The 124,590-nt window shown below is 42.2% G+C and overlaps 3 protein-coding genes across 8 annotated transcripts; 1 reads left to right on the top strand and 2 right to left on the bottom strand.

Moving 5' to 3' along the window:
• Positions 1–4,303: 4,303 nt before the first annotated feature.
• LOC129814435 (abl interactor 1-like) lies at positions 4,304–62,680 on the bottom strand. Of its 3 annotated transcripts, none has more exons than XM_055867547.1 (11): positions 62,355–62,680; positions 46,027–46,194; positions 31,651–31,827; positions 28,823–28,837; positions 28,343–28,455; positions 28,028–28,168; positions 21,700–21,800; positions 20,555–20,767; positions 15,881–15,967; positions 11,214–11,402; positions 4,304–10,802 (listed from the first exon to the last, which is right to left on the bottom strand). In XM_055867547.1, exons 1-11 carry the CDS (start codon positions 62,469–62,471, stop codon positions 10,627–10,629), a joined length of 1,497 nt encoding a protein of 498 aa, XP_055723522.1. In that variant the 5' UTR covers positions 62,472–62,680; the 3' UTR covers positions 4,304–10,626. The 3 variants fall into 3 exon arrangements, with proteins under 3 accessions (XP_055723522.1, XP_055723521.1, XP_055723520.1); XM_055867546.1 differs by lacking the exon at positions 62,355–62,680 and adding an exon at positions 56,295–57,287; XM_055867545.1 differs by lacking the exon at positions 28,823–28,837 and having other exon boundaries at positions 62,355–62,562.
• A 9,866-nt stretch (positions 62,681–72,546) lies between these two features.
• Positions 72,547–123,414, top strand: LOC129814434 (ATP-dependent zinc metalloprotease YME1L1-like). Of its 4 annotated transcripts, none has more exons than XM_055867542.1 (18): positions 72,547–72,964; positions 90,202–90,333; positions 90,590–90,824; positions 100,511–100,609; positions 102,424–102,530; positions 102,740–102,890; positions 103,421–103,504; positions 103,911–104,060; positions 106,870–107,022; positions 107,238–107,370; positions 108,491–108,553; positions 108,705–108,817; positions 109,646–109,801; positions 115,066–115,217; positions 115,555–115,681; positions 116,086–116,159; positions 117,315–117,401; positions 119,395–123,414. In XM_055867542.1, the coding sequence occupies exons 1-18, from the start codon at positions 72,932–72,934 to the stop codon at positions 119,536–119,538; spliced, it is 2,193 nt and encodes a 730-aa protein (XP_055723517.1). In that variant the 5' UTR covers positions 72,547–72,931; the 3' UTR covers positions 119,539–123,414. The 4 variants fall into 4 exon arrangements, with proteins under 4 accessions (XP_055723517.1, XP_055723516.1, XP_055723519.1 ...); XM_055867541.1 differs by having other exon boundaries at positions 72,548–72,964; positions 103,890–104,060; XM_055867543.1 differs by having other exon boundaries at positions 72,550–72,964; positions 90,590–90,770; positions 103,890–104,060.
• Positions 83,137–88,267, bottom strand: LOC129814436 (uncharacterized). Its single transcript, XM_055867549.1, has 2 exons — positions 88,135–88,267; positions 83,137–87,134 (listed from the first exon to the last, which is right to left on the bottom strand). The coding sequence occupies exon 2, from the start codon at positions 87,096–87,098 to the stop codon at positions 86,133–86,135; it is 966 nt and encodes a 321-aa protein (XP_055723524.1). The 5' UTR covers positions 87,099–87,134; positions 88,135–88,267; the 3' UTR covers positions 83,137–86,132.
• Positions 123,415–124,590: the final 1,176 nt, after the last annotated feature.

Here is a 124,590-nt window from a genome sequence, read left to right as displayed (position 1 = left end):
GACAGGCAACCTAGCGAGCTAGATAGCTAACAATATTACCTAACAAACTAGCTCGCTCGCTCACAACACTAGCCAAATTAGCTGTGTTGTTGCTTGCATGCGAGTGGCTATGGTCATGGGGGTGACACAGACTGGGAGACGGTGCTGCCTGTCAGGAATGGTTCAGGGCTTAAATGCCCCACAAAGGCTTAACATTCTAATTTATAAACTGATAATGAGCTCCACACAAATGAAAGCATGATGTTAGCATGAAATGTACCATCCCTTAGTGCAGCAATCAACAAAAACAAATACACTAACCCACCATGGGCTCTGTCATCTCAGCCATACTGTCAATCTATCATCAATACATCCACTCCTATCACCTGTACTCCACACAAAGAGACGCGTACAAAGCTCTCCCTCGCCATCCATTTGGTAAATCCGACCACAACTCTATACTCCTGATTCCTGCTTACAAGCAAAAATTAAAGCAGGAAGCACCAGTGACTCGGTCTATAAAAAAGTAGTTAGATGAAGCAGATGCTAGACTACAGGACTGTTTTGCTATCACAGACTGGAACATGTTCCGGGATTCCTCCGATGGCATTGAGGAGTACACCACATCAGTCACTGGCTTTATCAATAAGTGCATCGAGGACGTCGTCCCCACAGTGACTGTACGTACATACCCCAACCAGAAGCCATGGATTACAGGCAACATTCACACTGAGCTAAAGGGTAGAGCTGCCGCTTTCAAGGTGCGGGACTCTAACCTGGAAGCTTACAAGAAATCCTGCTATGCCCTGCTACAAACCATCAAACAGGCAAAGCGTCAATACATGGGTAAGATTGAATCATACTACTCCGGCTCCGACGCTCGTCTTACGTGGCAGGGCTTGCAAACTATTACAGACTACAAAGGGAAGCACAGCCGTGAGCTGCCCAGTGACACAAGCCTACCGTGCGTGCTCAGTCCCCTCCTGTACTCCCTGTTCACCCACGACTGCATGGCCAGGCACGACTCCAACACCATCATTAAGTTTGCAGACTACACAACAGTGGTAGGCCTGATCACCGACAACGACGAGACAGCCTATAGGGAGGAGGTCAGAGACCTGGCCTGGTGGTGCCAGAATAACAACCTATCCCTCAACGTAACCAAGACTAAGGAGATGATCGTGGACTACAGGAAAAGGAGGACCGAGCACGCCCCCATTCTCATCGACGGGCTGTAGTGGAGCAGGTTGAGAGCTTCAAGTTCCTTGGTGTCCACATCACCCACAAACTAGAATGGTCCACTACAGAGGGTAGGGTTTATGGCCCAGCACATCACTGGGTCTAAGTTGCCTGCCATCCAGGACCTCTACACCAGGCGGTGTCAGAGGAAGGCCCTAAACATTGTCAAAATACCCCAGCCACCCCAGTCATAGACTGTTCTCTCTACTACCGCATGGCAAGCGGTACCGGAGTGCTAAGTCTAGGACAAAAAGGCTTCTCAACAGTTTTTACCCCCAAGCAATAAGACTCCTGAACAGGTAACTAAATGACTACCCAGACTATTTGCATTGTGCCCCCCCCCCCCCCTCAACCCCTCTTTTACGCTGCTGCTACTCTCTGTTTATCATATATGCATAGTCACTTTAACTATACACTCATGTACATATGTACATACTACCTCAATTGGCCCGACCAACCAGTGCTCCCGCACATTTGCTAACCAGGCTATCTGCATTGTGTCCCGCCACCCATCACACGCCAACCCCTCTTTACGCTACTGCTACTCTCTGTTCATCATATATGCATAGTCACTTTAACCATATCTACATGTACATACTACCTCAAACAGCCTGACTAAAAGGTGTCTGTATGTAGCCTCGCTACTTTTATAGCCTCGCTACTGTCTTTCTACTGTTGTTTTTAATTTCTTTACTTACCAATTGTTCACCTAATACATTTTTTGCGTTATTGGTTAGAGCCTGTAAGTAAGCATTTCACTGTAAGGTCTGTTGTATTCGGCGCACGTGACAAATAAACTTTTGATTTGAAAACAACTTTTGTATTGTAGTGATCATCAAATAAATAAGTTGTGATCTCTGGACTTCCGTACAGTTCCACCTCCAAAACTGTCAAAACAACCACTATGCCACTGGAGATTCAATCTTTGTAACCAAACAAAGATGTGCATTATGTTGGTATTAAGCTTTTTCGTCATAGGTCATGTAGCCACTCCCTTTTCAAAAATGGAGATAAACTGGGCTAAGATAGATCAATCCCTATAGTATTATTACATGTTGACTGGCAGATAAACATGCCTTTGGCATAGTGCTTAATATACAGTATGTATATCGTTAAAACTCCTTTTACTATCTGATAGTTGACAATGAACCTTATCGTTGGTCATTGATCTTACTTCAATGAAAAATTGATGTAGAGTTGCTATGGTTAGTACTTGCAATAAAGTGGTTAAGTTGTGTGTGTGTGTGTCTGTTTGTGTGTGTGTCAGTGGCGGTCGGTGCCGTTTAAGAATTATGAGCATGGCCTTATTTCTATTACAGCATATTGGATGACTGATGGTTGTCATTCATATTCCATTCACCCAGCTCAATGTAACATTGATAGGTTTAGATTACTACGTGATACTCAAATTTTCCCTGTACCCATGAGGTTGCTACAACCTAGCCTACGAATGAAAGTTTACAATGTAGGTGCACAGGTTGAGAGAATTTTTAGTAATCAATATTGCCTTTCACACTCTTGGCTGCATCTAGCTAATCTAGGGTATAATCATCAGTCTAACAGTTCCAAACGAGAGTTTCTATTGGACAAATCCAGGTATTTTTATCCCCATTTCGTCCGTTTGCTTCTGTTCAACAGAATCGGTGGAATGAAAACACCCCTGATCACACGCAATCCGTTCACTTTCATAGTAGTCACATAAAAACAGCATGATCCCTTTGCTCGTTGTATATATAATTATTTCTCGCAACCATCTACGCGCTCTCCTCCTGTCACATTTTCCCTTCACTTGTAGACTTCAGTGCACATCATATCAGCTGTCTGTGACCAGGCAAAAAAAAACGTTCCATGTCAAACCTTCCTATCATGACTGCGAACTGCTACACATAGCCTACATCATTGTCACATCATAGTCAACTAGAACTACTAGAACTAAGGCTTTAGTAAACCCGCTACAATCATGCAGTACAGTGTACAGCCCGAAAGCACTTTCGCAGTTACACCGGCAGGCACCGGAGGCAATAAATTAATAAAACCAAAAGCTTACCTTGACTTGGAAGAGTTCCAGTGTTAGATGCCCATAGCCAGCTAGCTAACATAGCATCCTTCTCTGTTTGAGCCAGGTGTTTGAGTATGTTCAACTAGCTAGCTAAGTGAAAGCAAACGTAAAAATAAATAAAAATACAACCAAATATAGCTAGCGTTCTCTCTTGCTCTTCCTTTTGGAAGAAATTAATTTGTTCAAAACCATTCAACTATGTCTCTCTCTATTTGAGTCAACTACTCACCACGCTTTATGCACTGCAGTGCTAGCTAGCTGTAGCTTATGATTTCAGTAGTAGATTCATTCTATGATCCTTGATTAGCTGGACAACAAGTCAGTTCATTCTGCAAGAGCTCTGATAGTTTGGAGGACGTTCTCCGGAAGTTGATATAATTACTGTGTAAGTCAACCCTCTTCCTGGAGATCTACTGTCCTGTAGGTTTTCAGTCCAACCCTAATTTAGCATATCTGATTCAGCTAGCTATAGTCTTGCTGAGCAGCTAATAAGTAGAATCAGGTGTGTTAAATTAGCGTTGGACTGAAAACCCACAGGATGGTAGATCTCCAGGAAGAGGGTTGGGCAGCCCTGCTGTAAGTCTATGGAAGGTGGTGAGAACCATGAGCCTCCTAGGTTTTGTATTGAAGTCAATGTACCCAGAGGACAGAAGCTAGCTGTCTTCCGGCTACACCATGGTGCTACCCTACAGAGTGCTGCTGAGGCTACTGTAGACCTTCATTGCAAAACATTGTGTGTTTTAATCAATTATTTGGTGACGTAAATATTGTATATTTTGTATAGTTTTATCTAAAAAGGATAGCTTTTTTAATGTTTCACTATTTTTATGAAATTCACTGAGCATGGTCCTCCCAGTCCTCTGAGGAGCCTCCACTGATGTGTGTGTGTGTGTGTGTGTGTGTGGCTTTATGGGCAGTATTATTGGGTGTTAATTTGTTTGGCGAAAAGCCATAGAAAGTCATTGGATTTCCAATGCTGTTCTTTAACTGTCCCAAGGAGAAATCCCCCACCAAAGACAAGCTTCATTTGTCGTTTCGGCGAGCTGTTTATTACAAAAGGACTGTACATACATTTCAATGAACACATTATATATACAAACCAAGAGGAAAGAAGACAAATCAGATTCTGTTCGCATGAACATTTAAGTTACAGATCATCATTTTTTCCACATTTCATATAAGAAAACAGACATAATATCAAGATGACTTGAGCCCTGGTGCCCTGAAATGTTTTAAGTTTTAGTGGTAAACAAACATGCAATGTTCTGCTGCATGTGAGTGGTTGTCTCATTATATTTTTCTAGGAAAATATGAATAAATAAAGATACACACCGCTACTTAACCATGTACAGCAGTCTCAGACAAAGTATTTCAAAACGACAAAAAATGCTAAAAATGCTTCGGTAGGAAAAGTCGTTTTTTTCTCTCACAAAAATGACCAAAAATGATGGAGTTAAAAGTACAGTCAATAACTGGATGTAGTGGCAAATGATTATACCCAGTAAAAAATGTCATGTTTTTATATGTATGCATACATTGAGGTTGAATACTGTTTGTGTTGAACATGTTGGCATTGCATGGTCTTCCACACAAGGGCACGTGGCAAGCTTCTTTATTTAATTTTTTTCTCCCCAATTTCATGGTATCCAATTGGCAATTACAGTTGTGTCTCATCCGAGACAAAAAGCCAAACCAACGTAGGTACAAAGCAATGCTCCGAACAAAAACGGATTTTGTCATGTCTGCGTCTTTAATGAATAAAAATAAGCCACAACAACAAAAAAACAGAGTATACTATATTTGGAACCAGGGGACGACAGGTCTCTCTCTCTCTCTTTCTCTCTTACTTTCTTTCCTTCTTTCTCTCTCCTCCACTGTCTCTCCCTCTCTCGCTCTAGTTATTTTTCGTACTTTCTCTCTCACACACTTTCCCTCTCTTTCTCTCTTTATCCCTTTCTCTCTCTCCCTCTCATTTTCTTTCTCTAGGTTGAGAGCTGCGTGTCCTCCGAAAAAACCCGACCTGCTTCTTGACACAGTCCACTCAACCCGGAAGCCAGCCACACCAATGTGTCAGAGGAAACACCGTGCACCTGGTGACCGTGTACTGCGCCCGGCCCCCAACAGGAGTTACAAGTGCGCGATGGGACAAGGACATCCCTGCCGGCCAAACTCTCCCCTAACCTGGACGACGCTGGGCCAGTAGTGCGCCGCCACATGGGTCTCCCTGTCGTGGCTGGCTGCGACAGACTCTGGACTCCGAACCCAGAGCCTTAGACCACTCCGCCACTCGGGAGGCCGCACGTGGCCAGCTTGAATTCAACTTTGTCTGTGCGTCATAACGCCTACCTCATGTGGTCGCAACCTATTGTCATAACCGTAACCTATTCGTAACATCACATCACAATGGCTCATGAAAAATAAACCTCAAATGACAGGATGTAAGAGGTAAGGCCATCCGACTACAAGCAACCTACATATTTGCATGGAAGTATTTAGTTATAACGTCATCATGTCATGTATACAATAAAGTCGTGTAGGCATTAATAAGCACTGCAAATGTGTGTGGAATATTAGTTCATCATAAAAGCGTGGCACAAACGTGTCTGCATCTTTTAAAATACAATCAATGTAGTACATTTGAGTCCACAATGCACTGCTGAATTGCCTACATTCATTGTGATAGAAATGATAGAGCGAGGTTCCATTCAAGGTTGAACGTTTACCACTGTTACAAATCACTCTGTCCTGCTCAATAAGTAGGCTAGTAGCCTACACCAGTTTTTTTTGACAGTCTTGCGTCCTTGTTTTGAGGTTGTGTTGATGATGGTAGGTGATAACGGTTATCAAGTACCAAAGATAAGCACCTAACCAGAGGCCACTGTCAAAGCCAGGTTGATATAACTAACAACGATAATGCAACGTTTGGATAGCCAGAATGCAATCAAACGTGTGTTGCAATCAAAGCCATGTGATTGATGTCATATAAAAAGCCATTGAGTACTAATCAGTGCAGACATTCCAACACAATGGAGCCACGATGGAGTAGAATGTACAATAATCCGTTTCTTCACGTTTTGCTACAGTAGCCCGACAGCATAAAATAAGTAAGATATAATACATTTTTTTACATAAAAAAAAAAAACTTAATATCAAGTGACAATTGGCTAAACTGAGGGTAGAAATGGCACTAAAAGTGAAAAATCTAAGAAAACCCGGAAAATGACTAAATAAGAGCGAGTAACATCATCCCTACCTGGCACATCTTGCATGCCATTGACCACTCAATAGACGTAGATGGAAAATCACAGGTAAAACACTACTGACACACAAACTGGCAGCTTCTCACATTACAGTATATATATACATATACAGTGCATTTGGAAAGTATTCAGACCCTTTGACTTTTAATTCAAGTGACTATACATAGATGACAACAGAGAGTGGCAGTGGTGTGGAGAGAGGAGGGGGGCAATGTGAATAGTCTGGGTAGCCATTTGACTAGATGTTTAGGAGTCTTATGGCTTGGGGGCAGAAGCTGTTTAGAAGCCTCTTTGACCTAGACTTGGCGCTCCGGTACCGGTTGCCGCGTGGTAGCAGAGAGAACAGACTATGACTAGGGTGGCTGGAGTCTTTGACAATTTTCAGGGCCTTACTCTGACACCGCCTGGTATAGAGGTCCTGGATGGCAGGAAGCTTGGCCCCAGTGATGAACTCTCTGTAGTGCCTTGCCGTCAGAGGCCCGAGCAGTTGCCATACCAGGCAGTGATGCAACCAGTCAGGATGCTCTCCATGGTGCAGCTGTAGAACCTTTTGAGGATCTGAGGACCCATGCCAAATCTTTTCAGTCTCCTGAGGGGGAATAGGTTTTGTCGTACCCGCTTCACAACTGTCATGGTGTGCTTGGACTATGTTAGTTTGTAGGTGACGTGGACACCAAGGAACTTGGAGCTCTCAACCTGCTCCACTGCAGCCACATCGATGAGAATGGGGGCTCAGTCCTCTTTTTCTAAAGGTCCACAATCATCTCCTTTGTCTTGATCACGTTGAGGGAGAGGTTGTTGTCCTGGCACCACACGGTCAGGTCTCTGATCTCATCCCTATAGGCTGTCTCGTTGTTGTCGGTGATCAGGCCTACCTTTGAGGGCACTATGGTGTTGAATGCTGAGCTGTAGGCAATGAATAGCATTCTTACATAGGTGTTCCTTTTGTCCAGGTGGGAATGGGCAGTGTGGAATGCAATACAGACGGCATCATCTGTGGATTTGTTTGGGTGGTATACAAATTGGAGTGGGTCTAGGGCGTCTGGGGTGATTGTGTTGATGTGAGCCATGACCAGCCTTTCAAAGCACTTCATGGCTACAGACGTGAGTCATGGGTTGGTAGTCATTTAGGCAGGTTACCTTAGTGTACTTGGGCACAGGCACTATGTTGGTCTGCTTAAAACATGTTGGTATTACAGACTTGGACAGGGAGAGGTTGAAAATGTTAGTGAAGACACTTGCCAGTTGGTCAGTGCATGCTCGCAGTACACGTTCTGGTAATCCTTCTGGCCCTGCGGCCTTGTGAATGTTGACCTGTCTAAAGGTCTTACTCACATCGGCTGCAGAGAGTGTGATCACATAGTCTTCCAGTACAGCTGGTGCTCTCATGCATGTGAGTATAGAAGTAGTTAAGCTCGTCCGGTAGGCTAGTGTCTCTGGGCAGATCTCGGATGTGCTTCCCTTTGTAGTATGTAATGGTTTGCAGGCCCTGACACATCCGACGAGTGTCAGAGCCGGTGTAGTATGACTCAATCTTAGTCTTGTATTGATGCTTTGCCTGTTTGATGGTTCGTCTGAGAGTATAGCGGGATTTCTTATAAGCTTCCGGGTTAGAGTCCCGCACCTTGAAAGCTGTAGCTCTAGCCTTTAGCTCAGTGTGGATGCTGCTTGTAATCCATGGCTTCTGGTTGGGGTATGTATGTACGGTCACTGTGGGGACGACGTCACCGATGCACTTATTGATGAAGCCAATAACAGATGTGGTGTACAATAACATTGGAGGAATCCTGGAACATATTCCAGTCTGTGCTAGCAAAACAGTCCTGTAGCTTAGAATCTGCTTCATCTGACCACTTTTTTTATTGATCTAGTCACTGGTACTTCCTGCTTAAATTTTTGCTTGAAAGGAGGAATCAGGAGGATAGAATTATGGTCAGATTTGCCAAATGGAGGTCGAGGGAGAGCTTTGTATGCATCTCTGTGTTTGGAGTATAGGTGGTCCAGAGTTCTTTTCCCTCTGGTTGCACATTTAACATGTTGATAGAAATGAGGTAAAACTGATTTAAGTTTCCCTGCATTAAAGTCCCCGGCTACTAGGAGCGCCGCCTCTGGGTGAGCGTTTTCTTGTTTGCTTATGGCGGAATACAGCTCATTCAATGCTATCTTGGTGCCAGTTTCTGACTGTGGTGGTATGTAAACAGCTACAAAGAATATATATGAAAACTCTCTCGGTAGGTAATGTGGTCTGCAGATTATCATGAGAAACTCTAGACCGCCGCCCCTTGTCTTACCAGACGCCGCTGTTCTATCCTGCCGATACATCGTATAACCAGCCAGCTGTATGTTGATATTGTCGTCGTTCAGCCACGACTCCGTGAAGCATAAGATGTTACAGTTTTTAGTTTAATCTTCCCAATAACTCGTCAATTTTACTGTCCGAAGATTGCATGTTTGCAAGCAGAATTGAGGGGAGTGGGGGTTTATTCAATCGCCTCCTACTCCTCAGAAGGCAGCCCGCCCTCCGGCCTCTCTTTCTCCGCCTCCTCTTTACGCAGATCACTGGGGTCGGGGCCTGTTCTCGAGGGAGCCATATATCCTCCGCCTCGAGCTCGTCAGAGTCGTGAAAGAAGAAAAAGGAGTCTGCTAGTCCGTGGTGAGTAATCGCAGTCCTGATGTCTAGAAGTTATTTTCGGTTATAAGAGACGGTAGCGGCAACATTATGTACAAAAATAGTTTTAAAAACGAAGTCACAAAGAGCGCAGATAAACGAACAAAAAACACAATCGTTTGGGGGCACGTAAAACGTCTGCCTTCTGCTCCGGCGCCATTTTATAAAGACACGGCCCGGGATCGAACTCGGAACTGTAGTGACGCCTCTTGCACTGCGATGCACTCCCCATCCAACCTGACAGAGCTTGAGAGGATCTGCAAAGAATGGGAGAACTCCCCAAATACAGTTGTGCCAAGCTTGTAGCGTCATATACCCAAGAAGAATCGAGGCTGTAATCGCTGCCAAAAGGTACATCAACAAAGTCTTGAGTAATGGGTCTGAATACTTACGTAAATGTGATATTTAAGTTTTTTGTTTTTTTTAATGAGCAAAAATGTATAAAAACCTATTTTTGCTTTGTCATTATGGAGTATTGTGTGTATATTGATGAGGGAACAAAAACCTATTAATCAATTTTAGAAAATGGCTGTAACCTAACAAAATGTGGAAAAAGTCAAGGGGTCTGAATACTTTCCGAATGCATATACAGTACAAGTCTAAATTTGACACACCTACTCATTCAAGGTTTTTTCTTTATTTTACTATTTTCTACATTGTAGAATAATAGCGAAGACATCAAAACTATGAAATAACACATATGTATATGAATGATGTAGCAACTAAAAAAGTGTTGAACAAATCAAACATATTTTATATTTGAGATTCTTCAAAGTAGCCACCCTTTGTCTTGATGACAGCTTTGCACACTCTTGGCATTCTCTCAACCAGCTTCACCTGGAACTTTTTTTTTGTTTACTGCATGATTCAATGTGTTATTTCATAGTTTTGATGTCTTCACTATTATTCTACAATGTAGAAAATAGTAAAAACCTTGAATGAGTAGGTGTGTCCAAACGTTTGACTGGTACTGTAAACAAAACTAAATAACTTCACCAGAAATAAACAAATTAACGTTCATATCTTTTTGCATTCAAAACTCCTATTCCCTATCCCTTGGCCCACCTTTCCAACCCACCCCTCCCTCCAACATGTAGCATAGTAAATTGAATATTTAGCTTGTTTTGTAACATTGCAATTTGGACACTGACAAAAACAAACATTCGGTCACTCATGTCGCAATGCACTTCTTTACGTTTGTTTGTTTGTTTATTTATTCTTTCTTATTTTTTTTCTGTAAAAGTAAGATTGACGTTTTTCTGTGTGGATAAGAGATGGGGGGGGGGGGCTTTCAGGACAATTTGACCGTGCAAAACAAATGCCAACATCTTACTAAAAGCTACCTTATCGTTTCAAATACTAAACTCAGCACGTTTTTTTTGTAACATCCTGCCGTTTTTGCACTGTCAAAATGGCCGCCCTTAGTCTGTATAGTGCATGATGGACTCTACGTAGTTGCCGGGGAAGAGGCCAGTGACGGCGTTGCAGACTCCCTCGTACCAGCCGTCGTCGTTCTTCTTGATGATGTAGATGATGGAGCCCTCCATGAAGGACAGCTCGTCCTCCTTGTCCTTGGAGTAGTCATAAATGGCCACCACTGTAAAAAAAACATTTGATTGATTTATTTAACCGGGTAAATTATTGAGAACAGATTCTCTTTTACAATAACGACCTGACCATAGACAGAACAGAGTGAGGGAGAACAGCTGGTGGGAATAGGGCTGTACGTGAAATAATTAATTAAAGAGATACAGCACTATAATTTTGTATAGTATAGTAGGCCTACACCCAAGATTGACAATTTGTGGGTGTCACGTAGTAGTATCTGTACTGTAACTGTCCTATACTACTTAATTGGTCCTTTGGATTCGGATAAGATTGATACTTTGTCTCCACAGACATTTGTTGTGCACCATTTAAAACAAGCTTATAACGGCACGTAAATCATGCTCAAACTGGTATCAGTGTATGACGTCACTAAAGTTCCGGGGGTACTAGTCAAACTCACCCTTCTCTACGTAGGACTTGGGGGCCCAGTCGGGGTCTTCGTCGGCATAAGGGTCATTGTAGTGCACCACGGCCGCCTCCTCATCCCCCTGGTAGTCCACTGGTGGGGGCGGGGGAGGGGGCGAGGCCTCCTCAAACATGACAACGTCCTCGGGAGGGGGCGGTGGAAGGGGGTCCGGGCTGTCTGTTACTGAACAGGAGGGGAGAGAAAAATACATCTGACATTATGGAAGCACAATTTCATAGGGATGTCTGTTATAGTAATTATATTTATTTGTGTGATATCAATAGCGCTCGCTAGCTTGTGCTAAAAAACGGAAATGAGTTACCTCTGATTCGTTCAGCCATTCCTATGGGGAAGGAATAGGGGTTTGGGATAAACGCTGAAAATAAGGTCTGAGGTTAACACAGCAGATAGCAGATCTTATACGTTTTGTTCTATGAGATAATACCAGTCAGTTAACATTACCTTTATGCTTTGTGCTTTGTTTAACTACATAAATGCTTACAAATTCACAAAAAGTGACATTAGCTGATAAAGATAATCTCATAGAACAAAACCTATGAGATCTCCTAAGCCTGTGTTTATCACACATACCTTATTTTCGGCGTACATCCAAAAACCTTATCAAAAACACCATTCATTTCCCCATAGGCTTTGTCCAACGTACCATGGCGGAGTTAGTCCCTATAAAAAGATGCCATTATAATTTCAATATATTATGGCCTGGGGTTTCACCTGAGCATGTGACCTGACCAGGAAAAACTCCTAAATATATATACTGTAGCGTATGTGTCACGTTCCTGACCTGTTTTCCCTTGTTTTTGTATTTGTTTAGTATGGTCAGGGCGTGAGTTGGGGTGGGCATTCTATGTTGTGTGTCTAGTTTGTCTGTTTCTGTGTTCAGCCTAATATGGTTCTCAATCAGAGGCAGCTGTCAATCGTTGTCCCTGATTGAGAATCATATATAGGTGGCTTGTTTTGTGTTGGGGATTGTGGGTGGTTGTTTCCTGTCTCTGTTTTTGTGGTCTGCACCAGATAGGACTGTCTCGGTTTTCACGTTTGTTGTTTTGTATTGTTGTAAGTGTTCACAGTTCATTATATTAAACATGTTGAACACTAACTGCCCTGCATTTTGGTCCACTCCTTCATCCCAGGAAGAAAGCCGTTACAGTATGTAACCGATGTGAAATGGCTAGCTAGTTAGCGGTGGTGCGCGCTAATAGCGTTTCAATCGGTGACGTCACTCGCTTTCAGACCTTGAAGTAGTGGTTCCCCTTGCTCTGCAAGGGCCGCGGCTTTTGTGGAGCGATGGGTAACGATGCTTCGTGGGTGACTGTTGTTGATGAGTGCAGAGGGTCCCTGGTTTGCGCCCGGTTCGGGGCGAGGGGACGGACTAAAAGTAAACTGTTACATGTAAACAGAAACAACTGTGTACGTTTATTTCCAAAATGCTATATCCACACATTTTTCATATTTGTGTTTTTTCATCAGAAATGATTTCTTATGGGTACCTTAATGTATGTGTAAAATATTACTGTTCTCAGATTTTAAATCAACTGACTGTGTAAAACCTAGCAGTACTACTTATTTCTCTGACAGTGAGGGATATATATAGCATTTAGCAAAAAAACAACCTCATTTGTCTCTCTGAAATGGAACCATCAAGTGATAGATTTGAAACAAATGTCTGTCACAACCCCATGCCATGATGAAATAGTGAAAAAAAACACACCAATCTCTTTCATGATTTCTTTAAACAATAAAACATTAACATTTCTGAAATGGTCTTAGCTCCGCCACTCCAAACTGAACAAATAACTTAAATCTGCCCCTACCCGTGTGTTGCTCCTTAACACCATACAAACAAAACCTTAATTCATATACAGGGAGTGTACAAAACATTAGGAACACCTGCTCTTTCATTTACATTACATTTACATTACATTTAAGTCATTTAGCAGACGCTCTTATCCAGAGCGACTTACAAATTGGTGCATTCACCTTATGATATCCAGTGGAACAACCACTTTACAAGATTTAAGATTTAAGATTTAAGTGTCTTTGAACGGGGTATGGTAGTAGGTGCCAGACACAGTCAAGAACTGCAATGCTGCTGGGTTTTTTACTCTCAACAGTTTCCAGTGTATCAAGTATGGTCCACCACCAGCACTGGAGTCAACATGGACCAGCATTCCTGTGGAATGCTTTCGACACCTTGTAGAGTCCATGACCCGACGAACTGAGGCTATTCTGAGGGCAAAAGTGGGTTCAACTCAATATTAGGAAGGTATATATTCTATTCTATTCTACTATTCTATTCAATTCTATTATATTCTACCTGTATTCTATTCTACTGCAATTGTATTCTATTATACCAATATTCTTCTCTATTCTATTCAATTATATTCTATGCCATGCATGAGCCTGATCTTTCAGATGTGTGATGACCTATACTGGCCAGCAGATAGCATGACATACATAGTGTCTTCTCTTATTATACCATGCACTCGGAAAGTATTCAGATCCCTTGACTTTTTCCACATATTGTTACGTTACAGCCTTATTCTGAAATTGATTAAATCGTTTCCCCCCCCTCATCAATATACACACAATGCCCCATAATGACAAAGGAAAAACAGGTTTTTGGAAATATTTGTTCTTCTCTGCAGATCCTCTCAAGCTCTGTCAGGCTGGATGGGGAGCGTTGCTGCACAGCTATTTTCAGGTCTGTCCAGAGATGTTCGATTGGGTTCAAGTCCGGGCTCTGGCTGAGCCACTCAAGGACATTCAGAGACTTGTTCCGAAGCCACACCAGCATTGTCTTGGCTGTGTGCTTAGGGTCATTGTCCTGTTGGAAGGTGAACCTTCGCCCCAGTCTGAGGTCCTGCGTGTTTTCATCAAGGATCTCTCTGTACTTTGCTCTGTTCATCTCTCCCTCAAACCTAACTAGTCTCCCAGTCCCTGCCGCTGAAAAACATCCCCACAGCATGATGCTGCCACCACCATGCTTCACCGTAGGGATGGTGCCAGGTTTCTTCCAGACGTGATGTTTGGCATTCAGGCCAAAGAGTTCAATCGTAGTTTCATAAGACCAGAGAATCTTGTTTCTCATGGTCTGAGAGTTCTTTAGGTGCATTTTGGCAAACTCCAAGCGTGCTGCCATGTGCCTTTTACTGAAAGACCTGATTAGTGGAGGGCTGTAGAGATGGTTGTCCTTCTGGAGGGTTCTCCGATCTTCAAAGAGGAACTCTGGAGCTCTGTCAGAGTGACCATCGAGTTCTTGGTCACCTCCCTGACCAAGGCCCTTCTCTCGCAATTGCTCAGTTTGGCCGGGTGGCCAGCTCTAGGAAGAGTCTTGGTGGTTCATCCAAGAATGATGGTGGCCACTGTGTTCTTGGGGACCTTCAATGCGGCAGACATTTTTTGGTAAACTTCCCCAGATCTGTGCCTTGATACAATCCTGTATCTGAGCTCTACAGACAATTACTTCAACCTCAAGGCTTGTTTTTGCTCTGACATGCACTGTCAACTGCAGGACCTTATATAGACAGGTGTGTGCCTTTCCAAATCATGTCCAATCATGAATTTACCACAGGTGGACTCCAATCAAGTTGTAGGAACATGTCAAGGATGATCAATGGAAACAGGATGTACCTGAGCTCAATTTCAAGTCTCACAGTAAAGGGTCTGAATACTTATGCAAATAAGGTGTTTCTGTTTTTTTATTTTTAATAAATTTGCAAAAATGTCTAAAAACCTGTTTTCGTTATTATGGGGTATTGTGTGTAGATTGATGAGAATTGTTATTTAATCCATGTTAGAATAAGGCTGTAACGTAACAAAATTTGGAAAAAGTAAACGGTTCTGAATACTTTCCGAATGCACTGTATGTATAAAACAGACACAGTAGTTCAGATATGGCTAGTAGGGTTTCTCGAGGTGAAATGCAAATGCAAAATAAGGAAAGCAAGTATCAAAGTGTCATTTGAAAGCTGGATTAACAAGTAAAGTCACCTGGACAAGGACACAGCTGCTGTGTACAGTAGGGATTGGGAAGATCCCTGAGACGTGCTCTGTCTGATTAAAACTGTGTTTGACTTGGCTGACACTATGAGGTTTTCCAAACGTTAAGTCACGTGTTTTCAGTGGACAAAGGTAGAACCATATAACTCTCACCACTGTCACTCAGTGACCATGGCAACAGACAAAACATTGGAGGGGTGTGTCTAAAGGCAGAAGCCAGCGTACGAAAAAGGCGTGACAGACCCAGCCAAAAAGAGCACTAATAGGTGACAGTATGAAATGTAAGGCTGAGGGAGAGGTGCTGTTACCTGTGTGTGTGTTGGTTCCTTCTATCCTTTTGGGGAACTAAAATCGCCAAATGTCCCCACAAGGATAGAAAAACAAGGAAAATTCTCTCTCGTGGAGACATTTCCCACGTCCCCATGAGGACAAAGGCTATTTTAAGCTCAGGGGTTAGGTTTCAGGTTACAATTAGGGTTAGGGTTAAAATGATGGTTAGGTTTAGTTTTCGGATTTGGGTTAGGGGTATGGTAAGGGTTAGGTTTAGGGAAAATAGGATTTTAAATGGAAATACATTTTAGGTCCCAACGGGGATAGAACAACATAACGTGCGTGTGTGTGTGAGCGTGTGTGTTACTTACTGGTCTCCTGTACTCTGGCCACAAAGCCCGTCAGAGGAATCTGAGGAGTCAGCTGGACCATAGGAGGGGGAGGAGGAGCCACAGACACTAAAAGCAGCAACACAGACAGGCAGACAGATGGACATACCAGAGAGAGAGAAAGAGAGAGAGATAGGGAGATGGAAGGAGAAACACAGGAAAAATATGCTTGTCAGAGAGCAAAAAAAAAGCAGTAAGCGTGCATACCCACTTAGAGTATTTTATTCTCTCAACTTTACCCTTCAGGCAAAGCTGGTTGAAATGACGTTTTTACAACCACAAACTGGTTGAAATGACGTTTTTACAACCACAAACTGGTTGAAATGACGTTTTTACAACCACAAACTGGTTGAAATGACGTTTTTACAACCACAAACTGGTTGAAATGACGTTTTTACAACCACAAACTGGTTGAAATGACGTTATTACAACCACAAACTGGTTGAAATGACGGTATTACAACCACAAACTGGTTGAAATGACGGTATTACAACCACAAACTGGTTGAAATGACGGTATTACAACCACAAACTGGTTGAAATGACGGTATTACAACCACAAACTGGTTGAAATGACGGTATTACAACCACAAACTGGTTGAAATGACGGTATTACAACCACAAACTGGTTGAAATGACGTTATTACAACCACAAACTGGTTGAAATGACGTTATTACAACCACAAACTGGTTGAAATGACGTTATTACAACCACAAACTGGTTGAAATGACGTTATTACAACCACAAACTGGTTGAAATGACGTTATTACAACCACAAACTGGTTGAAATGACGTTATTACGACCACAAACTGGTTGAAATGACGTTATTACGACCACAAACTGGTTGAAATGACGTTATTACGACCACAAACTGGTTGAAATGACGTTATTACGACCACAAACTGGTTGAAATGACGTTATTACGACCACAAACTGGTTGAAATGACGTTATTACGACCACAAACTGGTTGAAATGACGTTATTACAACCACAAACTGGTTGAAATGACGTTATTACAACCACAAACTGGTTGAAATTACGTTATTACAACCACAAACTGGTTGAAATGACGTTATTACAACCACAAACTGGTTGAAATGACGTTATTACAACCACAAACTGGTTGAAATGACGTTATTACAACCACAAACTGGTTGAAATGACGTTATTACAACCACAAACTGGTTGAAATGACGTTATTACAACCACAAACTGGTTGAAATGACGTTATTACAACCACAAACTGGTTGAAATGACGTTTTTACAACCACAAACTGGTTGAAATGACGGTATTACAACCACAAACTGGTTGAAATTAGGTTATTTTGATGATATTTTAACCAGTTTTGCCTACTGCCTATGTAAACAAAAAACATTCAGCACGGCAGCATGATATTTCACAGTATACTATAGACCGTGTTTATTTGTGTTGTAACAATTTAGTTTGACCAATTATTATTACCAAATGTCCTCGGTTTCATTGGGATTAATTGAAATGAACACAATAATGAACAAAATAAGTGTCAAAAATGTATTGTGTATTGTGTAACAATACCAACTTCTAGTTTACTGTGCAATAAAATGCAAACATCTACACTGTGCATTTCTGTTCTTCAGTTGAAAAATACACATTTTTTATGACACTCCTTTGTCTTCCGACAGGTTGCATAACTCATATCTGATGTAAGACAATGATTATGCCCCTCATTGAATGAACGTCACCCTAACCCCGGTACAGTGTTGTAATGATTGTTCCCGCCAAAAGGCATGATGTCATAAAGCAGTGGTTCCCAAAAAATGTTGATCAGTGGCACACCTTGATGGGCTAAAAAATGATGTGGCACGCCTAAACTTTTCCTAATCATTTATTAAGTGTTAATGACCTTCATCTCATCTGATCCATACTGCAAATCAACTATTTTCATAGTTCCTTAGGCCCACTCATGATGGTTAATTTGTGTGTACCCCTTTAAGAGCATCCCGCAAATCTCAGATAGAAAGGAAAACATGTAGCTCTGGTAAAATAGGTCTTACTTTGAACGGAAAGGTCTAGAAACGAGCGGTTTCCTGCATTGTAAAGGTGCATCCACAGACACAAAGCCAAGCTCCGTTTGTTTCTATGGCAGAGGCTGTGGTACTGCTAAGCCTCAGACTTGCCTGTGTTAATGGTTCTCACAGGCAAAGTAAAATTATACTAATTTCTTTGCTCATGATACCCGCCCCTCAAATGATCCAAACGTAAAAACGGCTGCAGCGCACCGGACTTGAAACAACGATACAGATTTGTAACCATGCGTGCCATTCAATCAATGTATTATCTGATTGATTTTCTTTCTAGCGGCACTGGTGCCCCCAAGTCAAAATCCCACGTTCATTCCACAGGTAACATTTATAAGCGAGTGTTGTCAAGATTTGGGAAAGTTTTGCGGCACACTGGTTGAAAACCACTGTCATAGAGGGTGACACGTCATGACGAGGGTGGTTTTCCTCTCTGACTCCCGGGGCATAAATCAGCAGTAATGAAATGGTTGTCTCACAACTAGTCACGTCTGATTTATTTCGCCGCCATAGAGCTGCCTTCAGACACATAGATCAGTCACTGTCTCCCCTCTCCAGACTAGTCTACCTCGTATGGGTCAATGTTATGTGTGAGCGCTAACAGCGATACTGACAGTATGCCTTGGTTTTATGTTTGCGACGTTCGTCCTAAATCTCCTCTTGTCTGACAGCTAATGTGTGTGTGTGTGGATTTGTCTTCCACTGCCCCGAATTTCCTTTCTCTCTTTTACCTACAATGTTCTATTTTTTATTTTTCCTTTATTTATACAGGTTTTTTCTCATTGAGATAACATCTCTTTTCCAAGAGAGACCTGGTCCAATAGCAGCAGAGGGAACAACGTTTCAGACAGAACAACTTACATACACTAACACAACATTAAACAAAACTATAAACACACATATACAGTACAACAAAAACATTGTACATTAAAAACACAAACGTCTTGACTAAAAACAGCTGGCCTAAAAACAATTACACTCTTCTATGAAATATACATCGATCAAGTGTTTAAACTCCACCAACGAAACTAGATCATCACATTTTAAAATGTTCATGACAGAATTCCAGGACCACGGAGCTAAGTAACTAAAACTATTTCTACCATGTCCTGTTCTAATTTTCGGTACTGTTAGAAGCAAATCGGAATAGGACCGTAATTGATATTTATTTACTGACCTGACTAAAAAAGAACAGAGATAAAATGGCATTTTACCCAATATGGCCTTATAAATCAGTGTATACGAGTGTTTAAGCCTACGCAAGGTCAATGACGACCAGCTAACAGCGCCGTAGAGATCACAATGATGTGTTAGACGTTTCTGATTTTAAATTAACCTGAGGGCTGCATGATACACTGAATCAAGTGCTCTCAGGGTAGTGGCTGAGGCCTGCATATACAGTAGGGAGAACAAGTATTTGATACACTGACGATTTTGCAGGTTTTCCTACTTACAAAGCATGTCTGTAATTTTTATCATAGGTACACTTCAACTGTGAGAGACGGAATCTAAAACAAAAATCCAGAAAATCACATTGTATGATTTTTAAGTAGTTAATTTGCATTTTATTGTATGACATAAGTATTTGATCACCTACCAACCAGTAAGAATTCCGTAGACCTGCACAAGGCTGGGATGGGCTACAGGACAATAGGCAAGCAGCTTGGTGAGAAGGCAACAACTGTTGGCGCAACAGTCATTAGAAAATGGAAGAAGTTCAAGATGACGGTCAATCACCCTCGGTCTGGGGCTCCATGCAAGATCTCACCTCGTGGGGCATCACTGATCATGAGGAAGGTGAGGGATCAGCCCAGAACTACACGGCAGGACCTGGTCAATGACCTGAAGAGATTTATGGATCATAGCGGATCATAGCCACACCCAAGATGTTTAAAAGCCTTCCAATCATCTGCCGAACCAGTCCCTCTTGCTTTAGCCCACATAGCATATCGTTCCCTTATGATTTTTGTAAGTTCCCTAGTAAACCAAGGGTTCTCTCTGCCCTTCATCCTAATTTTTTTTAAAGGGGCCTATTGCATACATCCTGGAATGCGTTGTGGAAGTAAGAAAAGGCTAGTTCAACATCAGGGATTAATTCCATTATATTCCTTTCAATGATAGATAAATCATGTTAAAAACCTTGAATATCAAACCGCTTCCAGTTTCTTTTCGTAATAACACAGAGATTTCTTAGGAATGTTACCATCTCTCACACAGGCAATAGCACAGTGATCGCTTATGTCATTTGCAAAAATACCAGAAGCATTAACCAATGGGGAGTATTGGTTAATAGGGAGTATTGGTTAAGATCAAATCAATGGGGAGTATTGGTTAAGATCAAACCAATCAAAGAGGATTTCAGAGGATATTTTATATTCAACCTAGTTACACTGTTGACAATCTGAGTGAGATTGTAGGCTAATTAAAGTGAGCTACCTCAAACTGACTCCTATCCAGGACACACTGAATCGACGGTCTATTGATGTTGCTTACAAACATTCAACCATAATCCAACTACGGTCTATTAACTTTCTTCTTTGGTCGGAAATAACATTACTTCAACCATAATCCAAGAAAAATTCTTCCCGTGGTCTTACCTGAGTTCTGGGGGTAGGCGGGTCCCCCGTTGAGGTGGGGCTGCTGGGACATGGAGAAATGGGAGCTGCCGGAGGGCGCCCGGCGGTAGGTACCTGTGGCCGACACCATGGAGGCTGAGGTGGCGGTGGAGTTGTGGCGGGAGACCTGCCTTGAGATGGTGCCAAACTGGGACATGGGGATGGGACCCAGGCCTGGGCCCTGGGGGACTGCTGCTGTGGTTGTTGAGGTGGGGAGAGAGGTACGGAGAAAGAAGGTAGGGAAAGGAGAGTGAGAGAGTTAGTGAATTCACTGAAGTTGGCCCTGTCTTAATCGCACTTATTTAGTGTGTGGTTGGATGGAAGCTACTCAGCTGTGGCTGGTGTGCCTGGGCACAATAACCAACCAGAAACAAAAAAAGAGTTCCATGAGAAGATATACTGTGCAGCCAAAATATCATCAAAATACGCATATGAATCTAGATCTAAATGGACAGCTGAATTGTATGGAAAACTGATGCATAATATGAAGCTAAAACAAACAAACACCATTGTATGCCAAAAGAGATGCCAAATTGACAGAACAAATAGGCAGCTAAGCGTATGAATATGAAAAGATTAGCTGACACAATAAACAGACACATGCTAAGTTGAAGACAGGAAAGGCCTGATAGAAGTAGGAGATGTTATACTAAACGAATAAGACTGGTCAGGCAGAAAGGTGCTATGCTAAACAAAATGAGAAGCTAAGATAACAGAATTGAAAGCTAAATGCTAAGATAACAGAGAAGAAAAGGTACCAAAATGGAAGTCTAAATTCTAAGCTAGGGTACCAGAGATCCTATACAGAATGGAAGGCTAAATGCTAAGCTAACAGATAAGCTAGACAGAAAGGCTACTGCTAAGCTAACAGAATGAAAAGGCTAAAATGCTACACTACCAATAGGTTAACAGAGAAGCTAATTAGACAGAACCGACAGCTAAATGCTGAACTAAACCATGCTAACAGAGAAACAAACAGAATGGAAGGCTGAATGCTAAACTAGGCTAAAAGAGAAGCTAATTCAATAGAATGGACACCTACATACTAAGCTAGCAAAAAATCTACAATAAAAGAATGGCTAGTTAAATGCAAAGCTAAGCTAAAGGAGATGTATCGCTGGCCTCACCTGGTCCCAGGCTGGGAGGGGAGGGAGTGGGCACGGCCAGAGGAACACTTATGCTGCTGCCACCGCTGTTCTCTCGCCCGCCACTACCCCCACTGCTGCCACTGCACAGAGCGAGAGCGAGAGAGAGAGAAAAGATGGAAATTATATTGTCAGCATGAGCTCCTATCACAATTCAGCTGAAGAGTATAATGGGCTCTATTTTAACAAACCTAACACAAAGGTAAGTCTTAGACTGGTGGTAGCTCTAAAGGTCCGGGGGTGTCTCAGATTTTTTTTTTTTCCCCTGCAGGAATTATGAGCGCAAGAGCTAACGGAGGAGCGAATAGGCTGAGTTTTGATGAATACCTTTGTTGTAGGTGTGTCGAGGCTTGACTCTTCACTGGCCAATCAGAACATGCTCTGTCACTAAATATGTGCTTCTTCAAGTTGTGTATTTACATTTTTTTTTATGTATTGGGTTGTCATCAACTCCAAATCTAATGTTAGTCTGTTATAACCTAGTTTTATAAATAGCCGATAAAAACAAAATAACAAAATTTGGGGCTATCCTATCTTTGCTAAATATGTTGAAAATGTTAGCAGTCCACATTATTCTAAGTAATTTCATGGCTTGAATATGTAAATATACAGTTGAAGTTGGAAGTGTACATACACCTTCGCCAAATACATGTAAAATCAGTTTTCTGTCAAAGTTCCCTGTCTTAGGTCAGTTAGGAGCACCACTTAATTTTAAGAATGTGACATGTCAGAATAATAGTAGAGGGAATAATTTATTTCAGCTTTTATTTCTTTCATCACATTCCCAGTGGGTCAGAAGTTTACATACACTCAATTAGTATTTGGTAGCATTGTCTTTAAATTGTTTAACTTGGGTCAAAGATTTCGGGTATTATGTGAAGTGCACCAGCCCCTCTTGCAGCAAAGCACCCCCACAAACTGATGCTGCCACCCCCGTGCTTCACGGCTGGGATGGTGTTCTTCGGCTTGCAAGCCTCCCCCCTTTTCCTCCAAACATAACGATGGTCATTATGGCCAAACAGTTCTATTTTTGTTTCATCAGACCAGAGGACATTTCTCCAAAAAAGTATGATCTTTGTCCCCATGTGCAGTTGCAAACCGTAGTGGCTCCTTCCTTGCTGAGTGGCCTTTCAGGTTATGTCGATATCGGACTTATTTTTACTGTGGACATAGATACTTTTGTACCCGTTTCCTCCAGCATCTTCACAAGGTCCTTTGCTGTTCTGGGATTGATTTGCACTTTTCGCACCAAAGTACATTCCTCTCTAGGAGACAGAACGCGTCTCCTTCCTGAGCAGTATGACGGCTGTGTGGTCCCATGGTGTTTATACTTGCGTACTATTGTTTGTACAGATGAACGTGGTACCTTCAGGCATTTGGAAATTGCTCCCAAGGATGAACCAGACTTGAACCAGACTACAATTTTTCGGAGGTCTTGGCTGATTTCTTTTGATTTTCCCATGATGTCAAGCAAAGAGTCACTGCGTTTGAAGGTAGGCCTTGAAATACATCCACAGGTACACCTCCAATTGACTCAAATGATGTCACTTAGCCTATCAGAAGCTTCTAAAGCCATGACATAATTTTATGGAATTTTCCAAGCTGTTTAAAGGCACAGTCAACTTAGTGAATGTAAACTTCTGACCCACTGGAATTGTGATACAGTGAATTATAAGTGAAATAATGTCTGTAAACAATTGTTGGAAAAAGTACTTGTGTCATGCACAAAGTAGATGTCCTAACTGACTTGCCAAAACTATAGTTTGTTAACAATACATTTGTGGAGTGGTTGAAAAACGAGTTTTAATGACTCCAACCTAAGTGTATGTAAACTTCCGACTTCAACTGTATACATAGCATCCACACTGATATAGGGGCTTTATTTTTTTATTTAACCTTTATTTAACTAGGCAAGTCAGTTAAAAACAAATTCTTATTTACAATGACGGCCTACCTCGGCCAAACCCGGGCCAATTGTGCGCCGCACTACGGGACTCCCAATCGCGGCCAGATGTGATGCAGCCTGGATTCGAACCAGGGATTGCAGTGACGCCCCGGGCTAAGCCATGGGTATCCCAAATGTTGTTAATTGGCAAGATTACATTTACTTTGATAAGGCCTAAAAAAGACAGTGAATAATTCCAATCAAATTCTAATAAAAACAAAACAACTTGTTTTAAATAGGCTATGTTTCAATACAGTTCCAGGCACCGTAATTCCCCTACCGTGGGCATATAATATTTAGGCAACATTGACTGGAGTACAGTAAGTTGAGACCCCGAAGTTGAGTCAACCCCCCCAAAATAAAAATTGGGTCTGGGGGCCTAGTGTAAGGGTAGCTTGAGGAAGGCTTGGTTTTTAATCATATGAAATAAAAAGCAAGCAATTGTTAAAGGAAAAAAACGGGAGCTAGATAAAATAATGTAGGCCTACAGATAAAACGGGGATGTCCGCTCACTGTTTTGCTGCACACAAACTTGATATTTTAATAAAGCTTTGTTGAATAAGACTTATTTCAAAGTAATCTCACTGTCATAGCTGTCGCTTTCCTCATCCTCGGAAGAGGTGAGGAGAGAAGGATCTTCAGACCAATATGCGGAGTCAGGGAAATATGCCATCCTTTTTATTTAATACGAAAACTGATGACACGAAAACAAACACTTTAACAAACTACAAAATAAGAAAACGACGTACACGCAACCTGAACATAAACTTACATGGACAAACGTAAACTCACGAACAGGAACGGACATCGAAACATACGAACAGCCAAACAGCTCCAAAAGTGAAATACATCGAACACAACGAAGACATCACAGGAGACAATCACCCACAAACACACAGTGATAATGCCCTACCTAAATATGACTCTTGATTAGAGGAAAATGCAAACCACCTGCCTCTAATCAAGAGCCATACCAGGCAAACCGAAACCAACATAGAAACAGGTAACATAGACTGCCCACCCAAAACACATGCCCTGACCAAAAACACATAAAAACTAACATAAATAGGTCAGGACTGTTACAGTACCCCCCCCCCAAGGTGCGAACGCCGGGCGCACCAGCACAAAGTCCAGGGGAGGGTCCGGGTGGGCAGTTGACCACGGTGGTGGTTCCGGTTCCGGACGCTGTCCCCATACCACCATAGTCACTCCCCTCTTCTGTCTACCCCTACCACTGACCACCCAAACATTACCTTCCCCTAAATAATCAGCTAGCACCGGAACAAGGGGCAGCACCGGGACAAGGGGCAGCACAAAAACAAGGGGCAGCACCAGGATAAGGACCATCACTGGAATAAGGGGCAGCACCGGGACAAGGGGCAGCACCGGGACAAGGGGCAGCACCGGGACAAGGGGCAGCACCGGGACAAGGGGCAGCACCGGGACAAGGGGCAGCACCGGGACAAGGGGCAGATCCCGGCTGAAGGACTCTGGCAGGTCCTGTTTGGACGGCTCTGGCAGGTCCATGCTGGCTGACGGCTCTCGACGCTCATGGCAGACTGACGGCTCTCTACGCTCATGGCAGGCTGACGGCTCTCGACGCTCATGGCAGGCTGACGGCTCTCGACGCTCATGGCAGGCTGACGGCTCTCGACGCTCATGGCAGGCTGACGGCTCTCGACGCTCATGGCAGGCTGACGGCTCTCGACGCTCATGGCAGGCTGACGGCTCACGACGCTCATGGCGCTCTGACGGCTCTGGCTGCTCATGGCTCTCTGACGGCTCTGGCTGCTCATGGCTCTTTGACGGCTCTGGCTGCTCATGGCTCACTGACGGCTCTGGCTGCTCATGGCTCACTGACGGCTCTGGCAGATCCTGTCTGGTTAGCGGCTCTGGCAGATCCTGTCTGGTTGGCGGCTCTGGCAGATCCTGTCTGGTTGGCGGCTCTGGCAGATCCTGTCTGGTTGGCGGCTCTGGCAGATCCTGTCTGGTTGGCGGCTCTGGCAGATCCTGTCTGGTTGGCGGCTCTGGCAGATCCTGTCTGGCTGACGGCTCTAGCGGCTCCTGTCTGGCTGACGGCTCTAGCGGCTCCTGTCTGGCTGACGGCTCTGTAGGCTCATGGCAGACGGGCGGCTTTGCAGGCTCATGGCAGACGGGCGGCTTTGCAGGCTCCTGGCAGACGGATGGCTCAGATGGCGCTGGGGAGACGGATGGCTCAGATGGCGCTGAGGAGACAGATGGCTCAGATGGCGCTGGGGAGACGGATGGCTCAGATGGCGCTGGGGAGACGGATGGCTCAGATGGCGCTGGGGAGACGGATGGCTCTGGCCGGATATGGCGCACTGTAGACCTGGTGCGTGGTGCCGGAACTGGAGGCACCGTGCTAATGATAAGCACCTTCCTACTAGTGCGGGGAGCAGAGACAGGGCACACTGAACTCTCAAAGCGTACTCTATACCTGGTGCGTGGTACCGGCACTGGTGGCACCTGGCTGAGGGCACGCACCTCAGAACTAGTACGGGGAGAAGTGACAGTGTGTACAGGACTTGGGAGACGCACAGGTGGCTTAGTGCGTGGGGCCGGAACTGGAGGCACCGAACTGGATACACGCACTATAGGGAGAGTGCGTGGAGGAGGAACAGGGCTCTGGAAATGCACTGGTAGCCTAGTGCGTAATATAGGCACTGTAGGTACTAGGCTGGGGCGGGGAGGTGGCGCCGGAAATACCGGACCGTGCAGGCGTACTGGCTCTCTTGAGCATTGAGCCTGCCCAACCTTACCTGGTTGAATGCTCCCGGTCGCCCTGCCAGTGCGGCGAGGTGGAATAGCCCGCACTGGGCTATGCAGGCGAACCGGGGAAACCATGCGTAAGGCAGGTGCCATGTATGCCGGCCCGAGGAGACGCACTGGAGACCAGACGCGTTGAGCCGGCCTCATGACACCTGGCTCAATGCCCAATCTAGCCCTACCAGTGCGGGGAGGTGGAATAACCCGCACTGGGCTATGCACACGTACAGGAGACACCGTGCGCTCTACTGCGTAACACGGTGTCTGCCCGTACTCCCGCTCTCCACGGTTAGCCTGGGAAGTGGGCGCAGGTCTCCTACCTGCCCTTGGCCCACTACCCTTTAGCCCCCCCCCCAAGAAATTTTTGGGAGTTACTCACGGGCTTTTCGGGCTTCCGTGCAAGACGTGTCCCCTCATAATTCCGGTTACGAGCTTGAATCTCCGGCTTCCATCCACGTCTCCTAGCTGCCTCCTCATACCAGCGCCGCTCCGCCTTCGCTGCTTCCAATTCCTCCTTTGGACGGCGATATTCCCCTGGTTGAGCCCAAGGTCCTCTACCGTCCAAAATCTCCTCCCAAGTCCAAAAGTCCTTATTGCTCCGTCCATTTTTCCCATACCGCTTGGTCACATTTTGTTGGTGGGTGATTCTGTTACATCTGTCGCTTTCCTCATCCTCGGAAGAGGTGAGGAGAGAAGGATCTTCAGACCAATATGCGGAGTCAGGGAAATATGCCATCCTTTTTATTTAATACGAAAACTGATGACACGAAAACAAACACTTTAACAAACTACAAAATAAGAAAACGACGTACACGCAACCTGAACATAAACTTACATGGACAAACGTAAACTCACGAACAGGAACGGACATCGAAACATACGAACAGCCAAACAGCTCCAAAAGTGAAATACATCGAACACAACGAAGACATCACAGGAGACAATCACCCACAAACACACAGTGATAATGCCCTACCTAAATATGACTCTTGATTAGAGGAAAATGCAAACCACCTGCCTCTAATCAAGAGCCATACCAGGCAAACCGAAACCAACATAGAAACAGGTAACATAGACTGCCCACCCAAAACACATGCCCTGACCAAAAACACATAAAAACTAACATAAATAGGTCAGGACTGTTACACTCACGACCATTTATTAATAAGCTTGGCTACTTGACGAACAAAAAGAGGACAAAAAAAGGAACACTTCTGAGGGACAAAAGAAATCCAGCCTTCATTAAGTGGAGGGGAGGCAATGCTTGGTTTTTAATCACATGAAGGCTCTTACAGACGAGCTGCGGTAAACGGCTATTGAACTGCGAGTAAATCCGCCCACCGTGTGTAGAGACCAGCGGTCCCCTTTGTTGTCAGCACGAATGTTGTCATTAAAACATGGTTTGATTGGATGACAAGATGAACTGGGCTCATTGGTCAACCATGCAGGCTTTGTTGCTGCCAATACCTTTCAGACATAAAGAAAAGTCTGCTAAACGTTGGCTTCACCACGTCTTGGTTTGAAAGGTGTAAAACACACTAACAGGCACACACACACACCAGTGGCCCACTGTGTTACCTGTGTGTTCTGGGTCTCTGGTTGAGGGAGGCTGTGCGTGCAGGGCTGTGCTGGCTGCCTAGTCGTGCTGGGCTGGTCATATAGTCGTTAGGTACCGTTGGAGGCTTGACTGGCTCCAGGGTCTTATAGGGGGTGTTTCGCCTGGAGAGGACACACACATCGAGAACATTAAGTGCAGGTCAACACAACACACACCAATAACATTTCGCACGTTAAGAAAACACACACGTGCACAAACACACCGATAACTTCAGTGCACATCAGCACAACACAGGCGCACACACACTCATACACACATTTTTGGGATAACCATACCCAAGAGTTCCACGACCAGCCATGGGTGGGCTCGGGGGTTTCTGTGTCGGTGGATTGGTCCTCGATAATGTCCCCCCTCCTCCTCCCCTCGCTGGCTGGTTGTTGCCATGTTGCTATAGACAAGAAAAACATGGATACTAAGTCATAGGTGGCCTACTGATGTTCAACCCTTTACAAAGGCAATTACTGTATGTTACATTGTGCGAGTATCCTATTACAGTACGGTGCAGTTTATAGTTAACATTTTGCTTTCACTTTTAGTGTTGTGTGATGGTATTGTGATGGTATCTGTATTGTTTAATTGAGAGGTGATTTAGATCATTTGGAGACATAACAAGGACCTTATATTAGGACTACATTCTCTCATAAAGTTTTCATATACCTACAACATATACTGATGTTACGAAATGAGGCGGCCCAGAATAATGGGGGCTTAGAGGGCCAAAGCATCGTGGGTAGGGGGAGAAACACAGCTCTTACCTTGGCTTTAAGCCACTGAGTGCAAGCAGTAAGAAGAGAAGAGAGACAAAAAAACAACATGCTCATTGGTTAAGAGTAGCAGGTGAGTAAGAACAAAGGGATTAACTAACACGTGTGCTTATTGGTTAAGAGAAGAGACAGAGTGAGAACTACAGTAATAACAGCTGTGCTCACTGGTTAAGAGTAGCAGGGGAGTAAGACCTAAGGAGTAACACTTGGGCTCACTGGAGGAGACATAGTAAGAACTCTTGTGCTTATTGCTTAAGACAAGAAAGATGACTAACACTTGTTTCATGTCATTATTATGTGTTGGGACAGCCTGCGGGACATAAAACAGAATGAATGTGAACACACAGCGTTAAGTAGGGAACATATCATTTCCCCAAGTGGTGTCCCCTCTAATCCACTGGATTAGAGAGTATTATTTTGTAACTATTCTAGTTAGGAGTACAGTGAAAATATAATTTAAAAAGAGATAGAGGTAGCAGGGATAAAACACTTTGAGTTCTCAACGATTACGTTCCTGAATTAGCCTGAATAGTGAACTGTGACCTCTGACCTTCCTATCCTATTTATCCAACACCTAATATTGCACCTTATCAACGACAGCTGCACCCTAATTGAGATAGCTCACAGTTCAGTCTGTCAAATGCCTGATTTGGGTTCTACTGGACGCTAGCTGTTGTAATCAGTCAGTCAGTGTGGTCTAACACGTGACTTGCGTTCACAGTAACTGATGACAGTCAACTACCCTGTCTCTCTAAAATGTCTCCTGATTCCGTAATTGTTTGCGAAGCTCCCTCGGCTGTCACTATGGATGCGTCTGTAGGGGGAAGACACACGCCTCCGTCTCCAGGGGCAACTGTCTGTCAGTAATGACTATTGGGAGGATACCACGGTAACCGGGAGGCGAGGAGAGTGATTTGGTGTTCATTGTCCAAGGCGAGCCCTCGGGGACTTCTCCTGCCCCAACGAAGGGGAAATAGGATGTGAGAATGAGCTGGGCTAATGAGCTGTTCACACGCACATGCACACGTATACATACAGTACATGAGCCCCCCACACACACACAAATCACAATCCCATACATAACACACACACAAAAACGCATGGCGCTAATACTACACAAGTCTGCTTAAATATACATCCAAAGACACACACATCCAACCACTCGGGCCTCATCGACATTAAAATGTATATGTTTACTGGTATTAGCATCAACACACACACACACACACACACACACACACACACACACACACACACACACACACACACACACACACACACACACACACACACACACACACACACACACACACACACACACACACACACACACACACACACACACACACACACACAGGTGTGGCACTGGGCTGATATCAATGGCTCTGAATTATTATAACACACGTATGTTTCGGTGGAGAAAGGGGAAATCTGAGAGGGCTCCCTCTCTGTCTGACTGTCTGACAACCATGAAGCAGACACAGTGAAACCCGAGGAATCAAAATGGAGGTGCACCAGATTCAGTACATTGCACTACTGAGTCCTGAGAAGCATGAATCTGACAGCTTTCTGTACCAGACACAGGAAACCTATCTTAAAGGTGCACTTCACCACTTTTTAACATCGATTATCTTTGGGGACATACTAGTTCCTACATACGTGAAAATTGTGAAACTTTTGTGCGTTTTGTAGTCAAAAAGATTAGAAGAAAAGGTCAGAAGACAAATGCCCCATATGATGTCATCGGGGGTCATGACTAAAATGATGTTGACCTGTTCTTGAGTAGCTGGAATACGTTAACGCTACAGTACCAAAGTGTAGACCGAGAAGTCATATTGTAAATTTGGTCACTATAGGAAACACCAATATAGTGGACAGACATATTACATACGATATGCATGTATCCATTCGCTAATTTTCTACTGCTGCAAATTCTCAAATCCATTTGTATCATGAGACTAAGACAAATCTGTGAATAGGGCCTCTTTTAGTTAGAATTGCTTTGCAGCGGATGTTAGAAGAATATCAACAAACAAACTCATTATCTAACATAAGACACAGTCACAGCAAGAGTAATTTAGTGATTCATTCATGCATAGCACACCATGGCAAATAAAGGACTATCGAGAGAGAGAGAGAGAGAGAGAGAGAGAGAGAGAGAGAGAGAGATCCAAGGGAGGGAGAATAAAAAATGAAGACGGAACCGGAAGATAGCTGAAAGATTATTTTCCCACAATTCACGGGGGATATGATGGCGTCAGACTTCCCAGCCAGTAACCTCCTAGTGTTCTTGGACACAGACAGAGGGTAGAGGAGCCAAGTTTGTAACCACTGACGGCTTCGCCCACTACACTGACAGCTACAGTGTTATGTTAAATCTTCACACGCCCTACTGCACTTCATTAACTAAAAGGGCAGTTTATTGATTAGCATGATTTAATTAAGTGGAGGTAATTAAACGGTAATAAAATGGCTCGACAGACCACTTACATGACTGTTCCAGGCGTGAATCTGGTGCTAATTGTGTGTTTGCCTCCCAGGAAAATGGATTCATACAAGGACTAGTACACACCTGAGGGAATGATGACGAACTAATTATTGACTCCAGTTGATCAATTGCTATGAAGGATGTAAGCCGAAACCAGCATGTATACTGGAGACCTCAATGCAGTATTACATATAGAGTAGTGTTTTTTTCTGAAAATGTCAGTATGAGGCACTGAGGCTGACGCGACTCCAGTCTGTTGCTTTTACTTTAAGAAGGGGGGGCTCTTACTTTGACACCGTGGCTTTTTCTTTGAAATATAGGGGACTCTTACTTTGACACCGTGGCCCACATCGTCCAGCAGCGTGTAGTCTATGGGCTTCCTGATGTACCGGACTGGCCGCTCCATGTTGCCTGGGGCGATGATCTTGTGCGTGCGCGACGTGTTCTTGTTGGTGGTCAGGATGCCGATCTCTCGCCGAGCCACCTTCTCCTTGTGGATGTCCACTGTCTGAATGGAGGGATGGAGAGAGAGAGAGAGAGAGAGAGAGAGAGAGAGAGAGAGAAAGAGAGAGGATTAGAAGCAAGGAAGAGGAAGGAGTGCTCTGCTAAATGTAATTACAGTGGCTTTACACTGTCATATGTTTGGCGTGTCTGTCATAGATTTCTACTACAGTCTTAGATCATTACATTTTACTATGACTGTTTAACACCTCCATTAAGTCATTTTTACGGCAGCATTAAGAAAGCGTATAAACTATTCATATTGATGGACGACAACAACCCTTAAGGGTTGAAACAGGGAGGGACAGCCTGGACATGTCCAATAACTCCACTGGACGTGTCGTGTTTTGTTGCAAAACGTTTTCCTACTGTGTGCCCTAATGAACACGACCAAAGAACACTGCCTTTACCTTGGAGACCATTCAAAAGACAACTCCCATCTGGGTCAGTTGAAACTGCGAGTGACTCCCATAATCCTTTTAAATTACAGTCATAAATGATATGATCTCGCAGCAGGTTGCCTGTCTCCTGCTAGAGCCTCAGAGGGTTGATTCTTATGAGCGATAGATGAAGGAATGAGGGTGGGTGGGATGTGTATGTCTCTGGGCATTTAGGTCACACTTCAGTCAGTAAGAGAGAGATGATGTGTGTGTGTGAGAGGGAAGGGGGGGTTGGATAGTGTGTGTGTGTGTGTGTGTGTGTGTGTGTGTGTGTGTGTGTGTGTGTGTGTGTGTGTGTGTGTGGGGGTGGGTGGGTGGGTGTTTAACTACTCTTGTAGGGACCAGACATTTTGTTACAAGGTCAAATGCTATTTCTAGAGGGTTTAGGGTTAAGGTTAGAATTAGTGTTAGGGTTAGGTTTAGGGTTTAGGGAAAATAGGATTTTGAATGGGACTGAATTGTGTGTCCCCACAAGGTTAGCTGTACAAGACTGTGTGTGTGTGTGTGTGTGTGTGTGTGTGTGTGTGTGTGTGTGTGTGTGTGTGTGTGTGTGTGTGTGTGTGTCTAAGCAATGAGGTCACACTTCAGCCACTGTTCATCCAACTGCGTTAACTACTCTTTAAGGATTCCATTGTTGTAGGAGCTAGAGATGGAGAACAAGTGAGAGAAAGGGAATATTTAATAGACAGGTAGTTCATTTGACCCTCTGGAACGACCTTAAAGAAGTCCCTGAGCTGCAGCCACACAAACCTCTCTGCGTTCAATGCTACACATTTTATGTGCTGTGTGATAAAAATAGAAAACAAGGTTGTAACTTCTTTTTGGAGAGGAAACAACATGATCACGCCCAGCTTCAGCTTGGAACCAGCACCAAACCCTTCATGCCCATTTCCTGTCTGTATCAGAGATAAGGGGCTCTCAAACAGTTCATACAGAAAGAGAGCAACAACAAAAAATCACAAACAAAATGAGAATGAGAGGGCAGGAAAGAAAAGAAGAAAGAGAGAATGAAAGGTTTAGCTATGTGGTTAGAAATGTGTTGGTTCCTCTGTTACTGTTCAGGTCGACGTCAAAGAGGTGCACCACATTCTCTGTAGATTGGATCTTCATATGATTGCCTACCACAAACAGATAAGATCTGCTGAATCAATAACAATAATACTAATAGTATAACATATGCCATTTAGCAGACACTTTTATACAAAGCGACTAACAGTCATGCGTGCATACCTTTTACGTACGGGTGGTCACCGAAACCATCGGTGGTTAATGCCACAACTCCTAATTTCTTTATGTGCAAGTCTCACGTAATTCTGACAGAACATTTTCCCAACAGTAGAGAAAATACCTTTTTTTTTACCCAACAATAGCATGTGAAACTTGGAATGTCTTTGAAATGTACATCAGCATTGACCATTTTTTCAAGATATTTCTTTCTCCAAGAGAAAAAGGTTCATTTCAAGAGATAACAATAATCTGTCCTTTTGATTGAAAACATTGTCCTTCATGATTATGTACTGTTGTTAAAGCAGGTGGCCTAACTAAACCATGACAAAAAAAGACAAAAAAAACAAATGGTGACTTAAATTGTTTTTATAATAGCCCTAATGTAGACCGTATTTAACTGAATTGTCCTTGTACATTAGATAATTCAGTTACGAATAGTTAGATATGAACTTTTCATATGTTCATGAGTAAAAACCAGTCTCAAGTCATCTGATGCTCAACTGTTAACAGAAGGATTCCTGGAATGACAGTTGAGAGATGGGCAACGCTGCCCCAACGCAGACCGTTTAGTTGGTCAAGACTGGTCCGCTTGGTCAAGACTCTGGGGGGGATTTCGCTATAAACTGTTCATAGGAATTTTTGCTAGAGGAATTCATCTCTCACCAAGTGTCCTATGACGTTTTGCACCCTAACCCCCTCAAAGCTAGGATTGGAAATCCCAATCCCTGGAAAGCCTCATTGGTTAGTATGCTCTAATAGTCCCAGCCAGACTGTAAAACACCTGGATTGTCAACTCATCTCACCTCTTGCTCTAAAGGCATCAGCATGCTTCAGTTCAGTTGACTAGTCGATCCGAACAAGTATGCTTTCCTACTCCCATAAAAGACCTTCGCATGGAAAACCAAAAAAAGCAGCAATAGTCGTTTATCCATTTTAAAGACGCGGTAGCCAGTACACACTTCCTCAAAATAGTCAGAATTCATCGAAAACAATTCAAGAAATCTGTCATTCATTTTGATGTTCTTGCGCAGGAGATCTTAGTCACGCCATTCTACATCTACAGCGGGGAGAACAAGTATTTGATACACTGCCGATTTTGCAGGTTTTCCTACTTACAAAGCATGTAGAGGTCTGTAATTTTTAGCATAGGTACACTTCAACTGTGAGAGACGGAATCTAAAAAATCCAGAAAATCACATTGTATTATTTTTAAGTAATTAATTTGCATTTTATTGCATGACATAAGTATTTGATACATCAGAGAAGCAGAACTTAATATTTGGTACAGAAACCTTTGTTTGCAATTACAGAGATCATACGTTTCCTGTAGTTCTTGACCAGGTTTGCACACACTGCAGCAGGGATTTTGGCCCACTCCTCCATACAGATCTTCTCCAGATCCTTCAGGTTTCGGGGCTGTCGCTGGGCAATACGGACTTTCAGCTCCCTCCAAAGATTTTCTATTGGGTTCAGGTCTGGAGACTGGCTAGGCCACTCCAGGACCTGGAGATGCTTCTTACGGAGCCACTCCCTGGCTGTGTGTTTCGGGTCATTGTCATGCTGGAAGACCCAGCCACGACCCATCTTCAATGCTCTTACTGAGGGAAGGAGGTTGTTGGCCAAGATCTCGCGATACATGGCCCCATCCATCCTCCCCTCAATACGGTGCAGTCGTCCTGTCCCCTTTGCAGAAAAGCATCCCCAAAGAATGATGTTTCCACCTCCATGCTTCACGGTTGGGATGGAGTTGTACTCATCCTTCTTCTTCCTCCAAACACAGCAAGTGGAGTTTAGACCAAAAAACTCTATTTTTGTCTCATCAGACCACATGACCTTCTCCCATTCCTCCTCTGGATCATCCAGATGGTCATTGGCAAACTTCAGGCGGGCCTGGACATGCGCTGGCTTGAGCAGGGGGACCTTGCGTGCGCTGCAGGATTTTAATCCATGACGGCGTAGTGTGTTACTAATGGTTTTCTTTGAGACTCTGGTCCCAGCTCTCTTCAGGTCATTGACCAGGTCCTGCCGTGCAGTTCTGGGCTGATCCCTTACCTTCCTCATGATCATTGATGCCCCACGAGGTGAGATCTTGCATGGAGCCCCAGGCCGAGGGTGATTGACCGTCACCTTGAACTTCTTCCATTTTCTAATAATTGCGCCAACAGTTGCTGCCTTCTCACCAAGCTGCTTGCCTATTGTCCTGTAGCCCATCCCAGCCTTGTGCAGGTCTACAATTTTATCCCTGATGTCCTTACACAGCTCTCTGGTCTTGGCCATTGTGGAGAGGTTGGAGTCTGTTTGATTGAGTGTGTGGACAGGTGTCTTTTATACAGGTAATGAGTTCAAACAGGTGCAGTTAATACAGGTAATGAGTGGAGAACAGGAGGGCTTCTTAAAGAAAAACTAACAGGTCTGTGAGAGCCAGAATTCTTACTGGTTGGTAGGTGATCAAATACTTATGTCATGCAATAAAATGCAAATTAATTACTTAAAAATCATACAATGTAATTTTCTGGATTTTTGTTTTAGATTCCGTCTCTCACAGTTGAAGTGTACCTATGATAAAAAAGACCTCTACATGCTTTGTAAGTAGGAAAACCTGCGAAATCAGCAGTGTATCAAATACTTCTTCTCCCCTCTGTATATACATTTGCTAAAATTTCTAAAAACCTGTTTTCGCTTCAACATTATGGGGTATTGTGTGTAGATTGATGAGACAAAAATAATAATACATTTTAGAATAAGGCTGTAATGTAACAAAATGTGAAAAAAGTAAAGGGGTCTGAATACTTTCCGAATGCACTGTATATGTAGAAGAAACAAAGAACGTCTGCTCATTTGACGTAATTTATTTATATTTTCAATGGTTTCATGAAGATGGAGCTCTACCAGCTGCTCATTGAACATCCTTCAGCCCTAGGTCACAACGTGAGAGAGAGTAGTAGCTTGCCTCAGCCAACATATTTGAATAAGTATATCATCAAAAGTACACTTCACCAAGCAAGCAGCCTTGTCCTCATCACATCTCACTTAGTTAACGTTAGCTGGCTACCTAGCCAGCAAGGTAGTTAGCTCAGCTATCTAGAGAGCAAGATTGTTAGCTTAGCTAGCTAGATAGCAATCTGTGCTACGTATATGCTAACACTGGACTGGCACTAAAGTGAACACTCGTCCTTGATACAAAAAGAAAACTGTTACTGTTTGGGCCAATTATGTTAGATAGTGGGCTTATTTTGTTCGTTTTCTGAAATATGCAATCTGCAAAAAGCAAGACCGTTAGCGCAGATCTATAATTCAGGTCATGTGCCTGCACTCATGATGAGATAAGTAGCTAATGTTAGCTAGCTATCTGAATTAGGACATGAGACTAAAACCTGTGCGGCAAGCATTTGCCCGCATAAACGTGTTTAGTCATCAGCACATGCCAATTACAGTTGAAATTATTAGCCAATACATATTGCATTGAATAACAGTGTAATGTATATGGTTTCTGTAAGAAAACATTGTCATAATGAACAGCTAGCTTGTGCTTGTCATAACGTAGTCTCATTGCCAGGTTGCAATAAAGTGTTTGTTTAATGACCTTCGAATGTTATAAACACTGTAGTAAATCTACTCAAGACAAATGCTGATGCTTACACCTAGGTTTGACATTACGAAAGGCATGTTACTGCATTTCAATGCTTATTTTTTTGCATACAAAAAACTTTTGCATACTCCTTATCCACTGTTATAGATACACATCTTTAAGTTGTACCTAAGAATGCAAACTAAACAAATTTTGTATTTAAAGGCATATTTATAGAGGATCTTGTTGCTTTTTGGTGGATATCCTGTAAAACACAAATAAAATGTTCTTAAATAATGTACATTTTAATATTTTTGTTTAAAAAAAATCATAATTTAGAGTATCTGTTCATCGCTTGGAGCACAATTTGTGTAAAAAAGTCTGTTTTTCATTCCACCTCAAAAAAACAATATATCAGATACTGTATATACAGATAATCGGTGACTTTTGCTTCCCTAAAATTGGTATCGGACCTAAAAATCCCATACTGGTCAGGCTCTACTAAAGGTGGATACTACATCACTTCAACCAGGATCTGGGAAATATCTTCAATATGAAACAAAAGCAATGATACACAATAGCTCCAAGACCAGAGAGTTATCTTATTCATAATTTCTCCACAAAGAAGATTTAACCTCAGTGCTTATCCATACAGTACCATTACTAGGACGGATGAAACACAGAACCTACCCAAGGATCAATAGCCATCTCTTTTATGACAGGCTTTTATGACTTCTCAACTCAATTACATAGCATGCAGGAAGGATTGGGGTGATTAAAACCGGGGCGTTTCACACGCACCAGGTATTAAGAGATTTGTACTCCAGCCCAATCCTAATGGACTATATGAAGAGAATAAGCACTACTAGCTAGTATCTCAATGTTTCCCAAACTCGGGCCTGGGGACCCCAAAGGGTGCACATTTTGGTTTTTTCCCTAGCACTACACAGCTAATTCAAATAATCAACTAATCATCAAGCTTTGATTATTTTAATCAACTGTGGTAGCGCTAGGGCAAAAACCAAAACGTGCACTCCTTTGGGGCCCCAGGCCTGAGTTTGGGAAACACTGAGCTAGATGGTTATGGAGCAGATATTTTGTATGCTGGTGAATGAACAAGAGGCCTATAAAACCACCTTGACTCATGGCCCCAAGGAACGCTCTACTTACTGTGAGTGTGTGTGGCGTATTCAGAGAGTGCTGTTGTGTATCTTTGGTCGTGTGCACAATGGTGTGAGTGCCAGGGCTGAGAGTGGAGGTTTTTGTGTGATTGTGTATCTGTGTATATAAGTGTGTGTGTCTGGACAGGTGAGGCGTGGTTGATAGAGGTGTGTGTGTGTCGTGTGCTTCCATCTGTGTGCATGCTCACATGCGTGTGTGTGTGTGTCATGTCAAATCAAATTTTATTTGTCACATACACGTGTTTGGCAGATGTTATTGCGGGAGTAGCGAAATGCTTGTGTGCATGTGCTTCCATGTGTGTGTGTGTGTGTGTGTGTGCACATGAGATGTGTGTCTGAGCCCATGTATGTGTGTATGTATATTAAAGTTAAAGGAAATTAAAGGAAATCATCAACACTGACCACACCGATCACTTATCGCAGGCATTTTGCTGATATCGTTCATTTCGATAAGTAGTCTATACTAGAGAAATGTGAAGTTTGAAATGAAATACGTTTGCTAATATGGGTGGTGTTAATGGGATAATTGATGGCTACAACCGTCAAACTAGTAAAGGATAATAAAAAAACATCTTCAATGCTCTTACTGAGGGAAGGAGGTTGTTGGCCAAGATCTCGCGATACATGGCCCCATCCATCCTCCCCTCAATACGGTGCAGTCGTCCTGTCCCCTTTGCAGAAAAGCATCCCCAAAGAATGATGTTTCCACCTCCATGCTTCACGGTTGGGATGGAGTTGTACTCATCCTTCTTCTTCCTCCAAACACAGCAAGTGGAGTTTAGACCAAAAAACTCTATTTTTGTCTCATCAGACCACATGACCTTCTCCCATTCCTCCTCTGGATCATCCAGATGGTCATTGGCAAACTTCAGGCGGGCCTGGACATGCGCTGGCTTGAGCAGGGGGACCTTGCGTGCGCTGCAGGATTTTAATCCATGACGGCGTAGTGTGTTACTAATGGTTTTCTTTGAGACTCTGGTCCCAGCTCTCTTCAGGTCATTGACCAGGTCCTGCCGTGCAGTTCTGGGCTGATCCCTTACCTTCCTCATGATCATTGATGCCCCACGAGGTGAGATCTTGCATGGAGCCCCAGGCCGAGGGTGATTGACCGTCACCTTGAACTTCTTCCATTTTCTAATAATTGCGCCAACAGTTGCTGCCTTCTCACCAAGCTGCTTGCCTATTGTCCTGTAGCCCATCCCAGCCTTGTGCAGGTCTACAATTTTATCCCTGATGTCCTTACACAGCTCTCTGGTCTTGGCCATTGTGGAGAGGTTGGAGTCTGTTTGATTGAGTGTGTGGACAGGTGTCTTTTATACAGGTAATGAGTTCAAACAGGTGCAGTTAATACAGGTAATGAGTGGAGAACAGGAGGGCTTCTTAAAGAAAAACTAACAGGTCTGTGAGAGCCAGAATTCTTACTGGTTGGTAGGTGATCAAATACTTATGTCATGCAATAAAATGCAAATTAATTACTTAAAAATCATACAATGTAATTTTCTGGATTTTTGTTTTAGATTCCGTCTCTCACAGTTGAAGTGTACCTATGATAAAAAAGACCTCTACATGCTTTGTAAGTAGGAAAACCTGCGAAATCAGCAGTGTATCAAATACTTCTTCTCCCCTCTGTATATACATTTGCTAAAATTTCTAAAAACCTGTTTTCGCTTCAACATTATGGGGTATTGTGTGTAGATTGATGAGACAAAAATAATAATACATTTTAGAATAAGGCTGTAATGTAACAAAATGTGAAAAAAGTAAAGGGGTCTGAATACTTTCCGAATGCACTGTATATGTAGAAGAAACAAAGAACGTCTGCTCATTTGACGTAATTTATTTATATTTTCAATGGTTTCATGAAGATGGAGCTCTACCAGCTGCTCATTGAACATCCTTCAGCCCTAGGTCACAACGTGAGAGAGAGTAGTAGCTTGCCTCAGCCAACATATTTGAATAAGTATATCATCAAAAGTACACTTCACCAAGCAAGCAGCCTTGTCCTCATCACATCTCACTTAGTTAACGTTAGCTGGCTACCTAGCCAGCAAGGTAGTTAGCTCAGCTATCTAGAGAGCAAGATTGTTAGCTTAGCTAGCTAGATAGCAATCTGTGCTACGTATATGCTAACACTGGACTGGCACTAAAGTGAACACTCGTCCTTGATACAAAAAGAAAACTGTTACTGTTTGGGCCAATTATGTTAGATAGTGGGCTTATTTTGTTCGTTTTCTGAAATATGCAATCTGCAAAAAGCAAGACCGTTAGCGCAGATCTATAATTCAGGTCATGTGCCTGCACTCATGATGAGATAAGTAGCTAATGTTAGCTAGCTATCTGAATTAGGACATGAGACTAAAACCTGTGCGGCAAGCATTTGCCCGCATAAACGTGTTTAGTCATCAGCACATGCCAATTACAGTTGAAATTATTAGCCAATACATATTGCATTGAATAACAGTGTAATGTATATGGTTTCTGTAAGAAAACATTGTCATAATGAACAGCTAGCTTGTGCTTGTCATAACGTAGTCTCATTGCCAGGTTGCAATAAAGTGTTTGTTTAATGACCTTCGAATGTTATAAACACTGTAGTAAATCTACTCAAGACAAATGCTGATGCTTACACCTAGGTTTGACATTACGAAAGGCATGTTACTGCATTTCAATGCTTATTTTTTTGCATACAAAAAACTTTTGCATACTCCTTATCCACTGTTATAGATACACATCTTTAAGTTGTACCTAAGAATGCAAACTAAACAAATTTTGTATTTAAAGGCATATTTATAGAGGATCTTGTTGCTTTTTGGTGGATATCCTGTAAAACACAAATAAAATGTTCTTAAATAATGTACATTTTAATATTTTTGTTTAAAAAAAATCATAATTTAGAGTATCTGTTCATCGCTTGGAGCACAATTTGTGTAAAAAAGTCTGTTTTTCATTCCACCTCAAAAAAACAATATATCAGATACTGTATATACAGATAATCGGTGACTTTTGCTTCCCTAAAATTGGTATCGGACCTAAAAATCCCATACTGGTCAGGCTCTACTAAAGGTGGATACTACATCACTTCAACCAGGATCTGGGAAATATCTTCAATATGAAACAAAAGCAATGATACACAATAGCTCCAAGACCAGAGAGTTATCTTATTCATAATTTCTCCACAAAGAAGATTTAACCTCAGTGCTTATCCATACAGTACCATTACTAGGACGGATGAAACACAGAACCTACCCAAGGATCAATAGCCATCTCTTTTATGACAGGCTTTTATGACTTCTCAACTCAATTACATAGCATGCAGGAAGGATTGGGGTGATTAAAACCGGGGCGTTTCACACGCACCAGGTATTAAGAGATTTGTACTCCAGCCCAATCCTAATGGACTATATGAAGAGAATAAGCACTACTAGCTAGTATCTCAATGTTTCCCAAACTCGGGCCTGGGGACCCCAAAGGGTGCACATTTTGGTTTTTTCCCTAGCACTACACAGCTAATTCAAATAATCAACTAATCATCAAGCTTTGATTATTTTAATCAACTGTGGTAGCGCTAGGGCAAAAACCAAAACGTGCACTCCTTTGGGGCCCCAGGCCTGAGTTTGGGAAACACTGAGCTAGATGGTTATGGAGCAGATATTTTGTATGCTGGTGAATGAACAAGAGGCCTATAAAACCACCTTGACTCATGGCCCCAAGGAACGCTCTACTTACTGTGAGTGTGTGTGGCGTATTCAGAGAGTGCTGTTGTGTATCTTTGGTCGTGTGCACAATGGTGTGAGTGCCAGGGCTGAGAGTGGAGGTTTTTGTGTGATTGTGTATCTGTGTATATAAGTGTGTGTGTCTGGACAGGTGAGGCGTGGTTGATAGAGGTGTGTGTGTGTCGTGTGCTTCCATCTGTGTGCATGCTCACATGCGTGTGTGTGTGTGTCATGTCAAATCAAATTTTATTTGTCACATACACGTGTTTGGCAGATGTTATTGCGGGAGTAGCGAAATGCTTGTGTGCATGTGCTTCCATGTGTGTGTGTGTGTGTGTGTGTGCACATGAGATGTGTGTCTGAGCCCATGTATGTGTGTATGTATATTAAAGTTAAAGGAAATTAAAGGAAATCATCAACACTGACCACACCGATCACTTATCGCAGGCATTTTGCTGATATCGTTCATTTCGATAAGTAGTCTATACTAGAGAAATGTGAAGTTTGAAATGAAATACGTTTGCTAATATGGGTGGTGTTAATGGGATAATTGATGGCTACAACCGTCAAACTAGTAAAGGATAATAAAAAAACTGCGGTGTCACGCCCTGGCCTTAGTATTCTTTGTTTTCTTTATTATTTTAGTTAGGTCAGGGTGTGACATGGGGAATGTTTGTGTTTGTTGGTTTTGGGTGTTTCTATGGTAAAGGGGTTATTGGGTGTAGTATATGGGTTTGTGTTGAGTTCAGATGTCTAGCGTTGTCTATGTATGTTTAGTTATCTAGGAGAGTCTATGGTTACCTGAATGAGTTCCCAATTAGAGACAGCTGATTTCGGTTGTCTCTGATTGGGAGCCTTATTTAGGGTAGCCATGGGCTCTCATTGGTGGTGAGTAATTGTCTATGTCAGAACGTTTGTAGCCTGTGTGTGTAGTGCACAACGTTATTTAGCTTCACGGTCGTTTGTTGTTTTGTATAGTTTGTTAAAGTGTGTCGTGTTTATTTTCGTCATCTTTTAAAAATAAAAGAAGATGGCTTACTTTCCAAAAGCTGCGTTTTGGTCCATCAATCCGCCACACGATCGTGACAGAACTACTCACCATTACAGGACCAAGGGGCATGGAAAGCGGCAACAGGACCCACCTACACAGGATTCGTGGACATGGGAGGAGATACTGGATGGTAAGGGGCCGTGGGCACAACCGGGAGAATATCGCCTTCCTCGTGAAGAGCTGGAGGCAGCTAAAGCCGAGAGGAGGCGATATGAGGAGGCAGCACGGAGACAAGGCTGGAAGCCCGTGAGTACAACCCAAAAATTTCTTGGGGGGGGCCTTAAAGGGAGTGTGGCGAAGTCAGGTAGGAAACCTGCGCCTACTCCCTGTACTTACCGTGGAGAGCGAGAGTACGGGCAGACACCGTGTTACGCAGTAGAGCGCACGGTGTCTCCTGTACGCGTGCATAGCCCGGTTCGGTACATTTCAGCTCCACGTATCGGCCGGGCTAGACTGAGCGTTGAGCCGTATGTCATGAAGCCGGCCCAACGCATCTGGTCACCAGTGCGTCTCCTCGGGCCGGCGTACATGGCACCAGCCTTACGCATGGTGTCCCCGGTTCGCCTACATAGGCCGGTGCGGGTTATTCCACCTCCCCGCACTGGTCAGGCGACGGGGAGCATACAACCAGGTAGGGTTGGGCAGGCTCGGCGTTCAAGGGAGCCAGTACGCCTGCACGGTCCGGTATTTCCGGCGCCACCTCCCCGCCCCAACCCAGTACCACCAGTGCCTCCTCCACGCACTAGCTATATGGTGCGTGTCTCCAGCCCTTTACCACCAGTGCCTAAACCACGCACCAAGCCTCCTGTGTGTCCCCAGAGTCCTGTGCGTCCTGTTGCTGCTCCCCGCACTAGCCCTGAGATGCGTGTCCCCAGTCCGGTGCCACCAGTCCCGGCACCACGCACCAGGCCTACAGTGCGCCTCAGCCGGCAGGAGTCTGCCGTCTGCACAGCGATGACTGAACTGCCCGTCTGCCAAGCGCCATCTGAGCCATCCGTCTCCCCAGCGCCATCTGAGCCATCCGTCTCCCCAGCGCCATCTGAGCCATCCGTCTCCCCAGCGCCATCTGAGCCATCCGTCTCCCCAGCGCCATCTGAGCCATCCGTCTCCCCAGCGCCATCTGAGCCATCCGTCTCCCCAGCGCCATCTGAGCCATCCGTCTGCCATGAGCCTGCAAAGCCGCCCGTCTGCCATGAGCCTACTGAGCCGTCCGCCAGACAGGAGCCGCTAGAGCCGCCAGCCAGACAGGAGCCGCTAGAGCCGTCCGTCAGACAGGATCCGCCAGAGCCGCCAACCAGACAGGATCTGCCAGAGCCGCCAACCAGACAGGATCTGCCAGAGCCGCCAACCAGACAGGATCTGCCAGAGCCGCCAACCAGACAGGATCAGCCAGATCAGTCAGCCAGCCATGAGCAGCCAGATCCGTCAGCCAGCCATGAGCAGCCAGATCCGTCAGCCAGCCATGAGCAGCCAGATCCGTCAGCCAGCCATGAGCAGCCAGATCCGTCAGCCAGCCATGAGCAGCCAGATCCGTCAGCTAGCCATGAGCAGCCAGATCCGTCAGCTAGCCATGAGCAGCCAGATCCGTCAGCCAGCCATGAGCAGCCAGATCCGTCAGCCAGCCATGAGCAGCCAGATCCGTCAGCCAGCCATGAGCAGCCAGATCCGTCAGCCAGCCATGAGCAGCCAGATCCGTCAGCCAGCCATGAGCAGCCAGATCCGTCAGCCAGCCATGAGCAGCCAGATCCGTCAGCTAGCCATGAGCAGCCAGATCCGTCAGCTAGCCATGAGCAGCCAGATCCGTCAGCTAGCCATGAGCAGCCAGATCCGTCAGCTAGCCATGAGCAGCCAGATCCGTCAGCTAGCCATGGGCCGTCCCTCAGTCCGGAGCTGCAGTCCCTCAGCCTGGTACTGCCCCTTACCCTGGTACTGCCCCTTACCCTGGTACTGGCCCTTTGTTCGGAGCTGCCCCTGACCCTGGTACTGCCCCTTACCCTGGTACTGCCCCTTAGTCCGGAACTGCCCCTTAATGCAGTGTGGTTAATGTGGAGGGGGGTCTTTTGGAGGAAGCTAAGGAGGCGGTTAGGGACTGTGGTGACGTGGGGACCACGACCAGAGCCGGAGCCGCCACCGTGGAAGGAAGCCCACCCAGACCCTCCCCTAGACTGGTTTATGGTGCGCCCGGAGTTCGCACCTTAAGGGGGGGGTTATGTCACGCCCTGGCCTTAGTATTCTTTGTTTTCTTTATTATTTTAGTTAGGTCAGGGTGTGACATGGGGAATGTTTGTGTTTGTTGGTTTTGGGTGTTTCTATGGTAAAGGGGTTATTGGGTGTAGTATATGGGTTTGTGTTGAGTTCAGATGTCTAGCGTTGTCTATGTATGTTTAGTTATCTAGGAGAGTCTATGGTTACCTGAATGAGTTCCCAATTAGAGACAGCTGATTTCGGTTGTCTCTGATTGGGAGCCTTATTTAGGGTAGCCATAGGCTCTCATTGGTGGTGAGTAATTGTCTATGTCAGAACGTTTGTAGCCTGTGTGTGTAGTGCACAACGTTATTTAGCTTCACGGTCGTTTGTTGTTTTGTATAGTTTGTTAAAGTGTGTCGTGTTTATTTTCGTCATCTTTTAAAAATAAAAGAAGATGGCTTACTTTCCAAAAGCTGCGTTTTGGTCCATCAATCCGCCACACGATCGTGACATGCGGTGCATATTAATGGTATAAACATTGTTCTATTTATCGGAGATTGCTGAGCCAATGGATTTAGTTGAAGTGAGTCCCTAAGAATTTATAACGTTCTATATGGATTCTGTGAAGATATGAAAATATGATGAATTGTATGTGTGTAGAATCGATTACTAGAGATTTGATGAAGTAATACTGGGAATATAAAGAGATGCAACTTAAACAACCCATACGTAGACGTACGAAGGTTTTGAGTTGGTCCCTTTAAGCATAAATTCAGAATATTTGTTGCGATATGGATTTATTTCCATAACGCCCAGCTCTAATGTTTATCTCTCCTGACCTGAGAGATGTGGTTGATGGAGGACTCCATCCGGCGCAGCTGCGAGGCCTGGATGTCCAGCAGCTGCAGCACGTTGTTGGCTAAGGCATTGATCTGGTAGGCAACGCTCGCCAGAGACTGGGTGGTGTAGGCTTTGGTCTCCTCCAGAGCTTTCCTCTTGTCCTGGGCCTAGAAGATGAGGAAGATGAAGATGACTACACAAGATCCAATGGAAATTTGACTTCCACTTCATCCCAAACCCCCCGAAAGACACATACACATACATAGGTTGGAGCAGGGGGAAAGACCATTGTATATATTGAACATTACACTGTACATTTTGTAGATTCAATTCAACAAAGCTTTTTTTGTATATGGTCATTTCCATGTAAAAGGACCCATGAGCACCAACATGTAAAGCTCATAGGACCATGTCAAATTGAGCATCAAATGAAAACTAAGCTATACATTTTTCAACCATTTTCCACCCTAATTTTTTTTTGAATAAGCGATGTTAGTTTTCTTGTTAAACAGATGGAAAAGGGGTCTTAGAAAACATCAACCAGAAAAGTCTTCCAAGGTATTATAAATACATCAAAACATAATACTGTTAAAGTAAAGATCCCTGACAACTAATATCAACACTTTATTAAGTTCAGGAGAATTTCTTCTGCCTTCTGTAAGTTTAAGAAACATTGTATTATACCTTGAAATTCCGTTACCAAAACCCCACATATCGTTAAGATATTTTCAAATGTCTCTCCCTCATGACGAGGAAGGATAGTGAAAGTGCATAGAAGTAACAAGTAAAGGTAGACCTATCAATTATTTATAGTGTTTTTACTGATATCAATTTTGTTTATGAATTATTAAGTGATTCAAACTCAAAATTCTGTTACCAAATTGGTTAACGAAATTTCGGAAAAATTTCAAACAGAATTTCTGAAACGGAATTGGCTACAATGGGAAATTATAGTAGTTACAAACCACAATTGGGTCACCTGCTACGGTCCTCCCTTCCACCGGCATGCTGTTTAGCTGATAACTCTTGTCTTTCTCTTTCTGTCGTCTGGTGGTCAAAGCAAGAGTGTGAAAAGTCTGGATAACCCTTCTCTCCCTCTCTCCAATTAATGTCACCTCTCTCGGCTCTTACTGACACCTACCCATGAGCCCTCTCTTTGTATTGACCGTAACTAGCATCCTCACCCACTGAGCCCCGACAAACAGCGGACGTCCATGGACGTTGATAAGTAGTTAAAACTTGTGAAACTTAGACAAATATGATTGGTTCAGATTTGGTTGGTCCAGACCCACCAAATCTGGTCTTGTTTGGTGGCGGAGGTCATAAAAATAATAGCCAGTGTGTAGAATAATACCCAAATATTCAAAGAAGGATATTGCATATTTCTACCTTTGTGTACCTATTTAGGATACATCACCATGAAGAAAATGACATTCATATCCATATTTATGCATTTATGTCGTACAGATCAGGGACCCATGATGAAATTCCGTTACCGCAATTATGTTACCGGGTGTAAATCCACGTCACTTTCTTTAGTTCAATAATCAAAATATATTTTTTCAAAGGCAAGGTGTCGTCTTAGCTGCCACCCCATTCCTTCTGCAGACATCTTTGAATCTTTAATTGAGAGCAGATATTTAGCAAAGTTTTTGGGAAACGTGGTCACAAAAAAACAAAGGGCGATTTTACCGAAATTCTGTTTGGAAACTTTGCATCTGCACAGATCTTCCAGTAAATGTGTTTTTGTCAAATGTTAAGTGTAAATAGTGATAAGTAGTCCATGTGCATCGAGTTGTATGGTTTGTTAAACTTTGAAATCAATAGTTTTTGTTTGTCGTACATTTTAAAAGAGAAATCTGATTCTCAGCGCAATTCCGTTAGTGGAATTTCTCATATTGCCAAAGCAGAGGAGCCTGATCCACAACAATGTTTTGCAAACCTTTCCTTGGGTACCCGCTCAGGTGTGCTAGCACTGGAATACATAAAATAAATGAAACTGGCAAGGGGTACTTGAGTAGAGGTTTGGAAAACAGAAAACTGTTGTAGATCATCAACTCTTCTGCTTTGGCATATAGCTAGTATTTGTTGCTTTATTGAATTTAATTAAAAAGTGAGAAAGCAAAATTTGGGGGATTGGACTCCCGAGTGGCACAGCAGTCTAAGGTTTGAATCCAGGCTGTATCACAACCGGCCGTGTTTCGGAGTCCCATAGGGGCGGCGCACGATTGGCCGGTGTAGGCCGTCATTTTAAATAATATATTTTTCTTAACTGACTTGCCTAGTTAAATAAAAGGTTACATTTTAAATAACGAAAATATATATATAACGGGAAAGGTGGAAGGACAGAGATATACAAAAGGAGGAGAAATAGAAGACATACAATGTAGGGGGACACAGGCAGAGTCAAATAAACGTGTGCAAAACAAATACAGAACACGAATTCGCCCAGGGGACAACATAGGAAAACAATGATAAAAGCACTTAGGTGGTGCTCTAAAAATACCTCTGCCTACACGAGGACAGGGTTTTTCTCCATATGTTCCTTGACATTTCTGATAAGGTGCAAAGCAATGCTGGCTGGGTAGAGTGGAATTCACACCGCCACTTCCGAATAGACAGGTGCACATTGGGACGCTAGCCTCCGGGAATGCTGGGACATCGGTTAAGAAGCGGGTCCCTCCCTGCTGCAAGAGCCATCTGTCTGAGCCTGCAGCCATTGCTCTACACACAGTTCCGTTGTAAGTATAGGCCTATGAAGTGCATGAAGACTACACACCACACACACCGCACACCTGGGTTCAAATACTATTTTAATTCATTTCAAATACTTTATCGGTGCTTGATTAAGCTTGCCTGGCTTAATGTACCAATAAAATAGTCCCTAAACTGCATACCCCTCCCATCTGGCATTCCAGGCAGACTAGAGCAAACGCTCGAGGTATTTGAAAGATTGGGTTCGATACAACAGACCCTGTTACAGTGGATTTGTGTAAATAGAAAATGCCCTGAGTGTACGCAATGCATCGAAGCAAGTCCACACAGTGCAGACAAAGAGATTCTGACAACACATACTGTACCCGCACAAACACAGACACTTAAAAAGCCTATGTTTTACAATGTAATCGCAGCACAAACTTGGCACCGAATTGTACATACACAACGGCAACACACACGCACGCACACGTACACATGCATGCATGTCCTCACACACACACACATGCACACATCGAGAAAGCACCTTGTATCAGTGATCGACATCTCCATATACTGTATGTCCACATTCCTCCATTCATCTGAATAAAAGTACAGTATGAACGTGTGACTTGTGACATTATGCACTGGTTAGAAATCGAACCATGGCTAAAGCCTGGTTATCATTGAAAGCAACTTGGTCGGCGCAATTAATGGGTTGAGTGAATGAATTTGGGAGAATGTCTGTCTCATCTGCATTGGTGTCTTTGTTTAAGGGGGGCACATTTAATTCAGGGTAATTGAGGACAAGTGGTACATTTTAGTGGCGGAGAGAGAAGGATAAGGTTGTGTTCACACCTTTTAAACAAAAACCAACATCCTAAAAAAAGCTACACAGTCCCAATTTTATTTTTGCAACATTTGGGATCAAGTTGTATTTAGGCTGTTGAATGCATTTCGAGTGTATAAATACTTTTCCAACAAAGCTTGAGTGTTTAGAATCCATATACAACATAACAGAAGCACTCAGTCATTATATGTACATTTTGTGGCCGTGGTGGGGTTACCTAAATTCTCAAACTGGATTTGGTAGATCCAAGATTTTTTTTATACATTAGATATTTCCATTAACCAACACAACCAGGGCACAAAATAGGTAGAGCAGTCCAAATTGAACACAGATCTTACTCAGCATACAGTACAACAGTTTTTATGGTGGAGTACTGCTCGCCCAAATGGAGAGCAGTCTGGAACCCCTGTTGCTGCTGAGCCAGAAGGGAGTTATTGCAAACTGGTATTGGAGATTGGCCTAGTAACCCAGGGGTCAAAGAGGACATTCTCTATAACATTGGATACGTGTGGAGCAGCCCTTGGCATGTACAGTAGGGACACAACCTCATGGTAGGTAATTGTATTCAAGAAGGTAAAACCACAACAAAACACTCCCTAGAGTCCCTACTGAAGTTAATAGTAATTCTAATATAAAAATCTCCTCCGGGGGACATAGTCGATTGAAACACAACACTTCTTGGTCTGAATCCATAGCACAGGGGAAATTGACAGGGAAAAAAACATCTCACTCAACATCTCTTTGACCCCCTTTCCTCTCCTCTTCATATCCTGTGTAAACAACTAATAGTTGTATCAGGGATTCTATGCATAGTTGATTGACAGTTTAATCAACCAATTGGTTTGTACAATACTCACTGTTCTATGGTGTTCATTTCTCATCAAATGTTCCACTAATTTCATGTGTTAGCAGGCGACCTGTTCAGACACTAACGCTAGCTAGCAAAAACACAAAAAGATATATATACAAATTGATACTTGGAGTTAAGGAATCAGTATAATATCGTCCACAATAATATTGAGATATGTAACTAGTGATTCCCCCCCCCCCCCCCATCACTAATGGTAGGTGGTACCTTTTGATGGAAGACACACATGATACTAACCTGGTACAACTCTTCTAATCTCCAACCCCTATATCTCTTCATTTTCAACTCCTTTACCAAGACTAACCAGTCTTTTTTCTTGGTATTTGGTAGCCTACCTTATGATGGGAGACCCACATTATACAGACCTGGTACGTTTGAACTAGTACCCCATCATCTAACGATACTTGTCAGACAGGCCTGCTGCTACTACTTGAAAAAGACTTGAAGGGCCTTACAACAAACATCAAGTCCAAACACTCACGACTCATGAGAGAAAAATCCTGTCAGTAGGATATCATGAGAAAGGGGGATTTAAAGTGGGGGCTCAGCTGTGACAAATACTGTTGCTTGTGTGTTTCCTTCCTTAATGGGATAGTTTGTGATTTTGCCAAGGATTTTCTTTGTCTCTGCGTGCAGTTTGAAGGAAGTTGCCAACTAGCATTAGCGCAACAACTGGAAGTCTATAGGGAAAGCTATTATGCTAATTTGCCTGTCATTTCGGATTATGCCATTTATCAATGGGCACTGTGTTCTTTTATGATATGGTTATAAAAGTGTTATAGCAGGCAACATGACCTGTAGTGCTCCTCAATGATGTCACTGATGACGAGCTATCCAACAGCACAGTTGGATTTATCTGGATTCTACAATATGGCATAACTGGTGCCCACAACGGGTGCCCATTAGATCTCCAAATTGCTATTCCGTTAGCGTCGGTGTCATAGCCTCAACAAAAATGGCACTCCTGAGTGCATAATCTGGCCCACACTTTTTGTTGTTTGTTTGTTCATTACTATGATACACTTCCACTGGTTCTTGGGCCCTTGTTAAGGTCAACGGCATCATAAACTTTACCCAGTACCAGGACATTTTAGATCAAAACCTGGCTGCCTCTGCCAAGAGGCTGAAACTTGGATTCAAGTGGATCTTCAATAACCCCAAGCACACATCATAAATCGACAAAGAAATGGTTAATTGACCACAAAATCAACATTTTGCAATGTCCATCTCAGTCTCTGGACTTGAAACCCATTGATTAACAAATGTTGCCCCCTATCTTTTTGAGATTGACTTTTTCTTGTTAAACAAGAATCTTTCTCTGAGCAATTGCAATTGTGAGCAATTGTATTAGTATAAAATAACGTTAGAGCATACAATATACAGGTAACTGCCAATATAATGGAAACACTTGAGTAAATTAGGGATACAAACAAACTGAACAAACTGAATTAATTCGGGGATAGGTCGAAAAGCATTAAACATTCATGGCAATTTAGCTAGCTACAGTAGCTTGCTGTTGCTAGCTAATTTGTCCTGGGATATAAACATTGGGTTGTTATTTTACCTGAAATGAACAAGGTCCTCTACTCTGACAATTAATACACAGATAAAAGTTAAACAGAGTTTGATTCTAGTAATCTCTCCTCAGGCTTCTTCTTCTTTGGATGTTATATGGCGGTTGGAAACCAACTTTAAGGCGCATTACCACCACCAACTGGACTGGAGTGTGAACCTCAGTTCATCAATCACCCACGTGGGTATATGCTCCTAAAAACTAATGAGGAGATGGGAGAGGCGGGACTTGCAGCGTGTCAAGCATCACAAATAGAACCAAGTTTTATGCTCATTGAAGCACGCAGGCAGTGTGGATGCAATGATTGAATAACATGAATGTGTGTGGTCAACATGTCAGTCACCAGGTCTCAACTCAATTGAACAATAATGGGATATTCTGGAGTGGTGCTTGAGACAGCCTTTTCCACCACCATCAACAAGACACCAAATGATATAATTTATTGTGGAAGAATGAAGTTGCATCCCTCCAATATAGTTTCAGCCCACTGTTCTGGCTCGTGGTGGACCAACGCCCTATTAAGACACTTTATGTTGGTGTTTCCATTATTTTGGCAGTTTCCTGTCGCTCTGTATTTGTATTAACTTTATACCGTTTTTAAAACATCATCTTTGTCAATGGTGCCAGTCATTTTGGAATTGACTGTATATCAGTGAGGAACCAACAAAGCCTTCTAATAATTGTTGTATTTAAAAAAATATATATATATCAATGTCTGAGAAAACTGAGGAGAAAAAAATATCAAATCAGGAATTTTCTTTGGTGATCTCTGGAGAGATACATCTGGGTAAAACTGAGTGTTTATATTTATGTCGCTTTGCGCTGTTGTTTTCCCACCCCAAAAAATGACACTTCCTGAATGTGATGTCATTGAGGGAAGGGGCTGTGTTTAAAAAGGGTACTACAAACAAACAGGGTAGAAAGTGAAATAAAGGACACAGAAAATATTAAATACAATAACAATAAATACAATCATCATTAAAAAAAGATTTTTGATTAAAGATTTTAAGTAGGATTATAAAATAATGAAGAAAGATGTTTTATATTTTGTTATTTAATGGCTTATATTTCTCATAGAAGTTGATGAATAGCACCCGGTGACATGGCAAAAACATCTGCAACCACTAAAAACAAAAAGCATAAAATGTACTTTGAGATACGTCCTAATATTTACATAATTATTTTACTTTTAGATCTGTGTGTATTGTTCTGAATTGTTAGATATTACTGCACTGTTGGGGCAAGGAACGCAAGCATTTTTGCTACACCTGCAATAACATCTGCTAAATATGTGTATGTGACCAATAAAATTTGATGTGTGTGTTTATGGTCAACTTTATATATAAAGTCTTTTGCAATCCAAATTTTCACTAAATATGAGGTGATATTTCCTGAGGACCAAAAAAGGCACCAGATGGTAGGAATGACAAATTATGTCATTGGTTGATTGAGCCTGCTCTCTGATCTAAAAATGAATGGAATCATGTTTTGTAACAATTATTGTGGGCTTTGTGTTTTTCAGATTGCACGATCACACTAGCAGCGAATAGATATGGTTGTCCTTGTTCAATAGAACCATTGGACTTGTCTCAACAATGTTCCTATCTGCCAGGACATTGCAGGATATCTAGGTTGACTCATTATCCCTGGCTTTGTGAAGACTACAGCCTGATGGGAGACCTACTTCCTTGTTCCCACCCTCAAAGGCATGCTTTTCAAAACGGGGTGGTACTAGTTTACAGGTTCACAGAAGCTATGTTACTATGCACTCCCTTTCAAAAAAAGATTGCAGCTTTGAAACTGCAGTCGATTGTGGTATTTTGGATTATTCTGCACTCTAACTGCAGTTACCGTGTTAAATTACTGCAGTAAAAAAAACTGTTATTTTGGATGCAGTAATTGCAGCATTCTGCAGTTATACTGCACTCTAACTGCAATCTTATTTCGTAAGGGCTGTCTATCCAAGATTGCTAAATAATTAGCTACAATGGCTGCTCCTGATGATTCCTCTTTCCAAAAAGAGCTGGACAACGATTGTTTTTGTTGATGTTCTTTTATATAGAGCCCTATTTATATGAACCGGAATACACTGAAGAGGAGTTGAGACAGCGAGAAAAATAATTGCGAGACCAGCAAGCAGGGGTGGCAGCCTAGACCAGCTGGACCAGGACTCAGGAGGGCAAATGACAAACGAGTAAGTTGTTTTGCTGTCGGTAGCTAGCTAGCAAAAGATGCTCTCTTTTTACACAAAGCAGTGTTGTTCAGTACAGTATAATTTGGTAATTGATTCGTCCATAACAGAGCTTGCTAGTACCACTACAATACAAGCTAGACAAGTTTAGCTAGCTAGCTGTGTATTTACTATACCTAAAATGTACTGTAGTCTAATGTTATCGCTAGCTAGCTAACTAGCTTAGCGCCTCTCATTATGAGCAAAACTGGAGAAATGTTTTGATGATGGTGGAAAGTAAAGGAATGACTTTGGTTTTATGACTCATATTAGTCTTGGAGTAACTATACCTGTGTGTTGTAGCTAGCTAAAGTGTGTCTACGAGATGTCTCATATTCTACACCATGCTGCTACAGTAGGAATACATACAGTATACAATGATTGCCCATGAATGTGCACTAGCGTTTTCGTGTTTCTCACAGACAAACCGCTTGGATACAAAGAAGTTTGTGACTCTCAAGAGGAGATGTGAAAGGTTCCATAACAACAATCTCCCCTTGTATCAAAGTGACTTCGAACACCTCATTGCACCACCAAACACACAATATGCAAGTATTTCCTATGTAGAGCTGTAGTATTTATTATAAGCTTTAGTATATTCTTTATTTTACTGTATACACTATGTCATACATTGTCATAACTGTTCCTGCACACCGCTTTGTAAACTCACCTCGGCCTCCAGAGTAAATAAACTTTGTCTTGAATACAAGCCATGTCTACTTATTTGCTATTTTGACAGACGAATCTACTGTTATATTGAAGCATGTTCACTTGCCAACAAATTTCAGTTTAAATGATATACCAACTCCCTACGTAATTTGTTTTAGCAGTAAGACTGAAGCTAGTTTATCCAAATACATTTCACGAATATCACAATGAATTGAGCCAGGAGTTGAGGTCAACACTTTATTACTTTCTGATGCAGCTGGAATCATTTAGTCACTTGTAAAAAAATAAATAAAAAAAAATTCATATAAAAACACTATATGTACAACGGCTAGCAACATCTATACCACAGTGCAGCTGAGCATAATAGGCATTTTATATTATACTACAACATCAGTCTAACTGAATATGGATGTTGTGTTGGTTGAATGTTCCAGGCACGTTCCAGAATGTTCTTCAGCTGGTGAACCTCTTCTCGTGTTGGTTAATGGCAGCTGGTTTAGCAGGCTTTGGCGAGGTGGCGATGTTGGCAGGGATGTTGGGTTTGGGGAGCTGTGAATCCTTGTAGACAACTTTCTGGCCCTTTCTGCACTCCACAGCCAGGTGGACAAGCCTCTCATACACTTTCTTCACCACCCACTACTTCAACCTCTAGTTGTGCTGTTAAGTAGACAAGCACTGCCAACAAGCGAGTAAATAGGCTAGAAAAGTCTACTAACAGCCCCTCTCCACCATGCCAGAGAATTGACTACAAGGGTGTGAAAAGTTTGAGGAGCACTTGTCTTGTAGACAGTTTAGTGTATTGGTGATTTTGTTTTCTCAAGAGGGTAGTGTACTTTCATAAATACCTTTGGCATTGTTTCTAAGTCAGATGATGTTGAGCTTAAGCTTATTCCAGGCTGAAAGCTTTCATCCAATGGGTCTACAGGCGCTGTACTACTAAAGCTAGTGTCAAATTCCTCGTTATCAACAGGATTAGTCTGTAGGACACACAGTAGTGAGTGATAAGCCAACATTTTACTACTTCCCCCCCCATCAACACATGCTCAAACAAGGTACTATATCCACTCAGCCACCCCCCTCATGTCAATAGATCATGCATACTAACCTTCACATACAGTACCCAACCTAGTCAGTCACCCACACCATCCCCTCCTTACTAATACCTAATTTCCTCCAATTTAGACTTCAAGCCTTGCATGAGTAATCAACTAAGCCTCCATAATACAGAGAAAACCACAGTAGAAGTTGTAGCCTACTTGTAAACACACCAACTATGACAACAAGATACAGACCATGCTAATCCCTAGCTCCAATATATTTGCTAATGCATAGAGTCATTGAAATATTTAGTAGATTTGAGTAAGATTTTTCAAGGTGACTTACATTATTTCCTGGTGCTGAGCTTGATGCCTATGCAGGTGTTGATGGGATCGGACTCTAAATAGAACAAAGTCACATTAGCCTCTGCGGTAGTTAGATAGCCAACTAACGGTGTCTAGCCAGCGTATTATGAAAGCTAGCAAGCTAGATTGTGGTTTAGATACAGTGCCTTCAGAAAGTATTCATATTGTTGTGTTACAAATTGGAATTAAAATGGATTTAATTGTCATTTTTTTGTCAACAATCTACACAAAATACTCTGCGATGTCAAAGTGGAAGAAAAATTCTACTGTGTAAAAAATATATAATCAAAAAAAAAAGTGCTATATTTTGATTACATAAGTATTCACACCCCCTGAGTAAATACATGTTAGAATCACCTTTGGCAGCAATTACAGCTGTGAGCCTTTCTGGGTAAATTCTTGAACAGTTTTCCACACCTGGATTGTGCAAAATATGTATATTATTCTTTACCCATAACATGATGCAGCCACCACTATGCTTGAAATGTGGTACTCAGTAATGTGTTGTATTGGATTTGCTCCAAACATAACACTTTGTATTCAGGACAAAAAGTTAATTGCTTTGCCACATTTCTTGCAGTATTACTTTTGTGCCTTGTTGCAAACAGGATGGATGTTTTAGAATGTTTGTATTCTGTACAGGATTCCTTCTTTTCACTCTGTCATTTAGGTTAGTACTGTGGAGTAACTACAATGTTGTTGATCCAACCTCAGTTTTCTTCTATCACAGCCATTAAACTCTGTAACCATTTTAAACTCACCATTTGTAAGGACAGATGTTGGACAGAGAAGCAAGTACAGGGAGTGAACATTTAATAAATAACTGACAAGAAACAAACAAGGACAGCCTCTGAACAGGGGAAACATAACGACAATATGCCGACACGGAAAACAAAATGAGGAACAGACAGATATAGAAGGGGCAATGAACAAAGGCAAGGAGAGTCAATGAGTCAATATTGCACTGATATGGTGACAAGTGTGCGTAATGATGGGCAGCCTGGCGCGGGTGAGAGCAGAGTGACAGTACCCCCCCCCCCCCTCCCACAGGGGCGCCAACCGGCGTCCCACCCGGGCGAGTCTGATGGGCCGGCCGAGACATGGGAGTCGGACGAGGCGGTTGAGGCATGGGAGCCCAACGAGCCGAAGCCTGATGTGTTGGCTGAGGCATGACATGGGGTGGGAGCCTGCTGAGCCAACCGAGACAAGGAAACCTTTCGAACCAGCTAAGGCGTGGAAGCCCGACGAGCCAGCTGAGGCACCCCTGATTCCTTCGGCAGTGGCACCCGAAGTCATCAACAAAGCAAAAAACTCCATGATGCTTCAAATTGTGGTGACAGCATTCTGTTAGGACAGATGCTGGGAGACGAGAAGCAAGTACAGGGAGTGAACATTTAATAAATAACTGACAAGAAACAAACAAGGACAGCGTCTGAACAGGGGAAACATAACGGCAATATGCCGACACGGGAAACAAACTGAGGAACAGACGGATATAGAAGGAGTAATCAACAAAGTGAAGGAGTCCAGGGGAGTCCAATATTGCGCTGATGCACGTAATGATGGTGACAGGTGTGCGTAATGATGGGCAGCCTGGCGTCCTCGAGCACCAGGGAGGTGGAGCGGGAGCAGGCGTGACACCATTGGCCTCATGGTGAAATCTTTGAGCAGTTTCCTTCCTATTCACTGTCTTCTTTTTTTATTTGTATCCATCTACCAATAGTTGCCCTACTTTGAGAGGCATTGGAAAACCTCTGTGGTCTTTGTGGTTGAATCTGTGTTGGAATTTCACTAATCAGCATGAGAGACCTTACAGGTAGTCATTCAAAAATATTGTTAAACCCTATTATTGCACAGAGTCCATGCAACTTATGTGATTTGTTTGTACTCCTGAACTTGCTTGCCATAACAAAGCGGTTGAATACTTATTAACTTACGACATTTCAGCTTTTAATTTCTTATTATTTTGTAAAAATGATTTTTTTTTTAAATCATAAATCCACTTTGACATTTTAGAGTACTGTGTGTAGGCCAGTGAAAACATATCTACATTTATTCCATTTTAAATTTAGGCTGTAACACAACAAAACCAAGGGGTGTGAATACTTTCTGAAGGCACTGAAAATAAATGTAGTTTTCTAGCTAGTTAGCTAGGTAGCGTTAGCTACGTTACCTCAGCTTGACTTCTTTTCTGCTGCTCTGATGTTGGCTGATCGGATGCCTTCCTCTTTGAAGTGAAAGGGAAAATCGATGGAACAGCATCACCTTTCAATGTTCGACGACATGGCAACCCCATCAGTTGAGAATTCAGTTCCTTTTCAAAATCCTCTGTCTGAAAGTGCTGGCTACAAACACTTTGATATTTCTCCCATAACTGGATACACCTCCACCGGGCAGTACTATGTCCTGAAATCGCTATGAATTCTGGATAATGTGCTTTGCTTACAACCAGGAAATGTAGCAGACCCATTTCTACTGGGGCACTCATATTTACGTGTAGTGAGAAAATTCAACATTTTTATGACACATATGATATGTTAATAACATATTAACGGACATATATAGTGAAATAGAATAGCAGTGAAATATACCGTTAAGTATTTTTTTGTTGTGGTGGGGACAGTAACATTAGAACTTTTAACAAAATGATACTTTAATTAACTCTTTAGGACCCATAGTGGCCGTCTACGGCCTTTCTTTAAATTACTATAGCGGCCGCGAACGGCCATGTTTTTCTAACAATAATATCGGTGTCAATATCGCAAAATGAACTTGCTAACAACCTGTTGTCGTACTCTCGTGGCTGTTGGGTATGCTGTCATTTGACATTTCAAAGTTTTTTTGACTTCATTACTCAAAATGACGCCGCCGAAGCGAACACAACTTTTCACTGTGAAAGAGGCTGTATCTATATCGGTCGGTGATATGGATTCGGACACGTCTTTGCACTTTGAAAAGTGATGATGTCGAGGTGAGTGAAATAAGTCAACAGCAGATATATGTTTGGTGTTGTCTATGTTTGATGCTGTGAAAGTTGGGGAATAGCTCTCAGATTAGTAAGTCCTGTCATGTCATGATAACTTGGTTGGTACAGGCAAGCACATCAGCGGTGGAGCTCGAATAATTGCTCTGTCTCTTGGAAATGCTTGCAGTGTTTAGCTGTATATAGTCAGATAACTAGTTGGTTGTTTTGTCTTGTTTGTACCAATGTAATTCATATGGAAATGGCTTGCTTTAACTAGCTAGCTAACTAGTTAGTCTGTCAGGGAAGAAAAGTTGTGTGTAGCGGTAAATTTGGGCTGCGCTGAAGCATCAACCTCAACTGTCACTTTCACCAGCTAGCCATACAGACAACCAGTTAAATAGCTAGCCATACAGACAACCAGTTAAATAGCTAGCCATACAGACAACTAGTTAAATAGCTTCCGAAATGAAGGCTAGAGTCATTTGTGATTAACTGTTGGGCTTTTGTTATGGTTTGTTATGTTTGCTAGGTGCAGATATTCGTAGGATATATAGTGCATTTGGAAAGTATTCAGACCCACCTTTTCCACATTTTGTTACATTACAGCCTTATTCTAAAATTGATACAATTGTTTTTGCTTAGTCCGTATGGGATATTGTGTGTATATTAATGAGGGGGGGGGGGGGGGGGGGGGGACGACGACAATTTGATCAATTTTAGAATAAGGCTGTAACGTAACAAAATGTGTAAAATGTCAAGGGGTCTGAATACTTTCCGAAAGCAGTGTACATTGCCTAGTATTCCTATTATTAGACAGCTTAGCTGTCCTGTTAGGGTAGTAGATGCCTGTGCATTGGAGCTCATATGATGAGTTAGATATTTATTTACATAGCCAGCTAGCAAGTTGGGTGTTTTGTCCTGTTTCTACCGATGCATTTCATTTGAAAACTGTCCCTGCCTCGTAACTAATCAGCTAGCATTGGCTAACTCTGTAGTTAGTCTGTCAGGCAAGAAAGTTGATTGGAGGAGAGAGAGAGTGTGTGTAACTATCACACAATTTATTATGGAAACCCTTTATTAGGAAGAGTATATGTGTATGGTTGAGAAAAAGAGAGAGGAAGAAAGAGAGACAGTGCGAGAGGGAGAGAGAAAGATTATGTTCCTGACCACAATTGTATCCTATTTGTTGCTCCTCTCCTCTCCTCTCCCTCTGTTAATGTAAGTCAATGGAAGAGAAGGAAGTGATGTGGAGAGTCAGGGCAAAGCAGCAAAAGGCAGGGAGGAAGAGGAGTTAGAGATGATTGGAGGGATAGAGATGTTGAGCCGTTGCCTGGCTATTAGTAAATCCTCTTAGATGTAAAACCTGCATGGTTCTGGTACCTGTTCCGACTGACATTTTCATTTATAAATCGATCTTTGGACACAGTCGATAAAAATAGCTTGCCTTGAGCTATACTCCTAGGTCAGGCGGAAACAATACATTTCCTGAGCCAGTGTAATGTAGGATGTGAAATCTGAAACCACTTGAAGCTGGTATGTCCCATCCAGGATTTAATTTGCTCTTCCGACTGTCGATCCACTCCTGGCTGAACCCTACATCACAGCCACTGACATCACACATGCCTGTAATCTTTACATCATAGTGCAGCAGGAGAGCGTGGTTTCATCACGGTACCCCATACAGAGGTCGATGTATAGCCACTAATCTGAAATCATTCATAGATTTTAAACAAAAAACACTTCCTGTGTCCTAGACAGACACGGTTAATATGATATGAAAGGCGCTTTCCTAACGAATTCAGAAAGCCAAGCTAGAGCTGTGAGACGTTCACGTCGATGGGACAGACGTTTTGATCAATAGAGACCTTTAGAAAACATGCACATTTTCTCTAACACTAAACATACAAATTGGTATTTTACATTTATAAGGAAGATGAAATCGTATAGTTAGTCGTTTTATAATTTGATTATACTATATTTAGAAAGCATACAAGTCATTTCAAGCCTTATTCATACAGTTTTGTCGAATAGGAAATACATCAAATATTTCATATTTGTATCATATTTGTACAGTGACAACAGCTCACACCGTTTCATTAGACCACTACTGGGGCGCAATTCAACTATTCGAATTATGTGAAAGACGGAGGATGAAACAAATGCACAGGACTACGCTTTATATATCAATCTGGAATGACAGGTAGCCTACGACAATCCAGTCCCCTCTTTCGGGTAATAACAATTCAGGCTGCCTCAACCAAGTCGGGCAATACATTTGATAAATGGTAGTTTATCCACACACACGTCGCTTGCACAGAAACCTATCCATGGGCAATACACTGCTATACCACTATGCCTACCAATTTCTAACTAATGTTAAGCTAGGCACACTGTCGGTAAAAAAAACAAAAAAACAGAAAGACCAGTCACGCATTTATTACATGCATGATACAGAATGATGGGAACTGCTTTGCTGGATCTACCGTGATGCTCTCAAAGGCATATAGTACATTGATGGAAACTGCAGTAGAGCGACCATTATTGCCCTAGTAACACCATTCGGTGACCAACGATGCCAATAGACAGTAAGCCTACAAGGAGCCTATAACGAAGAAACGATTCAAACCATTTGACCTATTCGATATCCTAGGTTTGGAAAGCGAGAAAAAAAAATGTTTGCCCTGGCTACAATTGTAATAGCATTGCCTAGGCTACAGTTCTATCCTACCTATCAAAGAGAACGACACACCCTTTGAATAGTCTTCAGCAGCTTTGTAAATGCTTATCAAATAGCTGGTTTAGAATGGTCATAAGAGTAGGCAACCATCCGAACACGGCTGTTATAGGAGAATAGAGTCCGCGGCTGTAACCACAGTTTCAGCATATAAATGATGAGGTAGGCTTTTTTTTTTTGCATTGCCAAAGCCTGTTTAAATAAGAGTTAAATATCCATGTTTAGCGGTCATTGGTCTCAGAGCCACATTTCCTGTCCCCGGTTTCACAGTTCTATAACATTACTAATCCGACGAATTCCGCATATAATTCAACATTTTATCAGCGATGTAGTTTCCTTACCTGTACATAATTGTTTTCACAGTATTCTGCAACCCTCGACAGATTTTGGTAGCTTTCGACGAGCGCTCGTTTACCGGCTGGAATTTCTTCCTCTAGCAACATTTGTAGCTCTGCCATCTTACATCCCTCTGCATTTCCTTTCTTTCTTTCTCTTTTCAATGAGGCAAAACGTTGTGGCTTTCCGTGTGGTGAGATAGTGGGCTCTCCGCCTGGTATTGTGAGATTTCTGGCCTCGATTTTATAACTGTCCCCAAAATTATACGCGCTCTGGGGCTCGTTGTTAAATGTGATTGGTTCAAATACTGCATCGATTAGTTGTTGACCAATTGAATTTCATTGCGATATTCGCTCATGAACCTAAACCCAAAAGTGATGAAGGGTGATGTACATTCCGGTCTAGTGATACAAAGTAGCCTATCCAGTGTTCCATCGATGGCACGCAGCTTTTGTTGCATTCTATATTCTACATTGTAACATTTTGTCCTTGTGCGTGTGTATCAAAAATATATGCTTTTTTTTAAGGTAAGCAAAAGTGAGTTGTTCCAGTCAGCCACAGATTATCCGTTATATTGAACAGAGATACTCAAGTGGCAGCTCTAACAATGAATATACGTTTCTTTAAAAATGGAGGGCAGTCGGAAGGAGGCAAGAGCAGGTGGGACCATTCTAGCCAATGAGAGGGCAGAGACGCGTGTTAACAACAGGCCCAACTCAGATATTAAGTGTTTTTTCTCAAAGTTGCCGGTATGGCACGTGTCCTATATAAGTACACTCGTAACAACCTAAGCATTGCGACACTTCTATACGATCAAATAAGACATTCAATATTTTGTTGACCAAATAGACTCTCTCATTGACCTCCATACAAAACCCATCGCTTTGTGAGCTAAAAAAAGAGACAAAACGCCATCTGCTGGAGAATACAGATTTTGGGCCCAGTTATCCCTTTCGCCTCTTTCTCTCAGCACTACATCTCACATATGAAATCCCCCATGAAGAGCATTATGAGCCTTGTAGAAAAGACACTAGGCCTACAACTCCCTAGCAGCTTTTGGGATTATATGTTTTGTTTGACCGAATTTGAGAGGTCGGTATCAGACTGTCGGCATAGGGCTATATGCAGACAGCAGAGGGCTTAATCCATCCAAACATGCATAGGGTCAATTCACCTTCTATCGACTTGGTTCTCTTTTTACATTCACTCATTTATTAACATTTAATGTTGAGAATGTTTGCAACAACTGAATAGCCTAAAGCGGAAACGATATCTAACAATCCTATTAGATAAAGCATGTAGCCTACCCATTTAATACCTAGTTGAAATGCGAGGGTATTGAATAGGCCTATTGATTTCAATGACACATTATGAAAGCCTGTTGATTTAATACCATTTAAACATTGACATTATTGCTGTCATGTAACTTTGTTGTCACAGAGGTGACTGAATGTTAAATCTGCGCCTGTCCTCCTGGTTGTGACAAAGTCATGGAGCACACCAACGAAGACGAGCTCCGACCCGGTTTGATGCCGCAGTGCAAGTGATGCGGAGTTTACCCGCAGATTGTAGGCTAATTACCCATTAATAACTATACTAGCCTATACAGTAAATCAGGAAATGAATTGTGGGCTACGTGCTACAACTGAGTAGCCTATTTAGCAGTAATGTTAGCTTGTTTAGCCTATGTCTGAATGAGCACCATTAGACTGCTCACTCTGTTGTATTTAGTCATTTAAAGCTCAGACACACCGTTAAGATTGTCAAACGTTTGCCTGCCGACAGCACTTAGCACCTCTGAAAAGTGTCGGCAGTCAATCTCTTTTGTGTTCACACCACAAAGACCTTGGAAGTCGTCAGCCACTCAGCCTTGTTAAAACACTCCAAACCAGAAGGTGGCAGTAGCATTGTTTGGCAATGCATATCCATGCGTGTTGCTTACGGTCTAGATTCCAAGCTGTCTGCACAAATTGAACAATGAGACAGATATTTCAACAGATGTATAAATGTGAAGCATCCGGTTGGCGTTTCCGCTCACTACCAAATATGGTGATGAGAGGAAGCCCAGTGGACTGCAGTGGAGAAGATGGAGTGAGATTTTGGCCGACATTTTCTTATCTATGAAGCATTTGATCTCCATACAGTTTTCTGATTCCAAACCTAGAATCTGTAACAAAGAGTGGACTGCATTTTGTAGATGTTACCCTTTTTCAAAGTTTCAAAAAATTGCATCGTTTAGGAGTGCAAGGGCGAATTGCGTTATTGTACAATAAGGGGATAGCTGCATCGCAATATGGCGACCGGAGTATGGGCTAGTGAGTGTGCTGTAGGTGTGTCGAAAGCGCTCTGCTATAGGTTAGACTTTTTACATTGAACTGCGTTTTTTTTCTTCTGTTTCTTTCATGCAACTACCATACGTTGAGCTACCGTACCGCAAGAGTTTTGAATTCTGTTTTAAAGCCAGAGGATGAGTCGTATTTCACAGAGTTTTTTGTTGTTGTTATAAAACTGTTGATTGTTCGTTAATTTTTTGATAAAAAATATTGAATATGAATGTACTGTTGCTTAATGCATTGTATACATATGCTTACTGTGACTGTCACCCTGATCAATCAATCAATCAAATGTATTTATAAAGCTCTTTTTACATTAGCCGATGTCACAAAGTGTTGTACCGAAACCCAGCCTAAATTGAAATAAATGTATAAGGCCCTATGGATTTCACATGAGTGGGAATACAAATATGCATCTGTTGGTCACAGATACCTTTAAAAAAAAAGTAGGGGCGTGCATCAGAAACCAGTCAGTATCTGGTGTGACCACCATTTGCCCCATGCAGAGCGACATGCCTCCTTCGCATAGAGTTGATCAGGGTTTTGATTGTGGAATGTTTTCCCACTCCTCTTCAATGGCTGTGCGAAGTTGGTGGATTCCAAGAACACAGGATGAGATGTTACTATCCTTTGTGCAAGCACTTCCAAGAGTTCATGAACAGTGAGCCTGGTGAAATTTGGGGAGCGCATTGTCAGTAGTGTACCTTTGGTTCCTAGGGTGTTTCGGCCTTTCACACTATACACCCTCCCCAAAGGCGGCCAGCGACAGGGTGATCAATCCTACCGTTGCGTCCCATTCCCAATTAGTCATAGGAGTTGCGTTGTTGTTGATAGCCAACATCCCATGGGACTATGCATGGCAGGGGCGTCCTCCTCCCTGAGTCAAGCATTGTTGACCGCATACCTGGCCCTCTCACTTCGGGGCCCAGCTGGGTTCTTTCCTCTTCATCTAGAGCCATTGACTGCTGCCTTCTGCCGCCTCTGATACAGCTTTGATTGCCGAACGCTGGCTCTGGCCCTTAATTCCCAGGTCTCTAAGCAGTCTGGTTGTAGATGTTGCCACAAAATCTCTGCAGCCCACCTCCACTGGTCGGACTTCTGTGTTCCAGCCATGATGCCGTGCTTCGGCAGCTAGATCGGCATAGCGCAGATGTTTTTGCTCATAAGCCTCATCTACTGAGTCCTCCCAGGGTACTGTGAGCTCAATGATGAAGACCTTCTTGAGCGAACGGGACCAGAGCACCATGTCAGGTCTTAGGGTGGTGGTTGCGATCTCCGGAGGAAACACAAGTTGCCGGCCAATGTCAGCTAGCATTTTCCAGTCGGGGGCCAAGCGCAGCTGGTCTTGCTCTAATGGTGTAGAGCCGCTCTTCGGTGGTTTAGCCCCTTCACGGACAAAGGTCGTCCGTAAGGGATGTGATGCTGCTGGGGGTGGTAGGGAGTTGGTGGCAGTTCGCTTGTCCTCCAGGGCGGACGCAAGGTTTTTAAGGACTTGGTTGTGACGCCAAGTGTAGCGTCCTTGGGTGAGGCTTGTTTTACACCCTGTGAGAATGTGCCTGAGGTTGGCTGGCATGGAACAGAGGGCACAGTCCGGATCTTCCCCATACCATTGGTGAAGATTAACTGGTGTTGGAGGGACGTCATATGTTGCTCTGATGAAAAGCTCAACCGCCTCGCTTCCATAGCCCACAGATCCTTCTAGCTGATCTTCCTCTTCTCCACACTGTCCCATTGAGTCCACTGTCCCTGTTTGGCAAGAGAGACTGCCTTTGCCCACCTTGCAGCCTCCACCTGATGGCGTACTTCCTGCACTACCATCTTCCGCCGCTCTGGTGCAGTGGCCTTACTCCAAGCAGCACGGCTAGTTAGCCCAAGGCCTCCTCTCCCTTGCTAAACATGATCCACAATGTCAGCATGTCTGAGGGCTGCTGTTGTCTCCTGGACTGCTTTTCCTGGCCTCCATTTGCGGCCAGTTGCCAAGGTCGGCGCGTTGTTGATCACCACTGGGTCTCGAGATTCATTCAGTGTCATCTGGAGCCTGGTTTTTGCACACTTGAATTCCTCTGTTAGACTGGTGAGGGGCAGCTTGAGGACATCATCTCCATAGAGGCCTATGGTGGTAAGGCATCGTGGAACTCCGAGCCACTTCTTTAAGTAGCCTGTGACTCCTCTTTCCATCTTCTCCACTGTTGAGATTGGAACCTCATACACTGCTAGGGGCCACAACACCCGGGGTAGGAGACCAAACTGCAGACACCAGGCCTTTAACTTTCCAGGTAGCTGGGTGTTGTCGATGGACTGTAGGCTACTACTGATGTCTTAGCGCAGCTGTTGCACCGGGTCTTTGTCCTTCAGGCTTGCATCATACCACCTTCCAAGGCTTTTTACCGGCTGCTCAGACACTGTTGGGATTTGGTCATCTCCGATGAAGAATTTCAGGTCAGAGAGTACTCCCTTCACAATCGAGACAATCGCTGCGTGACTTGGATGGTTTAATCTTCATACGGGCCCAGCTAATGTTCTCCTCAAGTTTTCTGAGCAGTCTCCTGGTGCATGGGACAGTGGTGGTCAATGTTGTAATGTCGTCCATGTAGGCTCTGAGTGGAGGGAGGCGGAAACCAGAGTCGACTCGCTGTCCACCAGCAACCCATTTTGAGGATCTGATGATAACCTCCATTGCCATTATGAATGCCAACGGAGAAATGGTACATCCCGCCATTTAACCTACATTCAGGCACTGCCATGAGGTGGTGAACTCTGAGGTGGTGAAGTAGAACTGCAGATCCTGGAAGTACGACTTCACCAGGGTTGTGATGGTGTCCGGTATGTGGAAAAATCTGAAGGCAGACCACAGGAGTTCATGGGGCACAGAGCCAAATGCATTGGCGAGGTTGAGGAAGACTACATGGAGGTCCCTTTTCTCCACCTTGGCCATTTGGATCTGGTGCCAGATCATGCTGAAATGTTCCAAGCAGCCAGAGAACCCTGATATTCCTACCTTCTGTACAGATGTATCGACGTACGCATTCCGTTGCAGGTCCTCGGCCATCCTCTGGGCAATGACCCTAAAGAAGATTTTACCCTCGACATTCAGTAAGGAGTTTGGGCGGAATTGGCTGATGTTCACTGCATCCTTCTCCTTAGGGATCAGGACCCCGCTTGCCCTACGCCACACTTTGGGTATTATCTTCTTTTGCCAAGCTGTTCTCATAAGCCTCCAGAGGAACCTCAGGACATCTGGTACGTTCCTATACACTTTGTACGGGACTCCATTTGGCCCCGGGGCTGATGCTGTTCTTGCCCGTCGAACTGTGTTTTCCACCTCTTTCCATGTCGGAGGGCTGGTCTCAATATGATGTTCCGGGGGTTCAATGGGTGGGATATCTGATGGGATGGCCAGATGGTCATGTCGCTTTGAGTCAAAGTTTGTTGTTATCAGGTGCTCCTCTAGGTCTTTCTTTGTTGTTTTTAGAGCTCCACTTTTTTCCTTCGTGAAGAGACTTTTAAGGAGCTTGAAGGGATCTTTATAGAATCGAGTTCTAGTTTGTTCTTTCTTCCTTCTGCGTTTCCGTAGGTTCTCTGCTCTACGGAGGGATGACAACCGGGTTTTAATGTCTGCCTGAAGTGCCTCTATGCCCTCCTTTTCCACTTCCGAGGCCTTCTTCCACTGTTTCTTAAGCTGTCTCCTTTCTTGAACGAGGCGCTTGATTTCTTGTTGCCTCCTGGAAACTGGTGGGGTTGGAACCTTTCTCCCGCCTTTTGCCTCTTGCACTCCAAAGCTTTCTGCCCCGTACTCATAGATGATGTCCCCCATCCTCTCCAACTTCTTCTCCACTGTGCTTCGAAGTTTCTCGAGGGTCAAGGTAAGGTCAGTATTCACTGCTTCCCACAACTTCTTGTCACTGGCGCCAGGCCACTTCACATACGGTCTGTGCCCTGGTAGTCTCCTCTCGACTGCAGGTCTGGGAGGCTGGGTGAGTTCCACTCCTGTTGTTGGTTCCACCTCAGTTGTTACTTCGGTGATTGAGGTTACGTCCTCCATGACAGTGGTACTGATGCACTGCAAACTATGGTTTGCGTCCAGTTGCTGTGCTTCATTCGACTGATTTGATCGCTTTCGCAGATCAAGGTGCACCTCTGTAATGATCATACTGTTTAATCAGCTTCTTTATATGCCACACCTGCCAGGCGGATGGATTATCTTGGCAAAGGAGAAATGCTCACTAACAGCGATGTAAAGAAATTTGTGCTAAAAATCAGAGCGACAACATGAGACCTTCTAAGACTAGACCATTCAGATCAAACCAACTTTGTTCTAAAACGCCTTAAGACGTCACGTCTCATCTTATGTGTCTGACCTGTACTTTAGAAAGTAGCTTGATTTATATTTCTTAATATAGGAATTGCATCTATTTCTCAATTGCCTGAAAAGCTGCCAATCAGCTACAAGTCAGATTTTCTAGCTTTGGTGCAGGCCTGATTTCTCATCATAGTGAGATCTAAAAGTTCTATGGAGAGCCAATGATTTTTAAAATGTTAATTGCAAGTTAGTTCGATTCGGCCAAAGATGGTGATAAATACTGACTTTGGTGCGGCCCAAAACGCATGCCGTAAATTCTGTGCTAAACTGTTCCTTCTCTCAGCCCGTGCATCCCACCTCCATAGCTAGCCTAGTTGAGAGTGAAGTAACGGTTTACACAACTGCACATGTAGATGCAGAAGGTCAACATCTATCTTATACTGCCACCTATTGGTCGAGCGAAATAGTGCCATTTCTGTTTGTGGAATTTGAACCCTCTGAAATTATTTGGGATTGTGCTGTATTTGGTAGTCTGTACAAGTAAAATATTACCACGACTATGCCTGCTCTAAGGCATTCAAAGGGGGCGTGTTTGTCTTTCAGTGAGATAAAAATAGATTAGAAAAGTGTTAAGAGTAGATTCAGGGTCAGGCATTTATTGGGTCTTGTCCTCAAGGCAGATCTGAGCGATTTCCACTAGATGGGCCTGCTGCAAAAGCAAAATTGGCAATATATCGTAAAAATTAATGAAAACAAAAATGTGTTTTTTGGTCTTAATTCAAGGTTAGGGTTAGGCATAAGGTTAGCAGTGTGGTTAAGGTTAGGGTCAGGTTTAAAATCAGATTTTATGACTTTGTGGCTGTGCCAGCTAGACTATCCTGCAGAGTTGCCTCCAGTACACGTGTCATTCCAATAAATGCCAACCTGCAACCTTTTTATCATGGCTAGTGTCATGCCCCCAATAAGACCAAGTGAGCACCATGGTCTACATTTTGTGTTAATTTTACGACTAGATCGTCTTCTCAGGCTAGACAAGAGGACGCCTCATCCCTAGCAAGAAATATATGTGCTTGCGTCTAACTATTAATAATAGTTCAAATATATATTTTTTAAATCTAATATCTTAAAACACATACACATTTAACAGGAGGGGTTTAAAATGTGTAATGATAAACAAGAGAAGTGCATTGCGTTCTGTTGGCTACTCTTTAATGTCAGCACGGATGAGAGAAATTATAAGTTGTCTTTTTAGTTTTCCAGAGTCCCTATCACTGTGGTGTTTGCTACTGGCTGGCCTTTGTTCGCTCATTGGCTCGTTCAGATTTACCTACAACAAAAGAGGAGGTGAGTGTCCTATACTGTATGTCATCTGTGCCCTGTGAATTTGTTTTATTTTTATTTAACCTTTATTTAACTAGGCAAGTCAATTAAAAACAAATTCTTATTTACAATGATGGCCTACACCGGCCAAACCTGTGCCAATTGTGCACCGCGCTATGGGACTCCCAATCACAGCCAGTTGTGATACAGCTTGGAATCGAACCAGGGTGTCCGTAGCCACGCCTCAAGCACTGAGATGCAGTGCCTTAGACCGCTGTGCCACTCGGGAGCCCCCAGTGAATCAGTCATATGTAAATACAGTACCATCAAAAGTTTGGACACAACTCATTCAAGGGTTCTTCTTTGTTTTTACTATATTCTACATTGTAGAATAATAGTGAAGACATCAAAACTATGAAATGACACATGGAATCATGTAGTAACCAATTTTTTTTTTTTTTACAAATCAAAATATATTTTATGTTTTAGATTCTTCAAAGTAGGCACCCTTTGCGTTGATGACAGCTTTGCACACTCTTGGCATTCTCTCAACCAACTTCATGAGGTTGTCACCTGGTATGCATTTCAATGAACAGGTGTGCCATGTTAATTAACTAACCAGTTGTGTTGTGACAAGGTAGGGGTGGTATACAGAAGATAGCTCTATTTGGTAAAAGACCAAGTCCACATTATGGCAAGAACAGTTCAAATAAGCAAAAAGAAACAACAGTCCATCTGGAAAATTTCAAGAACTTTAAAAGTTTCTTAAAATGTAGTCGTATAAACCATCAACCGCCACAGGAAAGGAAGACCCAGAGTTACCTCTGCTGCAGAGGATAAGTTCATTGGAGTTACCAGCCTCAGAAATTTCAGCCCAAATAAATGCTTCACTGAGTTCAAGTAACAGACACATCTCAACATCAACTGTTCAGAGGAGATTGTATAGACCGGTGGAAATCTGTCCTTTGGTCTGATGAGTCCAAATTTGAGATTTTTGGTTCCAACCGCCATGTCTTTGTGAGTCGCAGAGTAGGTAAATGGATGATCTCTGCATGTGTGGTTCCCACCGTGAAGCATGGAGGAGGAGGTGTGATGGTGTGGGGGTGCTTTGCTCGTGACACTGTCAGTGATTTATTTAGAATTCAAGGCACACTTAACCAGCATGGCTACCGCAGCATTCGGCAAGCGATACGCCATCCCATCTGGTTTGCGCTTAGGAGAGTGATGGAGTGCTGCATCAGATGACCTGGCCCCCACAATCACCCTACCTCTACCCAATTGAGATGGTTTGGTATGAGTTGGACCACAGAGTGAAGGAAAAGCAGTCAACAAGTGCTAAGCATATGCTGGAACTCCTTCAAGACTGTTGGAAAAGCATTTCAGGTGAAGCTGGTTGAGAGAATGCCAAGAGCGTGCAAAGCTGTCATCAAGGCAAAGGGTGGCTACTTTGAAGAATCTGTAATATAAAATATATTTTGATTTGTTTAACACTTTTTTGGTTAATACATGATTTCATAGTTTTGATGTCTTCACTATTATTCTACAATGTAGAAAATAGTAAAAATAAAGAAAAACCCTTGAATGAGTACAGTAGCAGTGTCCAAACTGTTGACTGGTACTGTATGCTGTAGCTATGAAAGTCATACTAAGTGTATGTTGTGAAGTAAGCTGTTAGTAGCCCATGTGCCTTACCCTAATAATTTGGTCCCTTTCCCCCTCAGAACTTAGTCTACTGTTCTGACTTTGTGGTGCACATGTAGCCTATAGCCTGTTTTAGAGTAATGTCATTGAATATTTGAAAATTGCAAGAGCTTTCTTTGTCTGCTTATATGCCCCCTTTATTTATCCTACGGTTCTGACTTGGTGTACATGGAGAATACTGTAAGAACGACCGATGTTCTGAATTCTGTTGCTGTACATTTCAAAAGTGCTGAACAAATAGTTATATGGACTACATCCATCTTTGCTCGCTCATTAATGTCTTAATAGAAATTACGTATTGCCTCTTATGCGCTCATCATTCCCTTATGCCATAGTTTATACATCTACATTTTTATAGGCTATTGCTTATATAGGTCTATCTCATCTCATTTAGGCAATGTTGGAATGACTTGATTGTTTTGCTTACTTTGTGTATTATAATTAGCTCATGTGCTTTTCTTGACACGGAGGAGATACTATATAATGTTGTATTTAATTGAAATACTTTAGAATCTCATGCATTCGTATGGAGGACTGCCTCTCAATGGCCAATACATAGCAGCAATCCAGGGTTTATATTTTTTACAGTCTGGTATACGTCATTGGTCATGACCCACACTTTATGATAAGCTGCTTTACAGGGTAAGGGAAACAATGCAAAATGTAATTTTGTAATTTGGGTGAACTATCCCTTAAGGGTTGTTTATTTAAGCCTTTAGCCAGCGAACTTACTCCGGTTGTCAAAAATAAAAATATCCGGTTGACCTTTAAAATGAGCAGCTTTCCTCTTGCGAACTTCACGGGCGGTTCGCACATTGAACAGGATTTTCAGTAACATTAGCTAAAGGAACACAGACAGAGAAACAAGGACAATTCGGAAAGGAACGTTGAAACATATTTGTTGGTCTGTCTAAGAGCGACATTGGCAATGTTTTCCTTGTCAACAACAGTCCAACCACAGGTAAGAAAGTAGCTAGCGTTAATGTGATAGAGTAACTAGCTAACATTAGCCATTGACATTGAGTGTTGAATGTTTACCAGTTAGCTAGCCATAGTTGTGCAAAGCTAACCTTATCTCTGTCAAATCTGTCAGTCCTTCACATGAGATAGTTATTGAGCAGTTTGTAATGGATATGTTGTCAATTTCACCAGGGTTTTAAAATATACTTTCACCGGCAAACGTTAGCTAGCCTATGCTAATGTGTCTGCCGCTGCAGCAAAGCAGAAATGCTAGAAACTCAGCCAGCCAGGCCCGGCCTCTTCCTGGGTAATGGCAACAATCTAGCTAGCACAGCTAGAAGTCAAAGTTGGCTATACAAGCCAAGAGTTGCATACTTCTGCTGACCAGAAACAGAAGCAACTCTTGAAAATGTAGCAAGTTTATGCTATTATCGTAATACCAGGTGGATAGCTTGTTACACTGAGGTCAGTGGTCTGCAGAATAGTATCACGAGGGTCTTATTTTGGTGCTGCTATTAATCTCTCAGGACAGATGAAACGGCGAGAATCTGTCAACGCTCACGACGTATAATTGTGTAATTATGAGCAGTAGTCGTTTGTGGTTTTCTTCCATTATTTGGACGAATCAGGATTTGGCAACGGCGGTGGTTTCCAAGCCCTTGTGCAGACGATAAACGGTTTCCACTAGATTCTACAGCCACAAAGTCCCAAGTGGCCAAGAAGTTGACATGACGCCTCCTTGCGGCCATGTAAAGGCCACCACATAATCAATTATTTCGACCACAGCTGAGAGGCTACCCCATGCTGCGTGATAACGGTTCCTAAAACTAGAAGATACATCACCACAGTCAATTTATGTGCTGTATTTGGTTGCTCTAACAAGGCAGAAAAGACAACGAGATAAGACTCAAGAATTGTCAGAAAAGCGAAGAAACCTTTTTGCCCGTCAAGACCTGAACCAACTGGTAAGTCCGATTTCGAGTTCCGGTGCTAACAAGGTGTTCACAACAAGACTAAGTCAGTTAGTTAGCTAGCTAGATAGCTTGTAGTCTGTCTCTTACATAGGCAGCGCGTGAGTTTCAAGTTTTTGGGACCCCCCCCCCATAAAAATTCACCTTTGTAACAAAGGATTGATTGCATGCATTTATCATTGCATTTGCAGTCTAATGTAAGCCTACTATTCCTAATGTGATGAGTAGATTGGATAGTCATAATTTAGGCTATTAATGAGCGCGTATGCCTATAGGCTATATCAGGAGTTTCTTTCCATTGCACGGGAAAAATGTGTCTTTTGAAAAACATTTCATGCAATTCCACTACACTTTGACGGGAAACATTAGCAGAATCTTTTTTCAATACGACGGTAGCATAGGCTGTCAACGGATAAATAAAAACGACCTTGTCTTGAATGCAACCATGTAATCTAGGCCTTTGAAAATGGGTCATGGCTAGAAGGGATGCAGCAAATTAACTTCAAAACATATATATTTTTATGGCATTTTAGCTTACCCTTTTCCTAACCTTAACATCATTCTCCTAACCTGTAATGTTAATTCTCCTTACCTACTATGAAAAGTTAAATTTGACATTCATTTTACAAAAGCTGGATCCCTTCTAGCCATGACCATAAAAAAGTTGAGACACAAAAAAAAGTTGAGACACAAATTGTACAATATGACTACCATATACAGTTGTGGCCAAAAGTTGAGAATGACACAAATATGAATTGCCACAAAGTTTGCTGCTTCAGTGTCTTTAGATATTTTTGTCAGATGTTACTATGGAATACTGAAGTATAATTACAAGCATTTCATAAGTGTCAAAGGCTTTTATTGACAATGACATGAAGTTGATGCAAAGAGTCAATATTTGCAGTGTTGACCCTTCTTTTTCAAGACCTCTGCATGCTGTCAATTAACTTCTGGGCCAAATCCTGACTGATGGCAGCCCATTCTTGCATAATCAATGCTTGGAGTTTGTCTGAATTTATGGGGTTTTGTTTGTCCACCTGCCTCTTGAGGATTGACCACAAGTTCTCAATGGGATTAAGGTCTGGGGAGTTTCTTGGCCATGGACCCAAAATAGCGATGTTTTGTTCCCCAAGCCACTTAGTTATCACTTTTGCCTTATGGCAAGGTGCTCCATCATGCTGGAAAATGCATTGTTCGTCACCAAACTGTTCCTGGATGGTTGGGAGAAGTCGCTCTCGGAGGATGTGTTGGTACCATTCTTTATTCATGTCTGTGTTCTTAGGCAAAATTGTGAGTGAGCCCACTCCCTTGGCTGAGAAGCAACCCCACACATGAATGGTCTCAGGATGCTTTACTGTTGGCATGACACAGGACTGATGGTAGCGCTCACCTTGTCTTCTCCGGACACGCTTTTTTCCAGATGCCCTAAACAATCAGAAAGGGGATTCATCAGAGAATTACTTTACCCCAGTCCTCAGCAGTCCAATCTCTGTACCTTTTGCAGAGTATCTGTCTGTCCCTGATGTTTTTCCTGGAGAGAAGGGTCTTCTTTGCTGCCCTTCTTGACACCAGGCCATCCTCCAAAAGTCTTCGCCTCACTGTGCGTGCAGATGCACTCACACCTGCCTGCTGCCATTCTTGAGCAAGCTCTGTACTGGTGGTGCCCTGATCCTGCAGCTGAATCAACTTTAGGAGACGGTCCTGGCGCTTGCTGGACTTTCTTGGGCGCCCTGATGCCTTCTTCACAACAATTGAACCGCTCCCCTTGAAGTTCGCAATGACGGCACGTGTTTCCTTCCAGGTAACCATGGTTGACAGAGGAAGATAATGATTCCAAGCACAACCTTCTTTTTGAAGCTTCCAGTCTGCTATTCATACTCAATCAGCATGACAGAGTGATCTCCAGCCTTGTCCTCGTCAACACTCACACCTGTGTTAACGAGAGAATCACTGACATGTCAGCTGGTCCTTTTATGGCAGGGCTGGAATGCAGTAGAAATGTTTTTGGGGAATTCAGTTAATTTGCATGGCAAAGAAGGATAATTAATCATATGATCACTCTTCATAACATTCTGGAGTATATGCAAATTGCCATCATACAAACTGAGGTAGCAGACTTTGAAAATTAATATTTGTGTAATTCTCAAAACATTCTCAAAAAGAAGTGATAGTCTAACATCAGGTGTGCTTTTTATTTGTTTTACTGTAGGTTCACCAGCTGATCTCTATCAAGACACCCATGTTGACTGGATTCATCTATGAAGATGAGCAATGCTGCAGCATCAGTTTCTCCTTTACTAATTTGTCCTTTTCCAGATATGAAAGGAGACATCCCTCAGTTACAGTGCATTTGGAAAGTATTCAGACCCCATTACTTTTTCCACATTTTGTTACATTACAGCTTTATACTGAAATGTATTTTAAAAAAGAATCCTCATCAATACCCCATAATGACAAAGCAAAAACAGTTTTAGAAAGCTTTGCACATTTTATAAAAAAATAAATATATATATATATAAAATTATTCAGAGCATTTGCTATGAGACTTGAAATTGAGCTCTTGCCATTGATCATCCTTGAGATGTTTCTACAACTTCAGTCGAACTGTGGTAAATTCAATTGATTGGACATGATTTGGAAAGGCACACTCCTGTCTGTATAAGGTCTCCCAGTTGACAGTGCATGTCAGAGCAAAAACCAAGCCATGAGGTCGAAGGAATTATCTGTAGAGCAGCATTGAACAGTGGCCTCCATCATTCTTAAATGGAAGAAGTTTGGAACCACAGACTTTTCCTAGAGCTGGGCCCCCCAGCCAAACTGGGCAATCGGGGAAGAAGGGCCTTGGTCAGGGAGATGACCCAAGAACCCGATGGTCACTGACAGAGCTCCAGAGTCCTCTGTGGAGATGGGAGAACCTTCTAGTAGGACAATCATCTTTGCAGCACTCCACCAATCAGGCCTTTATGGTAGTGGCCAGACGGAAGCCATTCCTCAGTAAAAGGCACATGACAGCCCGCTTGGTTTTGCCAATAAAGCACCTAAAGGACTGACCATGAGAAACAAAATGCTCTTGTCTGATCAAACCAAGAATGAACTCTTTGGCCTGAATGCCAAGCATCACATCTGGAGTTAACATGGCACCATCTCTACGGTGAAGCATGGTGGTGACAGCATCATGCTGTGTGGCTGTTTTTCAGTGACGGACTGGGAGACTAGTCAGGATCAAGGGAAAGATGAATGGAGCAAAGTACAAAGATATCCTTGATGAAGTCCTGAGCGCTATGGAGCAGGTTATCGGACTGGGGTATTGTTCACCTTCCAACAGGACAATGACCCTAAGCACACAGCCAAGACAACACAGTAGTGCAGGGGTGTCAAACTCATTCCACGGAGGGCCTAGTGTCTGCAGGTTTTTGGTTTTTCCTTTCAATAAAGCCCTAGACAACCAGGTGTGGGGAGTTCCTAACTAATTAGTGATGTTAATTCATCAATCAAGTACAAGGGAGGAGCGAAAACCCGCAGACACTCGGCCCGCCGTGGAATGAGTTTGACACCTGTGCAGTAGTGGCTTCGGGACAAGTCTCTGAATGTCCTTGAGTGGCCCAGCCAGAGCTCAGACTTGAACCCAATCTAACATCTCTGGAGAGACCTGAAAATAGCTGTGAAGCAATGCTCCCCATCCAACCTGACAGCTTGAGGATCTGCAGAAAAGAATGGGAGAAATTCATTGTAGAAAAAATGCCACAGATCTCTGTAAAGTTTTGAGGGAGTGTGCAATTGGCATGCTGACAGCAGAAATGTCCACCAGAGCTGTAACTAGAGAACTGAATGTTAATTTCTCTACCAGAAGCCACCTCCAATGTTGTTTTAGAGAATTTGGCAGTACATCCACCCGACCTCACAACCTCAGACCACGTGTAACAACGTCAGCCCAGGACCTCCAAATCCGGCTTCTTCACCTGTTGGATCGTCTTAGACCAGCCACCTGGACAGCTGATGTAACTGTGGATTTGCGCAACCGAAGAATGTCTGCACAAACTGTCAAAAGCCGTCTCAGGGAAGCACAAATACATGCTCGTCATCCTCACCAGGGTCTTGACCTGACTGCAGTTTGGCGTTATAACTGACTTTAGTGGGCAAATGCTCACCTTCGATGGCCACTGGCACGCTAGAGGAGTGTGCTCTTCATGGATGAATCCGTGTTTCAACTGTACCGGGCAGATGGCAGACAGCGTGTATGGCGTCGTGTGGGCAGAGGTTTGCAGATGTCACCATGATGCCCCATGGTGGGGTTATGGCATAAACTACAGACAATGAACACACTTGCATTTTATCAATGGGAATTTGAAGGCACAGAGATACCGTTATGAGATCCTGAGGCCCATTGTCGTGCCATTCATCTGCTGCCATCACCTCATGTTTCAGCATAATGCATGGCCCCATGTCGCAAGGAATTTTACACAATTCCTGGAAGCTGAAAATGTCCCAGTTCTTCCATGACCTGCATACTCACCAGACATGTCACCCATTAAGCAAGTGTGGGGTGCTCTGGATCGACATGTACGACAGCGTGTTCCAGTTCCCGCCAATATCCAGCAACTTTGCACAGCAATTGAAGAGTGGGACAACATTCCACAGTCAACAGCCTGATCAACTCTATGCGAGGCAAATGGTCACACCAGATACTGACTGGTTTTCTTATCCACACCCATACATTTATTTTCTGTGACCAACAGCTGCATATCTGTATACCCAGTCATGTGAAATCCATAGATTAGGGCCTAATGAATTTATTTCAATTAACTGATTTCCTTATATGAACTTTAACTTAGTAAAATCTTTGAAATTGTTGCATTCATTTTTGTAAAGTGTAAATGCAATTGTGTTTTAAAAACAGTTTTGGCTACGATTTAAAAATAGCTATATTTATTAACTGGTAATTGAAGGGCACATCCTATTCTCTATTCAAATGCATAGGCAACGGAAGGCAGGCTTCATCAGCACGACGCACCACTTTGCAATGAGCTGGAGGCAGTGTGCATTTTGAAAACCTATAGCTACTTAATTGTTTGAAACCTGAACGTTTTACTACATATGAGGCATGTTTTACCTTGCTTCAAAGTAGCCTAGGCAAAATCCGACCATATCCGGGAAGGCAATTATTTTAAAAAGATTCCCATATGCCATTGAAACCACTAGGCTATTTCTCTCATGTTCTATTGGTTTTCAACGTTCATTGTCCTGTAGCCAAATGCACACTTGCATGTACCATACTGCCTTGTGTGCGTTGCTGCGCTAATAATGTTAAATAGTTTATCAACATTTTAAGCTTAAACGTTCTGAGCTGTTACGTCAGATTCTTGCTTAAAAATTATGTACCTTGGCCTACTGGTTGTATGAATTTGGGATCTATCCTCTCACAGCTGTCCCAGAGTCTGTCTGGGCTATTTCTTTCTCGACAAGCTGACTGATTGACATAGGCGCCGCGTCCGTAAGGTTAGGGGAAGCTTTGCTTGAAATGTTTTTTTCCTGTGCAAAGAAAGAAGAAACGTATATGTTATAGCCCAGGGCTATACGCGCTCAGTCATTCATTGATAGGTCTTTTTTTGTAAACAGTGAATGAGTTATATTATTAGCCTGGCTAAATGCAGTGGTTAATTTGAGGCAGATCCAGCCGGAACAGGACTGTTTCGTTCCGGAAACTATTTGGCCGGATCTGGTACCTCTACATGAGAAGAAAAGTCATTGTTTTAAATGTAAAAATTCTAATAAAAGCAATCAGAGCTCATTCGAGTTGCCTTCTCATACATTTTCCTGCCCTCTGAAAAAAACGTAATGTGAACCTAGATTTTCAGCACGCGCCTGATATTCTAACAATTCGTTTTGGACCGGCCCGGGTTTATGGTTTACGCAACATATAGCTTGTTTGAGACCAACGCATGGCCGTTGCTGTGGTGAGAGAGAGAAGCGAGCAGAACTAGTATGACATTTATGATCTTTCTGTTAGAGTTGAGCCTGCAACTCATCTCTCCAGCGTTGTACATCATTTATTTCCTTGTATAATCATAGCCGCGGGAAGGACGCTGGAGGAGCTGCAGCACCCCTGATTTAAATTAAATCAATTTTCCAAAGTTATAGAATTACTACTCTGTTCAGAAATAAATGAAATAATTCAGAATACTCCACCAGGAGTATGCCTATAATTTATCCACAGAGGACCAATGGCTTCTTTAAAAAAAAAATAGCCAGTAGGCCTCCCGAGTGGTGCAGTGCTTGAGGCTTCACTACAGACCAAGGTTCAATCCCAGGCTGTGTCACACCTGGCCGTGACCGGGAGACCCATGAAACGAAGTGCACAATTGGCCCAGCACTGCCGGGATTTCCTTGTTCCTGGTGCGGCTGAATTTCGGGTTAAGCAGTGCAGCTGGTAGGGTCATATTTCGGAGGACGCATGGCTCTCGACCTTCCCCTCTCCCAAGTCTGTAGGGGAGTTGCAGCGATGGGATAAGATTGTAACTACTAATTGGATATCCTGAAATTGGGGAGAAAAGGGGGTAAAGTACAAAAAAATAGCCTCACTGTGGATTGTGTTTATGTATCCCAATTCACAAGGCATATAGCCCGGGAAAGCTCTGCAAATCTGTCAGTGAGCAGCATGCAGCCAGAACAAGCTTTTCGCAATATTTCAAATACAATTGCGGGAAAACACAGGTTGGAAAGCAAATGGCTCCTTAAGAGAATACTCAAATCTGACTGTAGGCTACCGAAATATTTGATCAACATCCAAATAAGCCTATTGGGTGAAAAATAAATAATTAATACAAGTAAAACAAGCTGCGCATCATTGGGTGAGTAAAAGCTTTTCTAGCACAATTTCTTCCTCATATTGTGTGTCTCCATACACCTAGGCTGGTGATGGTCGTTTGTATTGATTTCAGGTTCTCAGTTTCAGTGTCATTTGTGAGGTATTAGTCTCCAGTCATAAAATGACTATGAACACATTTCATGCAATTCTAAAAGGCCAAATACTTCCCGGACCCAATAATAAAATAAACAAATAATCCCCCATGTGTGCAACGTCTCTAAGTGCCTCTAGGCCTACTTTTTGTTTCAGCATCTCCTGATTTACAATTTAAGCATTGCCTAAATTATGACGGTCCAATCTACTCATCACATTAAAATAGTAAGCTATTTTGCATAAGTCTGCAAATGCAATGATGCATTAAATGCTTCATTATAAAAGTGAATTTTTATGGTGAAAATTTGCTTCCCCAAACTTAACACATGCACCGCCACCTATGCATAGGCTAGTGATTTTGCTGTTCGTTACTTGTCTTGTTACCTTAGGAAAAGTACATTTGGACAGTTAGGTTGTCTACACTTGATACTTACATGCGACTTCTGCTATCATAATCGAAGATTGCATTGAAAAGACTGGTTTAGATGCACAAAAGTCGCTATATGGTCTGATTGTGTTCAGATCTGGCTGACCACTTCAGGAGGTGGTCAGGGATGCAATATGTGCCGATCTCTCCTCACTGGAAGCAATCAGGCTACCAAAAGTGCACACAGTGTGCAAAACTCCTTTTCATTATAACATTGGAGGAAATGCATTCCTAACATGTGAGGAATGTTTGCTGGACCAGCTAGCTAATATTAGGCTTCTTTGGGGGGTGGGGCTAGTTATGCTAAACTTTTGCAAGCCCTTTTGACATTACTGTATCTAGCTAGCATTAAAGCAGTAAGCTACTGCCATCAGTTATGTTTATAATATGTTATCTATTCCACTGTAGAATGCATACTGGCATTTGAATATAGCACAGGAAAAGCCAATCCGGACAGTGTTTACAGGGTAGACACATTTAAATGTAGGTGTAGACGCATGACGCCTTCGGAATTCCATGATTAGAATATTAAAGCTGCATGAACTGTCAAGTCTAGACAAGGCCTCATTCTAACATCTTCACAGTGCACAGTAAGGACACGCATTAAAGCATCCTAGACTTGCATGTTCGGTTAAGATTAATTACCATAAACTAAATGTGATTTGTCATTATGAGCACCGTGGGTGGACGTTATGTTCTTATTTTTCAGAGTAAATAACTCGCAGACACTAGTTTAATTCTTCCCAAAGGGTCGTTACAGCTGTAATTTAGACAACGATTTCACACAAGCACTGATATTTAACCCTTTCTCCTACGCTGAGTCTCTTCCTCCACATCTGAACAGCCAAAGCATCCCTGTTGCTAGACAGAACCTTAGTGATATCGGTTCTTCCTCACTTCATCTGACCTGACCTCTACCCCAAAGTGCTCACTCCTCCCCAACTCAAGGCAGTCATGGTTATTGATACCAGACGGTGTCTCTTCTCCTCCCAGAGAATCCCTGATGACTAACAATAACATATCCTGAGATAATGTAAATGTTATACATTACCCTCTCTCCTTATCAATGCCTGCCACATGTAATCGCTTCCCTGCACTCAACACATTCCAAGCTTAGTTGCACCCACTATATACCTTCCTCCTACAACCATTACCTTCTGGTGTAGACCCTCAACCTTATCACTCCATCCGTGACATGAATTAGTAACATTTCATATTCTCAGAACCCAACAATGTCCTAACCAGGTTACACACCCAATGCATATGGGTCCGGTAAATTTAAAATGCAGCTGGTCAAATGTCCAGCACATTGTTCAAACGGAAACCCTGGCAGCCAGCAATACTTTTATCCCCCGTGGACCCGTTCGTACATAAAGGCTCCAAATGCATCAATTTCCTCAGCTTGATTTAATGGTGAGAAGGCGGGGCGTTAAACACACTTTCTTTATGAAACCCTTTTTTTTTTTACCATCACGCTAGTGGCTAATCCAAATGTTGCACTCCACATTGACGGGTAAACAGACGGCTGCAACCCGATTGGCTGAAAGTGATTGTGCAACATCTGGGACTAGCATTCCTAGGTATTAGCCACTCTCTAGCATGGTGGTTTCATAAAGAATGTATGTATGCCCTTGAGCAATGCATTTACCCCTATATAGGGCTGCGCATAATTGTCCCAGGTTGGGCCGGGGTAGGCCGTCATTGTAAATAAGAATTTGTTCTTAACTGACTACTTAAAAGATCAAATTAAACAGCTCCATGGACGCTGACTTGGCTCACAATTTAACATGTAATTCAATACACTCGAAAGCCAGAGATACTAAATAAGAAATAAGCTTTATTGACATTTTAAAAAACACTTGTAATGAAGTTTGACATTTTATTGCAGTAAACTTACAATTTACACACTCTGAAAACACAACTCAAATTCATGTTACCTTCAGTGGTTTCACAGACCTTGTTCTGGATTAATCAGAAATTCCCCTCAACCTAGACAATCGCGGACCTACCAGAACTGCTGACATGGGTCATTTAGGATTTGAAAGATGGTCCCAAGCTACAAAGCTGTATGAGAAAAGACCAAATTAAAAACAAATGCATTGTTCTACTAAAATTAGGCCCACTTGATTAAAACTCGTGCCAAGAATTAGCCTGATTCAGAACATGGCAGATCGCACTACCCAAATGTCACTTTTGGTACAGCAATATTGCAATATGAAGGGAACTCTCTCGCTCCAACCAAGGTGCATGAATTGGGGAGCGAACTAAAGTAAATGAATACAGCTATAAGCAAAAACATAGTAAAATGGATGAATAAAAATGTAAAATGTACAGTGGATTGATACTATCTCAATAGATATCCTCTAGGCTATACAGTGGTAAGTATGTGAACCATTCGGAATTACCTGGATTTCTGCATAAATTGGCCATAAAATTTGATCTATTCTTAATTTCTTCAAGACGAACACTGTGTGCTTAAACTAACACACAAAATATTGTATTTAATATAGACAAGAAAAATGCATTTTAATATTCAGTGTAGGTTGGAAAAAGTATGAACACCTAGGCTAAAGACTTCAAAAGCTAATTGGAGTCAGGCGTCAGCTAAACTGGAGGCCAATTAATGAGACGAGATTGGAGATGGTTAGCGCTGCCCTGCCCTATTAAAAAAATTTTTTTTTTTTAAAAACTCACAATTGAAGTTTTGCTATTCACAAGAAGAATTGACTGATGTGAACCATGGCTTGAACAAAAGAGCTCTCAAAAGATTTAAGATGAATTGTTGACTTGCATAAAGCTGTAATGGGTTACAAAAGTATCTCTAAAAGCCTTGATGTTCATCAGCCCAAGGTAAGACAAATTGTCTATAAATGAAGTTCAGCACTGTTACTACTCTCCCTAGAAGTGGCAGTCCTGCAAAGATGACTGCAAGAGCACAGTGCAGAATACTCAGAGGTTAAGAAGAATCCTAGTGTCAGCTAAATACTTACAGAAATCGCTGGAACATGCTAACAACTCTGCCGAGTATACAATCTGTGAAACACTAAACTAAAATGGTGTTCATGGGTGGATACCGTGGAAGAAGCCACTGCTGTCCAAAAAAAACATTGCAACAGGTCTGAAGTTAGCAAAAGAGCACTTGGATGTTCCACAGGGCTTCTGGCTAAATATTCAGTGAACAGATTAAACTAAAGTTGAGTTGTTTGGAAGGAACATAACACTGTGGAGAAAAAAAGGCACAGCACACCATCAAACCTCATCCCAACTGTAAAGTATGGTGGAGGGAGCATCATGGTTTGGAGCTGCTTTGCTGCCTCAGGGCCTGGACAGCTTGCTATCATTGACGGGAAAATGTATTCCCAAGTTTAAGACATTTTGACGGAGAATGTAAGGCTGTCTGTCCGCCAATTGAAGCTCAACAGAAGTTTGGTAATGCAACAGGACAACGACCCAAAACAAGTAAATCAACAGAATTGTTTAAACAGAAAATACATCCTGACCTCAACCCTATTTGAGATGCTGTGCCATGACCTCGAGCGGTTCACACCCAAGAATATTGCTAAACTGAAACAGTTTTGTAAAGAAGAATGGTCCAAAATTGCTCCTGACCGTTGTGCAGGTCTGATCCGCAACTACAGAAAACATTTGGTCGAGGTTATTGCTGCCAAAGGAGTCAACCAGTTATTAAATCCAAGGGTTCATATACTTTTTCCACCCTGCACTGAATGTTTACATGGTGTGTGAAAATAAAGACATGAAAAATATTAAGCTGTCTATTGTTATGGCTTGGATGAAGATCAGATCACATTATGACCAATTTATGCAGAAATCCAGGTAATTCCAAAGGGTTCACATACTTTCTTGCCACTGTATAATGCAGTCGGTCAGTGGCAGAGTTTAAATTGACAGGTGTATAAATGCATTCCTTTATGTATCCTGGAATTTCAATGGTCAAGACTTCATGATATAGCCCAATACATGTAGCCTACATAAACGTGTATAACATTAGTCCAGGGTCTGTGAAACCAAGCCATCCACAACTATAACACTTTTGTAAACAACCAGATTTTATGACAATGAACACATTAAAATGTCACCAAAAAGAATTATTGAAAACATTGACAAATCTAAAAATCTCTCACAAGCTGTCCTGTTTGAAATGTTACTCCACTGGTTATGTCAAAGTAGGCCTAGTGATCAGGACTGACAGTCAACAAAAAAACATAAGTCTAAATAATGAAGATCTGAGGACTAACGTTGATAAGCAAACTACAAGGATTCTATTGGTGAACAAAACCCTCAAGTAGTGAAACTGTACATTTTAATGTAGAAATTTGAAAGATGTTGGGTTCAAATCAAATGCATTTGTCACACGCTTCGTAAACAACAGGCGTAGACTAACAGTGAAAGGCTTACTTATGGGCCCTTCCCAACAATGCAGAGAAAGAATTGGAAGTTGCATGGTCCAGGTCAACAATAAGGCTAACCATTTTAACCCCATAAAGGTGAAGAATGCAATCAGACAAGTGAAAGAGTGCATTATCTATTTTCATAACTGAGATCACCCCATATAAAACTGCATTATCAGATGGTCTCATATCAGCAATTATACTGGAACCCCCCCCCCCCCCCCAAAAAAAAACAGGGCAGCTATGAAGTGGGGAGTACTTGCTCTGGTCGGGCTGTCGCCAGACATCCCGCTAATGGCCCCGAGAAAGCTACTGCGGTCACTGGAGGTAACTCGCTTCTTGGTATCTTCTGTATATTCATCCGCTTTCACTTTCCTCCATTCCCCTTTCTGATTTCACTTTCCTCAGTCCCCCTTTTCCATATCACTGTCCTCTTCGACTGGAGGAAATCCTCTCTCGCTCATTTCGTTGAAGTTGCAGGACTGTTTGACTGGAGGTTCACCGTTGGCCTCTTGCTCTGCCTCGATCTTCTTTTTGTTTGCTGCACTAGGGGGGCGGCCTCTTTTCCGTGGGGCACCATCATAGATGGGGGGTTTGGGATTGGGGGGGTTGGGATTGGGGGGGTTGGGATTGGGGGGGTTGGGATTGGGGGGTTTCCGCAAGTGATCACCCCTTTTGTTCTTAATCTTGCACGGGCGGCCTCTTCTTCTAGGCTCACTGACTGGTGGGTCATTGCGGGGATAGATGCGTGGCCTTCCAAGTGGCTTCAACACTCTTGGTTGACTTTCCAGTTTCTTTCTCTCCTCTTCCTCCTCGGGTGTTAGGATCTTCTTTGGCCTACCCCTTTTTACTTTAATGGGCCGGCCAAACTTCTTAGGAGAGGAGTCAAACACTTTACGGGGATGGCCTTGCGACGGCTTGCCTATAACCTTCAGCATCTTGGGTTTTGTGAACACTGATCCTTTGGCCCTTCCCTCCTTAGGTGTTATGCAGCTAGCACCTAACTTGGAGATTGATCCTTTTTGCTGACTTTTTTTAGGTGTTGTGGTGCTATTATTAGACAAGGCTCCACTGGGCCTACCTCTTCCCTTCTCAGTGACTAATCTTTTGGGCCTACCCTGTTCCATCTCAGGTGTTGTGGAGCTACCGTTGGATAAGGCTTGATCTGATTCAGAGACGAGTCGGTTTTTGCGGGGCCTACCCCTGCCTCTCTTAGGGGTTGTGTGGCTACCATTAGACAAAGCTTCATCTGACCTCTCTTCGCTGCCAGCCGCATCCACCTGCACTTCTTCAGACCTGGTTGCCTCTTCTTCCACCTCCATTTTAATCACCTTTCCTTCCACCTCCATTTTAATCGCCTTTCCTTCCATTCTCTCAACCTGGCTCTTTTCAGATGGACCTGTGATCTTCAGGGGCGTAAAATACATTCACATGGTTACTTAAAACAAATATTCTTCATGGCTTCCTCCATTGCTTTGAAAACCTAAATTCAACCGGTTGTATAATTAAGAGAAACAAAATGGTCAAGAATCGATCATGTGAGCAGGAAAATGTTACCCTAAATGTGTAATTTTGTTTAGGCCCATTTTGTGTTCCACCGCCAGACAGAATTACTCCTTTTTATCGAGGGGAGCTAGTCAGGCATTTCAAATTATGCTGAATTTAGTGGCATGCAATGGCAATTTGTTATTGTATTATAACGTTTCCAGACCAGAACCACGTTACCCTGATGAGACATGGGCCAAATTGGCTTCAATAAAAACCGTTTGCGAAAAGAAAAGCCTACTTACTGCAACCACCCAACGAAAATAAATTTGTCGAGATCAATGTAAAATACACCAGTTACATGTAATGGGCTAGGACTGCAGTGACGCTAATAAACAATTTTGATCTTAGTTATGACAATTTAACCGTTTTTAAATGGCTTCAAATGCGTTTGCATGGCACACGTGTTGGTATTTGTCCACTTTGTGTAATCCCACCCCACACAATGACAATTTTTCCACAAGCAACAACAGCATGATGAGAAAAGGATTATGGCAGAAGACAGGTTCTTATAACGCACGTTTCTCTTCAGTTAGCTATCTAGCGGTACTGATATTAGCTAGCTACCAAGACGTTAGTCTAATAACTACATTTTAACCCACATTACCCAGCAAGCTCGTTCATAACGTTACTAACTAGCCACAACAGTGCCGACAAAATTTTAGGCTAAACAAAGAAAAGCATACACGGCAATGACGCAAACTGGGTTGGGTAATCAATTATTATAGCTAGCTAGCTAACTAGTAATAAGGCTAACATGTGTCTCTAGCTAGTTAGCTAGCTAACTAGCTAGAGACACATGTTAGCCTTATTACTAGTTGACGTCTAGTTGAATAAAAATACACGGTATTCATGCATTACCTTGGGGAAAAACCTTATTTTCACCACGCGATGGTTTCTATGTCGTTGTTTGTAGCTTCCCCGTCTGAGAATAATAAGTAACAAATCTTTATCAGCGTCTCGTCAGCAACAATAATACAAAATAATGAAAAAAGTACTTTCCGGTCACAGAATTTCGAAATTTTTCTAAATAAAGGTCCCCCGCGTAATAGTACACTAGTGTCAATAACCTGTATTACAACTGTATTTGTTCATGATATATGAATAATAATTGTCTAAACATTAACAATGATTCATATTGCATAAATGTGGGGTTTAAAACATGTTCCAAGGTCAAATAAATACCCCCAATGTAAATCACTGTATGAAATACATATTGGCGAATAGAGCAAATGTTATTCTATGTGCAGCAGTAAAAGTGTTGTAGGGAATACTCAGTAGGATCTATAGAATGTATATAAGGTGCAATTTCATAGTGCATTGAATAATACCGTGTTGCTGGCCTTTTAGTCCACCCACTGTACTTGTGCATGTCACAATAAAACTTGAAACCTAATTTGAAACTTCTGTGTAACTGTTGATGATCAATTTGATTGAATAATGAATTTCATTGTGATATTTGTTATCAATAAAGTTTGCTCTCTTGGACCAAATTTACTTGCATCTCTCTTGACTTTTTGAATAAACATATTGTGTGTTGTATTTTTTCCAAAGTGTCCAACAGATGGAAGATTCTAAGATATGTCTTTTAAATACTAAAGTATTATGGTATGACAATATATTCGTCCTATGACACACTGCTATATTTGAACCGCATAGGGACCTTTCAGCCCATTTTAAGCTGTTTGATCACAGTAAAAGACCAGCGACACTTCCTATGACTTATTTCGCTTTTTGTTCAAACTCACCCCACTTTAGTTGAGACCGGCAGTAGAGTCAAATACAGTGTATTGCATTGGGGACTATGGAGGCCAGGGAGTAAAAATCCAGCAACACCTCTCACTTTTGCTGAAATGTGTAGTAAACCTTTTGTATATACATATAACCAATATGTATTCCTTAGACAGTGAACTGCATATGTCCTGTTGCATGGGTAAATAGTCACAAACTCTGAATGACCAAGTTATTTGTATTTATTAGCAAAAGATGGTAAGACAACTGCTGGGTACAGCACATAGAGTTATGGTTTCAGAGAGCTAGGATAAAAAGCATGAGGCTTTAAGACACTAGTGACTAGGCCATATTATCATCCAGGAATACAACTCAAACAAACTGGAAATGAATTAAAGCCGTAATAGGATCTGTAAGAACCAAGACACACATTTAAGCATAGCAGCAGTCATATACATAACATACAATGACATATTAAAAACAGACATTTCTCATTGTGCTCCACCTTTTTATAATATTATTTATCTTCTATAAAGTAGTCCGTCTCTTTAGTAGTTATCATTTTGTAGCAATTTGAACATTATGCACCATGCAAAGCGGCAAACATAATCTATTTCGTAACATACACATAGCGTTTTAACGCAGACTTTTATTTTGAAGGCAAAACCGAAAGTCTTAATGTTGCTGCCAGGAAGTTAATCAAATCTTTGCAGCTGTATTTAAATGTGCAACCGCTTCCGGTCAACCAAGGTTCATTTGACTAAGGGTTCTGCTTTTGCAAAATTCTACTTTGTTCTTATTTTTCTTCTGTGGGCTATGATGGCGGTTGGCATAATTTGTTCTGCTCATAGTATTTACTATAGTATAGCATATACTGGCCAATTTTACTCCATAATAATAAAAAAACACCCCGAATGTATCTTCACTCATATATGCTTTCTGCTTATTCAACCTATATGTAAGCTATATATCCTTCCTTCTCCATCCTTTTTTACTTCCATCCTTCCTTGTTTCTTTATTTCCTTTCCTTTTTATGTAGTAAGATACAATACTTTTGGAACAGCCTCACTTTGTTCATGACAGTGTTCGTGTTGTGTGGACAAAGGTTTAAATTGGTCTTACCCATTTTGTAGTTTTATACTAAACGGGAATTAGTGTCTTTGAACTGATGTCATCCTGTTCTGTGTTTCCTGGCAGGTCACTGTCCCCCTGAGTCACCTGATCAACGCCCTCCACTCCCTGAAGAGCTCAGTGGGAAGCAGCAGCAGTGCTACTGCTAAACCTCCGCACAAACAGCATGCCTCAGAACAGGACTTGCATAGTAACGAGGTAAACACACACGTGACCTACAGATTATAGGCCTGCCAAGAACCAAGGCAAAGCAGCTTGCAAAAACTGCTCTGTGTCAGCGGTCATGGGCAGCTTAGTTTCTATGGTGAAGGTGCTTTCTGTATCCACAAGTGTCCATGTATCTGTAACCTTTGAAATGTTTGAATCGTTTTGATGTGTAATATGATTTGTGGATTCAAATAAAGCATTTAAAGTGTCTGTGTGTGTCCATCCCTGTTTGTGCTCGTATGTGTAGCCCACGTGGAGCCTGAGGGACCTGGGCCTGTCTGACCTGGGCGTGCGGCAGCTGGACGAGCTAGTGAGCGGTGTGTTACCACGTCTGAGTCAACAGGGTGTGTCGTCCTCATCCAGCCCCAGCCAAAAGGCCTGGAGGACGTCCCACTTGTCCTCACAGTCATTCTTTCACAACAAGCATGGTGAGGCTAAGGACATGCCTATTGATAAGGAAGATTATTGGAACTCTACTGCTGGTTGGTGATTATTACAAAAACATAAAGGTCATGTTTAGCACTAAGATAATCTTAGACGAATGCTGATCTTAATGTTACCCGTAGGGATGTGCATATTTTCCTTTCAAGACGATTCAATAGGTATCTAGATGCATGGGCTCCAATACGATACAGGAATGATACGTTTTACAGAACGAATCACTGCATTTTCAGTTTGATAGGATGCACTAACATTTGTTGCATAAACACATTCATTTCCCATTCTAATTTCAAATCTGCAGCTGATTTACCTCATGAGCTGGGCCTCTGAGCTGGACCTGTGTGTGTGTGTGTGTGTGTGAGTAAATTATGTACTGAATGTCTACGGTGTATGTAATATGTAGGCACCTGAGCTGAGCCATAAAGGAGATTAGGCATCTACCACCCCACTAACACTATCAGATTATGGGGGACAATGTAGCCTGTTTGGTTCTGAAATCCCCATCACCCACTAATTAACTTATTTTTGGGGATTTAAGTGTTTCAGCTAGTAATGTATCAATATTTATCGTTGACAAATTAGCTATGACATGAATATACACTCAGAGGCCAGATTATTAGATACAACACTCCGTTCACGAAAGTGGTTAGCTCGTACAGATAATGAGTCACGTGGCTGTGGCTTGCTATATAAAGCAGGCAGACATGCATAGAGGCATTGAGTTACTGTTTGATTGCGAACGTTAGAATGGGCAAATTGAGTGACCCAAGAGACTGAGCGTGGTAGGATCGTCGGTGCCAGGCGCGCCGGTTCCAGTATCACAGAAATGGCCGGCCTGGGCTTTTCACGCATGACAGTGTGTAGGTTTTACCGAGAATGGAGCGACAAACAAAAAACATCCAGTCGGCAGCAGTCTAGTGGGCGAAAAAAAACTTGTTGATGAGAGATCGCAGGAGAATAGCAAGAATCGTGCAAGCTAACAGGCAGGCCACAAACGGGAATGTAATATGAGAAAAACATTTGAGTTAACTTCCAATTTGAATCGATTTTATGTCCGATGCATGCTACATTTGGATCGGTTTGGGGTCCGCGGACCGATGGACTTTGTATCTTAAACATTCGAATTGGGGACCGATGCGTATCGGTGAATCATTACATCCCTAATTACCCTGTAATACAGTGGCTTGCGAAAGTATTCACCACCCTTGGCATTTTTCCTATTTTGTTGCCTTGCAACCTGGAATTAAAATGTTATTTTGGGGGTTTGTGTCATTTGATTTGTGCCTACCACTTTGAAGATGCAAAATATATTTTTATTGTGAAACAAACAAGAAATAAGACAAAAAAACAGAACTTGAGCGTGCATAACTATTCACCCCCCAAAGTCTATACTTTGTAGAGACACCTTTTGCAGCAATTACAGCTGCAAGTCTCTTGGGGTATGTCTCTATAAGCTTGGCACATCTAGCCATTGGGATTTTTGCCCATTCTTCAAGGCAAACTGCTCCAGTTCCTTCAAGTTGGATGGGTTCCGCTGGTGTACAGCAATCTTTAAGTCATACCACAGATTCACAGTTGGATTAAGGTCTGGGCTTTGACTAGGTCATTCGAAGACATTTAAATGTTTCCCCTTAAACCACTCAAGTGTTTCTTTAGCAGCATGGTTAGGGTCATTGTCCTGCTGGAAGGTGAACCTCCATCCCAGTCTCAAATCTCTGGAATACTGAAACAGGTTTCCCTCAAGAATTTCCCTGTATTTAGCACCATCCATCGTTCCTTCAATTCTGACCAGTTTCCCAGTCCCTGCCGATGGAAAAACATCCTCACAGCATGTTGCTGCCAGCGCCATGCTTCACTGTGGGGATGGTGTTTTCAGGTTGATGAGAGGTGTTGGGTTTGCGCCAGACATAGCGTTTTCCTTGATGGCCAAAAAGCTCAACGTTAGTCTCATCTGACCAGAGTACCTTCTTCCATATGTTTCGGGAGTCTCCCAAATGCCTTTTGGCAAACACCAAACGTGTTTGCTTATTTTTTTTCTTTAATTAAGCAATGGCTGTTTTTCTGGCCACTCTTCCGTAAAGCCCAGCTCTGTGTATACAGCTTAAAGTGGTCCTATAAACAGATACTCCAATCTCCCTGTGGAGCTTTGCAGCCCCTTCAGGGTTATCTTTGGTCTCTTTGTTGCCTCTCTGATTAATGCCTTCCTTGCCCGGCCCTCTCTTGGCATGTTTGTTGTGGTGCCATATTCTTCCCATTTTTTTTATAATGGATTTAATGGTGCTCCGTGGGATGTTCAAAGTTTCAGATATTTTTTTATAACCCAACCCTGATCTGTACTTTTCCACAACTTTGTCCCTGACCTGTTTGGATAGCTCCTTGGTCTTCATGGTGCCGCTTGCTTGGTGGTGCCCCTTGATTAGTGGTGTTGCAGACTCTGGGGCCTTTCAGAACAGGTGTGTGTGTGTATATATACTGAGATCATGTTACAGATCATGTGACACTTAGATTGCACACAGATGGACTTGATTTAACTAATTATGTGACTTCTGAAGGTAATTGGTTGCACCAGATCTTATTTAGGGGCTTCATAGCAAAGGGGGTGAATACATATGCATGCACCACTTTTCTGTTTTTTAAATTTTTTTAAACAAGTTATTTGTTTCATTTCACTTCACCAATTTGGACTATTTTGTGTATGTCCAATGCATGAAATCCACATAAAAATCTATTTAAATTACAGGTTGTAATGCAACAAAATAGGAAAAACACCAAGGGGGATGAATCATTTTGCAAACAGTAAATCTAGTAGGAAATCTACTATAACCCGATTTAGCTGAGTTTAAATAGCCTTTTGTGTTGTTGGGGCCCATATCAAAGGGTGTGTGTGTCATTGCCTGCTTGTGATTGGAGCATAGAATACATCTTGTGATGAGGCAAAATTGGTGTGGAAGGGGTAAAAAAGTTGTTGCTATCTATAAATAAGAACAATCTACCTGGTACCGACAATCTGGATGGTAAATTGCTGAAGTTGGTAGCGGAATACATTGCGACTCCTGGTGGTCACATCTTCAATTTAAGCCTAGAAGACAGTGTGTGCTCTCAGGCCTAAAGGTAATTCCGCTGCCCAAAAATAGCAAAGCACCCTTTTTAATGGTTCAAACAGCTGATCAATCAGCCTGTTACCGATGCTTAGACAACTTTTGGAAAAAGTTTGACCAAATACAATGTTATTTTACAGAAAACAAATTAACTGACTTTCAGAATGCTTATAGGGAAGGGCACTCCACATGCTCATCACTGACACAAATGACTGATGATTGGCTGAAAGAAATTGATAAGAAGAAGGTTGTGGGAGCTGTACTGTTAGATTTTAATGCATCGTTTGATATAATTGATCATAACTTATTGCAGAAAAAACATAGGGGTTCTGGATTTACGTTATGGATTTACACCCTCTGCCTTATCATGGATTGAGAGTTTTATCTAATAGAACACAGAGGGTTTTCTTTCATGGAGGCCTCTCTCATGCAAATTCTGTTGAGTGTGGTGTACCACAGGGCAGCCGGCTTGAGCCATTATTGTTTTCTGCTTTTACTAATGACCATCCACTGACCTTGAATAAAGCCTGTGTGTCTATGTATGCTGACGACTCAACTGTATACACGTCAGCTATGACAGTAAAATAAATAACTGACACCCTTAACATAGAGATCCAGTCAATTTTAGAATGGGTAACTAGCAATAAGCTGGCACTAAATAATGTCAAAAACAAAAAATGTAATTTTTGGGACAAAAACTCATTCAACCCTAAACCTCATCTTGATCTATTACTGAATAATGTGGTGATTTGAGTTAGTTGAGGAGACTAAACTGCTGGGTGTAACCCTAGATAGCAAGCTGTCATGGTCAAAACATATAGACTCAATGGTTGTGCTAAAATGGGAATAGGTCTCTCCATGATAATGCATTGCTCTGCTTTCTTGTCATTTAAATCAACCAAGCAAGTCCTACAGGCCATAGTTTTGTTGCACCTGGGCTACTGCCCAGTTGTGTGGTCATGTGCGGCAAAGAAGAACAGGAAAACTGCAGTTGGTCCAGAACAGAGCAGCACGTATTGCACTTAGATGTACACAGAGGTTGAATGTTAGTGATATGCATGTCAATCTCTCCTGGCTCACTATCCTGACACTATTGGTCTTTGTGCGTGGTGTTGATGGGTTAAAGGTAGCAAACTGCCTGTTCAAGCAGTTGGCACACAGTTCGGACACTCATCAGTTCCGCACAAGACATGCAAAAAGAGGTCTCTTCACAGTCCCCAGGTCCAGAACAGAGGCTGGGAAACGCACAGTATTAAATAGAGCCATGCCCATGACTACATGGAACTCTATGCCACCCCAGGTAACTCAAGCTAGCAAAAAAACCAGATAAAGAAATGGATAAAAGAACACCTTACGGCATGATGGGGACTGTGAAGGGGCACATTTTTATACTGAACAAAAATATAAACGCAAATGTGTTGGCCCTATGTTTCATAAATTGTTTCATAAATTGAAATAAGATCCCAGAATTTTTTCATATGCACAAAACGCTTATTTCTCTCAAATTTTGTGCACAAATTTGTGACTAGTTTCAGGAAACTAGGCGTATGTCGCGCGTCACTACCTCACAGGACAGCCATTTGAACGTAAACTTTTTTTATTATTATTATTGCGGGGATTTTTGGCAGATGCCTTCTGGAACATGTAAACTTTCATGCGCCTTAATAACAAACTTGTATGCCTTCTGTAAATACAAATAAAATAGTTAAATTACGAGCCTAGTTGGTTAAGCCACGGAATAAGACAGGAACCTTCCCACTAGCCATGATTGGCTGAGGTAATGGCTGGGCTGGACATGCCGAGAGATGAGTTTGGATTGGTCTGCCATGTAGCATGCTTCTTTCTGTCTGTAACATGAGCTGGTCAGTATGTGTAGGCAGGGGCGCAACTTTGGTTTTAGAAGTGGGGGGACATAATTATTATAACTATTGAAATGTTTTATTCTGTCGGATAAACACTCCAAACAGCCTACCCAGCCGCTCGGAGGTGTTTGCATGGTCCTAAAGCACACCATTGCCTCGTTTTGTATCACATTCCAATTATAAAACTGGTGGGAACAAAAATGCAATTTCAGAATGTGGGGGGGACATGTCCCCCCAGTGAAAGTTGTGCCCCTGACATTGTCAGTTAAAGTATATGGTCATTATTTGAACTGGCTAACTAGCTAACTTAACATTAGCTAGCTAATAATCTAAAAGCGAACCAAAACATTGTTTATAAAGTTGCTTTTCATTTTTAAATGGGTGGGTTTATTGGTGTATGCTATTTTGGACCACCAGAAAGCTGATGTCATGCAGCCTGTAGTTTTTGTGTTTATACTTTTAATAACGACAACGACAAGTTTGATGTCGGATGACAATAGAATGTTTAGGATGTCACTGCGACAACTGTCGATTAGACATAGTATAAACCAGCCTTTAGTCTTGAAATCTTTGGTTGTTTAGTACATGGCCTCACATGTGAGTCCTTAAAGTGATGGGTGGGGCTAAGGCTTAAGAGGGTGTGAATGATGCTGAACGGGTGGAGACAAAGAAGAGCTCTCCAGTAGGTTTACCAAAACATTCAATGGCCATTTTTTCAAGTAAGGTTACAAGTTCCTCAACTATAGTGTATATGATATACCATTTTCTAGCTCAAAGTCTATACTTTTATCCAGTGTAAAAAATATATTTAAAAAAATGTTGCTACATAAGACCGAATCGAGCCGCTCGGTCACATTTGTTTACATCCCTGTTAGTGAGCATTTCTCCTTTGCCAAGATAATCAATCCACCTGACACATTTGGCATATCAAGAAGCTGATTAAACAGCATGATCATTACACATGTGCACCTTGTGCTGGGGACAATAAAAGGCCACTCTAAAATGTACAGTTTTGTCGCAAAACACAATGCCACAGATGTCACAAGTTTTGAGGGTTGCGTGCAATTGGCATGCTGACCAGAGCTGTTGCCAGATAATTTAATGTTAATTTCCATGACATAAGCCGCCTCCAGTACGTCCACCCGGCTTCACAACCGCAGACAATGTGTATCCACGCCAGTCCAGGACCTCCACATCCAGCTTTTTCACCTGCGGAATCGTCTGAGAACGGACACACGGACAGCTGATGAAACTGTGGGTTTGCACAACCGAAGAATTTCTGCCCAAACTGTCAGAAACTGTTTCAGGGAAGCTCATCTGCATGCTCACTGGCACGCTGGAGAAGTGTGCTCTTCATAAATGAATCCCTGTTTCAACATTAACGGCCAGATGGCGTTGCGCGGGCGAGTGTTTTGCTGATGTCAACGTTGTGAACCCATGGTGGCGGTGGGGTTATTGTATAGGCAGGCATAAGCTACGGACAACGAACACAATTGCATTTTATCTATGGCAATTTGAATGCACAGCGATACCATGACAAGATCCTGAGGCTCATTGTCGTGCCATTCATCCGCCATCATTCAAATCAAATCAAATTGTATTGGTCACATACATATGGTTAGCAGATGTTAATGCGAGTGTAGCGGAATTCTTGTGCTTCTAGTTCTGACCGTGCAGTAATATCTAACAAGTAATCTAACAACTACCTTATACACACAAGTGTAAAGGAATGAATAAGAATATGTACAGTTGATGTCAGAAGTTTACATACAGTTAGGTTGGAGTCATTGAAACTAGTTTTTCAACCATTCCACAAATTTCTTGTTAACAAACTATAGTTTTGGCAAGTCGGTTAGGCATCTACTTTGTGCATGACACAAGTAATGTTTCCAACAATTGTTTGCAGACAGATTGTTTCACTTGTAATTCACTGTATCACAATTCCAGTGGGTCAGAAGTTTACATTCACTAAGTTGACTGTGCCTTTAGACAGCTTGGAAAATTCAATAAAATTATGTCATGGCTTTAGAAGCTTCTGATAGGCTATTTGATATATAGTATATAGTATCAAATAGCGAAAAGTGGTGCGAAAAGTGCAAATCAATCCCAGAACAACAGCAAAGGACCTTGTGAAGATGCTGGAGGAAACGGGTACAAAAGTATCTATATCCACAGTAAAACGAGTCCTATATTGACATAACCTGAAAGGCCGCTCAGCAAGGAAGAAACCACTGCTACAAAACCGCCATAAAAAAGCCAGACTACGGTTTGCAGCTGCACATGGGGACAAAGATCGTACTTTTCTGAGAAATATCCTCTGGTCTGATGACACAAAAATAGAACTGTTTGTAACGAATAACCATCGTTAGGTTTGGAGAAAAAATGGAAGAAGCTTGCACGCCGAAGAACACCATCGCAACCGTGAAGCACGGGGGTGGCAGCATCATGTTGTGGGGATGCTTTGCTGCAGGAGGGACTAGTGCACTTCACATAATAGATGGCATCATGAGGCAGGGAAATTATGTGGATATATTGAAGCAACATCTCAAGACATCAGTCAGGAAATTAAAGCTTGGTCGTAAATGGGTCTTCCAAATGGACAATGACCGCAAGCCTACTTCCAAAGTTGTAGCAAAATTGCTTAAGGACAACAAAGTCAAGGTATTGGAGTGGCCATCACAAAGCCCTGACCTCAACCCTATAGATAATTTGTGGGCAGAACTGAAAAAGTGTGTGCGAGCAAGGAGGCCGACAAACCTGACTCAGTTACACCAGCTCTGTCAGGAGGAATGGGACAAAATTCCCCCAACTTATTGTGGGAAGCTTGTGGAAGGATACCCAAAATATTTGACCCAAATTAAACAATTTAAAGGCAATGCTACCAAATACTAATTGAGTGTATGTAAACTTCTGACCCACTGGGAATGTGATGAAAGAAATAAAAGCTTAAATAAAATCACTCTACTATTACTCTGATATTTCACATTCTTAAAATAAAGTGGTGATCCTAACTGACCTAAGACAGGGAATTTTTACTTGGAATAAATGTCAGGAATTGTCAAACTGAGTTTAAATGTATTTGGCTAAGGTGTATGTAAACTTCCGACTTCAACTGTACATATAAATATATGGATGAGTGATGGCCGTGCAGCATAGGCAAGATGCAGTAGATGGTATAGAGTATAGTATATACATATGAGATGAGTAATGTAGGCATTATATAAAGTGGCATTGTTTAAGTGACTAGTGATACATTTATTACATCCAATTTGTTACTGTTAGTGGCTAGAGATTTGAGTCAGTATGTTGGCAGCAGCCACTCAATGTTAGTGATGGCTGTTTAACAGTCTCAAGGCCTTGAGATAGAAGCTGTTTTTCAGTCTCTCGGTCCCAGCTTTGATGCACCTGTACTGACCTCGCCTTCTGGATGATAGTGGGGTGAACAGGCAGTGGCTCAGGTGGTTGTTGTCCTTGATGATCTTTTTGGCCTTCCTGTGACATCGTGTGGTGTAGGTGTCCTGGAGGGCAGGTATTTTGCCCAGTGTGATGCGTTGTGCAGACCTCACTAACCTCTGGAGAGCCTTACGGTTTTGGGCAGAGCAGTTTCCGTACCAGGCGGGGATACAGCCCGACAAGATGCTCTCGATTGTGCATCTTTAAAAGTTTGAGTGTTTTCGGTGACAAGCCAAATTCTTTCAGCCTCCTGAGGTTGAAGAGGCGCTGTTGCACCTTCTTCACCACGCTGTCTGTGTGGGTGGACCATTCCAGTTTGTCCGTGATGTGTATGCCGAGGAACTTAAAACTTTCCACTTTCTCCACTACTCTTCCGTCGAAGTGGATAAGGGGTTGCTCCCTCTGCTGTTTCCTGAAATACACGATCATCTCCTTTGTTTTGTTGACGTTGAGTGTGAGGTTATTTTCCTGACACCACACTTTGAGGGCCCTCACCTCCTCCCTGTAGGCCATCTCGTCGTTGTTGGTAATCAAGCAAAAATGTCCCAGTTCTTCCATGGCCTACATAGTGACCAGACATGTTATCCATTGAGCAAGTTTGGGATGCTCTGGATTGATGTGTAAGACAGTGTGTTCCAGTTCCCACCAATATCCAGCAAATTCACACAGCCATTGAAGAGGAGTGGGACAACATTCTACAGGCCACAATCAACAGCCAGATCAACTCTATGCTTAGGAGATGTCACACTGTATTAGGCAAATAGTGGCCACACCAGATACTGACTAGTTTTCGGATCCACACCCCTACGTTTTTTTAGGTATCTGTGACCAACAGCTGCATATCTGTATTCCCAGTCATGTGAAATGCATAGATTAGGGCCTAATGAATTTATTTAAATGTATTGATTTTCTCATATGAACTGAAACTCAGTTAAATCTTTGACATTGTTGCATGCTGAGTTTATATTTTTGTTCAGTGTATGTGTGTATATATAAATTCTAATGTATTTCGTATTGTATTATGTAGTGTTTTGTATATTGTTTTTTGTTGTTGTGTGTGTTGTTTACTGTTTTGGCCCCCCATAATTGGGGATCCTAATAAAATACAAAATACCAAAAATGCATGGTTTTGCATAGCACCGATTTTATGGAATTAATTGTGTATCGTTTATGTGAACACATTTATTTTAAACAAAGAATCACGAATATGTGGTTATAAATGTAACTAAATCCTAAGAGGAGGATTGTTCTGAACTGAAGAAGACCATTTGGGCTGAATATGCACATCCAACTCTCCTTATACTGTCTTTCTAGGGTTCTTTGGTGGCAAAATTGGCATTGACTCCCCTGTTTTCTGCAGACAGATCCCCTCCCCTCTTCAAACTGTTTTCACAGAGCTCCACTACTGGCCAGGTAACAGAAATTCATTCTATTCTATAACCTATTTAAGCTTAAAGTGCCTGATGCAGTTACTTGCTTACTGATAATATGCTTAAATTACATATTTTTTATTAATTTCCCAACGTTTTGTAAGTCAGAACAAAAAAGACTAGCCATTCTAGGCTTCTGTTTAATAAACATGTCTCTGGCTTCATCCACTGGTCAACTGCGTCATTACATCACGTTTTGTCTCCTCTTTGCCACATCACGTCAAGGGGGCGGTCCTTAGAAAAGCTGCTCTTCCGCTTCAAACTCTCCTGATTCCTATCAGCAGGCGGTTCTAAATATATAACATTCATAGTTGTATGATAAAGAATGCGACCTACACACTCCCTTAAACTGAAAAGTAAATAAGTAATTTTGTGTGGAAGATTTTTTTTTTTTTTACGTCGGAGACAGACAAGCACATCAGTAGAACCAAGAAAAAAGTACAATTTTCAGAGCATATCTCCCCTTGTCGATAAGGTGGACACACGCTGTTTAAATGGCCAAAATGTTGATTTAGACTTTCACAAATTTCACACATTTTGACTATCACTTATGTCATGATATTTTACTTATGTCATGATAGTTTGAATCTCATCACGGACAACTTTAGCATTTTGGCTAATTAGATATTTTTCAACTACTTACTACTTTTTTGCAACTACTTAGCTACTTTGAAACTACTTAGCATGTTAGCTAACCCTAACCTTAACCCTTCTAGCTAACACTTCCCCTAACTGTAACCCCTTTAACCTAACTCCTAAACTTAACCTTAACCCTAACCCCTAGACTAGGTAACATTAGCCAGCTAGCTAGAATTCATAAGATACCATATGTTTTGCAAATTTGTAACATATTGTACATTTTTCAAATTTGTAACATATTGTACGTTTTGCAAATTCGTTACATACTGTGTAATACGAATTGTAATTCGTAACATGTCATACCATGTCATATCTTATGAATTCTTTATTGGGGGGGCAGATAGCCTAGTTGTCAGAGCGTTGGACTAGTAACCGAAAGGTTGCCAGATTAAATCTCCGAGCTGACAAGGTAAAAATATGTCATTCTGCCCCTGAACAAGGCAGTTAACCCACTGTTCCTAGGCCGTCATTTAGAATAAGAATTTGTTCTTAACTGACTTGCCTAATTAAATAAAGGTAAAATAAAAAATACATAATGGGTGATGGACATCCACAAATTAATACATACCATTCAAAACGCTCTGAGACCAGGTTGTCATATTTGTATTTGATTGATTATACTTTTATTATGTACTAGATCATATGGTTTGAAAAGTTTTTTTTCTTCCTCAGACATAAAAAAACAATTCCGGGTGAAAGCCAAAGTTCATAGCTTTCAGGGGGGGGAACACTACAACATTATTCAAAATATTCCCTGCTTTCTAGATTGAACACAGCTATAGCTAAACAGTGCAAAAAGTCTGTCAGCTCAATAGTCTATTCTATTGTATTGCAATTAACTGACTAATAAATACTGCGCAAAAAGTCACAGCTTAGTACTCCTGTAAATGCAATTCAATGTCAACAGTGGCAAGCTTGTGAGAACAGATAGAAACTTGCATGGGAGCGAGCCTATTCTACTCCTTGCTATTGTAATATTTTAGAGGAAGAGTTCATGCAATGAAATGTTGGAGGGCAGGGTGTTTGTCCTTTATATTGTTTTGACAATCACTCTCCCATATGAGTGAACGCCTGAAGTGCATTCAAATTTACCAAACATCTTATAAATGTGTAGTTTGATTTTCTATATGTTAAACATATGTGTGCCCTTGTTTCCAGTGTGGGTCCAAAGCCGAGGCTTTAAAACTCTAAGGAAAAACAAGCGACTGCAGGCAGGCTTTGAGCGTCCCATGGAACCAGATGGCTTTACCCCATCTTTTATGAAGGTGAGACCCCGGTTTGTCTGTACTCTGACAGTCTATGGAAAGAGGACTTGGGTCATGTTCATTATGTCACACCATACCAACATGTGTTAAAATGTTTTACAACAGAAAACAAAAACAAGCATTTCCTCATTAGACAAGGAATGATGGTACCTTCCAGTTTCACAGCCTGGATGCATTGTAAATATCTATGACTCTGTTGTCTCATGGAGGGCCTCCTGACACGTGATAAGGGGATGGAGGTGGAAACCTTGGACAAGCTCCTGAAGAGCAAGAACATTCCAGATGGGCAGCAAGATTCTTTTAAGACCGGGTTTGCCGAGGGCTTCCTAAAATCCCAAGCGCTGACACAGCGCAAACAAGGCGAGTGTGTATACACACACACACACACACACACACACACACACACACACACACACACACACACACACACACACACACACACACACACACACACACACACACACACACACACACACACACACACACACACACACACAACACTACAGAACACCACACTACACAATAAGACCAAGGCCATGCACAGTGAGACACAACATGGCTAAACATTTTGAGATGGAACTCCAAAACGCCGTTCTTAGTGGACAAGCTCAGGTAGTATCTCCTTTGTTTCACAACATTGTCTCTTGTTTCTTTCCTTCTAAATATGAACTAGGTCTGCGTTGCCTCCCATGATGTTGGCTGTTAGCGGATTCAGACAATTAAAGTCTACTCTCCTTGCAGTGAGCATTAAATTACCAACGTTTCAGCCCGCAGGCCTCGAAGGCCTGCATTGATAATTAAATGCTCACTGCAGCAAGAGATGAGTGTTGTCCGACTTATATTTTTCTTGAAAGCGGATTGAAACACACATTCTCTCCCCTTCTCTGCAGATTCTCTGAGGAGGACGAGGTTTATACTGCTGGTCCTGCTGCTGGTGGGACTCTACGGCCTCTCCAAGACCCCCTTCCTATCGGGTAAAGGCTCCTTTTTCATTTTATCCATATGCATCTCTCTAATCAAGCTCGAAGACCCTCACTCTGGCATGCAGCTTGGTGTGTAATTTTTAAAGGAAAACTTCACCCAAAAACTTTTGGTATACAGAAATAACCCCATATGATGCAAAATGCATCAAACAGGGATGATTTATTTTGAAAGTTACATATCTTGAAACTTGATTGCTGATAAGCAAAACATTTTGGGCCTATGTCAACAATGGACTAATGAAACAAATACCAAAAGTGTTGGGGTGGGTGGAAAACAGTGATTTGTTGGCAGAAAAAAAAAAAACGAACCATAGCTGAGAATGTGTTGGTATCCGAGCAGTGTGATTTCGAACCTTAATCTAACCATTCTGGACAGTGCGGTTCCGAACCACATCAGGCCTGGACTCGGTGGACCCTGTCCAGATGAAGAACGTGACATTTGAGCACGTCAAGGGGGTGGAGGAGGCCAAGAACGAGCTGCAGGAGGTGGTGGAGTTCCTCCGGAGCCCAGAGAAGTTCACCGTCCTCGGAGGGAGACTGCCGAAAGGTGCAGCAGACCACTGAGCTGTTTTATAATAATAATATATTCCATTTAGCAGACTCTTTTATCCAAAGCAACTTAGTCAGTCATCCCTTGCATACATGTTATGGTCTTTAGTTGGTCAGGATTGTGTTCTTTAGGCACCAAACAAGAAAAACGTTTACAGAAAGGACTACCTGGATTTGTCCAATAAGAAACGCTCACATTTGTTTAACGTTGCAAAACATTTTGAAAAATAATTGTTCTGTGTCCTAATGAACAAGACCCAGGTTTAGACTGACTGAACAATGCTGAATTCAAGAAGTTGTTTAGGCAGCTAGCCAGGCACACAATCTTCCTCTGATGGAAGATGAAAATGAAGAGCTTACACATAAACCACACGCATACGACACATACAGTACCAGTCAAAAGCTTTGACACGCCTACTCATTCAAGGGTTTTTCTTTATTTTTTTACTCTTTTCTTCATTGTAGAATAATAGTGAAGACATCAAAACTATGAAATAACACATATGGAATCATGTAGTAACCTGGACTAAAAAGCATGTTTAATGGAGAATCCCCATTGAAAGCATTGAAAGTGCTGAGGTATATACAGAGTTAGATTTTCTATATTTTTATATATGACTGATTCACAGGGCACGGATGACATACTACAGAATAGGACACTCACCTCTTTCATTGTAGGTAAATCTGAACCAGCCAATGAGCGAACAAAAGCCAGCCAGTAGCAAACACCACAGTGATAGGGGACAGGTGAAAAGGACTCTGGAAAACCAAAATGACAACTCATCATTTCTCTCATCCATGCTGACATTAAAGAGGAGCCAACAGAACGCAATGCACTTCTCTTGTTTATCATTACACATTTTAAACCCCTCTTAAATGTTTCAAGATATTCGATTTAAAAACAACTATTTTAACTATTATTAATAGTTAGACAGAAGCACATACATTTCTTGCTAGGGATGAGGCGTCATCTTGTCTAGCCTGAGAAAGTGATCTAGTATGAGAATGAGCACAGATTTTAGACCATCAAAACTATGAAATAACACACATGGAATTATGTAGTAACCACAACAGTGTTAAACAAATCAAAATATATTTGAGATTCTTCAAAGTAGCCACCCGTTGCCTTGATGACAGCTTTGCACACTCTTTGCATTCTCAACCAGCTTCACCAGGTAGTCACCTGGAATTAATTTCAATTAACAGGTGTGCCTTGTTAAAAGTTAATTCATGGAATTTCCTTCCTTGATGTGTTTGAGCCAATCATTTGAGTTGTGACAAGGTAGGGGTGGTATACAGAAGATAGCCCTATTTGGTAAAAGTCCATATTATGGCAAGAACAGCTCAAATAAGCAAAGAGAAACGACAGTCCATCATTAGTTTAAGACAAGAACTTTAAAAGTTTCTTTAAGTGCAGTCGCAAAAACCATAAAGCGCTATGATGAAACTGGCTCATGAGGACCGCCACAGGAAAGGAAGACCAAGAGATACCTCCGCTGCAGAGGATAGGTTCATTAGAGTTACCATCCCAAATATATGCTTCACAGAGTTCAAGTAACAAACACATCTCATCAACTGTTCAGAGGAGACTGCGTGAATCAGGCCTTCATGGTTGAATTGCTGCAAAGAAACCACTACTAAAGGACACCAATAAGAAGAAGAGACTTGCTTGGGCAAGAAACATGAGCAATGGATGTTAGATGGTGGAAATCTGTCCTTTAGGTCCAAATTTGAGATCTTTGGTTCCAACCACTGTGTCTTTGTGAGATGCAGAGTATGTGAACAGATGATTTCTGCATATGTGGTTCCCACCATGAAGCATGGACGAGGAGGTGTGATGGTGTGTGGGTGCTTTGCTGGTGACACTCAATGATTTATTTAGAATTCAAGTCACACTTAACCAGCATGGCTACCACAACATTCTCCAGCGATACGCCATCCCGTCTGGATTGTACTTAGTGGGACTATCATTTGTTTTTCAACAGGACAATGACCCACCACACCTCCAGGCTGTGTAAGAACTATTTGACCAAGAAGGAGAGTGATGGAGTGCTGCATCAGATGACCTGACCTCCAATCACCCGACCTCAACCCAATTGAGATGGTGTGGGATGAGTTGGACTGCAGAGTGAAGGAAAAGCAGCCAACAAGTGCTGAACATATGTGGGAACTCCTTCAAGATTGTTGGAAAAGCATTCCTGGTGAAGCTGGTTGAGAGAATGCCAAGAGTGTGCAAAGCTGTCATCAAGGCAAAGGGTGGCTACTTTGAAGAATCTAAAATATATTTTGGTTACTACATGATGTTTCAAAAGTGTTGCATAAAGATTTGTTGGCATTTTATTGCTTTGAAATGTACAGGAATGAAGGATGTAGGTAATGTTGTCCGTCTGGTGTAGAAGGATTGTTCTACTCAGTTATATCACCATCACCAGCTGGGTGTTCTGTGTGCAAGGAGTTTTGAACATTAGTTTTATTTCCTTCTGTGTGTTAATTCATAGTTCTGATGTCTTCACTATTGTTCTACAATGTAGAAAATAGTAAAAAATAAAGAACAACCCTTGAATGAGTAGTTGTGTCCAAACTTTTGACTGGTACTGTACATACATACACACACACACTCTCATCATATGCTGCTGCTACTCTGTTATTTATTCTACTCTTATTTATTCTGATGGCTAGTCACTTTATCTCACAGCTAGTTACATATCTTATTGTTTACTTCCACATTGGATTTCAGTCTTTTATACAGTAATACAATATTAATAATTTACAGTTGTTTATAGCTTGTGCACTCTCTCTCTCTGTAGGGATTTTGCTGGTTGGCCCCCCTGGCACTGGGAAGACTCTGTTGGCCAGAGCCGTAGCTGGAGAGGCCGACGTCCCCTTCTATTACGCCACCGGTTCGGAATTTGATGAGATGTTTGTGGGGGTTGGAGCCAGTCGCATCAGGAACCTCTTCAGTGAGTCCCATCTCATCTTCAAGTCTCACCCTATTCCTGGCTTCCAACCACGAACCTAATAATGTACTTTTCCCAGTTAAAAAAAAATTGTTTTTACCCAAACCTCGTTGCGACAGTGTTTACAAGTTAGATGATTTTGTGTCATAATTGATCAACCATACGTTTGAGACTCTGCCCTTGACAAACCAATCTCTCTATACATTACTTGTCTGCAGGGGAAGCTAAAGCCAACGCCCCATGCGTGATCTTCATTGACGAGTTGGACAGTGTCGGAGGGAAGAGAATCGAGTCTCCCATGCACCCTTACTCCAGACAGACCATCAACCAGCTACTGGCTGAGATGGACGGGTATGTTTTCAATGTGTTCTTCTGGGTTGTGTTCAATGACAGTATACACTACCATTCAAAGTTTGGGGTCACTTAGAAATGTCTTTGTTTTTAAAAGAAAAGCACATTTTTTGTACATTAAAATAACATCAAATTGATCAGAAATACAGTGTAGACACTGTTCATGTTGTAAATGACTATTGTAGCTGGAAACGGCTGATTTAAAAAAAAAAAAAAAAAAAAAAAATGTTTTTTTTTAAGGAATATCTACATAGGCGTAAAGAGGCCCATTATCAGCAACCATCACTCCTGTCTTCCAATGTTCCAATGGCACGTTGTGTTAGCTAATCCAAGTTTATCATTTTAAAAGGCTAATTGATCATTAAAACCCTTTTGCAATTATGTTGGCACAGCTGAAAACTGTTGTCCTGATTTAAAGAAGCAATAACACTAGCCTTCGTTAGACTAGTTGAGTATTTGGAGCATCACTATTTGTCGGTTCGATTACAGGCTAAAAATGGCCAGAAACAAAGAACTTTCTTCTGTAACTCGTAAGTCTATTCTTGTTTTGCGAAATGAAGGCTATTCCATGCGAGAAATTGCGAAGAAACTGAAGATCTCGTACAACACTGTGTACTACTCCCTTTACAGAACAGCGCAAACTGGCTCTAACCAGAATAGAAAGAGGAGTGGGAGGCCCCGGTGCAAACAGAGCAAGAGGACAAGTACATTAGAAAGTCTAGTTGGAGAAACAGACGCCTCACAAGTCCTCAACTGGCAGCTTCATTAAATAGTACCCACAAATTCCATTAAAAATCAGCCGTTTCCAGCTACAATAGTCAATGTCTACACTGTATTTCTGATCAATTTGATGTTATTTTAATGGACAACAAATTTGCTTTTCTTTCAAAAACAAAGATATTTATGTGACCCCAAAATGTTGTGTGTGTGTGTATATCTTTAAAACAGAGTGAAATATAGATCTTCTACCTGAATTTGTCCAATAAGAACACAGATTCTTCGTTGCAAAATGTATTGCACTGTTGTGCCATACTGAACACTACCGTGGTGTAGCACCGCTGTTACTTTCTGTGGGGAGAAACCTGACTTCCCTTAACCTTGTCAAGTTTGTCGCCCACAGGTTCAAACCAAATGAAGGGGTCATCATCATCGGGGCGACAAACTTCCCTGAGGCTTTGGATAAGTATATTAAGCTTTGTTCATCTCATAATGTTACACAATCACAGTGCCTGTGTTGTATTAGTTTACATAAGTACAGAATGGCTTGCCATGTTAAAACAAACCTAGACTAAGTGAAGCTCTCCCTCCTAACTGTCGCCCTCTTCCCTCCCTAGCGCTCTGATTAGGCCGGGACGTTTTGACATGCAGGTCACTGTCTCCAAACCAGACGTGAAAGGACGCACAGAAATCCTCAACTGGTATTTAAGGAAGATCAAAGTAGACCCTGGTACGTGAGCAACATCCATTTTAATTTTTAATTGTTTTATTTAACCTTTATTTAACTAGGCAAATCAGTTAAGAACAAATTATTATTTACAATGACGGCCTACACCGGCCAAACCCGGACGGTGCTGGGCCAATTGTGCACCGCCCTATTGGACTCCCAATCACGACCAGCTGTGATACAGCCTGGAGTCAAACCAGGTGAACACAAGTGAATCTGCTTGGCTAAATGCTAATAGATACTGTAAATGCAAATAGACTATGGCTATATGAGAATCTGTAGTGGTAACATGCTAATAGATTATATTGCTGTTATGGGCTCCCGAGTGGCGCAGCGGTCTAAGGCACTGCATCTCAGTGCTAGAGGCGTCACTACAGACCCTGGTTTGATTCCAGGCTGTATCACAACCGGCCGTGATTGGGAGTCCCATAGAGCGGCTCACAATTGGCCCAGCGTCGTTAGGGTTTGGCCGGGGTAGGCCGTCATTGTAAATAAGAATTTGTTCTTAACTGGCTTGCCTAGTTAAATAAAGGTTAAATTAAAAATTAAAAATAGACTATGGCTACTTGCTAATGGCTATATTTTTAAATAGACTACAGTGACATGCTAATGGATACATGCAAATAGACAATGGCTACATGATAAAGGCTACCAACTAAAAGACAATGGTTATATAAGAATCTGCACTGGCAACATGCTAAATAGACTATGGCTACATGCTAATAGATTGCTATATGAGAATCTGCAGTGGTAACATGGTAGTAAGTCACACTATAGTTGACCTAGCTTAGCTGTCACTGTTCCTGCTAACGACCTGGCTTCCTCATGCAGACATCGAGGCTGGGATCATCGCCAGGGGCACAGTGGGCTTCTCCGGGGCCGACCTGGAGAACCTGGTGAACCAGGCAGCTCTGAAGGCGGCGGTGGATGGCAAAAACATGGTGACCCTCAAAGAGCTGGAGTTCGCCAAGGACAAGATCCTCATGGGTGAGCACTGCTGTAGGAATAGGGAGAAAATAGAAATATACCCCCTTAATCACCTATCTGCCCTTACCCCTTTGCACTTGTTTAGATCTGAGAGGATTAGATAAGTGTAATCAATATGGTGGTAGCCTGTCTTACTCTTTGATAGGCCAAGTGGAATTGGCACCATATTGCCGACACCTTACACGGAACCCAAACCGGCTGCACGCATGCGCCATCGTGCATAAATTAATTTTACCCCCCCCACATCAAACGCGATCACGACACGCAGGTTAAAATATCAAAACAAACTCTGAACCAATTACTTTAATTTGGGGACAGGTCGAAAAGCATTAAAGCTTTATGGCAATGTAGCTAGCTTGCACTTGCTAGCTAATTTGTCCTCTTTAGCTGCTAGCTAGCTGTTGCTAGCTAATTTGTCCTGGGATATAAACATTGAGTTGTTATTTTACCTGAAATGCACAAGGTCCTCTACTCCGACAATTAATCCACACATAAAACGGTCGAAGTTGGAAGTTTACATACACCTTAGCCAACTACATTTAAACTCAGTTTTTCACAATTCCTGACATTTAATCCAAGTAAAAATGTCCCTGTCTTAGGGCAATTAGGATCACCACCTTATTTTAAGAATGTGAAATGTCAGAATAATAGTAGAGAGAATGATTTATTTATTTCAGCTTTTATTTCTTTCATCACATTCCCAGTGGGTCAGTAGTTTACATACACTCAATTAGTAATTGGTAGCATTGCCTTTAAATTGCTGAACTTGGGTCAAACATTTTGGGTAGCCTTCCACAAGCTTCCCACAATAAGTTGGGTGAATTTTGGCCTCTTTTTATCCTGAAAAAGAGATTTGCCGACATCAAGCATACCCATACCATGATGCAGCCACCACCATGCTGGAAAATAAGAAGGCAGTTAACTCAGTGATGTGTTGGATTTTCCCCGAACATAAGGCTTTGCATTTAGGCCAAAAAGTGTGTTCCTTTGCTGTTTTTTTTCTTTTCAGTCATACTTTATTCTGTATATTTGTATTTTTCTTTTGACTCTTTGTTTAAGTCATTATGTCGTCATTACAATGTTGTTGATCCATCCTCAGTTTTCTCCAATCACAGCCACAGTTTTCTCCAATCACAGAATAATAGTAGAGAGAATGATTGATTTATTTCAGCTATTATTTCTTTCATCATTCCCAGTGGGTCAGAAGTTTACATACACTCAATTAGTATTTGGTAGCATTGCCTTTACATTGTTTAACTTGGGTCAAACGTTTCAGGTAGCCTTCCACAACCTTCCCACAATAAGTTGGGTGAATTTTGGCCCATTCCTACTGACAAAGCTGGTGTAACTGAGTCAGGTTTGTAGGCCTCCTTGCTCGCACAGACTATCAGTTCTGCCCACAAATTTTCTATAGGATTGAGGTCAGGGCTTTGTGATAGCCACTCCAATACCTTGACTTTGTTGTCCTTAAGACATTTTGCCACATCTTTGGAAGTATGCTTGTGGTCATTGTCCATTTGGAAGACCCATTCTCGACCAAGCTTTAACCTCCTGACTGATGTCTTGAGATGTTGCTTCAATATGTCCACATAATTTTTTTCCTCATGATGCCATCTATTTTGTGAAGCGCACCAGTCCCTCCTGCAGCAAAGCACCCCCACAACATTACGCTGCCACCCCAGTGTTTCACGGTTGAGATGGTGTTCTTCAGCTTGCAAGCATCCCCCTTTTTCCTCCAAACATAACGATGGTCATTATGGCCAAACAGTTCCATTTTTGTTTCATCAGACCAGAGGACATTTCTCCAAAAAGTATGATCTGTGTCCCCACGTGCAGTTGCATACTGTAGTCTGGCTTTTTTTAATGGAGGTTTTGGAGCAGTGGCTTCTTCTTTGCTGAGCGGCCTTTCAGGTTATGTCGATTATAGGACTCGTTCTACTGTGGATATAGATAATTTTGTACCTGTTTCCTCCAGCATTTTCACAAGGTCCTTTACTGTTGTTCTGGGATTGATTTGCACTTTTCGCACCAATGTACATTAATCTCTAGGATACAGAACACATTGCCTTCCTGAGCGGTATGATGGGCTGCGTGGTCCCATGGTGTTTATACTTGCGTACTATTGTTTGTACAGATGAACGTGGTACCTTCAGGCATTTGGAAATTGCTCCCAATTATGAACCAGACTTATGGAGGTCTCCAATTTTATTTCTGAGGTCTGAGCTGATTTTTGATTTTCCCGTGATGTCAAGCAAAGAGGCACTGAGTTTGAAGGTAGGCCTTGAAATACATCCACAGGTACACCTCCAGTTGACTCAAATGATGTCAATTAGCCTCTCAGAAGCTTCTGAAGCCATGACATAATGTTTTGGAATTTTCCAAAATGTTTAAAGGCACGGTCAACTTAGTGTATGTAAACGTCTGACCCACTGGAATTATGATTAAGTGAAATATTCTGTCTGTAAACAATTGCTGGCAAAATTACTTGTGTCATGCACAAAGTAGATGTCCTAACTGCTTGCCAAAAACTATAGTTTGTTAACAAGAAATTTGTGGAGTGGTTGAAAAATTAGTTTTAATGACTCCAACCTAAGTGTATGTAAACTTCTGACTTCAACTGTTATAACTGAAGACATTTCAGCATTTAATTTGTAATGACATTTCAAGAAACATAATTCTACTTTGACATTCTAGTATATTTTGTGTAGGCCAGTGACCAAAAATCTATATTTAATCAATTTTAAATTCAGGCTGTTTTTTTGTGTGTGGGGGGGGGGGGGGGGGGTTGAGGTGAGGATGAGGATTATTTAAGATACTCTTTGAATAGGTAGGGTTTCAGGTGCTAACACAAACCACATGCATATCGACACATATAGACACACACACACACACTTTCACGCTCATCATATGCTGCTGCTCCTCTGTAATTTATTCTTGCTCTTGTTATCTATTCTGGTGCCTAGTCACTTTACCCTTCCTTTATGTACCTACCCCTTGCAGTTGTACACATCTTGCCATGGGGCTGAGAGAAAATTTGCAGTTTTAAATCTAATTTGGGTCTGAGAGAAAACGGGGTCATGGGGCTGAGAGAAAATGTGCAGTTTTAATGCTAATTTCCTGCAATTCTACACATTTTGGCATGGCTTAAACATTTTGTCGTGACTCAAACATAACAAAATCAATGGGGGCCTCATGCCATGACAAAAATACACCTGAATGCATCATTTTTTGAACTTTCGATTCTCTTTGACCAACCAGGTTTCCATCCACAGTTTTTATGTAAAGTCATAATGTATCACAAAAATCACAACCACTGTGATGGAAACAAGAAGTTTCGGTACAATTTTACAAATTGAACAGATCATTCGTTCGTTCGACATGGTGGGATCTTTTTGTGTCTGTAAAATATGCGAGAAATGGCGATGGAAATGCCTTTATGCGCAAATATTGATATAATAATCATCATATCGACGTAAAATTGGAGTCATGCGACGATATGCTGTGTGGTCCTCCGACTCGGGAAACCATGCAATTTATTAGGCTACAGATGAAATAATTTATGATGACCTTTACAGGGTGGTGGAAGTGCACTGGGATCTTGATGCTCCTTTCCAATAAATATTGAGGGTCTGATTCTAGTGACATGATGATCGATGCTTGACTGTCATTTGACAAATAAAAATATTCTCACTCTTATCCATAATAATCTCATCATGTAGACTAGCCTACCTGCACTGTATCTGTGAGCTGTTGGTTAAAGCACACATGCCAAGACCAGAATAGGCACATTTTGTTATTCAACGCAACAGTTTCTGTGACAAAACTATCGGTAGAATTGAAAATGTGATGGAAACACATTGAACATTTAGATTTTTATTCGATGCATGAAAACTTAAGCTAAAAGTCTGTTTGGTGGAAACACATCACAGGTGGGGAAAATGCGCATTTGCAGATTTGAGAATTTCGCATGAAAATCTGTCACCAGTTGGATGGAAACGTAGCTACTGACTGACTAGCTTTTATTTTGGTGATTGTTAGTTCTCAAAGATTATCTTATTTAGAAATATATACAGTGCATTTGGAAAGTATTCAGACCCTTTTACTTCCACATTTTGACAAGTTTCTCTGGTCTGATGAAACCAAGATTGAACTCTTTGGCCTGAAGCGTCACGTCTGGAGGAAACCCTGCACCATCCCTACGGTAAAGTGTGGTGGTGGCAGCATCATGCTGTGGGGATGTTTTTCAGCGACAGGGACTGGGAGACTAGTCAGGATCAAGGGAAAGATGAACAGAGCAAAGTACAGAGAGATCCTTGATGAAAACCTGCATCAGAGCGCTCAGGACCGCAGGCTGGGGCAAAGGTTCACCTTCCAACAGGACAACGACCCTAAGCACACAGCCAAGATGACGCAGGAGTGGCTTCGGGACAAGTCTCTGAATGTCCTTGAGTGGCCCAGCCAGGGCCCGGACTTGAACCTGATTGAACATCTCTGGAGAGACCTGAAAATAGGTGTGCAGCGACGCTCCCCATCCAACCTGACAAACCAGAAGAATGGTAGAAACTCCCCAAGTACAGGTGTGCCGAGCTTGTAGCGTTATACCCAAGAAGACTCGGCTGTTAGCGCTGCCAAAGGTGCTTCAACAAAGTACTTAGTGTTTTAGAATAAGGCTGCAACGTAACAAAATGTGGAAGAAGTCAAGGGGTCTGAATATTTTCCGAATGCACTGTATATGTGTCCATGATCTACATACTTTATATCTCTTTTAGTCGTCCTAAGTTTACACTGAAAACGTTTTTTCATCCCATTTATTATTACTATTATTATATATTGTTTTACTGTTTTGACGTAGGCGCCCGAAAAAACACTTAGGCGGCCCGTCCAATACTTTTCTATGTCGAAACAACCCTGTAAGATACAAAATGAATTCCGCATAGGCTATTAAAAGCGAAACACAGACAAAAGAAGAAAAATAAACTAAAAGTAAACAGAAGGAAATGCCGCTCCTAATTGGAAACAGCATTTCTACTTAGAGCCAATCAAATGTGAGCGCTGAATGCCACCGACTCTGACCACTCCCATTCAAATATAAATCCAAACCTGAATTGTGCCCAGACTTCCAATAGTTGAGTGAACGAGATGGGACTACATGCACCTATACAATCCTCTCGGACCTACCTATGGGTTTATTTGGCATTCAGGGACCGAATGGCTTCGAGCAGGAAATCAAGTGATTATCTCTATCCATCTCTTCCCTCCCACAGGCCCAGAGAGGAGGAGTGTGGAAATAGACAAGAAGAACAAGGAGATCACAGCGTACCATGAGTCTGGCCACGCTATCGTGGCGTACTACACCAAGGACGCCATGCCCATCAATAAGGCCACCATCATGCCCAGAGGTTCTTCCCTGGGTCATGTAAGTAGGACTGGAAATAGGGAATTTTAAATATATAGGAAACTAGATGGGTAGGGAACACAACATGGTTAGACTAATTAGAATATATTAAAAAAAAAATAATAATCATACTGGTTTCTTATATGAAGGCTATGACACAAAATAAAACCACCTTTTTTTCAGGAATCTGTTCTGCTGAGCATGCCAGTATAATAATGCATAATGCTTAATTCCCCCTGGGTTTTGTCTTGCAAATGAAATGATTGTTTTTTTTAATGTTTTTAGAATCGTCAAATGTGAAGTGGTTGGTTCCGTTTGTTGCCAGGCCTCACTCCTCTTCCCCCACTGTCCATCCTAGGTGTCCATGCTCCCGGAGGATGACCGCTGGAGCGAGACGCGAGCTCAGCTGCTGGCCCAGATGGACGTCAGCATGGGAGGCCGTGTGGCAGAGGAGATCATATTTGGCAATGAGTTCATCACCACTGGTATGCAGGGGGATGTAGAGTTGCTGTAGGAGGGCAATTAGATTACAGAGTTACACCTAGCACAGTACTGTAGAACAATAAGAATTTTCCAGAAAACCGGATGGTGCATCCCGTGTTGGGGTAATCCTGGCATCCAAATGTAAAATAAATAATATTCATGTTTTAGTGATTGATGATATGGTCATATAGCTGACACTTTTATCCAAAGTGACTTACAGAATTGTGGAACATTGACAGTGACGCATATCTTCAGTATATGTGACCCATGCAGGAATCGAACGCCGGTCCTTACTGTTGCCAGCACCATGCTCTGACTCACTGAGCCATTGGTATCTTTTAGCCTGTTAATAGTCTTCCAAGACTCAACAAAATATATGAAATACATGTTCATCTTGTTTTTTTAGGGGCATCAAGTGACTTTGATGCTGCCACCAAAATTGCAAGAATGATGGTGACCAGATTTGGAATGTGTGAGAGGGTAAGTTATGTTTGTTCGGGAAAGAGGAAATTAATTAATGTCTTATACTGCATGAGCAAAGGCCCATCAAGACCTACTACCTAGTGTGGAACCTTCACAAAGATCTATCTCTGTTTCTTAATTCAATGAGCTTCATTGGCATAAATGGTAACCACCCTATGTTGCAGCACTACATACAGCGCATTCGGAAAGTATTCAGACCCCTTCCCCTTTTACACATTTTGTTACATTACAGCCTTATTCTAAAATGGATTACCAAAATATTTCTTTATCAATCTACACACAATACCCCATAATGACAAAGTGAAAACAGGTTTTTAGAAATGTTTGCAAATGTATATTAAAAAAAACAACTTATTTCCATAAGTATTCAGACCATTTGCTATGAGACTCAAAATTGAGATCAGGTGCATCCCGTTTCCAATGATCATCCTTGAGATGTTTGTACAACTTCATTGGAGTCCACCTGTGGTAAATTCTATTGATTTGACATGATTTGGAAAGGCACACACCAGTCTGTTTAAGATCCCCTAGTTGACAGTTCATGTCAAAACAAAAACCAAGCCATGAGGGTGAAGGAATTATCCGTAGAGCTCCGAGACAGAATTGTGTCGAGCCACAGATCTGGGGAAGGGTACATAAAACATGTCTGCAGCATTGAAGGTCCCCAAGAACACAGTGGCCTCCATCATTCTTAAATGGAATACGTTTGGAACCACCAAAACGCTTCCTAGAGCTGGCCTCCTGGCAAAACCGAGCAATCGGGGGAGAGCACACAGACAAGACAATACAGATGTGCCAAGCTTGCTGCATCATACCCAAGAAGACTTGAGGCTGTAATCGCTGCAAAAGGTGCTTCAACAAAGTACTCAGTAAAGGGTCTGAATACTTATGTAAATGTGATATTTGCGTTTTTTATATATATATTTTTTTTTGGCAAAAATTTCTAAAAACCTGTTCTTGCTTTGTCGTTATGGGGTATTGTGTGTATGTTGATGGGGGGGGAACTATTTGATTAATTTTAGAATAAGGCTGTAACGTAACAAAATGTGGAAAAAGTCAAGGGGTCTGAATACTTTCCGAATGCACTGTATATATTGTGACAGTATATCTTTCTCACTCACTCACTCACTCACACTCTCACCTGTGTTGTAGCTGGGTGTCATGACCTATGCTGACCAAACCAAACAGAGCCCGGAAACACAGGCTGCCATCGAACATGAAGTCAGGATACTTTTAAAGGTAAGTTTCCACATACATCGTCCTTCTAAGGCCCTGACTTGGTGCTCTTTGGCTTGTGGTTGCATCACCGCCTGGTATGGCAACTGCTCGGCATCTGACCGCAAGGCGCTACAGAGGGTAGTGCGTACGGCCCAGTACATCACTGGGGCCAAGCTTCCTACTGTCCAGGACCCCTATACCAGGCGGTGTCAGAGGAAGGCCCTAAATATTGTCAAAGACTCCAGCCACCGTAGTCATAAACTGTTTTCTCTGCTACCCCACAGCAAGTGCTACTGGAGCGTCAAGTCTAGGTCCAAAAGGCTCCTTAACAGCTTCCAAGCCATAAGACTGCTGAACAGTTAATCAAATGGCTACCCTGACTATTTTCATTGACCCCCCCCCCCCCCCCCCCCGCTCTCTTTTTACGATGCTGCTACTCACTGTTTATTATCTATGCATAGTCACTTTACCCCTACCTACATGTACATACCTCAATTACCTCGACTAACCTGTACCCCCGCACATTGACTCGGTACTGGTACCCCCTGTATATAGCCTCGTTATTGTAATTTTATTGTGTCACTTTTTTTTACTGTAGTTTATTTAGCAAAAATATTCTTAACTCTTATTTTTCTTAACTACATTGTGTATAAAGGGCTTGTAAGTAAGCATTTCACGGTAAGGTCTACACTTGTTGTATTCGGCGCATGTGACAAATAACATTTGATTTGATTTGAAGCCCTTTACAGAAATTCATTCAACCCTATCTTCTGTCAGATGGCATCATTCTAACAGGACACGCAGTTGCCATGAGCCATCTATACTGGAACTCATCTCTAAAAATGTAGATGTTGCTTATCCGCTTAACACTAGTTCCTAATTCTGAAAATCATTCTGCTCTCCGTGGCTATGACGCACTGGCTATTACAGCAAACCATGCTCGATCAGATGAGCAAACGTGCTCCAGCTAGCCTCCTAGTCCTAGCTTGTTTGAATGGCCTTTACGGTAGCCAGTTTGACAGGTTGTTGATAAAGTTATGGGTCTTTTCTCATAAATCAGCATGTATCGGACTCTGACAGCTGGCACTGTGCCTCGCTAGTACTTTGTAACATTTGGCCAGCGCAATAACGTTGCAGCTAGAGCAGTCAGCTGTGCTGAAGAACTAGGCGTACTAATCACAGCTAACCTAACATACATTTGAAGTCGGAAGTTTATATACACCTTAGCCAAATACATTTAAACTCAGTTTTTCACAATTCCTGACATTTAATCCTGTCTTAGGTCATTTAGGATCACCACTTTATTTTAAGAATGTGAAATATCAGAGTAATAGTAGAGTGATTTTATTTAAGCTTTTATTTCTTTCATCACATTCCCAGTGGGTCAGAAGTTTACATACACTCAATTAGTATTTGGTAGCATTGCCTTTAAATTGTTGAACTTTTTGCATAACAACAGAATTAACGACTGGTCGCATCTGTGGCAACATGCCCAAAAGAACCAACCGATGTTTGACCAGACTGGTGGTAGAATGAAATTGGTGGAAGAATGGAATTGTATGAATTTTTCTTAGAAAAATTAATTAAAATATGTAATTCATTGTTAGTTTATAAAACCAACAAGGCATGCAAGATCGCGCTATGTGATGAATACAGTCGCAGGTAAATGGGTTGACTGGCACTTTGTTTCGTGTCGGGCTGAACAACGCCATTTACCTGTGACTATTAATCACATAGCACGGCCTCTTTTGCCTTATCGCTTAAATATTAGATACAGGTTTATAGTTTTTTAACTCTGACTCCTTTGAGGATGAAAGGGGGTTCAGTGGACGATGTCACCTTGGTGACGTTTTCGAATGTTAGGGCAGCATATTGTGGTCAAATTTATTTTTTGCTGTCCCATGAGTGTTTGCGAACTATCAGACAGGTCAGTGCAGACAGCTGACGTGAGACAATGCCACTGGCTGTGTAAAAATAATTTCCTGACTTTTCTGGTGGTTTGTGTGGTCCTCAGGATTCGTACGAGCGCGCCAGGGCGCTCCTCAAGTCTCACGCCAAGGAGCACAAGAACCTGGCAACCGCCCTGCTGCAATACGAGACGCTGGATGCCAAAGAGATCAAGATGGTCCTGGAGGGCAAGGCCCTAGAGATCAGATGAGACCTCCAAGGGTGGAGGCGTCACTCTGTTTATTGGGGGGATGGGGTGGGGAGAGGAGACAAAATATGGCTGTGGATTAGGGTAGGGAAGCATAGGAACTGTTGGGATTGGCTTTTTGGAAGGTGTTGGAATGTAAATATATGAAATTTAAGGTTTCAAGATAGGATAATTTTTTTATGTAAAATATGTACGCAAACTACGCACAGTCTTATCTTCCTGTTAATGTCTGGATAGTTGTTAGGATCATTATTGTCGATAACAAGGAGGATTGTGGGATTTCCCTTCAAATTGGTAGGGGCAATCAGCAGTTGCTGCATCCATTTTTGGATTTATTAATTAATGATATGTACCCATTTGATTCTTGAAGAATAGAACTTATAAATGCCTCATGAGTTTAGTTCAACTGTCATACCCCATCAGAACCCAAAATATACGCTTGTATTACACCAATGTTTGTACACAAACTAAATGTAAACAAACACTGTAAAGCCTAAAAATTGCCAGATTCACACATTTTGTTAGTAGTTTGTATGTATCCCATTGCCATATGACCTCTTTTTCAATGTACCCTGTCGTGTGTGTGTGCGCACGCACATTGAATGTTTTTGGGCTATTAAGTCCCAAGTCCAGTGAGTCCATGCCCTGGTTCCTCAGAATCACTACAAAATAATCTTACCAGTAAAATACAGTTGTCTCTACCTGAGACTGTCAATCATGAATTTGTAATAAGGAATCTGATTCCCCCTAAATAGTCTAACAACTTTTCCCAGTTTTAATTTGTAAGTCGCTCTGGATAAGAGCGTCTGCTAAATGACTTAAATGTAATGTAAATGTACCAATATTCCCAGGTTTGAGCCTTGTGTGCTAGTTGCCGTTTCAAAGGTGGCCTTTTGGGAATGTACGTGTACTCGGAGTAGGGACTCTTTTGGACTTGAGCCACAATTCAAATGTGTCTTAGCACTTTGGTCAGTCTGATCACTTACTCAATGTATTTATGTTATCAAATATGTCAATGCTGTGTGTATATATAGATGGGGGTGCTGCTGTGCTTTGAAATTATGCTTTTATTCACTAAATACTCAACGTTGGCAAATTAAGCTGTGACGGGCCATTGGGTCCTCCGTTTTTGGATCTGACTAGTTCATCCATTTACAATGAAATACCTTACAATTATCTGGTTTCTAAGTCTAAACAATTGTCAAAGTAACAGTTAAACCTAAGAGACCCTACAACTCCTCATATCCTGGTTCATTCCCCACTTCTGCTGTGTACTCTCTATTCACATCTGATACACAGCTGTCTCTCTAGCATTACTTGAGTAGATCTGTGAATCCGTTTTTTTACATTTCCTCACTTTGTATGGTTTTAAGCACAGTGGCTCAGAACCTCACAGTGTAAGCAAGGACCGTCATACTAATTTGCTGACGTGTAGGCCTATAAGGAAAACGGTCAAATGCATCTGTAGACAATCGACTCAATCGCTTCAACAATGTAGTATCTCCATCTTTGGTGAGAATGAACAGTTTTTACAGAATGCTTTAGGCAAGAATATGGAACTCCTTTGAAATGTCTGCTAATGTTGAGTTGGAAGCATGAAGATTGTGATACAATGGAGGTTTAAAGCCATACCTTTAGGATGTAATAATGTGGGATTAAAAGGTTTTTAATTGTAATTTTTTTGTCAACAATCTACACTAAATACTAAAATGTCAAGTGGAAGAATATATATTTTTTAAGATTGATAGAAATGAAATAACAAAAATATAGTCCTTGCAAAAGTATTCAGTCAATAAATACATTGAGTATACAAAACATTAAGGACACCAGCTCTTTCCATGACAGACTAACCAGGCGAATCCAGGTGAAAGATGTGATCCCTTATTGATGTCAGTTGTTAAATCCACTTCAGTCAGTGTAGATGAAGTGGAGGAGACCGGTTAAAGTTTTTTTAAGCATGTGTGCTATTCAGAGGGTGAATGGGCAAGACAAAATATTACATTTCCGTTGAACGGGGTATGGTAGTAGGTGCCAGGCACACTGGTTTGTGTCAAGAGCTGCACCACTGCTGGGTTTTCACACTCAACAGTTTCCTGTGTGTACCAAGAATGGTCCACCACCCAAAGGACATCCAGCTAACTTGACACAACTGTTGGAAGCATTTGAGTCAACATTGGCCAGCATCCCTGTGGAACGCTTTCGACACCTTGTAGAGTCCATGCCCCAACGAATTTACATTGTTCAATTCGTCGGGGTGTGGGACAACTCAATATTAGGAAGGTGTCCTTAATAATTTGTACACTCGGTGTATGTTAGAAACACCTTTGGCAGTGACTACAGCTGTGAGCCTTCTTGGGTAAGTCTAAGCTTTACACATCTGGATTGTGCAATATTAGCCAATTATTATTTTTATAATTCTTAAAGCTCTGTCAAGATGTTGGGACTCATGGCTAGACAAAAATGTTAGTCTTGCCATAGATTTTCAATCAGATTTAATTCAAAACTGTAACTTGGCCACTCAGGAACTTTCCCTGTCTTCTTGGTAGGCAACTCCAGTGTAGATTTGTGTTGTAGGTTATTTTCCTGCTTAACGGTGAATTCTTCTCCCAGTGACTGCTGTAAAGTAGACTGAAGCAGGTTTTCCTCTAGGATTTTACCTGTGCTTAGCACCATCCCATTTCTTTTTATCCTGAAAAAGAGATTTGCCAACATCAAGCATATCCATACCATGATGCAGCCACCACCATGCTGGAAAATAAGAAGGCAGTTAACTCAGTGATGTGTTGAATTTGCCCCGAACATAAGGCTTTGCATTTAGACCAAAAAGTGTGTTCCTTTGCTGTTTTTTTTCTCTTCAGTCATACTTTATTCTGTATATTTGTATTTTTCTTTTGACTCTGTCGTTTAAGTCATTATGTCGTCATTACAATTTTGTTGATCCATCCTTAGTTTTCTCCAATCACAGCCACAATTTTCTCCAATCACAGAATAATAGTAGAGAGAATGATTTATTTCAGCTATTATTTCTTTCATCACATTCCCAGTGGGTCAGAAGTTTACATACACTCAATTAGTATTTGGTAGCATTGCCTTTACATTGTTTAACTTGGGTCAAACGTTTCGGGTAGCCTTCCACAACCTTCCCACAATAAGTTGGGTGAATTTTGGCCCATTCCTACTGACAAAGCTGGTGTAACTGAGTCAGGTTTGTAGGCCTCCTTGCTCCCACAGACTATCAGTTCTGCCCACAAATGTTCTATAGGATTGAGGTCAGGGCTTTATGATGGCCACTCCAATACCTTGACACCTTGACTTTGTTGTCCTGAAGCCAATTTTTTTTCTGAGGTCTTGGCTGATTTCTTTTGATTTTCCCATGATGTCAAGCAAAGAGGCACTGAGTTTGAAGGTAGGCCTTGAAATACATCCACAGGTACACCTCCAATTGACTCAAATGATGTCAATTAGCCTATCAGAAGCTTCTAAAGCCATGACATAATTTTCTGGAATTTTCCTAGTGTTTTTAACGGCACAGTCAATTTAGTGTATGTAAACTTCTGACCCACTGGAATTGTGATACAGTGAGTTATAAGTGAAATAATCTGTCTGTAAGCATATGTTGGGAAAATTTCTTGTGTCACGCACAAAGTAGATGTCCTAACCGACTTGCCAAAACTATAGCTTGACAGTTGTTTGTGGAGTGGTTGAAAAACACGTTTTAATGTCTCCAACCTAAGTGTATGTAAGCTTCTGACTTCAACTGTAAATGATCCTTGTGTCGCTCCCTCTTTGAACTATTGGCTGCCCGATAAACAAAATAACATTCTGTGTAACAATAAATCCATAGCATTTACAGCACAATAAAATATATACAAACTCATAGCTCTTTGTGAACTCTTGAAAAATTCTAATATGACTATTTAATTCACACAGTAACATTCATTTTGTTCACATCTGTCTTCATCTGTCTTCACACCTCCCCTGGCGTCAGTGACTTAAGGACTTCCATGAGAACATCTCTTCTTAGAGATTGCCACAGACACGGTATGTTTGAACCTTGTGATAGCCCACAGATGGTCTGCCATCCAGACAATGTAATATATTGTGATTCAGTCATCATACTGGGCTTTGCATGTCAGCCAGTCACCTTCTCTCATTCTTACACTACAGTCGTCATTCATAGAAAACAAATGAAAAATCAAAGGGTCTATGCGGAGCATTAATACTTTTTGTTGCTGTTTATACCGATGCCTGTTTATTCATGAAAAGCAGAAATACTAAATATCATTCATCACAATGGTTAACCAATGCAAAATAATAGGAAAACATTTCAAGCTTATTAATAGCATTACATTTAGCCGAATCGGTACACATATGGCGCAGGGAAAATTCAAAGAAAGGAAAACACAAAGAGATTCTAATCTAATCAACTATATTTAAATGATATGAGTGCACCCTTGTGTCGCTCCCTCTGAACAGTGCAATAAAATAGATCAACATTCATAGCTCTTTACGAACTCTTGAACAATCCAAACATGACAATTTTATTCACACAGTAACATTCATTTAATCTGTCTTCACACCTCTCCTGGCGTCAGTGACCCCAGGACTTCCATGGGAACGCCAGCCAGTCAGGAGTATTATCACCGTCTCATCCTTCCACTACAGCAGTCATTTATGGAAAACAAATGAAAAACCAAAGAGCCTGTCATGTCAAATAGTGTCCCCCTCCAAAAAAAGGTTTTTGGGTTCCCAGGACTGCCAAAACATTGCAAAGAATACTATCCAAATATGTTTTTGGATTTAAATGGCTAGCTAACGTTACTTGTTTACTTACATCAGCATGCCTAGTCAGCTAGCTAGCCAGAAAGTTTTGTTTAGCTAACATTAGCGAGCTAGCAAATTGTTTTTGTAGCTTTCAGTGTGTATGTAACGTTAGCTGCACTTCAATGGGATCCCTTGAGGAGATGTTATTTTATCTTTCCAACCAGGCGAGGTACTATGAAGGCACCGCATGAACAACCATTATTCAACAACAGTTTTCCATCTAGGTAGTTG

Source organism: Salvelinus fontinalis, chromosome 17 (genome assembly GCF_029448725.1).
Source record: "Salvelinus fontinalis isolate EN_2023a chromosome 17, ASM2944872v1, whole genome shotgun sequence".
Taxonomy (NCBI): domain Eukaryota; kingdom Metazoa; phylum Chordata; class Actinopteri; order Salmoniformes; family Salmonidae; genus Salvelinus; species Salvelinus fontinalis.
This window is presented reverse-complemented; position numbering and strand designations above follow the sequence as displayed.

Bases quoted from the DNA above. Each gene is read 5' to 3' on its own strand.
- LOC129814436 (XM_055867549.1), bottom strand. From the start codon at position 87,098: ATGGAAGGAAAGGCGATTAAAATGGAGGTGGAAGGAAAGGTGATTAAA.
- LOC129814435 (XM_055867547.1), bottom strand. From the start codon at position 62,471: ATGGCAGAGCTACAAATGTTGCTAGAGGAAGAAATTCCAGCCGGTAAA. The intron at 28,169-28,342 runs GTATGGTTATCC...TGTCCTCTCCAG, and splicing joins GCTGGTCGTGGAACTCTTGG to GCGAAACACCCCCTATAAGA. The intron at 20,768-21,699 runs GTGAGGCCAGCG...CAACAACCACAG, and splicing joins CCCTCCCAGCCTGGGACCAG to CAGCAGTCCCCCAGGGCCCA.
- LOC129814434 (XM_055867541.1), top strand. From the start codon at position 72,932: ATGTTTTCCTTGTCAACAACAGTCCAACCACAG. The intron at 72,965-90,201 runs GTAAGAAAGTAG...GTTTCCTGGCAG, and splicing joins CAACAACAGTCCAACCACAG to GTCACTGTCCCCCTGAGTCA. The intron at 108,554-108,704 runs GTATATTAAGCT...TTCCCTCCCTAG, and splicing joins TTCCCTGAGGCTTTGGATAA to CGCTCTGATTAGGCCGGGAC.